Source organism: Gouania willdenowi, chromosome 14, assembly GCF_900634775.1.
Source record: "Gouania willdenowi chromosome 14, fGouWil2.1, whole genome shotgun sequence".
Taxonomy (NCBI): domain Eukaryota; kingdom Metazoa; phylum Chordata; class Actinopteri; order Blenniiformes; family Gobiesocidae; genus Gouania; species Gouania willdenowi.
The window spans coordinates 20,912,983-21,035,158 of NC_041057.1; the positions used below are offsets into that span (position 1 = coordinate 20,912,983).

The 122,176-nt window shown below is 37.9% G+C and overlaps 1 protein-coding gene across 2 annotated transcripts; it reads left to right on the forward strand.

The window, feature by feature from the left end:
- Positions 1-9,869: 9,869 nt before the first annotated feature.
- nlgn2b (neuroligin 2b) lies at positions 9,870-102,677 on the forward strand. 2 transcript variants are annotated; one of them, XM_028466017.1, is made up of 9 exons: positions 9,870-10,479; positions 49,357-50,096; positions 63,896-63,949; positions 72,440-72,589; positions 92,137-92,322; positions 95,802-96,067; positions 96,172-96,325; positions 98,228-98,594; positions 100,282-102,677. In XM_028466017.1, exons 2-9 carry the CDS (start codon positions 49,589-49,591, stop codon positions 101,219-101,221), a joined length of 2,625 nt encoding a protein of 874 aa, XP_028321818.1. In that variant the 5' UTR covers positions 9,870-10,479; positions 49,357-49,588; the 3' UTR covers positions 101,222-102,677. The 2 variants fall into 2 exon arrangements, with proteins under 2 accessions (XP_028321818.1, XP_028321817.1); XM_028466016.1 differs by lacking the exon at positions 9,870-10,479 and adding an exon at positions 23,305-23,372 and having other exon boundaries at positions 100,282-101,221.
- Positions 102,678-122,176: the final 19,499 nt, after the last annotated feature.

Below are 122,176 nucleotides of genomic sequence, written 5' to 3' on the forward strand. Positions count from 1 at the left end.
CCTCCCCCCGCTCCTTCCCTACATTCCCACCTGGAACTGTTGATGCTGAACTTTTCCACACGTCATCTGGTTGTCAGTAACGCAGCTACAGGTCTTCAAATTCAAATGCCTCGTTGGCCATCTTTCCCCACCTCCCATCCGCAGCTGCATGGAGGCGTGGTTGCAGCGCCCATTGGCAGCACGCCCATGTCCCCAAACAGCTGGAATCCTGCTGTTCTTCCCACCTGACCCCCTCCCCCAGCCAACCTCCCACCCAACCCTTCCCACATGCCTTGTCTCGAGTTGTTTGACTGTGTCATGCTTACATTTATGTTTGCAGAGGCGGTTTTTTTCCTGGTTTCACACTGTTTTCTCTGTTTAGGGAAATCAGTTTCAAACTGGCAGTTTTTTTCCCCTCACCCCTCCTCTCCTCCTGTTGTTGATCCCTTTTTCACCTAAATATGTGGGCGCCGCAAAAGGCTGCTCCGGTGTGTTGATGTGTCTTCTTTCACTGCAACTACCAAGTCAAATTCCTCGTATTGTTCTAAACTGTACCTGGTCAATAAAGCTGATTCTGATTCTGATTCTGAACATCAAAATAATGGATAAAAGTATATTTTTTAATTGTAATTGGAAAAAAATGCTGGTCACTGTTCTCGAATTGAATTGTAATTGAACATGAGTAATTGAAAACGTAATTGTAACTGGAAAAATTTAATTGACCCCAACCATGGTCATTGTTTTGTATTGTTTTAAGGCAGCGGCTGTCCGTACGGTTGCTGTATCGATATACCAAGTACGCAGCGCCCCTCATTGGTCAGTTTAGGTTATGTGATAGGTCAGTCATTGGGAAGTTTAGGTCGTGTGACTAAGACTAAACCTTACCCTAACTCTAACCCTAACCCTAACCCTAACCCTAAGACGCTACATACTTAGGGTTACAATAGCAATAGCACCGGGGGTTGTCCGTACGGCCACCGTACGAATAGACACTTTCTTGTTTCAATTGTGTGAAGATTCCAGATAACTCAGAGAAAACAGCAACATATCATAACCCTAAACTTTAAACTGGTGGTATCTACTGGTATCAAACACTGAAGATACCTATTCATAATCGTTTCAAAACCTTTTTGAATTATAAGTTTGTTGTTTTATTAATACATCCTTTCATTAGCTATGAATTCATGTAGGGCAATCAGTGACTACACAAGGGGTTCCAAGTCATCTCCATGACAACGTAGTTGCTAGCAAAGGTGAGAAAAACTGATTATTCAAAGAGATTAATGACCTACATGACCTGTTTTCTGCCTGTGATTATGTTCAAACAGTGATTTACATAAAACACATGCCTCACTCCTAGGCTTTATCTGCTGTTGCTGGTTCAGTCTTTAATCCACTCACAATGGTTCTCCAAATGATTCTGATGTTCTGTGCAAATTTGGACACAATGACAAAAGTAGGACAGCGCTGAACACACTTTTTCTCCATTTTTCACATTTCTGATTGTAGCAGCAGCCTCAAGTCGTACTACTATAAATGAAGACACGATTAACAGCCCCCCAAAGATTGGTACTGCTGCAGTTACTCTTCAATATTGAACTCTTTCTTGGGCGCAGAAAAGGATTCTTGCAGCAAAATGTACAGCTTTAATAATGGAGTGTGGAATCAATGCTATAGCACAAATGCTCAAACCTTTATCATAGCTTATCATTGATTTCTGTGCCGTCCTTTGCTGGACCTCAGCTTTCAGACTTTGGGAGTGTTTTAGGGGGAGATGGCGAATGAGGAGATGACACAGACGGAGACAGCGAGTGAGCTTGGCAAAGCTACATGTTTCAGTGCAGAGGTTTTAAATCCTTTAACGTGATTTCCCTCATCCTATTAAAGACACAGCTGTGGATAGGGAGACTGTGAAGTGTTGCATGCAAGAGGGAGGGGGACAAGTGAGGAAGAGAAAAGAGGAGCGGGAGATAGATTAAACAGTAGGAGTTAAATTTAGAGAACAAATCATCATTCCAGCCACATCTCCGTCTGCAGACACCAATTTTTTTCCATGTTCCATCAAATGACATTTAATAATTTGCCATTTCGGACCTTTTAAAATGCATGTCCTGCAGATTAAAAATGACAAGGTAAATGAATGGTTATTTGGTATTTATTTAGTTTGAAGGAAAAACAAATGTGTTAAAGTGAATGTGATGATCTGTCTCTGGAGGATAACCTAACCCTACCACTAAGATAAAGAATGCTTCTACCAGCAGCAATGTGTTAAGCAATTTGTGTAAACCATTGCTCTTAAGTAAACTGTTTTGGTAGTCTAAGATCAGAATATCAATGAAAACTCTCTCAGTCTGAAAACATGAAGGAAGGTCTTTAACTGTAATCAGACCAGTAGCGATAATCTGCACTGTTCAGTCTCCCTATTGCAAATTCTTCAGATGTTTGGCTGCATTTAAGATGAGAAGTGAACCATCCATTCCTAATGTTTGAAAGTGATCCATAAATATGTTGCTGCCATTGGGAAAGCTAAATAAAGAAACATAATAAATCATATGATAGAGCATCTCCATACATCTACTGTACATGCCCCATAATAAATCAATAACCTCTGTGTTGTCCACCAGTTAATTAGCCAAACTTTTGACTTATATATTAGCGTCAAACCATGTAGCAAACATAGATAGCATTGTGCATCTTAAAGGTAAATGTTTTTCAGTGTTAAACCCTGTTGTCATTTTTTTCCTCGCACCAATGTTCTAATACTGCAACTGCATAATGTAGCCAGGAGAGAGTGCTGTTCTCTAACAACTAAGGAAATGCAGCAATTCTATGCCATGATCAAGGGATTTATTTAATTGTTTTAATTTATTTCTTTTCTCACTAAAAAGCTATTCTACATGCAACCTCAGTATAGTTTTATCATAGTTGCATGAGAAGTGTTCTCTGTATTTGCATTGATGTTGTCTGGTGTCAGCTTAAATATTCCCCCCTGGGATAAATCAAGTATTTCTGATTCTGTTCAGGAATATAAGATAAGCAGTAATCTAAAGCGAAAACGTTTACTAGATTTCAATTTGACACATTAGAAAAATGGATTTAAAAAACATAAGTAAAGAGTACTTCAAGCAAAAGTACTAAAATGCTCACGTTAATTGAGCTTTTGGGTGTGTCAGGATGAAACATATCACTGTGAAATGAGCTCTATTTGTATCTCATTCTCTCATTCATAATACTAATAATAATAATAATACATTTTGTTTAAAAGCCTTTTTCGAGACACTCAAAGACACTTTACAGCATAAAAACAACAGCAAGTACATTGATTGAAGAAAATATGACTCAAAAAAAATAAAAAGAAATGAGTGAGTGGGTGGATAAACGTTAAAAGCTGAGTGAAACAGGTGAGTTTTGAGAAGGGCAAGGCAAGGCAAGGCAAATTTATTTATATAGCGCATTTCATACTCAAGGCAACTCAATGTGCTTTACATGATAAAACATCCAATTGTTTAAAATCAATAAGAACATTTAAATCAATAAGAAAAATTAAAATCAAAAGTAAAATCAATTAAAATCATCAGTAAAATCAATTAAAATCATCAGTAAAATCATCATTACATCAACAACATGACAAAAAATCTCTCTCTCAATCATATGCAGTAGAGAAAAAAAGTGCCTTTAACTTTGATTTAAAAATGTTCACATTGGATACTGACTTCAGCTCCGCTGGCAGTTTGTTCCACTTCTTTGCAGCATAACAACTAAAAGCAGCATCACCATGTTTACTGTGAGCTCTGGGCTCCACTATCTGATCTGTGTCCATAGATCTGAGAGACCTGCTGGGTTCATACCTGACTAACATGTCACTGATGTATTCTGGACCAAACCCATTCACAGATTTATACACCAGCAGCAGAACTTTAAAGTCTATTCTGAGGCTGACTGGGAGCCAGTGTAAAGACTTTAAAACTGGAGTAATGTGCTCTGACCTCTTTGTTCTGGTTAAGACCCGAGCTGCAGCGTTCTGAACCAGCTGTAGCTGTTTGATGCTCTTTTGGGGGATTCCTGTCAGAAGACCATTACAATAGTCCAGTCTGCTGGAGATAAAAGCATGGACCAGTTTCTCCTGATCTTTCTGAGCCATTAAACCTTTCACTCTGGAGATGTTCTTTAGGTGGTAGAAGGCTGTTTTTGTGATAGATTTGATCTGACTGCTGAATGTAAGATCTGAGTCAATCAGAACACCAAGGTTTTTGACTTGGTCTTTAGCTTTTAAAGATCGAGACTCAAGATAATTGCTGACAGCAGTCCTCTTTTCCTTGTTACCAAAGACAATCACCTCCGTCTTGTCATGGTTTAGTTGAAGGAAGTTTTCACTCATCCAGCAGTTTACTTTTTCTAAACAGTCACACTACACCTCAATGGGACCATGGTCATCTGGGTTCAGTGATAGATATAGTTGTGTGTCATCTGTGTAGCTCTGATAATCAACCTTACAGTTCTGTAAAATTTGTCCTAAAGGAAGCATGTAAAGGTTAAACAGAAGGGGTCCAAGAACATATCCCTGAGGAACCCCACAGGACATTGGTAATCTGTCAGATTCAAAGTTTCCAATGCTTACAAAATAGCTTCGCTCCTCCAAGTATGACTTAAACCATTGCATTACTTTTCCATTTAGTCCAACCCATGTTTGCAATCTGTGCAACAAAATTGTATGATCTACAGTGTCAAATGCAGCACTTAGATCCAACAGAATGAGAACAGATACTTTTCCTGAATCAGTGTTCAACCTTATGTCATTGATCACTTTGATAAGAGCTGTTTCAGTGCTGTGATGAGAACGAAAACCTGACTGAAATTTATCAAATATTTTGTTGAATGTTAAGAATTGACTCAGTTGGTTGAAGACCACCTTCTCAATGATCTTGGCCATGAATGGAAGGTTGCTGAGAAGCGATTTGAAAGATGGGAGGTTGGTGCAGTTGCGGACGTGGCTTGGGAGGGAATTCCAGAGGGTGGGGGCAGTGACAGAGAAAGCTCTGTCCCCCCAGGTTCACGATTTATATTACACTGATGACATTGCTAATCTACTCTCAATTGGATCTTACTGGGTCCCATTTTGAATTCCAGATTTTTAAAAAGGAAATTTGTTGACTGTCCACAGTACAAACATGGGCAAGTGGCTGCCCGGGGGTCACATGCAGGCCTTTGTCTACTTTTGTGTGGCCCTCAGAATAAATGCATAAAAAATGACTCCAAAAACAGACAAAATAACAGGAAAATATGTAAAATCACAACAAATACCAAACAAGAGCAATCAGAGAGCGCAAACCTCCACCAGGCCCCAAATTTCCTCTTTGGCAGATATTGGAAGTTATCTGGATCAGTAATCCTGATCATGGTACTATGGTTATTCACACTTTAAAGGCTCGGAAGAAATGAATTTCCCTATTAGAAACGATACAGTATAGGTCCAAATATGGGCAAACCTTTTTTTTTTTTTTTTTTTTTTTAAAAATTGCGATGAAATGTGCAATCCAGATTCAATCCAGATGAAACTCAGTGGAGTAATTTAGGAACCAATCTACTAGACATAAGTAAGACACATTTCATAAAGATCAATCAATTACGAACCAAGATAGGAATTCTTGAAATTTTACCAATTATAAGAATGATGGAAATTGATCCAGAATCAGTATATTGATCTTCCTTTTCTTCCAAAATTGAATGGAGTCTTCCGAAGTGTAAGGTCTATCTTTCAAATATTTTTTGTCAACATTCATTTAGTAGTTTTGACATAATCCTCCTAACAAGCAAACAAACAAACAAATAAATATACACCTGTGTTTTTGGCAGTGGTAATGACTCCAAAAACACAAAAATAAATGCCTGTACTATGAAGCTGGATTTCCTCTTATCGCTTTAATTTCCAGGATTTGTTGTGTGTTTTGAACTACAAAACTGGCTAACTTCCTACCTGCCTGAATCATGGTAACTTAGGCTGAACTACTTACCTGGTTGGTACCAGGTTATGAAGTGGATAAGAGCTGAGTGAGTGCAAAAGTCCCACCTCCTGACCGATCAATTCTCTTGAAAAATGACTTGCCCATTGTTAGATGATCCTCATTGGTGGTGCTGATCTGACGGCTGTGCTTAGGAAAGAGAAAACATTAATTGATAAATTAAATCCTTTCATTTAACGATGACATCCTTTAGGAAAGGTATAGATTTACATCTGATTAAGTCAGTCATACTTTCATTCATTCATTCATTCATTTATAAGCTATAGTGATCCTGTCAGCATCAGCAGGAGTGAAATAATGCACTCCCATCCCAGTGTGTGTGTGATAAATTGATGAGGATGACCTGACTAGAAACAAATCTGTGCCTTAAATTGAAACTGGCTGATCAGAGCGCTGTCTGTTTATTATCTGATGGATTAATTTTGTATAATCTCACGCTTTTACGCATTAACAGTGTCAGCAGCTTCCTGTCTGCATTCCTTCCTTCCTGCTTTTTCTGCAGCAACAGAATGATGAAATGACTCCAGTCGCCTAAAACAACAACAAAAATACACAAAACAACTCCAATAATGCAAAACAGTAACAACAAACAGTGCAAACAGCCCTCAGATCAGACAACCAATTTTTGTGGCCCCGCTGTGATAAAAGTTACACATCTCTTCTGTAGTCGAGTGAGTGAGTGAGTGAGTGATAACTAACAGCAACACTGTTTATTTTCAATTAAAAGAATATTAATGACACTATTCAGCTGAATGTAATGAAGCCAACCCAACCAGTCAACAATCTTTTCATACACTTCAATGTCTCATGACACCCCTGAAGTTGTGATGCAATCCAGTGAAAATAAGAAAAAGCCTGACTCCCACTCACATCTTCTCACAAAAAAAGAACTGTGGTATCAGTCTGAGGCTTTGTTGCTGTATATATTACGTTATTCAGAGAGCAACTGATACTCCTGCAGCTATTAGCATTATTGTAATCTTCTCCGTGTGATAAGTGGACAGCGCTGAGAGACCTCAGCACCTACACTATCTCTGTTCTCACTCTAACACCTGTCATCTAGCGTTTGCAGCGTACCCTGTGGGAAAAGCTCTGCTTCTACACTGACCCACTGAGGAGCCGTGATTTATATTCTATTAGTGCCGTTATCCCCTGTTACAGTCAAGCTTCCATGTGTGGGCGTTCTGAACTTTGCATTTGACACAGTTATATCTTTATTTTACAATCTTCACACCAAAATTCACAAATCCACTTCGACAGATATTTGATATGATGATATTTGTACATGAAGGATTCTTTTCTCGGTGGAATGTAAAAAAACCCTTAGTCTCAAATGCTTTTGATGTTTTTCTCTAGACTATTAAAGGGATTTTCAATATAAAAGTTCGTGTGCAATAATTCCCTCACATTGATTCAAAACACTTGTAATAGGTTTGACATAGTAAACTCAAAGTAAAAGCAGTGTGATGAAAATATTTATTTCAGTATTTTTTTTATTTCTACTTATTCTATTTATAAATATCATGTTAAATTGTACTTAATATAACTATTTTTGACCAATCAAAACTCCAAAATCGTCTCTGCTATCAGCTGTGAAATGATGACAGCCGACGACCTATGGCAGGGATGGGCAACTCTATCATAGCGGGGGCCACAAAACTGTGATTGTATCTGATCCGAGGGCCACAGCATCAACATTCATTGTTTTGTCTTTGTCTGTGGTTTTGATGTTTTTGTTATTCTTTGTGTTGTAATTTTGTGTATTTCTCTGTCATTTTCTGAATATTGTTATCGATTTGTGCATTTTGGGGGTCACTTTCTGTATTTTTGCTCTTGTTTTCTGTATATTCTTGTCATTTTGTGTAATATTGTTAATAATTTGTGTGTCTTTGGAGCAATTCTGTAATGTGTTGCTGCTGTTTTGTGTGTTTTTGTAGTCATTTTGTTTAAGTGGTTGCTGTTATTTTTGGATTTTTTTGGTGTACTTTGTGCATTTTGCTGCCGATTTGTGTTTGGGGAGGTTTTTTTTATGTATTATTGTGGGCTTCACAATTACTTCCAACTTCATGTATTACAATTTTGTAAAAAAATAAAAATAAAAAAAAGAGCTGCACATAAGAGAGAGTGGGAAACAGTTATGGGACACACTTGATCACCCTGTAGCTGGCCACCTTTGATGAGGACCTGTTGTGTTAAAAAGGCTGATTCAAAGTAAGTAAGCCTTAACACTACTGATGTTGTGTCCCAAATTTACATCCTTATCATATCTGAGACACATGTGACTACCATCGTTTGGCACAAATAAAATAAAAGGACGGTTAAACATCACGTCCCGCATTAATTGATTCTGATTCTTTTGGGAGAATTGCTTTAGGGGCTGCAAAAAATTAGACTGAGGGCCACATGTGGCCCTTGGGCCGCCAGTTGCCCATATCTGATCTATGGGTTAAGTCACTTTGAGGTTAAAAGGGTGGAGAAATCAAGCAATTCCAACATAAATGTGTCCTTGTTTGTACTTCTATCTATAAATAATATGAACAAGCAATAAGTGACAGATAAATTAGTCCCTGTAGGATCTTCACTTAATTTCCCTTGAGTTTAAGACCAATTTTTAATTTAAATTGGGGAAATGTTTTGTAATCATTTCAGTCAAATTGCAAGAAAAAAAGAAATGGGTGGAAATTAGGATAAGAAATTGTAGAGTAATAATGCCAGCAGGCAATATATGTGATTATATTTATTACTGAGCCTATAGTTGATCTTAAAAAGCACAGGAACATTAGGACCTGATAAATAAGTACATTTGAATGAAGGACCTCCTGGTTGACCCTTTTCGTCTCTATGTTTAAAGGATTATTCAGTTTATTATTTTGGGTTAGAAAGGTGAATATATGATGCAGCATTTAGAGAGAGACATAAAAAATGGAGAGAAGATGCAACTTTTTCTTTCAGCCCACTTGATTAAAAGATCAGGCGTAGAATCTGATTGTTGTTGGGGTGTTTTCCCCCCTCATGGAAATACAACTTTAAACTTGAAAAAGATGCTCCTCCAGTTTTAAATGCCTTTAAAACGAATAATCAAATTTGATGCAAATGATTTAGAAATTGACCAGTGTTGGATATAAACATGACTAATATGTCAGTGTGTTAATTAGGATATTTTATTTACATTTCATTTATGTTGCCCCCTTGTGGTCATAATTGGCTAATAATAATAATTCAAAAAAAGTAGATTAGTATTGTAGATAACTTTATTGGAAATGTACTGTCATGACAAAGAAAATTAAAAAAAAAAAAAAACAGGCAAAAGACACCCGAATATTAGTGCAAAGAAGGAGATAGAATGCGGCAATACAATAATAGAGGCTGTATATGCATATATATATATATATATATATATATATATATATATATATGTATTACAGACGGAGCAGTTAATGAACTGTTTTGCGTTGTGTGATACACATCTATAGGCTACTTAGTAATTATATATTGTATAAAAACTATTAATAGCAGTCCTTGGTCCTTGTTTGTCTAAAATGCAGATTTTTGTCTTCCGCGCCATGATTTGGGCGCCGCGGGTGTCCGATCTTTGAATCATGCGTCGCTCTCCCTCGTCATGGCAACCAGAGCTGTGATTGAAACGTAGACACCAGCTGTGAGTGAGACCCTCCCCACTGCTGCTTCTCCCCCTAAAAGACACCAGCTTCTTTTACAGAATTAGCCGCTTTAAATTCAGTGAGAGAGAGAGAGAGAGAGAGAGAGAGAGAGAGAGAGAGAGAGAGAGAGAGAGAGAGAGAGAGAGAGAGCTCCACGCAAGCGCGTAAAAAAACCGAGATTGGACACCTGATTTGGTGTGTTCGGGTTCGCTGACAGTCCATGTTTGAAAAACCTCCCACCTGGTCACACACGCGCGCGCACTGGGACGCACAGACATGGGTGAAGCGGACAGATTGCGGTGTTGACTTTTTGGAATCGGCGCAGACTTGACGCTACACAGCGGTTACGCATTTCTTTTTCTTCTTCTTCTTCTTCTTCTAACCCCCCCCCCTCTCTCTCTCTCTCTCTCCCTGCGCCTCAGCAGCCTGATAAAAAAAACTCAAATATCTGTGGATGAGGAGACGGAGCTGGGTGCTGTCGGAGAGGGATGAGAGGTGGAGGTGCAGGCGGGAGGGAGGCAGCAGTATGAGGTGTGCTGCTTTTGGAGAAGCCGGAGTAAAACGGACGCCGAGGCGGTGCACTGACGTGAGAGAGGCTGCGACGCGCTGTCTTCCCGAGGAACCCGGACCGCGATTCGGGAAGAGATGGCCTAGTTAAAACTATACTGAGAAATCTATTTCCGAGCCGTTGACAAGACGATCAAAGAGAGTCGTGCTCAGATGGACGAGCCACCCTCCTCCTCCTCCTCCTCATCCTCCTCATCATCATCATCAGCAGGAGCATCATCATCCTAAATCTGATGCATGCGGCGCGTTTTAAGGTAAGACATCTGTTTGCTCACCTTCTCCTAAACGTGACTGTGGGTTTTTTTTCCCACCCCCTCCTATCATGGGCTCCATGTGTTCGCTTTGGTGACTTAGCACATTGCGCATGTTACTCATCTTGACGCACTGTCACAATTGGGGAACGGGATGTCAGTGTGAAATCCTGCTGTCACTTGGTTGCCATAGGACGTTGTTTTGTTTCCTGTGAAGCCGAAGCGTTGGATCGGCCTTTGCCTGTTGATGAGGAATCTCATCTTTACGCGATCTGTCCAATCTGTGCGCACAACATCAGCATCCAGCGGTTTTCCTTTTCCCACCGCTTAGTGTGAACACAGCCAATGGAATCAGCTCCTTATGTATCACATTGGGTACTGCTCTCCATTCTTAAGGTGCATTTATTCTAATAACACTGATGTTTATTTTTTTTTGTTTTTTTTTTTTTAATTTCTTTTCATTATTTTTTTCTTTGCATTTAATTAATGTCAGCTTTATTAGAGCTGCTGTGCTGCAATAGAACCAAACTGAAGCAGTGTGTGTGTGTGTGTGTGTGTGTGCGTGTGTTTGTGTGTGTGTGTGTGTGTGTGACATGCCTTGGACTCAGAAGATGTCCTCCCTAATGAACACACACACACACACACACACACACACACACACATAGATGCAGATAGGATTGTGAATTAAACACACTCTGATGATCCTGGGAAGCCCTCCATTAATATTCAGAGCTGGTTGGGCAGCTCTCAGTTAATGGCAGACAACAGGACCTCTGTTCTGACAGGTCATCGATGACCAATGGTGTATTTTCATTTTAGGGAACAAATAAGTGTGTGTGTGTGTGTGTGTTTCTTCATCTACCCTCGTAGGCTTGGTGCAGACATAGGCAACTTGCGGCCCGGGGGCCACATGCGGCCCTCGCTCTAATTTTGAGCGGCCCTTGAAGTAAATGGGCAAAAAGATACAAAATTACAGAAACATACACGAGACAACGAATACACTAAATGACTCTAAAGACACACAACGGCAACCACAACAACAAGAGAAACAACACTAAATGAGAGAAAAATGGTAAAATTACAAAACAACAACAAAAACATGCTAATTGTCTCATAACACACAAAACAACAACAACAAAAAACGCTAAATGACTTCAAAAACACACATAAAACGACAGTAAAAACAGAAGAAGACAACAGAAAGCTTAAATTGGGAAAGAAAAAAGATCACAAACAAACAAAATAAAACAATAAATTACACCAAAACTGCATTAAATGACAACACAAACATATTGTTCTTCCCTGTATTATTGCTCACATTGGTCTTTATTCTAAATCCTGACATAAATGTTGATAATGTGGCCCTCGGATCAGAAAATCACTTTTTTGTGGCCCCTCTGGGATAACAGTTGCCCACCTCGGGCTCTGTGCGTGCAGTTACAATGAATTGACATTTAAAACACATTGGAAAGTTATGAACTGTTTTTGTAGAGTTTAACACAGTTTTGCATCACTCCTATGGACGGATTGGGGAAATTGATTAGCTTTTTTGGCAGGCATTATGACAGCATCAGGGTAAACAACAGAGCGTGATCCCACACTAAAGACAGTATCTAACTTATTCCAGGAGGCGCTACTGGAGGCATGAAGTTGCAGAAGTATTTCTGGTGTACAGCGTCACCAGATTTTTGTCTCCAATTTGGGTTTTTTGCCTTTCTAACTGCATAAATATGCTAGATACTCATCTGTTGCTACTATTACATGGAAACCTACCAAAGGTCTACAAAACACTTGCAACAGCATCAGCATGTTTGTGGGAGCAGAATTTAACCCAGTGGTTCCTCAATGGTTTCTGTTGCACCCCACTTTAAATAATTAAAAATGTTCAGCCCCCAGTGACCAGTCACAACAAAATGAGTAAAAAAAAAAAAAAAATGGGATTACTCTTCTTCAAAACAAGTAAAAATTTGCAATTACATATTTTTGAACAGTAATGATTAATTTCTTTGAGTTAAAAAAATGTCGTTTTTGCGCCCCCCCCCCCCAGTTTGGGAACCACTGGTTTATCCAGTGCCTGCACACCAATGCTAACATATTTTCCTTTATGTCTCACTTTACTGTCTGACATGTCAAGGTTACACAGTATATTTACCTGTTGCTTTAAAAATATATAATTAACACTCACTGTTTTGTACAGATGGGTGATATTATTGGGCCTATTTAAGCCATAAAATGCAATATTGGATAACATGAGTATTATTTTTTCCACTGATATTAAGAAAAAAAATCGATATGTGCTGTTGTTTATGACAAAACATTAAGAACGAAAACTACACTTTTTCCATTATTAAAGTTGAATAAGTATTCTTATTTTGTACAGATGATGTTTACAGATGATCTTTATGATATTTATGTTTTATTGTGTAATACATCACATTAAAAATAGTTATTGCCATGGAGACATTAAATTTGTGAGGGCGTTCAGTCCATATCATAAATCTAGTGTTGGACAATATTGGACGATCAGATATTGGGGAAAAAAGCTAATATCGGACATCCCTCGTCTTATTGGATTGTTTCATGTCTTTTGTGTGGATTTGTAGCATGTGTCATCAGCTTCACCTGATCTGGCAACAAACACTCTTACCGTTGGATGTTACCATAGTAACGTGATGCAGATGAAATGCAATGCAGTGGACTTATCAGAGCTAATAATGAGGTGGATATACATTTTGCATGTTGGAGAGATGATCCTAAAGTATAAAGTGGCTACAGAAACAATGCTGATATCACTAAATCTGGCAAGAGTCGCATATTTTTTTTGTCTCTTGTTTCCAAGGGATTGATGAATGTTTCTATCCTTTCACCGTCAATTAAAAATGTTTGGAGTTAAATGTACTGCAGTGGCATTATACAACCTTAATGAGCCAAACAGCAAGTGATACTCCAGCCTTAGTTTTATGACAGATTTTCGCCGAGCAAGGTTAGTTTTCCAAGATAAGAGAGAATTGAACTGATGATGGATTAAATAGTAAAAGAAAGGATGGCTGTGTAATGGGTTGGATGACAACAAGAGGGGGAGACTTACAGTCCGGAACCAAACGTGTTCACTCTTAATGTTTAATGATGGATTTTTGGGTGATATGTGGATGATTTTATCCTCAAGTGTTTCATAGGAAATTCTCTCCTTATGCATAAAACCATACGGTATCTAAAGACCAGGGTTGTGAAAATAATTGCCAGGGAGAATGAGCATAAACCTTATTATAAAGAAGTAATTACTCAAAGCTACTTAACTGCTGCACTTTTTTTTGGAAAACCATATTTGGAAAGAAAGTCTAACTTTAATGGAGTTTCCCCAGTTTGGCCCATAACCGGTGATAACACACATTTACTATATGGTTACCAATAAATTGCATGGAAAGGTGTTGTGTATAACATGGCAGCTGAAGAGACTGTCATGGCATTACAGGACTACAGCTCTACTATATCTAACAGTACTTAATGTCTGACGGGTCATAAAAGAGATATTTTTATCCTCACACACACAATGGCTGGCTGCACATTGGTTCTAAAACCTAACTACCATTATATTTTATTTCCATCCATTTAAGTTTGCATATTTTACTTTAGCTTTAGTGCTTTTCTTCCCATCATTTGCTTTTAACACTTCTCTCCCAAAATTCTTCTATCGTACACTTTTGTGCCAAAAAAAAAAAAAAAAAAAAAATACATCTAAATATTTGGATACAAAACACATAATTTTGTTTAGAATTTGCACGAATCATGCAGACAAATACACTGCGTCAATGTGGTTTTTCACCTAAAACCAGAACTTTGAGAAACCTGTCTAGACAAGCGTTATACATACCCACCGTTTGATTATTTCCCTCTCATATCAGAGTCCCCAATGGAGAAAGTGGTAATAAATGTTGCTGTTTGCACAGAAAAACATACGGAATCATGTACCGTGTTCTCTGATGTCCAAATTCAATTCAATGTCTACGTCTTCAACCATGTGTTTTCACTGACATTCTAAGCCTTATATTGATTATTATTGTGCCTTTAGATTTATTTTGTTGTTATGATACTTGAGTCTGTTCGGAACTTTCCAAATGGCTCAATTTAAGTGTGTACCCATTCAATGGAGCACTTACATTTTACATCATGCCATTTTCCCTGACTACATCCGGTTTTATTCTAACTGGCTGCTATTCTTACTGCTGCTTCAAGCTCCCACTTTTACCTTTATTTGACCGCACAACCATATTGAATAAAAGTTTTTAGAAACTCACGGAAAATGCGAAAATAAAAGACAAAAATGTTATTACAATATTGCCTATATTGATATATTTTTATTTTATAGCTTTGTTTATGTTAATACATATATATCATGTCATTACAAATGGAAAAATGTATGTACACATACTACTAAAGCTTTTTTCTGTTTGTATTAAATTGCTTGAAATAAATAAATAAATAAATAGCTTATTTTGAATCAAAATACTGAAATTACTAGACGCTGCTTTTGTTACTTCTCGGAGCAGCAAAAAGTTAGATGGATTTCTGAGTGCGTTCTTATCCAGACCTTCCCCTAAACAAGACACACTACAGAACTCACTCACACATGCTGTCCCTTGCAGGAGAAAAAGCCAAAATGGTGCATATTGTGCAGCTGTTTGTTGATAGACGTGTAATAAATTTAACCCAGAATTGTCTTTCTGGTAGGACTTTATTGAGTCACAAAAAATATCTAAAAATGTATATTGTATATTGGCATTTTGAGAAAAAAATATCGAGATACAAGTTTTGGTCTATTTTGCCCAGCCCTAGTACTAATTAATCAACTTAAAAATTAGTTTTTTGTGTGTGTAGCTGATTAGAATACTTTTAAAAACTTTCCTCGTAATAGGTGAATGAATGTAATAATTTTGGGTGTTTCGTGTGATGGATCGTCTAATGTGAAACGTTGGTGTAACAGAAACATTGTGTCTGACAGTGTGAAAGACGGTTTGCCTAATTACCAACCGACACTTGTTAGAGTCCCCGAATCCTCACAGAAATCCATTTTTTATCGTGTGTAAGACACATCTATCTGTACTTTCTCTTCTACTATGCAAAAGCCCCCGTCTCATTATCTTAACCCGAATCATTCTATTGTATGATTTGTTAATTGTGCAGCTGCTCCAGTGGAGTCATTTGATTTTAATGTGTATGTAAAGAGTGAAATTAGAAAGAATCTAAGGTTAAAACGACCCAGCTCTCCATCCCAATAAGAACGCGGAGGGAGAAAAGCAATGGAATAGCTTGACCTGACCCATTATCCGTGAGCAAAGTAAAGCTGGAGAAAAGCCTGTGCAAATGCCATGGTAACCATCTTGTGTAACCTCCTCTGAACAATCTCACGTAACAGTCATCCATAAGATAAGGCAGGACAAGTGTCATCCTGTCCTCTGAAGCCTGAGAAGAATATCACACCAAAGCCCATTGAAATATCCAGTCATTGAGTGTGTCACCTATTAGCAGCGGAGGCACAGGCCCATTAAACTGCTACACGTGACCTTTCCTGAACACCAAAGTTGCCTCATCCAGCTCACAACGCATTATTCATTAAGCAGCTGTTACCTTTATTTTCCTGATATTTCTTTTGGCGGATGTGGAGCTTCAAAAATGGTGTTTCAGTGTTTGTTATTGTGTGAGGCAGCTGATATACCTTTTTAGAAAGGTCTGAGCTCTGTGAACATGAATGAAATACAGTGTGTATGTCACATTAGGAGACAGGTAGGTGCAGGGTTGGGGTCAATTATAAATGTAATCGCATGATTGCAGGGTTCCTGCGGATCCTTAAAACCTGAAATTAAGGCCTTAATTGTCATTAAAATGTCTCAAATCAGTGTTAAAAATATATATAATTTACCGTAATATCGCGCAATCAAGACAGCAGAACAAACAACAATACAGTGACGTGGTTGCAGCGGGACTCTGTGCAGATGCGCGTCATACTTGTAGCAACTTTTAACGACATAAGGAAATATACATTTAAAGAAAATTGCCTGTCCAACGAAGATTTTTCTTAATGGCTTTTCTTAATGTTTTTAATTGTTTGTATTTTCTGTTGTTTCATAGTTTTCTGGCTTTTTTTTTTGTAGTCATCTTGTGCATTTTGAGTGGTTTTAATTATTTTATTCAGTTTTTTTGGTGTATTTTTGTGTGTTTACTTTGGGAGCCACCAGTAGCACGTCTGCACTAGACACTGGGGAAAAATTGACCCTAACCCGTCTTAAAACGTCTTAAAAAATCTTGAATTTAATTTGACTGAAGCTGTAGGAACCCTGAATTAATAACTAAATACAATTATGGCGTAATTATAATTGTAATTGTAATTTAAAGTTAAGTTGCAGTTTTATTCGTAATAAAATTGAAATTTAGTTTAGATAATTGACTTTGTAATTGTAATTGCCATGAAAATTCTATAAAAAATGTCAGTTATAATTTAATGCTAAACTGCGGTACCATGTTACAGTTCTATGTACCGTACAGTTCTACACATATGTAGTTAACATTATTAAAATATGTTTCTCATGAAGCTTTACCACATTTTACCATTAACAAAAATATCAATTGAGGGGTATACTGACACAAAAAAGGCTCAGGCACCAACACCATGAATATTAAAACCAATATGTTAATTGATTAGGAAGCCTAACATGGTAATCAATAGATAGGAAAGACATTAGATGATAGATGTTTTTTAGTGTATTTTACAGCTGATTTAGAACCCGTTATCATAAGAGATGCTAACAGAGAGCTAACACAAGAGGAATGTACCATGTTAGTTGTGATCGATTGTAATTGAACTTTAGTAATTGATAACGTAATTGTAGTTGACTTTCTGAGGGTAAAAAATAATCACAATTTAATTGTAATTGGAAAAAAAAAATGCAGGTAACTGTAATCATAATCAAATTGTAAATGAACATGGATAATTGAAAACATAATTTTAACTGAAAAATGTCATTGACCCCAACCCTGGGTAGGTGACAGTCAGGTTTTATTTTATTATCTCACTTTGCTGAAAATATGACATGTTCAGATGTACATATTTCAACATTAAAACCAATACCTGTTTAAAGTTGTACCTTATTACTGAGGCCGTACAATCAAAGCATTCCACCAGTAGAGGGTGAATATGACTGTACCGTGTGGTCCAGTGACACATTTTACAAGAAGGTCCCCCAAAATTGTTTGACATCGAGGTCTATCAAAGTGCAGTTCTTTACACAAAAGAGCTAAGTGAGTTTACCGGATCACAAGCGCTGGGCTAAATTGTCGACCACTGCACTGTACTCCTGCAATTCAGTCAGACGCTCACATCAAAGGATTGAGGATGATTTATTGAAAATAGATGTTCAGATGCAGTCTGGAAAAAAAATGCTCAGCGGATGAATCCATGCAGCACAGAGACGTCTGCGTCTGCTACGAGTGGATAGGTGAGGAGAATAAGAAACAAATCTCAGGGGTAAGACTTTGTCTCATTAGCAAAGCCCACTTGTCATTTATTTTTTATTTTAGCGCAGTCTCACAAATTTTGTGACAACGACGCAAAATCCTCTGATTGATTTTTTTGTGTGTGTGATGACATGATTTCTGCACATTTTACCTGCTGCAGGGCACAAAATACTTTCATGTAACGGGACATGTTTTTTCTTAGTGCACCAAATGTTGTTTCTTTAACTTCTGTCATCTTGTGCATTTTAATTGGAGTTAGTCATAACCCTAACCTTGAATGAAGTATTGTAGGATAATGAAATTGCACAAAATAACTTCCAATCGATACATATTGAGTTTAAAAGTCATTTCCGCAGCACAAAAAAAAATACAGAAGTCGTTGTGGCAAGTACGAAAAGGAAAACTATAATAATAACTATAATAATAACTAAAAAAAAAATGGAGGTGAAGAAATTCCATCATATAAGCTCATTTATCTTTAATCAAATATTTTTTATGTAATTTATGCAACATAAGTAACTACTTCCCTACCACTACTACTGTACTACATTACCCATAAGCCACCGCGCTTAAAGGTGCAGGCTCAGGCACAGCTCTTATTTTCCTATTTTTGGGTATTTTCTCATTTTTGGTAATCCAGAACATCACCAAAACTTTTTTTAGATTTCAGCAACTTTATTGCTATTTATTTATTTATTTATTTATTTATTTATACCGTTTATAGATGTTTGCCTTTTTTTATTTACCAGTGACTTTACAGCACTTTTGTTGACAGTATTACTAAAGTTCCTTATTTTAATTTAGTAGTGTTTTGCTTACTTAGTCTTAAATCATATTTTGGATATCGTACTGTAGATATCAATTTTCTTATTTCATTGATTGGCCGACATATCAGCTATCGACCAATATATATATATATATATATATATATACTGTATATATATATATATATATATCTGTAGATACATCAGATTAAAACTCACGTTACTGTAATTGAGTAGCTTTTATAGCTACTTGTACTTTTTTGAGTATGTTTCTAAATCAGTAATTTTACTTGTACTTAAGTATGTGTTAAAAGAAGTAATTTGTTACATTTCTACTCCAAATTATTATTTTTTGTGATTATTTTTTCTTTTCTTTTCATGGTCTCATTGAACACATCGAACATAATCCATATGTTCTTAGTCGTGCCATTTCTGATCAACACCTAACCACTTTCTATGGTTCAGGTTGGGGTTTTTACCTATTACGTTGTTACCCACATTGCACATTTGGCATGGCAGTGTTTTAGAGTTAAAAAAAATCTAGCTATACTTAGATTTTTTTTTATTATCTATATATATACTGTATGCATGGCAACCGTGGGAAGACTTTTTCCCAAAAATAAACTTGGGTGGTGAAAGTAACTAGTAATTTTAAGTACTATAATTACTTGAGCTACTTTGTACTTTTACTTGAGTATTTTATGTATGACTTACTTGAGAACAATTTTAATCAAGTAACAGCACTTCTACTTGAGTAGGATACATCAGTGCTCTTTACACCTCTGCACACCACACATCTATGCACTTCTGCACTGAGCCCCATGCACAGCCCTCTTCAGGAAGCAGCTGCTTCCATTGTACCAAATTGAATAGCAACCTAGCATGTATGTATCGACTCAGTCGAACGAGGATTCTCAATCACAATGTCCTTAGCTGAGGACATTGTCTTTTTTTTTTTTATGTTACTAGACAGGCAAAATGACAGGCAGCTATAGTAGATCCTGGACCTGATGCATGGCTTGTGATTATATTAGCCAATGTTATGATTGTTGCCAAACACGGCGCACCTGCTCTCCCACACATACAGCTTGGTATTTTCATTAGTCTCCATTTGTGACTGAATCTCTTTGGTAGAGCAGTGCAGGCTATATCCCATCTGTGTGTCCTCTATCATACTGCATGAGGTGAAAAAGTCCTTTATTACGACCGTGAGCAAATTGTTACGATATTAATCTGTTCTGGGAACTCGTTGGATTATGGCAGACTGTAATAATACTTGATTATCAGCACAAGTTGTATTTAAAACCTAATTCCTACAGGCTGTGGGTCTTTATGTTGTGTATTACATCAAAAGATGATGCGTCCTCGCGGCTCATGGATGGATGTTTTTTCCTTTATTTCCCTACAGCAGCTCACATTGAATTTTTTTTTCTTTTGCAAATCAGTAACAAACAGTAGATGTAGCTGCAATTAGATCTGAGACAAGTGCCACTGACGACAGGCTGCACACACTTCTAAACTCCTTGGCAACGTAACCTCCTGCTGTTGTGTGAAAACCTACTTGTTCCATGAGTGGTATGAAATCAGATTGTGACCGTGTGTGATGGTGAAAAGCCGGTTATAGTGTGGGCTGTTGATTAGGACAATGTTTGGCTGCTTTGTTCGCCATTTGTTCTCCTATTGTTTTTTCTTTTAGAAAAGAGAAGTTTTACTTTAGATGTTATTTCCTTTTATTTAACACTTCTGGTTGTTGGCATTGGTTTGATATTTCAAATAAGCCATTCATCAATACTGTAGGAGTGATTATACTCATATACCTTGGCGGAGTAATTCTCTTGAGAGACAGTCAGCGTACTGACAATAAACATTAAATGAAGTCAACTTGAATTGTTTTTTTTTTTTTGCGCAATAAAAGCACACGTTTGTTTGTTTTAATTGGTTTTGACTTGAGAATGATTTTCCGGATCTTCCCATTTATATTTTCCATTAATTTGTAGATTATTGTTTTGTTTAAGATAGCTAGTGGCTATTTGACACTTTAAAAACATATATTTTTAGTTTTTATTGGATTTATTGATGTTATTTTTTTAAGGCCCTTTTTGTTCAGCTGTAGAATATTCTTATGTTTAAGGTTAAAACTTCTGGTTAAAAATAAATGGGTCAGTTTTTCTCTTATGTACTGTTAACTATCTCTTATCTACTCTTGGTCAAGCCTTTTCTAACATTCCACACTATAAAATAAGTCATAAAAGTATGTTTGATTCGTGCTGATATCGATATTAGGGGTGTCCCGATCCGATATCGAGATCCGATATCGGTCCGATATTAGTCTGAAAACGAATATCGGATTCAAATTTGAATTCGATAATTTCAAATTTTGGATTTTTTTTATTTGTCTTATTCACTTGTATAATACTGTAGATATTATGTTGAATGTTCTACATTATGTAACCAATTGGGTAATAATAAATGGGTCAGTTTTTCTCATACCTACTGTTGCTAACTATTTTTCTCTGTTTGAGTGACATCACTTGATCAAGCCTTTTCTAACATTGCACACTACAAAATAAGAGAGAGAGAGAAAAAAACTAATTAATTAAAAAAAGTATGTATGATTCATGCTGATATTGGATCAATATTGTATTGGCCGATACGCAAGGCTGCAATATCGGTATCATATCGGAAATGAAAAAGTTGTATCGGGACATCCCTAATTGATATCGGCCAACATGCAATGCTGCATAATCGGTATCGTATCGGAAGTGAAAAAGTTGGATCGGGACCCCTTAGTGGGTGTGTTATAGACTCACCAAGAGATGGTTTATAGGACATACGGAACCTTCAATAATTCAATAGGTATATATTTCTGTGGAGCTTTTTTTTGTCAGTTTTACGGAAGCTCCAGCAACCATAAATAAATTGACAGCGGTGTGCACTAGTGGTACTATTGGTTAGCAGTCAATCATTTCTGCTGAAGCAGTCAGTTGTGGGTAGATGTGAAGCTCCGTAGAGTTCACTAAATTAGCAAGATTTCCCTTAATGGATGCATTTGAACGCAGAGACACCAGCAGCAGGAGTTTTTTTTTTTATTTTTTCCAGCCAATCTTCTGACATTGTTGCATTGCTGGCAGCTCTGAGCTTTTGTTTTTGATGATGCAAAATACGAAACAATTGCATCTCGTTCCGTCAATGCCTGCTTCACCTCTGGGTGATTGGTGTTCCTGTATACAGTGACAAATAATCCAGCTTCATCTTGCCTTTCTCACACAAAGCACAAATTTAAAAGTCTCCTAAGGGCTGGGTTCCCTAGTTTAATGTACATGAAACCTGACTTTCACCCTTTCAGCCTATCGGGCTTTGTTCAGCGTGAGTCTCTCTGAACCGTGAATGCGATTGGCAGAAATTGTTGGCTATCCCTGTCCCTATAAACGCCCAGTCAGGATGGATCACACTCACATCAGCGTATGTTAATACCTGGCAGCCAGCGTTTCTGCATCAGAATATAATATGCAGTTGTTGCTCATTCGTGAGAACAAATACAGAGAATGATGCTCCAAAGTATACTGTACGTTTTGAAGGAAAAATATGCTTCTTTTGATTACTGCGTTAAAAGAATTATTTTTGCCTCCAGAACTGGTTAATACATTTTTACATTATCACTAAGTAGAGCCTCCGATTTTCTGTTTCAGAAATACCCAAATTCCTCTTCAGGGCTTACCCATTTGATTCACGTTATACTTTTCCATTTCCTTTCCTGTTCATTGTCTATTAAACTTCCCTAAATCATAGCAAACATGCTGAACAAGGTTAATAAAGTCAACTACTGTTATTAATTTGACATTTTATGTGCTTTAGATGATTTACAAAAAACAAAATGGTCACACTCAAATCACGCAACATTAAATCGCAAGAGCGACGTTATCCGCACTGCTAGACCCGCAGCTACCCGTTTAATGGAAACCTTCCATAGTAATGCAACAAGGCATTATTTATGAAACCTTTAAATACTGTCAACCAGCAAATCACCGTCACATTTTGGACGAAACCCCACAAGCCGTGTGATTGTAGATGCTTCTGTCGTGATTTATCACCAGGTAAAATGACCACCAGTTCAACTAATACACCAATATCACAACACAATTCAGATGAAGCTCTGCATTCATTTTCAATCACAGGATAACATGATTACTATTTAATCCTTTACATAATTGAACAAAATTATGGGGTGGTATTGTGACATATTATGACACTTTCAAGACATTCAGTCACCAGTTTTTCACTGAAAAATAACATGTAAATGTGTGATATTGTCCAAAAACATGCATGTGAGGCATTTCTAAGTCATGTTGTGGCCCTGTTTTAAAATTTCTTTTTCCATGTCAGATTGATTTTTTTCTATTTCAGTACGTGAAATCTCTTTTCCTCTTCTATTTTCCACAGACATGGAAAATTGGGAACCTTAAAGCTGATATCCGGAGTTTCTGAGAAACGTCTCGATGTCCCGCCCTAAACAGCTGCACTTCCTCCTGCTGCCTCTCCCAATTTACCAGAAGCCACGCCTCTACTTTTCTGCACGCGCATCGCGGAACATAAGAAGGTTGCATCGGGTCGCATTAATATACTGTAGGTGTATGGGTCAGATAAAAACCAAAATCATATTTACCTGTTTGCTGTTGTGACGCGCTGCCTTGATTCCGTGCACAGTTCCGCGTTCACTTTGATTGACAGACTCAAAAACAGGAAGTCTGAACGTACTCGGCAATCGTGTCCATTTGTATAAGGGTCTATAGGACGAAGGCGGGACTTATACTGTATAGATTAATGTACAGTATATGAATGACCACTGGCAGTAAACCATAGTAAAAGACTAGTTAGGTTTTTTTTTTTTCATTTCAAAAGAATCATACATAAACATAGATTTCTCAGAAACTCCAGATATCAGCTTGAAGCTGATTTGTTCATTTGAGCCAGGTCTTGGGATTTTCCCCTAAAATACATAAAAAAATAGATATATATTTTTAGTTTTTAATTAAAGTCCTGTTTCTTACATGAAATTTCATTTTTTTAAGCCTGGAGGTGAGCCAGGGCACAGAAAGTCTTAAAGAACACTGCTCTAAAAAAATATCTCATCTTGGCACGAATCAAAGTGTTTATAACGTGTGTGTATAATGTTTTCAAAGACTATAAAATTGTCAGAGACTGTCGTCAGTCTAGAAGTCCAACAAGACTGAATAAACACCAGTAAATAAAGGAAAAACATCCCAAAAAGCATCATTTGTCATGCTTGGAATCTCCTGCTGATAGTGTAGGAGTTGCTGCATTTATACACATACAAAGACACTTTGGGTTCTTTTCAGAGGGAACGTAATGGTGTGTTGCCAAAGTGGGGGGTATAAGCACTATACGGGTTTTCCCAGGCTTTCAGAAAACATTTAAATTATTAATTTGTTTGGATACTCAGAAAACAGCTGGACTGCAGTGCATTACCAGAGCACAGTTAGGGAGCTGGGTTTCAGCAGCAGGGAAGGACACAAACTAAACAAACAAAAACATGCAAACCAAGTGGGTGCCATGTCTGAGTAGAAAAAGAGCCATTACATCAGTAAATGTGAGACGTTATGATGCTCTCAAGGTATAACAAAATACCTTCAAGCAAATGCCGTCTATCTTTTCAGTCTAATTTTAGGCCTGTTATGTCTCTGAATGTTTTTAGAGTTATCAGTTAAAACAGAATCATCTCAAATAGATCTGAACAGAAATGAGAAATCAGACGTTGAAATTGGCCGTCGGCGCAGCATTTGGATGCCGCTATCAGCCTCCAGCTGAACAAGGAAGGAACCTTAAAACGAGGACGTCTATACGCTACCATTGGAATGATGAAAGCATCATGAAATCAGTTGGAGCACTTCCTTGAATAATCATTATGTCACATGTTTGTCAAACATGGCAACCTCCACAAACGTGTGTTTAAAGTTGAATTATTCCGTAAACCTGACTTTTGAATTGTAAGAAGTTAAGTTCATAAAGCACATTTGCCATTTTTCTCCCATGGTAATATATATATATTTTTATATGTTATAGAACATTTAATTTATTTTTAATCAAATAATTTCATTCATTTTCCTTCGTACAAATGCTAAATTTAAAATAACACCATTATTAGTATTAGCACCGTATTAGTTCTACTGGTATTACAGCTCTTGTGTCCAGTATCTTTCAGTACACTCATTTTAACACCACCAAGCAAATAAAACATTCAAATTTGTATTTATTTACATATATTTAAGTCAATTTTGGATCAAAACGACTCACTCTGCACCTATTACATTATTGAACCTCCTCAGATGTCATCACACATTAGGTTATGGAATCCAGCTCTCCAAAACAATGTAAATAAATGACAATTCATTCAGTTTGTTTGCTTCAATATAGATCAAACATAAAACCCCAACATTCCAAGATTCCCCTGAAGCACTGATGGACATTAATTATATTGCTTTCATAATATTTAGCAAGATGACAAACAAAATGTCAGTATTGTATCACATTTAAGATATTTTTCATTGTCAGTTTTGAGTTTTTTGCCCATTTTCACACGGATAAAGTTGAAATCCTATTATATTTTTGTTTATTTAACTTCATTAATGATACACATTCACAAAATTATATAATGTGTGCGCGTAAATGGGGTAACGCGAGCACTTAAAAGCATGCAAATAAAATGATTAGATTTGCTGAAATTGATGCCGGTGCTGTTCTCATGCATTATTGCCCCCTATGGTCACAGATTTTGGTGCATAACTACTCTGTATGTATTCATGCACTTGTATAAAACTTTTAAGCATTCATTCCATAAAACTGTTTATGTGCTTACGTACAATTTTAACATGAGCACTACGTCGCTGAGAAAGTTCCTTTTCTACGTTTTCCTCGAATACATTAACATCTTAAAGCTGATATCCCGAGTTTCTGAGAAACGTCTCGATGTCCCGCCCTCAACAGCTCCACTTCCTCCCCATACCTATGCAATCTACCAGAAGCCACACCTCTAATTTTCTGCACGCACATCGCAGAACATAACAAGGTCACATCGGGTCGCATTGATATAGGTCTATGGGTCAGGTAAGAGCCAAAATCATATTTACCTGTTTGCTGTTGTGACGTGCGGCCTTGTTTCCGTGCACACTTTGATTGACAATCTCAAAAACAGGAAGTGGAAGCCTATTGGCTGGGTGATCACGTCGATCGTTTCCATTTGCATAGGGGTCTATAGGACGAAGGAGGGACTTATATACATTAATGTATATGAATGTCCACTGGCAGTAGACCATAGTAAAAGACTAGTTAGGTATTTTTTTGCATTTCAAAAGAATCATACATAAACATAGATTTCTCAGAAACTCCGGATATCAGCTTTAATATACAGTCTACTGTATTGTTGACTTTTCTGCTGTTTTTATCGTGAAATACTGTAACTCCTCCTACTCGATCTATGACATGAAGTTGCTTCTCTCTCCTCCTGGTCCCACAGCTCTCTAAGCTCAGTGAGAATTACCGAGTCGATGTGCTGTATGCGGTTATTCACGCGTGCCTTGTTTTATTTTTGCACTCACACGACGATATGTGAATGTGTGAAGCAGAAGCAGGTGTGGATGACATATGTCGCACAATGTCGGCGCAATCCTTTAAGGTGTTGCACTTTTCCACATGGGACAACCGGCAACTGAGTATCTAGAACTACGACGCTTTCAGTGGAAGTAAAAGAAAGGGAAAATACTAAAATTAAATAGTTTCAAACCTGCATTTTAGGAGTATGACACATATAATTCAGTTAGGCTTTTACACTCAGCTCAAATGATGGTGATTTTACCCATAAGGAGAGCCTTTGATTGGACTGGAGGCAGTTTGCATTGATAAGAACTGGGCATGGAAAATTACTGTGAAATGTCAGGCCATCTTTGTTGACTTATTGTTGTTTTCTTGAATTCTGCTGACAAAGCAGAGTTCAGTGTGCTGAAGCCTCATTATTCTGAATGCTGTTTAAATGATTCTGCCCTTAAAACAAGGACTTTTTCCTGGTAGAAGTCACTCTTTTGACACTGCTGCAGTTATCCAGTGTTTGACCAAATATGTCGCGATATTAATTCAGACTTAATGAAACGTAGGCCTGTCAGTGATCATTTATAATAGTACTATAAACTGACAATAGTTGAATTATTTAGTGCATCGCTGACATAAATGTGGACTATTTTTTTTTCTTCAAAGAAAACACTTTACTTGCAGTTTTATACACAAGGCTGATATTATCCTGTCATCATCTGTCATTAGCATGAATAAGATGTCATGAAAGCTGTCATTAAGTCTCATTTGCTAAATTATGACACCTTTAGAGTAGGGCTGGGCAATTTTGCTCACATCGCGCTAAGGTAACCCACAAGGACGGAACGTGAAAAAGTATGAAAAAACTGAAAAATACGAAATAAATAAAATAAAATATTATTATTATTTTTTTAACTCAAATTTGCAAAAATAAAAATATTTTTTATGTACAAATTTGATAAATTGATTAAATCGATTTTTTTTGGAGCTATGTTGGCATTTTTTGTGTTAGGTGGAGGGATCTAGTGGGGTTAGGATAATGAACAACACTTAATGACAGCCTTCATGACACCTTATTCATGCTAATGACAGGTGTCATGCCATAATGTCAGCCTTCATGTATAAAACTTCAAGTAAAGTGTTACCGAAAATTCACTAGTTTTCTAATTTGCACATTGTTTATTACAACTCCATAAACACTTAATAATATGTTTTTTCCAAAACTTTGGCAACATTTGAAATTTTCGTGATCACTTGATCAAATAGAGCAGTGGTTTTTAACCTTCTTCGATATACTGAAACCTCCAAGCTGATTTCTTCAAAATGTAATTATTTTATTTGGATACACATGTAATTTAATTTTATTTTATTTTTTGTTCAAAATGCTTTTCATTTTTAGGAAATCATATTTGATATTAAAATGTAACGTGGTTATCATAGTTTATCTTTTAACAAACTAGTTCATCATGGAATTGTATTTTTACTGTGTCCACTGAAATAGAGGGTTATTGCATTTAAAACACGCAGACCTTCACCATGCAGCAAATCTCTTCTTTGCCAGATATTAACAGTTATTGGGACCAGTGCTCCTGATCATACAACCATGATCATTCACACTTTAAAGGCTTGGAAGACGTTTATTTCCAAATTAATAACGATACCGTCAGTGCTTAATTTGTAAATCATGAGGTCCTGGAACAAATGCTGGGTGTTGTTCTGGCAGTAAGAGAAAGACAAAAATGTCACGGAATGCGTTTTTTAAAGCACTTTTTGCTAACTAAATTGGCTAATAATATCACGTGAACACAAGCAACCAATTAACCTAAATGTTTAATGAGAGAATAACGAATCAGCCTTAAAGAAGCACGGACAATCGCCGGTTACGGAGCGCATCTGTCTCCACCATGTTTCAGCACCAAGGACAGCGAAAAATCAGCGCACAAAGGTCACTCAACTTTTAAAACACAAAAAGCCACAAATACAAAATATTTACAAACATTTACACCCATAACTCCTCTTATAAATCAGCAGCACAGCAGAAAATAAAAATACAATGCGTGCTTACCTTTTATTTGTCAAAACAGCCAAAAAAACTTTGTATCATGGCAACTTTTTTACATATTTCACAGCCGAGGCCTTTCCACTCTTCACTTCCTTCCCTCCTGTTTCCCCACTTTTCATCTAAATATGGGGTGCTGCGCTTGTGGTGACCCACAGTTCTCCTTCCATTGTTCCACTGTTCCATGTTATATGCGATTGTCTTTTCAGGTTTCTTGGACGGGATGAAACTGAAACAAAATTTCTTTGCTCTGTTGCTCTGTAATGCTGCGTTCACACCGGATGCGTCACGAAATGTTCCTGCCACCAGAATACATACAAAGCCAATGGATAGAAGCGTCCCAGAGGCGAAATCTTTCCTGTGGAGCGGTGCGGTTCGATCCGCACGTCAAGAGCATTGGCCGTGCGAGCGCACTCCCGCTTTTTCGTCATATGTGTCTTTGTTGACGATGACGTCAGGCCGTTTTGCTTCAGACGCGCATGTGAAGCGAATGGGTCAGTTTTTGATCCGGCGAAAACCTGCCGTACGTTTCGTGCGGTAGATGTATCTGGTGCCGCACATGTGCAATGACAAATAAAGATTGATTGATTGATTGATTGATTGCCTTGTAGCAGCTCATCTTGGCTTTGAACTGAGCCTCAGTCTCAATGTCCATATCAGAACTTTCACCATCGACTCCTTCTCTTCTCTCTGGTCCTGAGACCTCCTCATGTCCCTTGGATAGATCTCCTCCTGTGTGCTGTCTCTTGGAGGCATGTTCTCCTGCATTAGCATCATCGCTACAGGTGCTACTCGCTACGCTAACTGCTGCTGTGCTGCTCTCCTCCGCGATTTCCACAGAAACAACCTTTACCTCATGCTTAGCTTCACTTATTGGGTTAAAAAAAAAGCTATTTACATCCAACTGCTTGCTTTCTTTTTGTTTGCCATTGTCTACTGTCTTCCAAGCTGAGAGAGAAACTGTTTTGGGCCAAAATCACACTTGAGATGTAGCGTGGGCGTGGCTTGACTTTGTTATATGGACTTTTCTCTCTCACTCGTGCTCTGTTTTTACACTTTGTGTGTGCAGTGACATTTCCAGTGATTTCAACTCAATAAAAGACACAGCTGTCCACGTATAATACTTCAAAAACTAATCAAAACACCTGAAAGCAAATGAGATGCTGGAAAATAAATACATACATAAAAAATGAGGCGCTGGATCCAATCCGGCTCAAATTAAGCTCTACATACAGTAGGTCCAAACGTATGTGCATCACCAATGCACAATCTGGGTCAGATCCAATTGAAACTTTGTGCGGTAATTGAGAAACCAACCTTACATAACAGAGTCAAATTTCATAAATATAGGTCTATTACAAACCAAGATATACATTTTTGAAATTTTGTCCATGATGAGATATTTTTTAAACTCATCCATCCGGAGCCTAAACAAAATTTAATAGAATGTTCCACAGTACAAGGTCTATCTTTGGTTAAAATTATGTCAATTATGCCTTTATGTATTTTTGACCTAATCCTGCTAAAAGACAAACAAATAAATAAATGCTGTTAAAGATATTACTTCCTGGGCAGAATTATCAAAGAAGGTCAGCAATATGTGAGGAAATATAGAAAACATGTGAAATCAGACTTTTTTTGCACCAATAAGTAAAGTTATTGCCTCCGTAAAAAAAAAAAAAATACACTTTTCCTTCCCAACGCTTTATAAAATCATCAAAACCAAACACTTTCCTTTCAATGCTCAAATTACATCGGTTTGCATTGAAATGAGAAACTTTATGTGATGATTGTGCAGTCAAAGTGTGGGTGCAAAGACATGTTTAAAATACATAGTTTAAAAGCAGCTGATCCAGTGAAATGTGAAGCGGTGGTGGGTGGGGGGGCTACCTTAGATCACTGATTCTAAGATGTGCAATAGTGTAACAACAGAGCAGATGAGACTACAAAGCCTCGGGCAGAGACAATGAGGTCAAAACAGCGAAGAGTTTGAACCCTCCAGCTCAGAACCCAAGACGGGTCATGAATTGAAACCTCCCTGAAATAAGCTGATATGACCGTGCCTATTCTATGTTCGCTTTTTCCACCATAATACTTTAAAGGATGGCTGAAGCCTATTGCTAGATTATATAAAATTGTGTAACTTCAATATGATCAGCAGAGGCCTTATAACCGTGGGCCCAAAAATGGGGAGGGACTGACCAAGGACCAATAGTAGAGCAGATACAACATTTAATAGCAGCTTCTGATGGATCATATCAGTATATAACAGAAGGAAAGAGTAAGCATTAAGTCCCTTTTTTATGAAATTATAAAAAAAAAAAACAACAGATACATGATTTTTAACATTTTTACGATTGCATATTAGGGCCACATTAAAATAAAAAAAAATAACCTGGGCACTACGAGATTGAAGTCATATTATTTAGAGGAAAAAAAGTTGTAATTTTATGAGAATAAAGTCGTATCCTAATAAAATCCTAATTTTATGAGATTATAGTCATAACATTTAATGATTAAAGTCATAATATGTTTAGAAAAAAATACTCTAATTTTATGAGAATAAAGTCGTATCCTAATAAAATCCTAATTTTATGAGATTATAGTCATAACATTTAATGATTAAAGTCATATTATTTCAAGATTAAAGTCACCCCAAATGGCCCCTCGGGGACAATAAAGATTTTCCAAAACCAAAATGTAATATTTCGAGAATAACATTCGAAAATACAAACAGTATCGTCTCTATGTTACGGAGAATGTGGAGCATTTAGTGAGATTATACTTCTCTTTAGGTTTCACACATGGGGAAATACTGAACCCGTTGGCCCATCATCACCACTATGTTTTCAGTTTAAAGTGATTTTGAATACATTTGTGTTTGCTCTGACAAAATAACCAGACTGATTTGGAGCAAATAGTTTCTTTAGTGGGGGAGGAACTGGCTGGAAGTGGTCGACTTAGGGCTAACGGTGTTAGCTGCATTCAACAAGGAATTCTGAGCGCTGTACCATTACGAATTTTTTAAGATAAATTATGACTCTATTGTGGAAATAATATGACTTCAACCTCAAAATATTTCGACTTTAATCTAATAAAATTACGACTTTATTCTTGAATGTTTCAACTTTAATCGTGTAGTGATCAGATTTCTTTTTATTTTAATGTGGCCCTAATATGTCTTTGTACATTTTATCCAATAAGAATGCATGTAGTTGTTTAAAGGTGGAGCCAGTTAGTGTGATAAAGTAGGATAAGATGTAAAATGAGTGTTTTATTTATTTGTAAAATGAAAAGAAAACACATTGTCCCACATCATGCTATTTTTCACCCATCTCCATTTGCTCTACTCTAAAAACATAGTATTTGAGGTTCATTTTCCAGTTTTTGCCTCTGAAAAATCACTTTTTGAGCAACACTACACAAACAGGCTGATTTGTGGCCTCCTTATGCATATTCATGAGTGGGCGTGTCTATTGACGGGACACTGACTTCCTCCTCCCCACACGGTGACGTAGGGCCAGAGAACGGCCCGCCCTCCTCCCACTCACTCCGTAGCTGAGCTCATACTGCTTTAAAAAGGAGAAAGGGGGCGGGGCATTTGCCGGTACATACATAGACTGTAGAAAATACATACATAGCACTGCGCGAAGGATGCTGAAATGCTCATCTTTGTGGGCGTGTCTGTTTAGATGTCAATCACTTTGGGCATGTGTATGAAGCCCTAATAGCACTTTATGATGTTTAAAGCACAGAAAAGTTGATTTAGCGTAACATGGGCCTTTTAAAGGTTAACATTTTGTTTGTGTATTTCAGTCACACAATAATAACATTCCTTAACCAATAATAAAAATAAAGGGGAATACACTTGGGTGCATATGCTTTGTACTTGCCGACTAATTTCTCCAGTCTCTGTTTACTCATGCTACAAGTCACATAGCTTTGACTGCAAAATGTAACCATTCAGTCTTGAATTTGCTGTTCTGTTTGGAATGTTTATTTCAAGACATTAGATTTTCTTTAAGTCTTTTTTTTTTTTTTTTTGGCTGTGTACATTGTGTGCTTTTTAGATAGTAAGCAGCGTAGTGTGCATCCTTTCCAGAGCTTTACTAACTGTAAGAAAAGAGACTTGCTTGTCTTTTGGATGAGGCGTCGCAGACTGTAATGAATTTGTCAGAGCTACACATTGCCAGCAGTGGCAATGTGCAGTGTCTTGAATGTTTACAACACGCCCACACAAGAAAACATGAGAGGAGCCTTCACAGCACGTTACGCGGGCGTCATCGGGGCAAACTTTGGGAAACACTAAAAATGGGCTGCCGTCAGCTGACGTGTCAGCGTCACATCCTGCAAACGGGAAGTAAGTAAGGAAACCCATGATGTAACCCATGGTCAGGTCAGGGTGAAAAGGCTCCACTTTGTTGTCGCCACTTTTTCACTGATCACATTTAAATTAGGCTAATGCAACGTCTGCCCGGTGGCTGCACTCAGAGTTTGATTATTTTTGAGCTGCACGTCAGCCTCAGGTTCTTCGGTCCTTTGACACTTCTTTCAGTCTGAAGAGAAGAATAAAGCTGATCTGATTTTCGCTGCAGGGCTCAGTGTTGCACGTGCTTGCCCAAGCAACATAAGCTTGATAATTCAATGTTATCCTGAAAATCTTTTTAACTGCATCCTTCTGGAGTTGTTTTTTTCTTATATTATTTACTTCTTCCTGTCATATTTTCCTTCGTTCTCCTGATCAGAACTTTTAAGACAATTGTTAGCATTTTGCCAGCAATATATATCAGTAACACTTCGACACCCACGTTAGCATGGCTAAGTAAGCGGACTCTGTTTAAATGAACTGTCTCTCTTGCTCTTAAATTAGCTTTAAGCTTGAGGAATAGCAGCTGTCAGACTGCTCTCTCTTGCACGCGCGCGCGCACACACACACACACAACCCTAGTTAGTGTGTCACCTGACACGACTTGGCTTCATCATTAGGGTGTGCGATCTGACGATATTAGATCATGACGACGATCTCCCTAATCACAGAGATCGTAGAACCGTCTGTAGTTCACATTTTAACCCTTGCGGTGCCGTGTCTGCGTCATATGTCTGTGGTCCTTACACAGAACATCCAATGGTTTTTTTTTTTCTCTGCCAAATCACACCATTTGCTAGTCAGCATGTCAGCATAGCAGACATTACAGATTAATTAAGCGTTTAAACGGGGCAGAAGTACGCTCCGCTCCCCCTCCCCCAGTGTACGGACACAGAGTTAGCTGTGCTGCTTCCTCCGTGTTAGCGACTGTCTGTCAGAGGCTCAGTGCAGATGTCTGTCTGTCTGTTAAACTTGATCAGTTCTGAGTGTTGAAGCACTGAGAGATGTTTGAGAAAACACTGCATGTGTTTCTCTTCTCTAACTAACGCTCTGTCGCTGCGCTGTAGCAGATAGCTGCTGCTGCTGTAGCTAACGGGGCTGTTTCCACATTCTTAAAGAGACAGTGTCCTGAATGTGATTCACTTTAAAAACTACTTTCAGCAACTCAGAGCTGCCCTGAAAAAAGCAACACTACATCATTTTATCACATTTCAGCCTTAATGAAGGAAAAAGTCCAAAGTGATACAAAATGTTGTTATTGTGCTGCTAGTGATTAATAAAAGGGTCTTTGTGGCATTTTTCTCCACTGACTTTGACCCATTATTGTAAAACTATTAAAAAAAAAAATGGAGTTTATATCACCTATTGCCGTTTTGAGGAAAAAAATAGAGATTTGAATATTGGTCCATATCACCCAGACCTAATGTAACCAAAGTAGTAACGTTTTATCTTGTATAGGAGATTATTGTCTAAACTGTGTGAAATGAGGGGTTCAAACACTGCTTAAAGTAGGATTTTATTAATATGAGTGTGTTACCTCAATAACAAATATAAATCACTAGACTAATATGCTGCCTTGTTATGTAGCAAGTGTTGCTAATGCTAATGCTACACCACTTTAGTTAAACAAAGTAAAAAGACTGTGTGTGACTAAAATAACTTGTCAGCCTTTTTGTTTGATGTTAATTGTACTAAGAACCAGTTTGATGAATTGCTTACATGCAATTAAAAAAAAAAAAAAAAAATGATAATTACTGTGTCCTAAAACATCTTTTATTCCTTTTTTCCATTTAGGGTGATGATTGAAGTATAGAATAGAATAGAATAGAATAGCCTTTTATTATCATTACATAACATGTAATGAGATAGAGCTCCCCATAAAAATACAAACATAAGAATAAACAATGTATATACAATATAAATAGATTTAAAAAAGTTCACATACACTCATATCAGTATTAACATAATACTGTGCCAGCGTATTGCATAGAAACTATTGCACATTGCCCAGTATATTGCACCAGTCAGATAATATTGCATAACAGTGTATGGTATTGTAGATTTAGTGCATATGAGAGTTCAGAGTGGTTATGCCTTTCGGAAAGAAACTTGTTTTATTTTGTTTGTTTTATTGGCAAATAACTTTAAAATAGTCTAAATGATTTGAATGAAAAAAATTGTGATCCTGATTTCACACAGAAAAAATCGCGATAAGATATTTTTCCCATATCGCCCACCCCTACTTCATCATGACACATTTTCCTATTTGTTATCGCCAACAACAAAGCAGGCAGACCTAAATGCCACGTAGGTGTTCACATATTTCCCTGGGTCAAGTGTCAGTATCAACATTAAAAAATAAGGGTTTTCATTCATTCTATAACTGTTAAAAACATTGGTCACAAACAACAATGTATTGATTTTTTGGTCCAATAGTGACGAGGCATCTCTTATCTGCTTCCAATTGATTATTTGGTTAAGATTTTTCCTTTTTTTTCCCAGGCCTAACAAGTGTTTTCTTGTTGTTAATTAGCCCGATGAGTCCATGCCGGAGTTGATTAGTGAGGAATGATGACATTTAATTTGTTCTAACTTGAGATTCAAATTGAGCTTGGTCTCTATAGTCCAGCAGGAATATGTCCAGAAAGACCCTCTTAAATTAGATGTGTGCAGTTGTTTCATGGTTCAATTGCAACTTTAATAAGCCTTAAGTAGTAGTTCCTTGTGGATATGCCCACACCTTTTTTTTTTTAGCCAACTGTAATGTGATGAGAACGATATGAACACATTGGCAGATGGAGTGGCCACAGTATCTGATTGAGCCGCCTCCTGGAGAATGGAATACTTGTGGTAAATATAATGCAATGTGGGATAAAACTCAAAGGCCTGATGAGCACGAATAACGGAGCAGTTCTTTGCAATAATGAGGTTGCCATAAAGATTAACTCTATACCAAGAAACAACTTGCAAGCTCAGATGTGTTTCAGACGCAGCACATCCATTTGGAGAAGGCACTTTTCATATAGAAACTTAGCCACACATACTGTAAGATATGAGTATATGTTCATAGAAAGGTGCAGTGGATTTTAGAAGAAAGAAATGCACATTTCATATGAGGGAGTGCTTGTGTTGCCATTACTCGCACAGAGAGAGTGACTTGAAATAGGTTTGATTGCCAACCCTTGGACTATGGCTCAAAACTGTCCCATGACCAGTTGGTATCGTAGTTTCTTCAGTTAAAGCCAAAGTGTAAAATCTGAAAGAACTGTATCCCTGGTTACAACCACCCTCCATCCCTTATCAGCCTATCATACCCAAATGTGTCATCATAGAACTCAAAAAGGCTTCTGATTTTTTGTACAGGAACTAGGGCTGGGCGATATACCTGGTTCTGGCTCTGGTGTTATTTGCGGTGTAATAATACGTGTAAATGGATAAGAAAGACACAATTGAAAGCTCTGAAGCTACTGGAGAACAACACTCATGGACACAGAGGCACGGTTAGCTTAGCATGTCGGCAGTTCGACAGGAATACACAAAAAAAGAGACCAAAGGATCGCAATTCGTATTCGTAATTCCTATAACACGGAAATATGTCCTGGTGGAGCAGCAAACAAAACGCTTCTTTATTCACCATAAGAAACCACCACACCACTGAGTATGTAGCATTTAAAGCTAGAAATCAAGCTAATGCTAAAGCTAAGCTTGCGCTGCAAAGAGCCATTGGGCTGCTATTGCAAACTTGTATTACGACTAGTGTGCAATTATTCTACAATATTCACTCATCATGACAGTAAAATAGACCATCCTAAGTCAATCTACTGCAGTAATTCCTCATTCTTATCTTTATCTTTATTTTTATTTATTTTCTATCCTTTATTTATCCATTATTCTTATATTCATCACTATTATTAATGTTGCTGCTGGCTTGTGTTTTTGTGTTTATGTTTTTTTGTTCCGCGCACCGACTACCAAGTCAAATTCCATGTGCTGTTTTTTTTAAAAAATGTACTCGGCAAAATAAACCATTCTGATTCTGATTCTGCTTCTGATTCTCAACCAGTAGAAAATGCTGTGAACACTTGATTATGCATGAAAAAAAAAAAAAAACATATACCGTGAAATTGTTAGAATTTAGAAAAATACCGTGATATACATTTTTGGTCATACCGCCCAGGAACCCCTTTGGCTTCGGGATCTGCTCTCCACATTATATACTCAATCACTGGGTTGGGAAACCAAGTTTTCGAGCTTAACATGTTTTGTTTAATGCATTATCTGAATCGATTATGCAGTAATTGTTGTTTTCACCACAATAAGATCAGAAGTTAAAACCTAGACAAGGCAAACATATTTGTAGATCGCATTTTATACACAAGGCAATTCAATTTGCTTTGCATGATTCACGGTGCAACATTTAGGGTTTAAAAGTCAACAATAACTACATTAAAGACATTAAACAGATTTCGGAATCAAAACAGTTTGTTCCACTTCTTTGCCGCATGAAAAAACAGCGTCAACATTTTTTGCTGTGAACTCTGGGCTCCACTATCTGACCTGTGTCCATAGATCTGAGAGACCTGCTGGGTTCATGCCTGACTAACATCTCGCTGAGGGATTCTGGTCCAGACCCATTTACAGATGTATACACCAAGGTGGGCCATTATGGTATAAATCATTTTTTCATTATTGTACATGTTACACACATTGTGGTTGGCGTAAATCTCGAGACCGTCTATATATTTAATTTTATTTTTTTCTTTTGCCCCCCTGGCAAGAATCTCAAACTCTGACTATGCCCTGCACGGCTGTTGTAAAGAACAAATGTTGTGTATGTAACACATGTATGACAATACACAAGTTCATTTCTATTACTATTGCACCAGCAGAACTTTAAAGTGTATTTTGAGGTTGACTGTAAATACTTTAACATTGGACTAATGTGCTCTGACCTAGTAATAAATCATAGCTTCACGTGATTTAGAGGATAAATGATGCGTTATTATCACAGGTGACAAACTCACCACAATGTGCAATGACATATTACAACTTGGCCATTGCTTGTGCATGATTATGATTTTTCCAGGGTTATTTTTACTGGTTATTTCAGTAAAAGGTGTCCTGAAGTTCCCCTTGGTGGACTGGCCTCACCTCTGTATAAACAACCTTGGTGGAGAGGACATACAATCACTAAGAGTGTCTGAATAGCATCTATGCCCAGTGTCAAAGCATGACAAGGCCTATTGGCTGAGCCTACATACAGAATAGGAGCCTGACACTTGTAATCTGCCAGCCTCTCACTTCAGCAGCTGGATGACTTGACTCATCTCTACTGGTCTGTTGAGAATTTCTGGCAAACGTCTCTTTTGATCAAAACTCCATTTGATCGCTCTTTGTGTACCTGCCAAACAAGCATCTCCCGCAACCTTTCAAAAAAAAAAAAAAAAAGAAGAAGAAGAAATCACAGGGAATGGTTCACTATCCATGATTCGCAGCTTCCTTTCCATGATGACTATATTATTGGATTTCTGTGTAAAGAATACATTTAGGTTACTGTCAAAATAAGTTTTGTCTACTAAGGGATCATTCTGAATGTTGAATTCATTACACTTTTGGACTCTTATGACACTAACATGGTGATCTTAAATATTAGCCATAAAATGTGATTCAGCTCTGGCATGTTATGCCCATACAAGGCCACGATATTATCAGCGGCACCATATAGAAGCTATTATTAAGTCAGTAATGCTCAACATGTGGCTCTTCATGTCTTAATTTTAATTATTATTCTGCCAGAAAACCTTAAAAGGGGGAAACTTTTTAACGCCTTTTTACCTTTTTCCTTTGGCCATTTTGCAACTTCCTTTGTCCAATTTTTGGACACTTTTTTCAGACTTTAGCTCCCTTTTGCAAATAAATATATTTTCCTATTTTTGTCCATTTTTGCAAGTTTCTTTTTGACACTTTTATAAAGTTTTTGTTTTTTCTTTAATTTTTTGGTCACTTTTCATCCAAATAAGCCAAATAAATACTACTTGTTTCCTTTTTCCCTACATTTTGCTTATTTTTGTTTCACATTTTTGCCTTTTTTAACTATTGTTTGTCACATTTTGCCCTCTTTCACTTTTGTTTGCCACATTTTGCACATTTAAGCTACCCTTTGCCATTACGTACCACCTGTTTCCTCTTTATTTGCCCATTTTTTGGCCACTCCTTACTGCTTTTGACCCATTCTTGCCACATTTTTGCCACTTTTGGCCTATTTTTGGCCACCTATGACCATGTTTACCTCTACTCGCTCATCAAAAAAAACAGACCGGACCAGCCCACTTTGGGTCGATGGCCCACTGGGACAATGCCCGGTATGCCAGATGGCCAGTCCACCCCGGGCCACCCCTGACTTTAAAATGACCCTTTGACCTAATAGCTTAATGTGCCCCAGTGATCCTTAGAGAAAACTAAAATGTTAAAACAATAAAACAGATTAACCAAATGAATACAGAAGTTTTAAAAGAACAAAATTATAAAAACCAATGTGTGCCTTACATGGTCAACATTTCGACTGGTACTCTCACTGCCCGTGTGGAAGGTAGAGGCCATAACCACTGAGCTAACTGTCCTGGTGTGTTTTATTGCGATATACCTGGGTGGAATTGAAAAAGAAAAAGCAATTGAAACAGTTATTCACAGGCTAAAGCAGGGAGAAGAAAGAAAACCTTGAACATTTTTCTATTGCCTTAGAAAGAGGGGAAGATATTCAGAAGGAGAGTGAAGATGACATTACGTAGGATAACAGAACGTTCAGTGCTGAGGTGATTAAAAAGCTGTCATTTCATTTGATTTTCAGATAATTGTAAAACAAAAACAAAAAAAAAAATCAGTTATTTTATTGGAAAGCTTCATATTACGTGGAGCATTAAAAAAAACAGATATTTAGTTGTGTTGCTTTTATTTATTTGACCACCTACAAAAAACGGCTCAAAACTCACCTGTTTCAGCTCGCCTAACCTACAATAGCACTCCCATTCTTTGTTTGTCTGTTTCAGTTTGTAAAGCGTCTTTGTGTTCCTTGAAAAAAAAAAAAAGCACCATATAAAACGTATGTATGTATTATTATCATTATTATTATTATTATTATTATTATTATTATTATTATTATTATTATTATTATTATTATTATTATTTTCAGTTTAAAATAAAGTAAAACGTCAGGTTATCTGAGCATCTGTTCCCTCTGTGAGGTGGTTATGAAAAATATGCAGCTGAAAAAGTGAAAGCACTGAGCAAAAAATAATAATTATCTAGATGTTTTTTGTATTTTATTTTATCCAATTGACTTTATTTTATCTGCTTTATTTGCTCAGCTTCCTGTGCAATTACAAAAAAAAAAAAAAATTGTCAACAGCAGAAGTTCTTTAGAAAATACTCAATTTTAGTGAATATATCAGTGTTCATATGATTCTATTTGAAGTGTAATGGGGATGTTTTTACATGTTTAATTAACCAACCGCTGTCATTAATAAAAGAAACTGCAACTTTCAATAAAGTATTCTTGCAAGTTCAGAATGAGGCAAAAATAATGAAATATTAAAAATAAAACCTTTTTTTATTGCTGCACATAAAAAGTTAAAGAGGATTGAATAAAGTTACTGGTGAATAGGTCGGTTGCTAAATGACGATTTTCCTAAAATGTTCTCATCCACTAGTTTTTTACACAAGGTTTTTCTAAAAATGGTTTAATTTAAGCACAGAATATTCTACAAGAGCAAAAGAAAAAAAAATGTTTTAGAAAAAGTTGTTTGGGATAATAACTAAAAAACATCATCTGCACACCACGTTATTATAATAATGAGATGCGTGCACGGACACGGATGCCCAGGTAAACACTTCTGAACATCTCCTCAGTGATGAATGAAACTGAAAAGAAACCACTGTGCAGTGGAATCAATATGTTGCTTCTCAAAGGATTTATTTCATTTAAAGCACTGGACAAAAACAACATTTTCACAATAAACAGTCCAACAAGTAAAATAGGCAGTAGTAACATAAAAGATCAGTGATCAATGTAAACAACAATTACATTAAACAATCGTAATTCACTATAGAAAAGGCAACAAAATAAACATTATTCAAGTGTTAAGTTCTCGATAACAACATTTCCAGGTCTCACATTTAGCATCAACCAGGAACAGAGAGATGATAAAGAGATATTAGCTCAGTTATCGTCTCCATAGATACAGTATATTTCATCATAACATTGTTACAAACAATGATGACGAGCTAACATTAGCTTGCTGAGCTGCTCCGCCTTTGAAATCATCAGGTGGAGCCCACAGGCTGATGTCCAACTGCTTTTCAATAAGGTTCACCTTTGACCTGTTTGAATTACGGCATGAAAGTTTGGTGTTTCATTTTGTCTGTTTTGAGCTGAAAGTCTTTTCCAGGTGATGCTAGTTTTCTCTCCAGCAGCTCCATTGTCTCACTCACTGCACAGCAGTTACATGCAGGCTATTGTGTAGTTTTGGAGAGGGCAGCAGTTTGTGCATTTCCCCAAACATTAGTCGGGTTTCCATTACAGATTTTCGCAAAATAAAAGCAATATTTCTAAATGTCGACAAAGTATAATTGCGCTTTGAATGTGTTTCCATTGAAGGTTGTTTTGGGCAAGCGCACTGCAACTCCCGTGAAATCTCATCGCGAGACATCGCCACAGGAAGACGGACGCTCCAAACCTCCTTATAACACTTTGTCTTCCTTTGTTGTTTCACGTCTAATGTGGCAGGTATCATTTTTAAGTATAATGCTAAGAAATGTCTCAGTCTGTTTACACATACAGCGTCATGTTTTTTTCTGAGAGAAGTGGTCATGTAACCAGGTACCTCACGTCATGTGACCATGTACGTCATGGAAAAAGTGTGTCCATAGCGCTTTTGCGACGCATTTCAATATCGAAGCATCTAAAATTTCTCTTCATGAAAGCGTAAAAATTTATGAGCAATATTTCAGTGTTTTTTTGAAATTCATGTGTTTCCATTACCAGTTTTTATTGTGCTATTCAAATTTTGCGCAGCTGGTGATTTTAAAAATGTAACTTTTTTTTGGACGTTCATAAATACTGTATATATATATATATATATATATATATATATATATATATATATATATATATATATACACACTTACACTTCCTCCTAACTCTGCCAAGGAGGTCATAGTTTTACCTGTTTATTTGTTTGTCACGTCAAAAGGAGAGTTAACTGATATGGAATTTTCAAAGGCCGATGCAGATACCAATTTTTAAAAAACAACGATATACTGGACTGGTGCATGTTAGTATTGATATTTAATATTTTAGGTTTATGGTGTGACAGGTTTTTGTTTCACCATCCTAAGAGACAAGTGTAGTTTTGGCTTATTGCCAACTCGAATGCCTATTAGTGACCTTTCAATCTAGAAGTATTTCAGACTTAAAGGTGCAGTCCGCGACTCTCAGATCCCTCTCTCCCCGCTGCTCTCTTGCCCTGCCTCCAAACTTTCCAAAATCCCTCCCTCAGAGGAGCTAACAAGCTGATGTTAGTCCGACAACAACATCACAGTAATATAACATGCTCTGTTAAAAGCATATTACTGCAGCGCTTCTCTCTCTCAATGTGCACACACCTCAGCAGCAGCAGCAGCAACAACACAGTGTCACTTACAGCAGCCCAAACAGAGGCTGCTGCGCAAACATGAACAACACATGCACCACAGAGTTCTAGTGTAACAATTACAAATCAAACATAATGTAAATCAAGCAGCAGTAATTACCTTTCATGCAGAAAAGTCATCAATTCCATCTTCTACTCCTCCAGACCCTACACTGTCAAAAAGATGGTGCTCCAGCCCTCTAAAGGGGTGGGGCCTGTGAGCAACAGCTGTCAGACAGTCCATCAAACACAATCCTGGCTCTGATTGGTTCTTTTTGCTCGGTCACGGTGCATACTGGTAATCTGCCAAAGGCTGCAGGCGCAGCAGTCTGTTTTTTTTCCACACAAACTACTAGTTTGATGTAAAGCTGTCCTTACATAGTGACAGCTTTAGCAAATATGACAAAAAGTCACTTTATAAGAGTTGCAGACTGCACCTTTAAGCTTTCTTTTTAATAAAACAAAGGGTTGGCCACATAGCCTACTGCTGTTGGTAAAAGATTGAAAACACAAGTTAATATTTCAGTGCAATGACAGAAACTAGCAGATGAGTAATTGTAGTCAAACACACAGCACTCTGGTTTCTGGCTTACTAAGCTGTTTGGCATCCACAGATGTTGACTAGCAGAACAGAGCAGCTTGACAGCTAAAGTATCATGTGTAGTTTTTCCAGCCAAAGTAGAAGCAGAGCAAGATGAAATCCCCAACACGAGCAATTTCATCAAAGACCACCATTCTTTTTAACTTTTTCACAAACCATTCAGACCATTTTATTTTAAGGACACCCATAAAAACACTTTGCTCACAGGGACGCGCTAGCTTCTCAAGGTGCCTCAGCTGACAGGACCGGCGCTTCTTTAAAATTGGAAAGAAAACAGCTTACATTAGCCGGCTGATTCCCGTTTCAATGTATCTTGTTTAATGTGTGGAGATTCACTTTCCGTGCCGCTTTGGCTTATGTGTGGTTGACGTGAACAGATGTTCGGGATGTAAAGGTACTACCATTTGCAAGTGAGAGGTTGTGAACAGACCAATTTGTTTTGCAGAAGCGAGTCACTACTTACACGCAACAGCTGATGTCTCATTGAATTTTCTTCATGTGTGTATAGGCAGGGAAGCGAGCTATGTGCTCTGACAGACTGCATACATACAGGGAAAATGCTAATGTAGCAACAAGAGTGACAGAGGAAATTACATTATTTGTATTATTATATACCTCGATCAAAGGCAATATTCTCACCGGCGTTTATTTGTTTGTTTGTTTGTCTGTTTGCAAGATTGCATCAGAAGTAGTGGTTCAGTGGGAGAGTGGGTCGTCCAGTAATCGAAGGGTTGGGGGTTCAAATCCCGCTCTATCTGAGTCATTGTCGTTGTGTCCTTGGGCAAGGCACTTTACCCCCATTGCCTTGTATGAATGGGTATGAATTGTGCATGAATGTTGGTGGTGGTCGTAGGTTCGAAATGGCAGCCACGCTTCTGTCAGTCTGCCCCAGTAGCTGTGGCTACATTGTAGCTGACCACCACTGGTATGACTGTGTGAGTGACTGGTGTGAATGAATAATGGTTTCTATAACGCACTTTGAGTCTCCTTGAAAAAAGCGCTATATAAATCCAAGTCATTATTATTATAGAAGTACTGAACTAATTTTGAAAGAGACCAGGATAGACAATCCACGTATCATTTGTTCATTCGTTTTTCATTATGTAACAAAAACATGAAAAACGAAAAAAACACTCATTATTTGATATTTGTTTCCAAAACCAAAATGAAAAAACGGAAAACGCCTTGTTTTTTAAATTCAAGCTCTTTTGCTTTGGTACAGAAAATGTTTTCTCCATCACCGATTTGCCAAAGTACGTTACACATTAGCTCTGCAACACTTAGGAGTCTCTAAATCCTCCGAAATGTCTGTGAGGCGGTTCTGTGCCCAACACCAGCTAAAGCGAAAAAGACACGTTTTGGATGCACAATTGGAAGCAGCGATCTTGTCATGCCGAACTGTCGTTAGCATAGCCGTTAGCGTCGGATGACAGTACACTTCCGGGTCAAGTACTTTGGCCAATCGGTAGTAGAGAAAACAAATAAAGGTGTTAGTTTTCCGTTTCTCATTTTCTGTACCCGAGCAAAAGAGCTTGAATTTGAAAAACAAGGCGTTTTCCATTTTTTCATTTTGGTTTTGGAAACAAATATCAAATAATGACTGTTTTTCATGTTTTTGTTACATAATGAAAAACGAATGAACGAATGATACACAGATTTTAGACTTTACACCATGGAATATTCTATTTAATGTTGAAGGAGATCCCAATTGATATACACATTCTGGGATCAGTTTAAAAAAATCAATAAATCCCCGTCTCTCGTCATTGTTGAAATCTCAAGAATTGGGTACCCATATAATTAAACCTACTGTATCGTTATTCATGGGGATTGACATTTCTTACAAGCGTTTAAAGTGTAATTGATCACCATGATCAGGATCAGTGATCCAGATAACTGCCAATAATTGGCAAAGAGGAGATTTGACACTTGGCAGAGGTTTACGCTCTCTGAGTTCTTCTGTTTGTTCATAAAACAACTCTTGAACCAATGTGGCCTTGAGGTAGTGTGCAATATCTGAACAAGGTTAGATGTAATGTAAGGGTGGACACTATGTTTACCAGTGTTTTAACATGTAATTATATATTAGCGACTGAATGATTTTGGAAAATAATCTAATTGCAATTTTTTTTTCCTCAATATTGCGATTGCGATTAAACATACGATTATTGTTTCAAGGGCCTTTTGTCATGTATTTTTCAATGAACAGAAGCAATAAATCAATCTATTTTATAATACATAATTTCAGATTTATTTATACTTTAAATCAATTTAAAATATAGATTTTAAAGCACAGATTACAACAATAAAGCAAACAAATATGTGGCTTTACCTCTTCAACATATCTAACTAACTTCACGTTTCATGAAACATGTAAACATGTCGACTGCACTTCTTAAACACTCTGAACTTAACAGGACAGTCTATAAATAAATAAAATAAACAATTAAGCTTAATAATATCCAGTCAGTAACATCACACACAGGAGAACTAATATCTGCTTTAACCAATTGGACATTTTTTTAGGTAAATCAAACTCCCATCGACCTTTGACAGCATGTGCAGACAAATAAAAAAGCAAAAATGAAAAAAATAAATAAAAATTGCAGCCTTTGCTATTAGGAAATCACGTTTTATGATATCGCGATAATATCCCAAATGCAATTAATAGTTCAGCCTTTATTAGCGGGTCTAAAAATTTCCAATCACAAACTCAGATAACGGTCCAATATCAGCAAAACAGTTAGTTTTAAATGTACAATAAAAAAAAAATAATAATAATAACGATAAATTACAAGTTCGCATCATGTTGTTCAAGGTGTGTTACACAATTTAACATTGCTTTGATATAGCTTCCGTATAAAGTTGTACACTTAAAGGCATCACAATGCATTCAACTGGAAAATATATAATAACTTTTAATTATTATTTAATTCTTGTCAAGAAGGCAAATCACAACTTATTCCTTCAAGTGTGCTTGTTTGGATAAATGGTGCCAAAGCGAACAGAGGCTATAAACCTAAACAAGTAAAAGTTTTTTTTTTTTTTTTGCTTGTTTTACTTCCCTGCTAAGAGAGTTTCCGACCATAGCCTGAAGAGTTTACCGTGCATGAGCCATTGATCTCTCTTTACGTTTGAGCACAATTGTTTGTGTACCTTTTTCCTTTAGATGTGGATTCAGTTTGTCCTTGCACATTTTACTGCCTCCGCAAACTGTGCAGAGCTGTCATAAGATGGAGTCACTCAAAGCGCTTTAATGAGCCGAATATTTTCCCAGGCGTTCATCACTGTTTTGTCATTACCAGGCAGAATGCAACACACATCACTGACTTGAGACTTTCTCTGATGTTGCTCGCCAGTCTTTCAACGTAACTGACTATGTCACTGTGTTTGCTGACGAGCAATGTTTGGGAGGGGAGTTGAGGTTGGAGTGAGAAGTTGCCGTTTATTAACAGTTACACTACATAAAACCAACGCCACGCCACATTCAAACGCTCCCACCATCCAAAGCATGCGTGAGATATGTTACAATGAAGCAAAAGCATAAAGCTTCTGAAGTGTAGTGAGAGGAAAAGATGGGTAAAAGTGTTGTATTCACTGTAAATGACAATTTAGGTTTATTTTACTCATGAAAACCCTGTATTTAAGAGATTACGTTCTTTCAAGTGGTAACGAGAACTCAAGTGATACCTGAAAAAACTCCGAAAGTTTATTTTTGAATATATTTGCAAACTGTATTCCACTTCATGAATTGTAAAATAACTTTACTAAATTGGAGTGATCTCTCTGCGTCTTTCTCTGGCTTTGTCTCCTGTGAGCCACTAATGCAGTGTAATAATCACCACAAGCTTTTTACCGTTAATACAACCATATGGTTTTTTTTTTTTTTTTTTCAAAAGCTCTGACACAACCTGCCCTTACAAAAGTAGTTCAGATAGTTTTTAGCATCATTTCATAAAAAGCAATTTTGCGAAAGCTGCACTTGGCACGGATAAGAACCCCACCCTTGTACATGCGGCTTAACTGGAGCCACTAGTAATGCATCCATGTGTTTTTCAAGTGCCCATGAACTTCTCCTAACCACTGCAAATATATTTTACTGTCACGCTCTCAGATCCCTGAGCTAAAAACCCTCCAATAACCCCTCAATGCTTTTTAAAATTGCTTTGCAGTGTGTCCAAAGTGAGATGTCATTAATGTGGCCTTTATTGAGAACTTCTACACTAGTTTGTATTTGGTGACGATACGTCCAGCCTTATGCCAGATTTGAGATATTTTCTGATTTCCATTTCATCTATATGTATATAAAGAAGAACATGGACCTACATTAAAAAAAAATGAAACAATATATAAACACACCTTATTGAGACTTTATGGGGAAATAAAGACTTTGGTAAGTGAGAGAAATGAGAAAAGTAAAACTGTGGAGTGGAGACAGCAAAATTAACAGTAGCTGTGTTGCCAGGTTGGGTTTAGAGCATCTGAACTTAAAACTTGACAAGTTACAAGTGGAATTACCAGCTCTACTTGGCAACGCAATGAAGATTGCTTTTTGGGTGGGATGGTTCAAACACCGAAACATAGTTGAATGGTAAAAGTAAAGAAGCAAGAGACAGACAGAGGCAGAACCTGCTTACTCATAGACTCAAAGTAGAGCTACCAACTTTGGTCGTTTAGTCGACTGATCGATGTAGTCGTGTTTGACCAAGATTTTCATTGGTCGACCAGCAATGGTATCAGTTTCAATATTGTTTAAAAAAAGAAGTGCATTGCACTTATATAGGTGATAAAGATTAAATATCAAATATAATTTATTTAATGCCTAAACATGATTCTATGTCCAGCAACAGCTGTGTGAATGACTGCAGCACTGCCAAAAAAAAAAAGTGTGCACTGTCCTCAGAGCAGATCAAGCAAAGAGCAGAGAACAAATTAAGACAGGCATGAAGCATCCACTATTAAATCAATCCTTTTTCTGCACAAGAACATGGATTATCCTTATATTTGATATGTGGATTACGTAAATAGATCCACTGCTGTCGCACTGCGCACCTGTGTTTGACGTGCGTTTGTTTCCTTGTGTGCTGATCTGATGTTGACAACATTTGTTTATTAATAAAAGCAGGCTTAGCACTAAAACAAACGTATAAATATGTTATTTGTATAAGGAAAAAATAGGTTTTAATTGTCGTTTTCAGGTCGGGCACTGACATAAATACCTAATGTCTGTCGGACCTGTAGGTTTCACTTTTGCTTTGTCGGGTTCTGGTCAAAGCTTAAATATGGCTCATATCATAAATCATATCATCGTGTTTAAAAGCAAATCGGCACCACAAAACGCCAAAACAAAATATTTGTCTCTCTTTTTCTTTCTCCTTGTCCTCCTCTTTTTTTTTGGACAACTCATTGCTACACGTGCCATAGTCTTGGTGGACCAACCATTTCCTTGGTTGACTACAGCCCTCGTTCAAAGAGATGCTCAATGAGCCTTTGTTTGGAGATGGTTCTAGGAGCCAACGCCATTGACCTCTAATAAATTGTATTGTTATTCAATGCAAAGCAGTTGTGTTAAGATGTTCACTTTTAGCATTATCTGCTTGAAAACACCTGTTGGTTAAAAAGTACATTTGCTCAGATAATAATTGTTTTACATATTGTATTTTTGTTGATCAATATTTTCTGCAAATCAAATTATATTATCTAATCTAACTAAAACATATTATATGCACTAAATCCTGCACTAAAACTATAGTTTTGAAAGACATAATTTGTTGTATTTTTATTGTATTTTTCTCAGATGTGTTATTTGTTATGGGTTACAGTTGTTGTTTTTTTTTTAGTACATATTATGTCTTTGTCAAACCCTGAAAAATGTGTTATCGAAATAGCCGCCCTATAGTCCTCATTCTACCCTGGAATGAGTATCAGTAATTTAGTTAAAATGTTGTCTAATGAGATCAAGTTAAGTTTTTAGAGGCTGGTAATGTGTTTTATTTATTGGTTAATTACTGATGGTAATGGACATGCATTTCTTTTACACTGTAACTAAATTTAAGTGTCCTGGCCAGATAGAAAAGGTTTAGCTACTTGTTTTTTAATGCTTGGATGTCTCTTCGGTTCTCACATGAACCTAAGGTGTCTGTGTTCCTTTTTTTTTTACGTTAGGAGACACTTAATCTTAGCTTAAGTCGGCTCACCCATTGGGTCCCCTTCTGTCATTTAAAGACTGTCGGAGCTTGGAACGCATTCATCCACATACACTTTCTCAAACTTGCAACCTTTTCTGTGTCTTCCAGGTCTAATTGGCGTTCCGACTGCACCTTCGGACCCGTTAGGAGTTTCAAAGAGGAAGACTGATGAGACCACAGATTCTAGCGGAGAATGCGACCAATCTCTTGGGCTCACGATGTTATCCTAGGAGCACTGTTAAGCCGTCTCCTCTCATCAATCCTCTTTTTGCCTTGTGTCATCTCCCATGACCCACTAAGTTTGTGGTCCCTCTCTGCTCCCAGCTGAAGTCCCTCTGATATGAAAGCTTGTTTTTTGGACATGTTTTTTCCTTTAAATGCTGCCAGCCACCACGGCTATAGTGGGAAGCGTCACTGTGCGTCTCAGCTAGTTGCCAAACACTGTCTGGTGTTGCTCGGGAGTATAGTGCTACACCTGACCCTCTGCTCATGTCAGCGAGTTGACCTGAAGCACCCCATCGTGTCCACTGGATATGGAAAAGTCAGAGGTATCAGGAAAGAGCTCAACAATGAGATCTTGGGGCCAGTGGAACAGTATTTAGGTGTGCCATATGCCACTGCACCCATCGGCGAGCGCCGATTCCAGCCTCCCGAAGCCCCGGGCTCCTGGCAAGAGATCCGGAACGCCACCCAGTTTCCTCCTGTGTGTCCTCAGAATGTGCACGGAGTTTTACCTGAGATCATGCTACCAGTGTGGTTTACTGACAATCTAGATGCTGCAGCGACATATGTTCAGAACCAGAGTGAGGACTGCCTTTATCTCAACATCTACGTACCCACTGAAGATGGTGAGTCAGGAAGCATGGCAGAATGAAATACTGTATGTGTGTAAGCCTGTAAAGCCGTTCTCAGAGACCGTTTTTGAAAAGATATCCAGAGGACAGCCCGTGGGATTTACGAAGGAAAGGAATTACTCAATGCAACAAGTATTTCGCTGTGTAAGAACAGATTGTGCTGTTCTAATCACTCGCCAATCAGACTGCGATTTCAGTACAGACCTGTGCATTTTGATAAGTTAGTTAGCAATACACCAAGTAAAAGAGGAGCTCCTATTGTAAGCCAAATTACACCTAAGAGATAATAATCTGACTTCCTGTCTTTTACTAATACCTGTTGATCATTGGGTCCAATAATTGTACATATTGTGCATATTGCAGCTAAGTCACATGTGCAATCTTTCTTATGGTAATACTCAGCAACGCAATTAGACACACTCTACTTTACCACTAATGTTTTAATTCATTTAAAACATATTAGGTGTTTAAAAAAAAAAAGATCCCATGTGAAATAAATGCTTTTTGCACTAACACTAATCCCCTGTTACCTTTTAGCTTGGACAGGAGTAATGCTCTTAAATCATCCAGGAACATTCTAAGTCTTACTTATTTTATCTCGCTAACATTAACCTGTAGTAGGAGCAGTGTGGAGTAAGTCTCCATGACTCATTTAATGGATTTATTTAGCCTAGTAAGATATTATGGTATTAGTGTCTAATTAAGCATAATTAATTAGACACACAGTCTCATTTTTCACCAAATTTAATATCCTTGTAAGAATACAATGGCTACGTTCAGACTGCTGGCAAATGCGACCTAAATCCGATTTTTTTTTTTTTTTTTTTGCCACCTGTGTCCTGTCTGTTAAAGAGTGAAGTGTATCACAGTATTTAACATCTTGATATTAATATCTGACCAGTGTCTTTGCACAAACATACAATGCAACATAATAATCTCACTTGTACTAATGTTAATTTCCTTATTTATTTTTTTCATTTTATTATTTTATGTTTTTGCAAATACATGATCAACATTTAATACATTGTATGATTAATATTCTGAGTAACATTTTCCATTTCCATTCCCCCTTTTAACCAAGAACCTCCAGGTTAAAATAATGTTCAGGAAATGGTGTAATCAGATATGTTGTATCATCAATATGATCAGCTAAGAATATGACCCATTTTTCTCCTAAATGTATCCTCCAATGATAAGATTCCAATCCGACCCAGGCCACTTTAACTTCTCAATGTGATACACATCAGATATTTCACAATGCAACTGCTGTCTGAACGACCAGGTCGCATTCGTCCCTTACGTCTTTGAAATGCGATAAATGTCACAATTCTGGATAACAAACAGCCATGGTGGAGGACGGAGTGGAAAGTGGACAGTGGGAGGGGAGTGAGGTCTAATTAATACATATTTTTATATTATACATATTATCAGTGCCACACACACACACACACCAAGACAAGACGTATTTACTGTACTTCTACAGTGTGTGCCTGCGTGGTCTCGTATTACCTCTTTTTTTAATACGCATACAGGTCACTTCAGGGCCGTTTCCTTCACACGCAAATGATACTCAAAACGTAAAGAAGAAGCTGAACAAGCGCAACATTTTTTTTTTTTTTTTTTTCAAAATAAATCTGAGTTGTGCATAAAGACCTGCTTTCTGAACGTAGCCATCTTTGTGTGAAATGAGTTGAAAGCCAGAAACTGCATTGAACCTCCACCTCTTCATGGGCTATCTGGGTGTAGTTTCTGCATTAATGATCCAATGGAGAGTGTTTGAGAGCAGATGGGCAAGTAAATATCAGGATCAAAGTGTAGCTTTAGCTGTGAGGCATATGCTGATGATGATAGTAAGCAAGGCTAATGATAAAATGTTAAAAAGCATATGATTAATGAGCGCACCTGAGAGTTGGCGGAGAGCACTCCAAAAGCATGTTTATGCAAACATCTCAACTCAATTAAACCCTGGATTAGTCTTTTAGGCTTTTTTTATTCTATATTAAGTCGTGGGCGACCGATATGGGATTTTCAAAGGCCGATACAAATACCGATTTTTTAAAAAAGATTTCAGTCGATGGCCGATATCTAAAGTCAATTTTGGAAGCCGATATACTTTTTTTTAAACGCACATTGATTATGAAAGACAATTGAAACACTCATATGATATAAATGTATATATTAGAAATTAAATTAACTAAATTAACTACACCAATATAACTCCTTCAACAAACAGTGACACAATTTCTATGAAGGCCTACCTGCACATTTTAGTGAAAATGCAGAAAATGTTTTGAAAATTGTTTTCGATAATCGTTTGTGCAAAATAATATCGCGATATATCACCGTATTGAGATATCGTCACACTCCAAATACAATGTGCAATGTGCAAGTAGTGGGTTTAAACTACCTGTTTTAGGTATAACCACTCAATCCTTCCCTCTGTTTACAGCCACCACTATTATACCTATGCTTCACACTTGTCACCATATGCACAACGACATCATCACATCTCTCTCTCAATTTAAAATAATCAACTCTTCCCCACCCTTTCCATTTCTTACCTTGAGTCTCTCCTCCCCGTTCCCTTCCCCCTCACTTAGGTGTAAGACTGCCCTCTCTTTTTATAGCCTCCCTATAATAAGGTGTTTCTTAGCCTTACTTAGGGAGGGCTGGTGAGGGTAAAAAAAACAAAAAACATATATATATATATATATCTTTTTTGGCCGATGGCCGATCTTGAAAACAGTCCATATATCGGTCGACCTCTAGTATTAAGCTTTGCTAGCCCTGGTCTCTGTGTGTAGTTTGCATGTTCTGTGTGTTCTATCCACTCTGTCCTCAAACATGGATGTAGCAATAAATATGTTTTATTGGCAGTCCCTGTGTGCCTGGCACGCCTCTTTAGCTGACTCGGCTAATGTAAGCCCCAGAGACCCTAGACGGTATAAACAGGTTTGATAATGAAAGAATGAAAAACTAAATTACACCATTTTTTTTATTAATTTTTTTTATTGTAAACAGAAGATTGACAGCAGTGAAGGCAAACAAATTAAAATCCAACTTCGGAGATGCTATTCATTATATTAAAAATCCACAAGGGATGTATCATCATGTGTTCTGAATTGTGTTCTTAACACATGAATAAATGAATGTACATGAGTAGAATGAGCACTTATAGATGTGTAGTGCCATATGCTACACATGTCCTTTTCTCAGTGTAGAGCATGATGTAGAGTCAGTGGTTTTTTTTCCCTCTAAGGAATAGGTGTGCAAATGAGTGAGACAGATTTTACTTGTAGCCCGTCTTCTTGACAGAATCTGTCACTTACTGTCAAGGGTCACTGCTCACACAAAGCTAACGCTGTCCCAGAGGATGTGGCTTGCCTTGTGTGTGAATAAGAAATACAGAGTGCAGACGAGTGAAATGCTCCTGATATCAAACGCATCACATGATACCGAAGTCACCCTTACATTATATAAATAGTAACCACGTGATACGGCAAATGGGAAAGCTTGATGTCATATTTGTCTCATTGTTGTTAGTTAAAACCAAACAACTTACAGTTAAAGGCTAAAGCTTCAGGTGTAATAATAGCAGGTCAAGGGTCACCTCAACTGGTTTGTGTAACAATGACTCACGCAATGTAGAAAGAACCATTACCCCTTAGGGTCCACAATTAGGTCTAATACACAAAGGCAAAGACTTGCGTTTGTTGTTTACGGTCTCACATGTTTAAAGTAATACAACACAAATTTAGAAAGGCCCTGGAGGTTTGCATGCATGTTTTTAATTGTTTATAAAATGCATATGGCACAAAGCAATTATTTTATGAACGCAATTAAATGTTTATCGGCACTGCTGCAACAACGGTAATAAGAAATTAAGTATTTGTTGTTATGCACAGAATGTAGAACTAATTCATAGGTCTGAGTAGAAGCTTGATTACTATTCACGACAATCGGGCCGGTTGCCACATCACCAAGCTTGATCATTGTCCTCACCGTACATGTTCGTTAATTGCAGGCAAACATAAAAACAAAACAAAACAAAACAAATTTGCAGCATAAAGAGAGTATGCAAAGGTTCAGCAGAAACATCCAAGTCAGTTCATACCCATGCAATGGAACCCCAATGCACAAGAAACATTTTTATTAGGAATATTTGCTTAAAGCTGCGGTATTTAAGTTTTTTGGGCATTATTTGGTCAAAAATCCATAATCATCCTTGAGCATATTGTAATGCAAAGTGTTCTGAGTGGACAGTGAATCTCTTCTCCTTCTCCTGGAAAACACATTTAGAAATCCAGGAGTGTGGCGCTGGACTTCAGCCAATCAGAGACCTTTCTACAAACACGTGTGCTTCATGAGCTGTATTGGGGGTTACTATCGGCTGCTCGTCAAAAGTCTATGCGGGTACACAATCTGAGAATAGGGATAGTGCAATAACAGCCATTGGGGATTCTGGCGATTACACGGCAAAGCAGGAGGAAAAAGGAAGACGGAGGTGGAGAAGCAACAGTTTAAAGGCGCAAACGGACTTCGCGGAGGTCTCATACTCGGTATGTGTGATGGACTGCGAATGAGTCTGTGCGCGGTCTGCCTCACATACCAAGCCGGAGAGAGTAAGACCAGCCGGGATAAATAACTCAAACTAAGAGAAACATTATCCAAGGTGGAGAGAACAAACGCAATTGCAGTGTTGATGTGGAGTGTCTATCCGCTTGGCTCTGCTCTGCAGCTGGGAACAGGAGGCGGAGTTAAGGCTGTGAGCATCGTACTGTCCTCACAGCAGCGGTTGATATGTGCTTTCATGTCTCTAAAACATCAGAAAACTCTCCAATAGGACCAGATAAAGTTGCTACATTTGTCACTAGTCTCTATGGAGGAGCTCCACAGTGTGGAGCATTCACAAGAAGACCGCTAAAGGAGTTTTAAGTTTCATTCAGGAGGGGAGGGGGAAGCGTGGAGCATCTCACGATTCTACATACTACAGCTTTAAGTTTATTGAAGTGTAGGGCCTCCGATTTTCCATTTCTGAAATTCTGTTTCAGGGTTTAACCATGTCCGTGTCATTTTACAATTTTTTGTTCCATTTCCATTTCATCATCTTTCCCTGTTTGAATGACTTTACTGGCCATTGAACTTAACAATGAAAAATGTGATGGTTACAGTGAAATCAAGCAAGATTACGTCACAAGAACAACGTTAGCCTCAGCTAGACCCTCAGCTACCCATTTAATATGAATGGGAATGTTTGATATGTTCCCAAAACACTATTTGAAATTTGGAGATGCTTCTGCCGTGATGTGTCACCAGGTAAAATGACCAACAGTTTAGCTAATACACCATCAGCTAAACCTGTCTTTGTACCGGTGCCTTTTCAGGTTTAAATGCAGTCAAAATAATCTGAGCCAGTTGTTCATCACAACGCATTAAACACACTTCAGATGAGGCTCTGCAGTGCACTGCACTCATTTTCAATCACAGCTTAACATGATTACTACTTTATTTGTTACACGTAGCGAGAGATTTTGAACGGGATTATGGGTGGAATTGAACATATTGGTCCATTTGTCACACTTACTAGACTTACAATTACCCGATTTCCGGTGAGAAATAGCGTGTAAATGTGTGATATTGTCCAAAAAAATGCGTGCGAGGCATCCGTGTTGTGTTGAGGCCTGATTTTATTTTGAAAATACATATGAATATTGAATTTAGCTTTTCCCATGTGAGATTGATTTTTCTACTTTGGAATGGGAATTTTTTTTTATTACGTCCATTTTTTGTGATCACGGAAAATCAGAGGCCCCACAAATTGTAGAATAAAATTTACATTCCTTTTTAGTGATTGAAGATGCATAAATTCTGGCTTTAGAGGATCAGGTTGATGGCCTGTGCCAAAGATAGTAAATCTGTTTATGTGTTTCAGTTGCTTAAATACCACATCGACTTAAGTCTAAATCAAAAGTGTGACCACTGTCCTCATCAATTACAACTTTGACTGTTTTATAACGCCTGTGGTCATAACAACATCAAATTAGCTTGTCCATGGTTACCTTTTGTTTATATGTTGTTGATAGTGGCCAACTTAGCAGCCTTGGACATTGGGACTGAATAATTGAAATCATCACATCATTTACAGGGTATGATTTAAATATTGAGGAAAACTGTTTTTATGGACAACCCTCAGCTTTCTCACTCATATACAGTACATTTCTTTCTTAACACGTACGTATTTTCTCTTTCATTTAAGCTGAAATATGAAACCACAAAATAAAATAGTATGTGAACTGAGTGTTGGTTCAAGTAATTGAACCCAAATGATCCCTGACTTTTCCTGAAGTGCTTTAAGCCAGTTGACATTTTTGTGTTTATGTGAACTGTCACATATTCACAATGGTCGGATTGATTGTTTTGAAATTAGGTATCGACATACATTGTTCCCACGGGATTCTTACTTGTTTTATCAATCATTTCAATGACTTCATGATGTGTCACCAGAAGGTTCACAAAGGTTTTTTTTAGAAACAACTAGGAAATGTGAAAAGCATTGTTAAGGATTTGATATACAGCCAGAAATACTTGTATTAAAATTCTAAAACTTCATTTAGCTTTTGTCCAAATCAACGTACAAACACAACCAATAATTTAGACTGGAGGAAAAAACCCTTAGTAAGTGCAACAAATGATACAAGTTTGATTGGCTGCAGTTGCCGTTATCTAGTACTAGAAGAAGTTCCTTAATTATTTTTTTTCTTTTTCTTATAACATGATGTAACCACAACTAACCATGAGTAACAATTCAACATCAACATCAATGATGTTGTTAATTATTCAACAACATTCAACAATTTCATTGCTAAATATTCACTGAGAGCTGGTCTTAGACCATCTGACTCATTCTAGCCCTAAGGACGACGAGCAGAAGGGTCAGATCAAGTGCCTAGGTGTTCCCTGAACAGTTGAGTCTTCAGACATCTCTTAAAAAAGAAACAGATCAAACAGAGTTGGATAATTCATTCCACCAGTTGAGAACAACAGAGGAGAAGAGTCTAGCTAGAGATTCAGAGCCATGCTGGGATTCTAGCACCAGGCGTCTTTCACAGGCCAGAGGTAGTGTAGATCTGAGTGTCCAGGGAGGCAGGAGCTGCTCTTGTCACTGTTTTGTAAGCCAGAAGAAGAGGTTTGAATTTGATTTGAGCTGCAACTGGAAACCAGTGAAGGAAAATTAACAGTAGGGTGACATGTGCTGTTTTGGGCCTCTGCAGAGGTTTAAACCTGCACACAGGGAGGCCTGCCAGAAAGGAGTTGCAGTAGTCAATGCGTGAAATCACAAGGGCCTGTACCAGAAACTGTGTGACCTGTTAGGTAGGGAGGTGAAAGGTTAAGTTACATAAGGCTAGATAGGGGCTATGGTGTATAGAAGCAGCAGCACGTCAGAGCAGGGTCATGTAACATTGTGAACGTGTCAAGACGGCGTGCAGCAGCATCTGACTGCCCGTAATTGGTAACATTGCAGCTAAAGAACAAGTAAACAACTAACAGCAGACATGAGAATAGAAGGGGAAAGCATCTCTATATTAGGACTTATTTATCAGTTACAAGCACACTGCTGTTTCCTGTGGAATTTACCTGCTCCCCATCCCAGTGTATGAGAACTGTGTAACTTAAAATCTCAGGGAGAACTCACCACTAGCTGTCTTTTAAGCAAGATCGAAGAGTTCTCACTGGTGCTTGTATTTCTGTGTGTTCATCAAGATGTTTATTAAAACTCTTAATCCCGGTTAGATAGAAAGCAGAGATCTAACAGAGGGCATATCGACAAGACAGAGTTTGTGGGTACAAGTAGATTGGATTCAAGCCGGGCACTGATTTGGGATTGAACTGAGGGACAAGCTGAAAAGACAATAAGCCCAGTCTTGGACATATTTATTACAAGGCGGTGTTCCTTCATCAGCCAAACACGCTGATATCCCAGCTCAGATTGTTGTGTCATCAGCATGGCAGTGGTAGGAGAAACCATGGGAGCAGATCACTGCACTGTGGGGTGGATTCATTAAGATCTGAAATAAAGGGTGGTAAACCAGGTGCGTCCCTAAATCCTTTGGTGGTGTTGTTTCTTCACCTCCTGTGGGGAATTCACTGACATTGCGGCACTAATAGCTGCCCGTATAGACGTGGTTGAGACCGCCCTATTTAAATGGACATTTTGCTCATTCAACATGGAGAGGTGAGTGCACAGAAGCACAAAATTACATTTGAAGATGTTCAATTGGAGGCAGGTGGACTTTTCTGTATGCTGCATAAACATTTGATAATGTAGAAAACAAAATAATCAAAGACAATTTTTTTGCGCCTCATGAGATCAGCCTACTTTACATATTAATCAGAGTGAAATGCTCAACTTCTGCACTTTGTGATGCGCAAAAGTCACGCAGTCCTGATTCCCTGGTGTTTGTACCTCTTATTAGCGCGTGGAGTGACGTTTGCACACATTTTAATACCCCTAAACCTTTAGTGAATCCGCCCCTGAGTGAGGTGGTGTAGAAAGTAAAAAGTAGGGGACCAAGCACTGACCCCTGAGGTACCCCTGTCCATAAGCCATTTAATTTAGAAAAGCATCCTTGTTATGACACTCTAAACTACAGGATCTACCTGTGAGGTAGGAGTTGAACCACAACAGGACAGTCAATCAGTGTTTTTTTTTTCCTGCAGATGTTCGGAAAATTGGTTAAAGACTGTGTGCTCAAGCAGTTTTGACAGGATTGGTAGAAGTAAGATTGGCCTGTAATTTTAAACCCGGGTGGTGTTTAGATTAGGCTTTTTGACCAGAGGGGTGATCTAAGCTTGCTTAAAAGCAGTGAGGAAGATGCCAGTTTCCGAGGAGGAATTGACAATGTGTTTGACTGCAGGTTTGATTATGGGCAAGATGCAAATAGTGTTCTAGAGGCAAGTAGTGTGTTTTAAAGATGGAAATAATGAGTCTACATTTAGTCTCAGAGCCAATGTCGGAAAGCCAAAATTAACTGGCACCACAGATTTATACACTGTCCATATCAGGAGCCAGATCTGCCCAGCATAACTAGATTCCAACAGTCTTTCATGCATATTACCTTCCAGTTCCTGCTGAAGCCCTGCACGCTCTATCTCTACTATTTTTCCATACTTACAAAATACTGACACTGACCGTGGCCTACTTGTTATTCTTCAAACAAAAAGAAATTCACAGCTTCCTTTTCTTTCTACATCTGTTCACCCCGCCTGTTCGCTCCTCCCTGAAACCATGCCTGCCTTCTCATCTCTCTTCTCTCTCTGCTCCTCCATCTTTATGCAGATGGCTGTAGAGGTGGGTCACCATTCTGCATGCAAATGAGTGCTGTGCCCTTCTCCATCAGGCCACTATACATCCAGCTGCTTTTTTAAGTCAAATGAAATAAAAAAAGAAACTTCCTAAAATAATGTAGATAACACAAATGTTCTCTCACTTTTTACACCCTCTCGGGGGTCTCTACATTCTTCTCTTGTCTTCCACCACTAACTCTCATTTGTGGTCGGGCTGTTAGGCAGGAGCACTGTCTCATCGCATTCCTATTTCCTCAAGACACTCCCCAGCCAAGGGCCAGAGATCTTTCATTTTTATTACTGCTAGAGCAGCCATTTACCGTGCTCTTTATTAAAAACCATATTTCAAGGCAGGACAGAGGAGGAAAAGATGGAGCTTGACGCTGGTGGGAGGGGGCACAAAACAAGTAATGGGGGAGCAAAAAAGATGGCAGTGCACATGCTGGAGGCTGCTGTATGTATACAGATGGGATGTTTAGGGGTGGGGTTATGATTAAAGCCATGTCTGACACCTTGTCAAGCAGACAGGCAACGACAAACATGACATAATGCAGCTTCATCCCGTTTGCGGCGCTGAGGGAATGGAGAGGGATGGGGGACAGCTTGAGTTTTGGCCACCAGCTCACTGAACCGAACAGGAGTGCTGTTGACTGTGTGACAGAGCCGTGTTAGGTCAAGTGCTGCTGGGACGGCCAACGCAAAAAGTCCCTGCACAGGTCATTGCATTTTATAGTCCAAGAGTCAAATACATCATGGCTTGGACAGCCTACCTTCAGGTTCCCATGGGCTAAACTGGAGTGATGCTTTTGACCCTCATACGACAGTTATTTCATTAACCCTGTTGTTTTAAATATTAAAATCCCATAAGCCCTCATATGAGTATGACTAAACACCTCAGTGTAAATCTGTAGATAAAAGACATCTATAGTAGTATGTCTATAGTTTTAGAGTGCAGCAGCACTATAACTGCTATAATGAATAATAGCTTGTATGAAAATGATTAATGGGATATTTATTAAACTCATCCATCGTCGTGAATCAGAGGCTCATACAGGAGTGCTAATGACAAGGGAACTAAGATGGTGTTGGATGGAAGTTTGATTGCAATTTATTGCAAAGTTGGACTGTATTGGTAACATGAAGTGAAATCAGGTAAAAGAAAATATCTTGGTATCTGAAAAACTGAAAAGATTAACTGAAAGTCTTAAAAAAAATGTCAATCTTAGGGCTCAAAACCATTTTTTTCAATGAAAACAAATGATTGGTTATTTTGGGTATGAAGTATTCTTCAATTTGTATTTCAGTTTGGCATCTTTTTGTTTCAGAAATTTAAGAGTGACTGCCCTCTATGGGTTGAAACCAAGCTATGACAATCAAATTTTGCTATTGGCTGAAATGGAAGTCAATGACGTTTTCGTGGCTGCTGTCGTCACGAACCAGCACTGTCGGCCTTGCCCCCTCTATAAAAACTAGCATCTGTCAACTCTAGTAGTATACAGTAGTTGGATACTGCATACTTAGTATTATAGATAGTTCTTTGGAGATTTGATTGTATAGACTGGGCGTGTCCTAAATACTCTTGCAGCCCCACTCATATTCAATATTTTTTTTTAATTTCCAACCTAGATGCACATCAGCCAAAACTTTGAGGTTTAGTTATTGTTTAAATGTAATATGTAAATCAGTTTTTAAAAGTTAATCCTGCTTCTGAATCGCGTATTACTGATTAGGGTTGTCGGGGTCTGCTGGTGCTTATCTTCAGCTCTCAACAGGTGCTAGGCGGAGACACACCCTGGACAGGGCGCCAGTCCGTCATACATTTATGATGCAATTCTATGGTGAAGTTATGATATAAAATAGAATTTTATATTAGACTATTGAATATCGAAGGGTATCATCGATAACAATTTGGGAAAGGCTGATTAAGATTTTGCTTTTGCCTACACATTTTTGAACTGTCAAGATTAGTGTGTAGTTTATTGAATTGTGTTTTAAGAATGTTTGCAAAAACAAGTGAAAAGAAACTGTAACTAGTCTAAAAAAGGATGAAAAAGAAAGAGACAAAGTAAAGGGTTAAAACACGGGTTGGAAAGAAACAATTAAAAAGTTTACAATAAAGTTGGTTCGGTGGCAGAAAAAGATGAAAAACTATCCATCTTACTAAGGTTTGTGTTGTCTGGCCCGAGAGTCTTTCTCAGCTGAGTGAAGGTCGAGTACACCCAGGACACATTGCCAGTCCATCACTGGGCCAACATAACGAGAGACAATCAATGACACGCAGACTCCTTCTCACCTAAGATAGATGTCACAGAAATCCAGAACCATGCAGTTCTAATAAGGAAGGCAGAATTCTGAATTTCAACGCTGGTCTTCTAGTTAGGATAAAGCTTTGGTAACTGGTTCTCCACTGGGTAATTTATTGAGCAAAGCATCTAATATCCACACAGACTCTCTGTTTATTTTCATGTGGCTGCTCGACTCTAGTGCCTGATAAATATGGGTTTCAGAGCTTTGCATGAGGCCACGTCTAATAGAGCAACCTTTCTAATGGAGCGGTATAAGTATATCCACACTAACTTGTAATCAGATATCACTAATCAGAGCTAGCAGTTGAGGATTGTAAATGGAGCCTCCATCAGTGGATTACAGCAGCTATCAGTAACTAATTGTGTTTGTACAGCCCATTGATTAGCATATCTAATGCATCCCCTATGGAGGTGTAGAAGTCGTGCGCGAGGACTGAACCTTTAGTAATTTGACCTTCAAACAGATTTCCTATTTCCATCTAATTTTTTCTGAAATATGATTACAGGTTATTTTAACAAAGGATACAGTTTTTGAATTAGTGGTTTGCAACCAGCCAAGAAGAATATTAAACATAGTGTCTTTATTATTTTGGCGATGGCTGAAAACATTCCAAGCGTGGTCGATGCCTTCTGAAAACACTGTGTGACATGACCACTGACGTTGTGAAACTGTCAATTTATGATAAAGTGTTTTAAAAGCTTTGAATGGATTCCCATAAAACTGATCCTTTAAGGAGAAATTGTAATTACTTTTGTCATTGGTTGACGTGTCTTCAAGCAAATTTCATTATATATCCAACACTTTTGCTTGCTATTAAACTAATGACAAACATTATAGCTGTATATGGTTGCTGTGCTACAGCACCAACATTAGCTTGCTAAATTTAGACAGCATAAACAACCTACTTAGTAAACATGCTACTGCCTCATGTGGTGGACACTGGTGAAGACTGATGGTGTCATACCACGGAAGATGTTTATCCTCTTCTGTATCCCAACTCTTTATTTGACATTAGAAACTGAACTGATATCCGAGTTGCCTCCATTAGGCGGCAAGGTGTGGTTGTTAGAGTGGTGCTAAATAGTGTGGAAGTGCTGACAAGACATAGTTCTAATGTGTCTCTTCATCCATTACCGGTTTGTCCATCTATCTCCTCTTTAGGCCAGAACCAACGACTTCACCATCTTCCTGTCATAGCAGAAAGTGCTCCGGCGCCTGGATGCTGGTACTCAGAGAATGCAGCAAATCCTTTCAGCATCGATTCTTTCCCATTTAGATGGAAGATAAACATTTTATATGAGGAAACCATATTCACACAGGCAAAATGGGTTTTATAATGGAGCAGTGTAGTTCTGCTGTGTGTCTCTGTAGTCTATGGATACAAAGCACTTTGAGTAAGGCGTATGCCATGAGTGCCTCCTATACTACGTTGCCGCTGGATGGAAACGAGGAGGACAGCAACAGATGATAAGAATATTGTTTTCATGCTTTGAGTGATGTGTGGATTCTTAATGAATGTGAAAGTCTTTAATAAATGTTTTAAAGATGAGCAGGGAGCGGCTGAGTAGGACACCAGTTGCAGTGTGAATTGTTTGCTCAGGCAGAATCTACAGGCAGAAAACCAGAAAAAAGCCTAATTGATTGGATTCCTATTAGCTAAGACTTACAGAGGTTGACACGACAGCCTGGGTGATCTCTGGTCATTGTGATAAATGCATGCACCAGTTAAAGACCCTATGGAGCCTTTAACTGGTGTGACTATTAAAACATAGCCTAATGTGCATTTCCAGACATGTGCGCACCTCATTTTTAATGCTTTTTTAAAGCACTTGAACATTTTCTTATGCTGTTACATGATCTCAGCGTTCCTAAAAGAGTGATGGCTCGGTTCCGCTCATTGATCCATCTTTAAATAGCATCAGTGAGCCAAGACTGATTGCGAGAAAGGTTGAAGGGAAGCGGTCTCTGGGGTCATTTAGGAGTGAGCCTTTGACTTGATCATAAGCAGCTATAACAGAAGAGATCTTTAAAGGAACCAATGTGCTATCTTTTTTATTCATATCCACTAAAAACTGTGATTCGACAAACTTTCCACTTTTGCTAAGATTCCATTAATTATTTTTTTTCTCTTTCAATCTCAGGCCCGCTCACAAAAAAGAACGACGAGTCTACAATGAACAGACCCAAGGATGAAGGTATTCAAATGTCTTTTTTTCCCTCTTCATGCTCCATTTTTCATAGTCCACAGGGAATGCAACGCTTGTATGTGTAATAATATTCCTCTAAGAGACTCTTTTTTACACAGTACATTGTCCAAGGGCATGTATTAAGCATAAAACGTTATGGTATCATCAGTAATGTAGCTTTTACAGGAGTTGATAGATTATAAGAAGCTAGCAAAATCTTATTGCAGATAGGAGATGGTTGACTAAAAGGAGATGATGATGCCCCGTTTGTCTTTAAATAAGCATAATTTACATTATTATTTTCTGAATTCATAAATAGTATTTTGAAGATTTTCAAGTTCATTACAAAAAGTTAATTTTTCAATACTGATGCAGCAGAAACACGTTGGTACGTTGGTTTCTCTAAAACATATATGTGTCAAACTCAAGTCCCGGAGGCCAAATCCAGTCCAAGGCAAGGCAAATTTATTTGTATATCGCATTTCATACACAAGGCCACTCAATGTGCTTTACATGATCAAAAAGTGCAACAGAAAACTTTCAACAGCTTAAAATTTATATCATCATTTAAAATCAACAGTCAAATCATTTAAAATCATCACCAGACACATTACATCAACAACATGACCAAAAATCTCCCTCTCAGTCATACGCATTAGAGAAGAAGAGTGCCTTTAACTTTGATTTAAAAATGTTCACATTGGATGCTGACTTCAGCTCTGCTGGCAGTTTGTTCCACTTCTTTGCAGCATAACAACTGAAAGCAGCATCACCATGTTTACTGTGAGCTCTGGGCTCCACTATCTGATCTGTGTCCATGGATCTGAGAGACCTGCTGGGTTCATACCTGACTACCATGTCACTCATGTATTCTGGACCAAACCCATTCACAGATTTATACACCAGCAGCAGAACTTTAAAGTCAATTCTGAGGCTGACTGGGAGCCAGTGTAAAGGCTTTAAAACTGGACTAATGTGTTCTGATCTCTTTGTTCTGGTTAAGACCCGAGCTGCAGCGTTCTGAACCAGCTGTAGCTGTTTGATGCTCTTTTGGGGGATTCCTGTCAGAAGACCATTACAATAGTCCAGTCTGCTGGAGATAAAAGCATGGACCAGTTTCTCCTGATCATTCTGAGTCATTAAACCTTTCACTCTTTGATGTTCTTTAGGTGGTAGAAGGCTGTTTTTGTGATAGATTTGATCTGACTGCTGAATGTAAGATCTGAGGCAATCAGAACACCAAGGTTTTTGACTTGGTTTTTAGCTTTTAAAGATCGAGACTCAAGATAATTGCTGACAGCAGTCCTCTTTTCCTTGTTACCAAAGACAATCACCTCCATCTTGTCATGATTTAGTTGAAGGAAGTTTTCACTCATCCAGCAATTTACTTTTTCTAAGCAGTTCCACAACACCTCTATGGTACCATGGTCATCTGGATTCAGTGATAGATATAGTTGTGTGTCATCTGTGTAGCTCTGATAATAAACCTTACAGTTCTGTAAAATTTGTCCTAAAGGAAGCATATAAAGGCTAAACAGAAGGGGTGCAAGAACAGATCCCTGAGGAACCCCACAGGACATTGGTAATCTGTCAGATTCAAAATTTCCAATGCTTACAAAATAACTTTGCTCCTCCAAGTATGACTTAAACCATTGCATTACTTTTCCATTTAGTCCAACCCATGTTTGCAATCTGTGCAACAAAATTGTATGATCTACAGTGTCAAATGCAGCACTTAGATCCAATAGAATGAGAACAGATACTTTTCCTGAATCAGTGTTCAACCTTATGTCATTGATTACTTTGATAAGAGCAGTTTCTGTGCTGTGATGAGAACAAAAGCCTGAATGAAATGTATCAAATATTTTGTTGTCCAGAGAAAACAGAAATGACAGACAAAACATGAATCATTGTTTGACACGCCAACTAATTCAGTTGCAGATAACTCAGCCAGTGAGGTGCAGTCTTTATATGTGGAAGTGCTGTCTATTGTGCATTATTTTTAAATGACTTGTTTTCCATTCTAAAATCTACGCCCACTTGAACTCAAACTGGTCCCTGTTTGACCCCTGAATGAAAGAACGTGAATACACATACTTTGATAATGTATGTGTTTCACAGGTGCAGTAGCTCTCCATTTGTACAAATATTTTTTTATTAATGCATTTTACTTACTCCTTGTTTTTGTGTCTCTTGCGATTATTTCCTTATGTTTGGGGGGTGCTCTGTGCAATCGACGCAATTGATTTTGTCTCCCTGGCATCTCTAATTACAGTGCTTTAGAAACAAACTGATTTTGCTAATCCAAATGTGCTGGGTTTTTTTCTGTGTATGTCAAAAAGAACGAGAGACTCTGGAACATAGGGAAAGAATAGGATAAAGATGGAAGAGAAGGAAAATCTGAGCACATGGAAGGGCAAAGGGGAGATGGATGGGTGGAGAAGGCAAAAAACAGTTATAATGAAGACAATTGTGTGATGACATGACATTTATAGGGCTTTGAAAGTCAGTGAGATGTGGAGAAAGAGAGAGTGAGAGGTTGTGCGATTGGAAGGCTGGTTTGGGCCTGACATTTATGCTCCCACCTGATGGGCCTTGACAGGATCAGAGGCTGAAAAGGGTACAGCTGGGTCCTGCCCTTAATTGATGAGGTGTGCATTGGACACAGGCTCCAGCCATCTGTTACAATATAGCAGTATTAGAAAGTAGTTGTTTTTTTTTTTTGTTTTTTTTTTTTCCAAATTGGATGCTTGTTTAGTTGAAACTGCTTCACTTGGGCACAAGTTCCAAAGCAGAAAAACACTCACACGCTGAGTCAGGCAAATAAAATCTTATGCTCTCGCAAAGCAATTCAGGTTTCTATACGACAGAATAAATAAAGTAAACCACAGGAATGGGGGAATTGCATTTTCTTTGGGGAGGGTACGACATTAGCTTAACATTAGCATTGAAAGAGGGAGGCGGACACAGAGAAAGATGGCTTTAGGGTAGGTGAAGGAGGTCTGAGTGAATAATGTGGCTGTGGTTAGAACAACTCCCGCACCTCTTCATCAAATCTGCTGCTGCAAAACTCATCAACCCCAAATATCATTTCTTTTATCCCTACTATTGTTTTCCGTATAGTTTTTTTTATTACTATTATAGAACTGGAATTTTGTCAGATAACTCGTCCCCCAATTTTACCGCCAGGGTTCCTTAGCTCACAGAATACTAAAGACACCACGGATATTTTCTGCCTTTTTTGTAAGTTTAACAATTATTTATTAATTGGCAGGTATCATGTGCCATTGTCCTCTTCTTAACTCTATGTGTCTCTGTGTGTGGTGTTGTGGTTTCCTGTGGATTGTTTGCATTGGGTATTTTTTATATTGTTGTAAGGTTTTAATGATGTAAAGCACTTTGAATTATATTGCATTTATTATGAAAAGCATTCTATAAAAAACAATTTGATTATTTGATTGAAAATTAGACTGAAATTTTCCTATTCAAACCTGTGGGGAGCCGTGACAACAAATAACTGTCCTATGATTGGTCGATGGCGTCATAGGTGTGCTCAGAAATAGATCATCCTTTCAGAATAAAAGCATATTCTGAGAAGTTTTCCTGTCCTATCTGTCTCACATGCATCCACACTTTCATTTTCTTCATCATCTAGTTTGACATTACAGTCGTGTTTTCTTGTCTCGATCTGCTAAATGTTGTGCACTATTATACGGGAGTCTACATCTGTTGCATGCCCTGCAAGATTAGCAGTTTCCTGAATAGTAATTCTAATAAATCTAGTCTAAAGATAGCACTCATACAATATGTCATACAATAAATGTAATTTAACAGAAATCATAATTATTCCAGTAATATAAAAAGCAGTAATGAGGTGTTTAATATTGAGATCTTGATGATACTGCGAAGAAAGCCTCTGTAACCATCAAATTCGTGGCAGAAGTGTGAAGCTAAGGGGGGGGGGGGGGGTCATTGACACCAGCTGATGCGTCACTCCTTCTCTGTACTGTCCTGGTGACACCGAAATAATTGGAAATGTTTACATATCCTCTGGGAAATTGGCTGAGGTTCAGAATATAAACCAGAGCAAAGAGGGACAGTGTTTTTCTGTTTTTGTTGTTTGTTTTTTTTTTTTAAGACAGCCTGCCTATTTCATCCCCATCTGTGAAGCCACATACACCATTTTACCCACTTTGTGTTTCGACGTGTGTGTCTGTGTGCCACTCTGAGTGACGCACCTAAGTGCATGTGTAACCTGAGATTCAGGTGGTGATGCAGGCGGGTGTGCAAATACGTGAGTAGAATATGTTACCACGGCAACAGGCATTCAGTGAGTCTGTGCAATGGAATGGCAGGCGCAGTTCTATTAACGAGAGGCAGTTTCCATAGCGACTCAACATCGCAGCTGCCTATGCAAGGGTCTGTATGTGTGTTTGTTTGCATGTGTGTGTGTGTGTGTGTGCGTGTGAGGGATAGTGTAAGTGTGTGTATCTGCATGTGTGACATGAATCCTGTGTCAGCTAGAGTGTTCATTAGCGTACCTTGTTGCGTAGAACTCACTATACGTTTCTTCTTCTTTTTTTTTGCACTATAATGTCATCTTTTTTTTCTTTCCCTTTTTGTGTGAATCTCTCATTTGTTCTTCTTTGCTCGTTAGCCCTCTCAAGCTGCCCTATTTTCATTTTCTTCCTCTCTGCATCTCATCCCCCCCTCCTTCTTTCCTCCTTTCCTCCCTGTCTTTATCTCTCTTTCCCTCCTCTTATCTCCCGGTCTCTATCATCTTTGGGTGCTGAAGCTCATCAGGGTAAACAGATGCCGTGGCTGTTATTTATGTTTCCACTTGGTCTGGCTTTAATACAAATTATCCACAGGCCATGCACTTCACTGTGCAGACTCTTGAACCTAACTGGGTTCCATTGTCAGCTCTCTAAGCCCTGTCCACACTCAGACACTACCTCAGGCACTGCAGCGGTGTCAGTGGAAGACACACGGAAATATAATCACGTAACATGGAAGCACACTGACGTCATCATATCAATAGCAAGAAAAGGGCATTGAGAACTACCCCCCATCCTTTACTCCTAGCATGAAGTTTGGGAAAGTTTCATTCTTGGACATGATAAATTAAGCAGGAATCAGAGAGAATAGAGTCATAGATTTAGTGGATTAGCCTGTTTAGGCTAAAATAAATCCTTTAAGGCCATGTTGTTATTTTGTTGATCCTGACACTTGTGTAAGTTTCTCACGTCATCACACAAAGCCTGAACTACCTAAAGCTACCAGAGACAAAAAATGTTTGTATGATAGGTCTCAGTGCTGAAAAAATGATTAAAAGCAAATCAGTCACGTGATCATCTATAGTAGTGTTGTTTTTCAATAAGAAATTGCTTCAGTTGGTTGTAAATAATGTATATATTATGTCCTTGTCCATGTGTATATGTAGTCCATGTCTCTATCTTTTATTATAATTTTCTTAAAGGTGCAGTATGTAGAATTTTTAACTTTTAAATATGTCTTAAATACCTCAAATAAAAATTTGAGTGTTAAGAAACATGTCCTTAGCTGTCATGCTATATGTGATTTTTTTTGTTAGACTACATAGTTATATATATACGTACATTAATAAATATTGCCAGCCCGGCCAACCTGTAGTACCTATTTTCCACTGGTTGGGTGAGTATAAGCTTATTTACAGCAGAGCTGTCCCTGAACTAGGCCATCTCTGGTAACAAACATCCATCAAACAGATAAACGGTGCTCTACCCGTTAGGTTTACAACTAACAAACAACTGCTTAAACATCTTCACTCATGAACGCATCACACATGTAAAGCTGACGATATACATCGGCCCGCATGGGCCCAGCGAAAACATTTGCGGAGTGTAGCAGAGAGTGGGCAGGACCGGATATGGCTGAAGTGTCGGTTTTACGCAGTAATATGCCACCTGCTGGTGGCAGAAATTGCAAATCTCACATGTTACACCTTTAAATGTATGAGGACTACGAATGGAAAGTAGCTCATGGCTAAATCTGGCACATTTACACAAAGTACTGCACTAGTGTTCAATAATTTGCAAATGTCCTCTCCAAATACACAAATGAATGAAAATTAATAAAACAAATAGATCAGTGTTTCTCAAATGGGGGTATGCAATGGCACTACATGAGATAGAGAAAATTACAAATTAAATCATTAAAAATTAGGGGTTTAAGTTAAAAATGATCATCATAATAAGGATTATGAAAATAATCTTGATTAGAGCATAAACTGAAAATACAAGGGTCAGTCTTGGTCCCACACCAGGTGGGAGACGTCCGAAATGATAAACACTATTGAAATAAGTCTATTCAGGAGGCACCAAATACCGTTTCAATTCCACTTATTTACAAAATGAAATTCCTTAAAATGTGTGTTATCACTTTTTCATTCCATCATTGTGCTCGATAGTTGTTTTATCACAATATTCTGAGCAAAGCGTTGTAGTCGACAAAGGGGCTACTTGGATTCAGAAATAAGAGAAAGGCGGTATTTGAGCCATAAAAGTTTGAGAATCACTGTCATAGATCAATAAATTGAAGATCATTTGCACGAAAAATGATACAAAAATTGCCGCTAGAAGGTTTTCACCTCCACCATAAACACTCATAGGTTTCACGCAATGCATTGTAGGATGTGGAGTTCAATACTTAATTCTTACATATAAGGAGGACAGTGATTTTCTTGATCGCATTTATTTTCCTATTCACCTCACTCCGCGAGACATTCAAACTGGCTGAATTCAGACTATTCAATGTAAACCCCAAAATAAACATCTGCTATTGTTTCCTCAATGAACTGTGAGGATTTTGTTCATTTTTGGGATTTGTTTCAACATACAGCATAACTCCAAAACACCTAAAGATTGGTCAGTATATACAACTGGGCTCTGTGAATAAAAGGTATCAAAATATTCTACAAAAGTCTAAGGGCGTCGCCCTGGAGGCGTCTTGAACTTTGATGTTTCGCCATCAAACATCATGTGCTGCTTATCAAACCTTAGCATGCTCCAATCTGCGTCAAACTTTACATGTTTAATCAGAGTCCTGCCCTCATCACATCCATATGCTAATATCCATACACAGTCATAGTGCCATCACGTGGCAACAGGAAATTACATGTTTTACACATTGATGTGCTGTTATTAGCTGGTTGATCATATTCACCTCAAATGTGGTGACATTAGCCTTAAGGCATTGATAATGATTCATGCAGAAAATTGTGGTCTATTGTGAAACACCTTGTCTGTGGCGGGGCGGCGAATTTTGATGTCTCGCCATGACTACTAAAGTATATATATATATCTCAGCTGTACATGATGCAGTCTGGCCCAAATGTCACATGCTGGCCAAGAGTCTGGGTCTGAACACATCCACATTTTAAAACATATTCATAGTCATAGCGTCACCTATTGGTGACAGGAAATATGAGCAGCATGCTCCAATCTTCACATGTTTGATCCCAGTCCTGTTCTGATCACATCCACATGTCAATATCCATTCACAGTCATGGCCCCACCTCCTGGCGATGCATTTTTGATGCAAAACAGGAAGTACTTTTTGACAGCTTAGGAAGCTCAAACAGTCACCAAAATTGGCACACACATCGCAATCGAAAAATCGAAAGAAACTGTACACGTCTCAGGAGTGCATGTGCTATAGCGCCCCCCTGCAGTATTTTTAAATATCAGCCCCCCCCACACACACACGTGGAAGTGTGTGTGTGTGTGTGTGTGTGTGTGCTACGCTTATGGAAAGTATTAAGAGTTTGTAGAGCTAAGTAGATGAAAATTATAATATAGCAGCTTTTATTTGTATGCCATGAGTTATGGTTTAACCCAACCGTCATTCATAGTCATAGGGCCACCTATCGGTAAAAAGAAATCATAAGCATTATATTTGCACAGAACACTGTAGGAAAGTTTGTAATATAATCCTTGAAAATGGTCTCAACACTTCAAAATTTCTGCCACAACCCGACATGCCACACACCTCAACATGTGCCCCGTCCCGACATGCGTGTGGTTGTGAGGGCTCGTTCAACACTGCTTGCAGCTTTAATTTTATATATTTTTCAGTTTTTTTTTTGTTTTTATTTATAGTCGTCTTGTGTGTTTACGGAGTAATTTTGGATATATTTTGTGTCGTTTAGTGTGTTTTTGTTTATTATTGTTGACCTTTTGTGTATTTTTCTGTATATTTTGTATGTTTTTTAGAGTCATTTTGGGTTTCTTTGCTCTTATTTGTGCATATTTTTCTGTAATTTTATGTGTTTTTTAACCATTTTGTATGTTTACTTTAGGAGCCGCACAAAATTAAACCGAGGGCCGCCTGTGGCCCTTGGGCTGCCAGTTGCTTATGTCTGCTCCTCTTCATTTAAACCAGAATGATTATCATGATGATCATCACCATAATGATTCCTATCACCATGTAAAAGCTATATTTGTATTTTTTATATTACAGATATGCGGGATCGCCGCAAGAAGCCAGTGATGCTGTTCATCCATGGAGGCTCGTACATGGAGGGCTCGGGGAACCTGTTCGATGGCAGTGTTCTCGCTGCATATGGAAACGTGATCGTGGTCACCATGAACTATCGCCTCGGTGTGCTGGGTAAGCAGTAGCAGTAGGCTGATGACACATGATGAAAATCGGTCAGTCTTTGTTGATCATGTGTTATTTCACCTTGACCTTGTCCACGTGGACAAAGAGCTGATGTTTTATGCCTTTGACTGGCCAGTTGCAATAGCAAATAACCAACTTTACTATTTGGGCTAAAATGAAGCTCCTCAAGCAAAAAAAAAAAAACAATATCACGTGTGTTGGCATTGGCTTTTTTTTAAAAATAAATATAAACTAGTAACGAATGAATTAGACTTTTTAAGACTAAAGGGATTTTAAATACTTCAAATCATATTATAGGTTTCGTTTATTCAGACCTTTTTTTTTTCAGGAAATTTACTTTGAAATTTACTTTTATCTCCTGACATGTTTTGACTGCCAGCTGTCAGTCTTCCTCAGAGGCATCTAATGATCACTTTGATGTCTCTAGAGAAGAGTCTCTTCTCCAGGGGACAGGGGGTCTGCCCAGCCTGAGAGAACTCTCAATCAAGTTGGCCACGCCCAGGAAAAACACATCAAAGCAATTAGTAGATGCGTCTGAGGAAGACTGACAGTCGAAACATGTCAGGAGATCAAAGTAAATTTCAAAGTAAATTTGAATAATATGAAACCATAACATATTATTTAAAAAAAGGAAGACAAAATTAATTTGCCGGAAAATGACTTAAAATCAATTAAATAATCAAACATGGTTGTGAACCAAGAACTCACAGGTGACAGCTGATTAGCTGATGTATTGATCAGTGAAGGTTATTGATTTTACTATGTTTTTTTTACTGCTGCTACAGATTACACATTCCTGTTTTAGAAACTTTATTAATGAATTTGATGCAAAGTTTTCTCCTGAGATTTTTGAGGAATCCAGGGTTTCTGATTGGTGTAGGAAATGGTAGTACTGCACTTCTACTATAACACACCCCTGAATGTGTAAAAAGGCTATACAGTATTACAGCACAACTAGGACAACACCATCTGTGCAGAGCATGAATGGGAATGTTTCTTCAGCTGTCACGGGAGCAAAGCCGGATCTGGCACACCTAAAATGAATGAAAATCAGTTTGTACTCGGCTTTGTGTTTTTTTTTTGTTTTTTTTCCAACTCTGTGTTGGACTACTGACTTGTCTGAGCTTGCATGGCTTACAGTATATGGCAACTCTGAGTGGAATAGGCTAGCAGGTGGATCGTTGGAGGACAAGCTATATGGATTTTGCTAAAGTTAATTTTATTATGACGCAATGTTTTTTCTCTCTTCTTTACTTTTTTTAAATTTGACTTTTCACTGTAGCAGATACAGTACCAGGGAACAAGGCAGGGAGATTTACTGCTCAAATTAGAGTTTAGACTCAACCTATTACTCAAAACAAACTCTAGATTTTACCTCACTGATCTCTAATCATTTAGTTGCAAGGATGTTTCAGTGCAGTTTCAGAGTGCATTTCTCTTCAAAGTGGAAAACAGTGAGCGTAGTTAGTGAAATGCATGTTTTCACAAGTTTAATTTTAAAATGAATATGAACACAAACCTCACACCAAAAACCCTCTTTCTAAGATATTGGCAGTGATCTGGATCAGTGATCCTGATCATGGTACCATGATCATTCAAACTGTTGAGCCTTGTAAATGTCTTTCCCCGTTAACTCATTGGCTGCCAGCCATTTTCAGAACAGCAACCCCCATCGCTGCCAGACATTTTAGAGCATTTTTGACATTTTTGTACTATGATTATGTAAAATATGAAAGCAGGTTGTGAAAGAATAGACCCTCTACTTTCATTAGAAAAAAAAAATTGTTGTCAGCAATTGAATATAGGTAAGTTTAACACAAAACGCCAGTTTCTGAGCAAAAAGCTGAGAAAACAGGCTTTTTCTGAAAAAACCTGTCTGTGACTTTGAGGCTAATGTTTTTTGCTCAACATTGGTTTCCTTCTATAAAACAATAAAAACAACACTGAGACTGGGCTTTTGATGGCAAAATTATGATTATTTTGTTATCTGTTTCATAGTTGTATGGTTCCCTTACCGTATTTTGGCCTTCCTTTATTTATTTTAAAAACTGATCCAGGATCAGTATATTGATCTGGATCCCCTCCAAGAATGTAATGACATTTTTCATGGTTTAAAGCCTTTTTTCTGTTGAAGTTCTTTAGACATAATCCTGCTAACAAACAAATAAACAAACAAACACTGGTGAAAATATGACCTCCTTGTCCTAAATATCAAAATAACTTCTCAGCTTTGTTTGTATCCGGGCAGGCCAAATCCAATTTAAAGGTGCAGTCCGCAACTTTCAGTTCTCACCCTCCCCCTCCCTCTCCGCACACACGGAGGCTGCAGTGAGAGCAATGCGCGCACAAACAACACATGCACCATGCACTAGAGAGTTCTTGTGTAACAATTACAAATCAAACTTAATTTAAATCAAGCAGCAGTAATTACCTTTCAAGCTGAAAACTCGCCAATTCCATCTTCTCCTCCAGACCATACACTGTAAAAAAGATGGCGCTACAGGCACTACCTTGCTATGAGCATTGTTGTGTTTTGGCCATGGCGGAAAGGGGTGGGTGCTGTGAGCAACAGCTGTCAGACAGCCCATCAAACACAATCCTGGCTCTGATTGGTTCTTTTCGCTCGTTCGCGGTGCATTCTGGCAATCTGCCAAAGGCTGCAGCAGCAGCAGGCGGGACTCAATGAGCCAGTTTTTTTTTTTTTTTTTTTTACCACAAACTACTAGTTTAATGTAAGACTGTCCTTACATAGTGACAGCTTTAGCAAAAAGTCACTTTTACAAGAGTTACGGACTGCACCTTTAAGTCTTGCATGTCTAAACAAAGTACCGGTATGTTGTTTGAGAGAACAAGTCTTAACCTTGTGTACAATCTGCTTTGCTTATATTATATTGCTGATCTGGGACTGTGTGCCCTGGAACAGTCATATAGGGAAGTCCCATTAAAGGCTTTGTATTCTTTTGTGTATTTCTGCCTCTTAAGTTTACTGGAAATTAATTCTTCTCCTGGGACTTTATATTATCGCACAAACTGGTGTATTTACTTTTTTTTTTTTTTTAAATTAATCTTGCATCACAACAATATCAGTTTATGACAAACTGGTACGTGACAGTGCACAACAGAGACACACACAATGGAGAATTAAAATGTATACATTTTGCTGTCATGAGTTTGTGCTGAGCTGTGTGTAAGCCGAGCCCCTTGTGCCGCCAGATATCAGCAGTGTCAAGTATTTACATTCACTGTCATCTTTCGAAAAGGTGTTTGCACACGAGCTCTGTGTGTCAGTCATTGCGGTTGCCAGGTTGGCAAACCGGATCTTGTTTGTTGTATTGTGCCTGTTTCAACAAATCCAAGAAAAAGATAAACAGAGAAATAGGAGTAGCTTAGGACAGTGTCCAAAAGTTGCAGTGAGTATTAGCAAAGAGGAACAACTGCCAGGCTGTTATTGACACCGCTAGCGTAGAGGGACGGAGACAAGGACAAAACCAAAGCTGATGATGATTGCATGATTTATTTATTTTTTCCTTGTTTATTAGTTTGGAATCTGGATTACTGAACATTATGCCTTAAAGCAGGGGTGTCGAACTCATTTTAGTTCAGGGGCCAAATATGGACCAGTTTGATCTTGAGTGGGCCGCAGATTTTAGGTGGGTAAAAGAACAATTTTATTGTCAATTGTGCCCTAGTTTTTAATATTAGTCCCTATTTATTTTGTAACCAATTTCTGAGGAATTTTGTGGAATCATTTGTAAGAAACTGCAAGATTTGTGGAATAATTCATATAGTTCTTTCCACAATTTGCTATTAAAAATGACTGCAATCATGTGATATAAACAAAGGAAAATGGCAAGCCCCTAAAAATTGTGCGGCCCCCAAAAGTAAACACAAAATAACAGAAAAATACCCAATATTTATGCCAAAAACTCAGAGGACGACAATAAAAATATAGAAATATAACTGAAAAAGTATAGACGTCATCAAAATACACAAAAATGTGAGAAAAGCATAAAACGTAACAACAAAAATACACAAACTGACTCCCAAAACACACAACACAACAACAAAAACATGAAGAAATACAAAACTTCAACAAAAATACACAAAATGACTCTAAAAACACATGAGATGATAACAAAAATAACAATAAAATAAGCAAAACAACCAAATAACAATAACACAAACTCTTTCTTTTTTCTTGTATTATTATTATTATTATTACTATTATTATTATTATAAATACTGACATGAATGTTTATAACTTGGCCCTTGGATCACATTTTTGCAGCCCTGCTGTAATACAACTTATAGAGTTTCAATAAATTGGTGAATCTGAGATATCTACAACTGGATTATTTGGTTACTATTGTTATTCTGTCATTTTTACTGTCTCCTGCAGGCCGGATTGAATGCTCTAAAGGGCCGGACTTGGCCCCGGGGTTTTGAGTTTGACACATGCCTTACAGCATTGTTTGTTGTTCGCTTCTTTTCCCCCCGCACCTTGACCTTGTTTCCACACCGTAATGCCGGGCCGATTTACGTCAGCCGCTCTGATATGATTCATGTTGGAAAAGGTGCAAAGGGAACTCATGCACTGTACATCATGTTTACAACCCTGGATCATAACATGTGAGCACTAAACTACATGGAAGTTGCTCTCAGATATAGCGGTGGAGACAGATTGTCCTCCTCAGTGATCAGTATTGACGCGGTGTGCCTAATTTGTTTGACGTCGCTGAAAATGTCTGTTCTGTTGGCGAATCTGTGTGATTTCTCTCTCCCTCACTCTCAGATATGTGTTAAATAGGTTATTGTACTAAGGCGATTATCCTTGTGTGTGTGTGTGTTTGTATGTTTGTGTAGCATAAGAACGCCAGTTTGCCTGCTCACGCACACATTTTTATTCGTGTATGTGTGTGTGTGTGTACGGTAACTGGTTGCGTGTGTAAAACATACACATGAATAATGCAAAATCCTTCTAAATTTTTAATAGCGCACTGTGCACACTGCATTTGAGTGGAAGTGAGAAAGAGAGCATCTTCTTTTTTTTTTAAGAGCAATACGTTCCCAATGTTTATTAATACACTGTAAACACACAGGAAGTTGACACACGCCAACCTCATTACATTCAACGCCTGCACCTTTAAGGGGTTGATAGGGAGAGGAATGAAGGGAGGAAGAGCAAAGAGAAAATAGAGACAGATGAGCGACTAAGGGATAGAGAGAGAGACAGTCAGGGGAAGGAGGAAAAATGAAACTGAATGGGGGAGATGAAAACTGCCTAAAAATAAACCCTCAGAAAATGCTTTTTAGAAATCTGTACACAGGCAAAACAAATAATCATTTGAACAAAAGTCCTTGCAAAGTGACCTATTTCACATAGTACAGTATTATTTTCCAAATGTCTGCATTGATTGATGATTCTCCCACTGCGCGTGCAATGAAATGGGTGAATAAAAGGGTTCAGTGACAGTTGTGAATGCAGATCACTGCTCAGGCTCACCTTCTACCTTCCCTCTGCTCCAGGCTCAGAGAAGCTTCTGATTAGTGTTGCACAGCCATCTGTTTGGACGAATTAACTAATTAATGAACTCCTGGGAAAGGCCCACCGTCGTCGTGGACTTTCAGGGAACATTTCTCACCTCAGGAGGAGAGATGAAACACTGCTTCTTGAAATATTTCTTTGCACCTTCTTAAATATTTCTGATTTTTCTTCTGATGGGCTACATGTAACCTAGTTAGGACTGCAGGATTTATTTATTTCATTTTTTTTACTTTATGTATGATTTGTCCACTTGTATTATCTTTTTAAATGAATCATAAATTTAATGAATTTCTGTTATTTGGTTAGATAAGAGATGGGCAACTTCCCGGGTGGCCACATGCAGCCCTCGGTCAGATTTTGTGTGGCCCTCAAAGTAAACACATGAAATTACAAAGAATAACTCCACAAATTCACAAAATAATTCCAAAAACATAATACGCAATATTACTCAAGTCACACAATATGGTCACATAATACATAAAACACAACATATTACCCATATTAACAACGAAAAACACAGACAACAAAAATACACAAAACTACACCAAAAACACACAATATGATCACCAAAACACACAAAAAGTATACGAAATGACAACAGTTTGAGGAAAAATTACATAAAGTTCACCAGTTCACCAAGTCAAATTCCTCGTGTGTATAACATACATTACTTCTGATTCTGATTCATAAAATACCACAAATTCACAAAATGAAAACATGCAAAATGGCCGAAAAATAATGATCACAAAAATATACAAATATATGAAATTACAACAATTTGAGAAATATACATAAAACAACACAAAAAATTACATCAACAAAAAACACAAACGGACTATGAAAAGGACTCCAAAAAATATACAAAATGACAGAAAAATACACAACTGCTCCAAAAACATACAAAACGATCATAAATTACCCAAAATAACAACAAAAAGGACAACAAAAATACGCAAAATTACTCCAAAAACACACAATATGATCACATATATCACACATTTTCTTCTGCTTCTCGACGAGGGCGGTCATATTTTCTCTGCTCCCTCTTCCCTAAAAACGTATCTGTCCTTGCTGCTGCTTTGTTTTTCTGGTCTTGTGAATCTAATAGGAGCCTCTCTTTGCATCTCCATTCAAATCTGGAATAATGGAATTAATCAGTTGGTCTCTCAATGCAATCGACCAATTTTTTTACACTAAACGGGCAGTGGTGAGCCCTCCTGTCCTCGCGGTGCATTTGCGGCTGGATATGCGTTCGACCCTTGGAACAAGTGGCGATTTGTGTGTCTGTCGATTCTTTCCATGGAAGACATGGAAGACATCTACATGATTGGAATTATGGTAGCAGGCATGCTGCTGATTGGAGCCGGCAGCTTTCTGACCTATCGCAAAGTCCGTATTAAGTCGGCAGCTATTTTGGGAAAGCTGCCAGTCATTTCTGAAGGACAGAGCAGGGTTCTCAACACACAGATTCATGAATGAATGAATGTTCTCAAATGCAAGCAGGAGGCTGCTTTGGAACCAAATTGATTCGATCTTGGAGAGGTTGAATGTTTGGCTCGCTAGTTAAAAGGCCACCTTATTGGATTCACTGCTAAGGGACCGGGACTCAAGGCTATCGAAATTGAGCTAGCCTGAATCGACAACAAATCGCTTATCATCTTTGGCTCCCAAAGCTAGTCGATCAAGGTTGTCTGAACTACCACCAGGATATTGTGCAGAAAGATGCCCCGTCCAAAATTATTCCAAAAACACACAATATGATCACATAAATACACGAAAAATATATGAAATGACAATAATTAGAGAAAAATTCAAGAAACACCACCACAAATTCCACAAATGACTACAAAAAACATACAAAATGACAACAATATACACAAATGGACAACAAAAATACATATACAAATATACAAAATTACACATAAAGAACTGCAAAAACACACAAAATGAGAGGAAACTCAACTAAATCACTCCAAAAACACACACGACAACAAACACACACTAAAATCCCTTTATTCTTTTCCATGTAATAAAGTTTAGTTTTATATTTATATAGATTTTTTTCACCTTTTATATATTTTTAATTAATCATAGTCTTTTTTTTTTTCAGTCTTATCATTGCCATTTACAAAAAGGTATTAGACGAAAACCATGTCGAGAAGTCTTAGTCAACGCTGCTGCACACCAACGTGATTATATTTGTAAATAATCACAGTATGTAATATTTTCACATTAAAAAAATGGTCATAAATTAGAATACTGTTATATGAACAAAAGTGGTGTAACACTGTGGTGAACCAAGTGCAACAATTAAACCGTGAAATATAAATAGAAAAATTTCTTGAAAAATAAATGATGTTGTTTATGGCCCAGTAGGTTTTTTGCATTTATTACAGGAGGACTAATTAAAAACAATGTTTCCAAATACAAAATGCCTATGTTCTAAATTAGTGCCACAGAAATAAACACAGCTTTATTGCTAAATGCATTTAAATTAACAGGTTCACTCACGTGAACTTTTTTTTTTTTTTTTTTGTTTCGCATAGCCTCAAGTCCAACATCGTCAAAGCATCCACGAGAAAAGTTAAATGTGGTGAGAGTTTGTTCACATTATATTGCCTTTTGTTCTTAAAATACTCCTTTTAAATATGGCTTAATCTGTATTTTTTTAGCTTGCTCTGTCAATTCATTATGGCTTACTGCCCTCTCACGGATCAGCTGCCTCTAAATCCAAACACAACACACCTCCTACTCTTTAGCTACAATCTCCCTCTCTGCAAGCAACGCTTTATCTCCAACAGCGCCTTCATTTCTTTATTCCTGAACAGAAAAACAAACCCTTTTGTGATTGGTGTAAATATAGCCAGGCGCAAACTGTGCTTAATTTTTTTTTTTTTTTTTTTTTTTTTTTTTTTTTAAACAAGTCGTTTAGACACAACTTTCATCACATGCAGGAATAGCTGCAGGGAATTTTAATAACCTGCAACGCGGCCTTTTTAAAGTGGGACGATTGCTGGTGATGACCTAAACACAGTTGTCAAGGGCAGCTGCTTCTGTTTCATTGGCAAAGTTTGCGCTGAACACTAATGATGTTTAAACATATTTACTAAAAGTGACGCATCCCAGGCTCACAGCCAGACACACAGCTGGGCCTGTCCAACGTAAGAAAGATACACCTTCACATGTTCAACAACCTGCTCAAGACATAATGGTAAAATCTCAATTCATCTATAGCAAAATATCACCTTTGAATCCGTGTAGCTTTTGTTCTTTGCTTATTTCGTTTCAAAACCAAATTGAATAATTTAAAAAAAAAAACGGGTTGGTTTTTTGGTTTTATTAATTTAAAACCAGAAACAAAAAAACTGAAAAAACCAAACAAGCAGCGTTTTTCTGTTTTAAAATTAAATCTGGCTCTGTTTGTGTGATATTTGGATATTTACGGGGAAACTAGGACGAGAGCTTTGTTTTCCACCTTTTACCAGTGGCAGAGGCATAATTTGTGTGTCAATGACGTTTCGTTAAAGAGGTATTGATGCTGGAATTCCGATTCTGTGAATATTTGCCAACTTTACCGAACAGTGTTACGGTCCAAATAGTATCCAGATAAACTGGTGACTGGGTGGACTTTTGCAACGCATAAGTCACATTACTGGTGAATTGAAACTTTATGAATACATAAATAAATCAAAACCAAAAACGGATGTTACGTAAAACATGCACTTGATATGTGGAACCAGAGGTGGTGTAATGAATCTACTGGTGCTCCTCGTTTCTTATGATCAACTTCCGTGTGTGTTGACGGCTGTTGTTTGCGCTGATTATAACGTGCAAAATAAAAAAATGTACTGCCCTCAAAAAAGCTGTAATTTTTTTTTTTTGCAAAAGTGTCAAATGGTAGAAGTTCTAACATCTGTTGTTCCTCACACCAGCCTTACAGTCGATAGTCAGTCACCAGTTTATTTGGATACTATTTGGTCCGTAACACCGCAAAACAGAACACAAACGTAAGCAGCTTTTTACGAGCTAAAACATCCACACACTTAATGAAAACATGAGCAGAACGAGATAACTGCTGAAATAAATCCTAAATAGTATTGTGCATGGAGACCTGGTCCAGGACCTGGGAAACGTGGTGCAGCGGACTTCTGTTCTTGCTCTAATGTCCCCGTAAATATCACACAAACAGAACAAGTAATTAAAAAGAAACTGAAAAACGCTGCTTATCTGGTTTTTGGTTTTTCTGTATTTCTGTTTTGGTTTTAAATCAGAAAAACAAAATAACCACAATGTTTATTTGTTATTTTTTGATTTGGTTTTAAAACGGAATAACCAAAGAACGAAAGGTACACGATTCCTTTGGCCAGTATAGGACAGTCATGTTTTAGCATTGTGTGTTAGACTTAAGGCAACATTAATTAATATATACTGGCTACATACTGCTTCCTGCTGTAAAACTTTTTTGATCATATTTTTAAGCTGTTCCATAATGTATTTTTTTTTTTTTTTAAATGGCAATTTAGTTGAATTCACTTTTTGAGTAAAATATAAAATTGTAATGTCCCTGGCCTTAAAGTTTAAAGTCTGATCCTGCATGTTTTTCTTTTTCTTCTGAGGGAATCCTGCTTCCCATGCAACAATCACCATATTTTGCACAAAGGTCCAGTTCCACGCCATGTTTGTAATGTGTTTAGGGCAGACGTGGGCCGGGGGCCACATCCGGCCCTCACTCTAATTTCATGCGGTCCCCAAAGTAAACACGAAAAATGACACAAAAAAACAAAAAACAAACAGAATTCCAGAAAAATTTACTAGACAGTCAAAATACACAAAATGACTCCATAAATACATGTAAAATTTATAAAATGACAGAGAAATTTACCAAACAACAACAAAAACGCACTACAATCTCCAAATTACAACCAATATACACAAAAATGCTTCCTAAAACACAAAATGACAACAAAAATACTCCAAATGACGCATAACAATGAAAAAATGACAGGAAAATTGACAAAATGACAAGAGGAATACCATACGACAACAAAAATACACAAGACAACAATGAAAAACACAAAGAAATCCACAAAATTACACCAAAACCACATGAATCAACAATACCAAACAAAACAATAACAGAAGGAAACTAAATTACCACAAAAATAAACAAAACCATCTTTCCTCCCTGTATTAACATTCATATTCATCACTATTCTAAATGCAGACATGAATGTTATTAATGTAGCCCCTCAGATCAGATAATCACATTTTTGTGGCCATCGCTGTGATAAAAGATGCCCAGGAAATGCACAATCAGGATCCGATCTGGATCAAACTTTTTGGAGTAATTGAGCAACTGCCTTAAGATATTATATTCATGTAGATTGTACAGATATATACAGTATTTACAACAGATATATATTTCATACAAATGTGCAAAAAGAGCAAAATGAAAAATGCTGTCCATGTTTAAGTCAGGTTACAGAAGGGGGGTGTCTGACTATCTTAGGGAGGCCTTATAGAGTTTAATGGCCACAGGCAGGAACTATTTCCAGTGGTGCATCTGGGTAAGAGGAGTCTTCCGCTGAAAGTGCTCCTCTGCTGGGCCAGTGTGTTGTAGAGAGGGTGTGTGACATTATCCAAGATGGACTGAAGCCTGGACAGCATCCTCGTCTCTGCCATGGTCTTCAGGGTGTCCAGCTCCTCCCCCACGACATCACCAGCCCTCCTGAGGGGTATTCCATAAAGTGGGTTATGTTCAAACTCTGAGTATGTTTGGGCTCAAATGAGGGAAACTCTGAGTATCCCATTCCTAAAGGTAAGGTATGTTCTTCTCTGAGTATGTCACCATGGTAACATTCTCCGTGAACTGAACCTGTTCGCTGGCAGGTTTTGTCTAAGAAACCCTGGGTTTCTACCTGGCTCCGCCCACCCGAACAAGCTTCTCAAGGAACACTTGACACACTTATCTGACAAAAAAAAAAAAGTAAAGCGGCACAACATTTGTAATGATGTGAGCGCTTCTGTGGTGTGTTACTAATGAGCTACTATGAGCTCGTTTGTCTTTGTCACATTGAGCAGCAGGTGATTCAGTTCACACCAAGTGACAAAGTTGCCCACCACAGTCCTATATTCATTCTCATCACCCTTTCCAATGTAGCCAACTATTGCTGAGTCATCAGGAAACTTTTGAAGATAGCAGGACTCAGCGCAATAGTTGAAGTCTGAGTTGAAGAGGGTGAAGAGGAAGGGAGAGAGGACAGTGCCCTGTGGGACCCCAGTGTTGCTGACCACCCTGTCAGGCACACAGTTCTGTAGGCGTATGTACTAGGGTCTGCCCATCAGGTCCTCAACCTGCATCGCCGCCATCTTCTCACCCAGTAGAGCTGGGCAGATGGTGTTGAAAGCACTGGAGAAGTCAAAGAACATGACTCTCAAAGTGCTCTACTGCAGAAATAGCTGGTTTGTGGATATATTCACTGTGTATGAATTTTAGATACTGTATATCAAAACCAGTGAACTCCATCAACTAAATGGGCTACATTTGTCACCTGTTTTGCCCAACGGTGGATGTATTGTCTAAAAATGTTTCCATAGCTACCACATCAACATCCAGGGAGGATCATTTAAGCCGAGAATGAAGAGCTTTAAGTTTACACGTCATGCTCAGAATAGACTCTGCCTGCTAACAAGGGTGTTTTTTTGGGGATCATAATTCACTGTGTTAACCAATCGATCTCGTCTCAAGTCAAACGGCTGTACACGATGTGCAGCGTTCTGCTGAAAGCATAACATTTGACGCATTGCCTCCCAGATTGCAATGACAGCCTTGTTTTATGTCACAGCTTGGAGGCATCTAAATGGACATTAGAGAGTAAAAATCCAATGAAAAATATAAGGTAATAAATACGATGGCATTGGAAGCTTATGGGCTGCGCTCTAAAATCACATTAGTTCAGCAGGAGGAAGCCTTAATTTCATTTCTGGTTATACTTGACAAACAGAATGATGCATAATTGAAATGAAGCTTTAGTGCCAACAAGGCGACTTAGGAGATTTGTGTTGAAGAAAAAGATAATCCAGTGACTGTGTGTAAGAGGTGAATCCGCAGATTTTTTTTGCAAAAGAATATGAAATATATGAGTCTTCCAAGTTTTCCTTCTCCCACATTCAAACATGCAGATAATCCGATACTTTGCGACACAGCGCTGAGCGATTAAATCTGCTCTTTTTCCAATCTTTAAAACAGCATTTTCAGGGAGCAGAAGTCATTTTCCATCTGCTGAGGGTTTTTTTTTTTTTTTTTTTCCCTCTGCTTTTGTGATGGAGCCTTTTCATGTACCTGATTAGTGACTCATCTACAGGTACTTTGTTTTGTCTCTTCAGCCCTTCTCTCCGTGCACATATACGTCAATATCCTCTCTCCGGATCTTAATATTTCTCCTCATCTCCTCTGTGATGACATCACCGTGGAAAATATATTTCCTTCACTATATTTCTTTTACATCTCTGTCCTTTGGGATGTGACAGGAACTCAGGGCAATATTCTGTTTAATACCTGTTCTATGTCTCTGGGTTGCTTTTTAACTCCCCCACATCTTCTCTTTTATCCTCTTTCTTTCTTCTCTGCACACAGAATTTGTGTTCAGCGATCCACTGCAGTCAATCTGCTCAGTCCTAAAACTTACTTACCTACTTACTTTGTACACGTTTTCCCACTTTTCAATTCTCATCCTCAAACTGACATAGGAGAATACAGCAACATAGAAAGTCGAGGTGGACACAGGCTTTTATTAGACACAGGGTACAGAATGATGGAAACAAACTCTAGATCTGGACCTTCAGCTTTTTGATGCACTTCCAGATCCTCCGCTACAAAAACATCTATCCAACTTAAAGCAGTAGTGTAATATGAATAGAGGCTAATGGCTTTCACCATGACTCATCTCATCAGTGGATGTCACAGAGAAAATAAGGGCTTCAACTGTTCTTTTTTTTTTTTTTTTTTTTTTTTTTTTTTTTTTTTTTTTTTGTGTATTACTTAGATATGAGATGGGCACATGCAGCCCTCTGTCTATTTTTGTGTGGCCCCCAATATAGACACACAAAATTAGAGGGGAAAAGATGAACAACACCACGAAATGACTCCGAAAAACATACAAAATGACCATGAATTACCCAAAATCACAACAAAAAAGACAAAAAGACAACCAAAATACACAAATTTACTCCAAAAACACACAATCTGATCATATAAACACAAAATATATGAAATAAAAACAATTAGATAAAAATACACAAAACGACACCACGAAAATGACTTAAAAAACATACAAAATGACTATAAATGACACAAAATGACAACAATAAAACACTAAAGGACAACAAATATACACAAAATTACTCAAAAAACACACAATATGATCAAATAAATACCCCAAAATATATATGAAATGACAAGAATTAGAGAGAAATACATAAAACGACACCACAAATTCACAAAATGACTGCAAATAACATACAAAATTACCAAAAAAAATACACAAAAAACAGTTAGACAAAACAATTAGAGAGAAATACTTAAAACAACAACAGTAACTCACAAAATTGCTCCAAAAACACAATATGATCACAAAAATATACAAAATGACAACATTCAGAGAAAAGTTGAAAAAACAACACAAATTCCACAAATGAACAACATAAATACAAAACGACAACAAGATTACCCATAAAAAACTACAAAAACACAACATAAGAGGAAAATCAACTAAATGACTCCAAAAACACACATGACAACATAAACGTAATAAAAACCCTTTGTTCTTTCCTGTATTAATGCTCAGATAATGACAAATGATGACATGAATAATGACATGTGGCCCTCGGATTAATTGAATTCAATTCATTTTTTTTTGTTTTAGATTTTGCCCATCATGCCTTCTGTTATAACCTATGGAAAACATTTCTTATGGCGTGTTCATTCCTATTTTTATGACATAGAATAATGTAAATGTACGCAAGCCACTGTTATTTATTTATTTTTAAATACACTAAATAGCTAATAATAGTTGTGATTAGGGATGTCCCGGTACAACTTTTTCACTTCCGATACGATACCGATATTGCAGCTTTGAGTATTTGGCCGACACTGACATTGAACCGATACGATATCAGCACGAATCATACATACTTATTTTTTTTTTTTGTAGTGTGGAATGTGAGAAAAGTCTTGATCAAGTGATGTTATTCAAACAGAGAACAATAGTCAGCAACAGTAGGTATGAGAAAAACTGACCCATTTATTATTAACCAATTGGTTACATACATTTTAACCTTCAACATAATATTTACAGTATTCTACAATTAAAAAAATAGAATATAATATATATATCGGAGATTTTAGATGCAGTCCGATAAAATCCGATATTAGTTTTCTGGCTGATATCGGACCGATATCTGATATCAATATTGGATCGGGACACCCCTAGTTGTGATTTCTTTTTAAATTTCCCTCCATTTCTCCTACTTCTGCTTCTATTCGTCCATTTATTGTCGTTATCTCCATTCCAGATTTGTACTTAGAGGTTGATGATTCCTCTGACAGCTACTTGATCGTTACCTGAAGCTAGAAATGAATATGCATGAGTTCAGCCGCACAAACTGCTGCTCTCAGCGCTTGTGAGAAGGAAGATCCACTCAGCAGACGGGGGTGGGAGAAGGGAAAGGGTGAAGAAGATTTGGGAAGTTTGAAGGATGTGAAAGACAACAAACTGAAGGAGGACAAAGATGGAGTGTTGGATGGCGATCATACATCCCTCCTTTAGTGTTGCTCCTACAAACAGAGCAACCAAGGCTCTCCTGCTCTCAAAGTCTCTCTGGTGTACGAGTGAGGCCGAGACTTTTTCTGATTAAGATTTCATACGCACGCACGCACGCACTTATGTAGAGGTGTTTAAGTGTTCTTCTCCTTGACTGTCTGTTCGCATCATCTTTTTGAAGCTCTGCATGGTTGCCAGGCAGCTCAGCAGTCAGACACTTTGGCAATGCGTGTGCTTTTTGATAAGCAGCACACGTCACTGCTGATACTCTATCAGGTCAAAGCCACATCGGCCGGTCAATTGTTGGTATTATCTAAGGATAACACAGTTACCCGACAAGATGCATGTTGGACAACAATATGCTCTCTGACTGTGGTTCACAAACTTTTTTGGCTCAAGAATCCATTTCTTTTACTTTTGAATCCACGTACCCCCTTTGTCCGACCAACATATTTTGCTCAGAATACTGTGGAAAAAACAAGAGTTAAATGATGGAAATAATGAGTGTTAACACACATTTTGTAAATAAGTATTTAGTATTTAGATTTATTTCTATAGTTTTTTTTTATCATTTCCAGTCATCTCCCACTTGATGTGGGACCAAGACTGACTCTTGTTCTAATCAAGATAATTTACATCAGGGATGGCCAATCCTGCTCCTCAAGAGCCACTAGATGTTTTTAGATGTTTCCCTCTTCCAACACACGTGATTAAAATGACCAGGAGTATTTTCAGGCGTCTGCAGAGCTTGATGATGAGTTAATCATTTGAATCAGGAGTGTTGGAAGAGGGAAACATCTAAAAACATCTCGTGGCTCTTGAGGACCAGGATTGGCCATCCCTGATTTACATCATCATTTTGTGTGTTTTTTGCATAATTTTGCGTGTTTTTATTTTCATTTTGTGTATTTTGTTGTTGTTTGTCTGTTTTTTTTTTTATTATTATTATTCTGTATATTTTTCTTGTATTTTTGTTGTTGTTTTTATGTGTTGTTGTTATTGGTATGGTATTACTTGACTTATTCTCTCTCAGTGTGTGTTTTTGGTTGTTTATAATGTTTTGTACATTCCTCTGTTATTTGTGTGTATTTTGTGGTGATCTTGTATATTTTTCTCTCATTTGGTGTGTCTTTGTTTTGGTTTTTTTAAGTGTTGCTGGTAAGTATTTTTCTCTCTGTGTGTGTGTTTGTGTGTGTTTGTGTGTGTGTGTGTGTGTGTGTGTGTGTGTGTGTGTGTGTGTGTGTGTGTGTGTGTGTGTGTGTGTGTGTGTGTGTGTGTGTGTGTGTGTGTGTGTGTGTGTGTGTGTGTGTTTGGTGTCATTTTGTGTATTCTGTTGTTGCCTGTCTGTTCTTCTTACTATTCATTATTATATATCATCTTATCTTGCGTGTCTTTGTTGTCAGTTTGTGAGTTGCTGGTGATATTTAGTATGATTATCATTTTTAACTAAAACATAAACATTATAAACCCATGTTTTTAATGCTTTCATTGCTATTTTTTCTCTTTGTCTCTCTCTCTCTCTCTCTCTCTCGCTCTCTCAAGTACCAACCTGTAGTGCAATTGTGTACCCCTAGGGGTACACAAACCCCCTTTTGAGAAACACTGCTCTATGTGATGCTAAAAGTCTCAATTCCAACATCCATCCATTTTCATACCCGCTTATTCCCGTTTTATCAGGGTCGCGGGGGTCTGCCGGTGCCAATCTCCGGCTCTCATAGGGCGCTGGGCGGGGGTACACCCTGGACAGGGCGCGAGTCCATCACAGGGCAACACAGACAGACAACCACTCATTCACTCCTATGGGCAATTTAGAGACTCCAATCAACCTTACAGTCATGTTTTTGGATTGTGGGAGGAAGCCGGAGTACCCGGAGGAAACCCACGCAGCACGGGGAGAACATGCAAACTCCACACAGAAAGGACCCAAGTGTCCACCCCAGGGCTTGAACCCAGGAGCTTCTTGCTGTGAGGCGGACGTGCTAACCACTAAGCCACCGTGCGCCTCAAATATTAAAAACTGTATGATCTGAGTCAGTGTTTCCTACCAAAACAGTTCAGAATAGAAATACTGTAACTGCAGAGCATGAGGTACAAACTATACCATCAACCTCACTGCTGTTATCGTCATCATCATCATCATCATCATCATCATCATCATCATTGCTTACTTTACACTCAACAGTAAAATTGTATCTGCTGTTCCACATGCTTAAAAACATGCTGACCCGTCAAGTTCCAACCATCTGCGTCTCCTCGAGTCTGACTTAATTATTTCCACCGGCATTTCTTCCAGACACCTGCAGGTATACGTCCCACCCTTTTATTTATCAAGGTTGATCAAATCTAGCACAGTTTGTGCTGGAAAAACTGGAAACACTATTGGTTTGTGTTGCATATGGAGAAAACGGACAAGGTTATGTAGACGTGGCTATGTGAATGTAAATATTTATACAAGCATCGTGTTTGCTAACAGGCAGGGAGGATGGCCACAATGTCAGAGCATGATAGTGAGGATTTTATGCATTTCAGAACTAGACTTTTGGTTGGACAGCAGCAAAAAAAAAAACAAAACAATCATTTGTATTTTATACTTTCACTTTCTCAAATTTAAATGTAATTGAAATTAAATGCAGTATAAACATATCTAAGCTGGCCCAATTTGTCACTTCATGCACTAATTCTGGCCACAATAAACATGATCAAAAGCTAATTCTAAAAAAAAAAAAAAATCTCTGGAGACACCAAAAATGTGTAAATATTAAAATGGGGTCACGACCCAAAAAAGTTGGGAACCACTGATGTAATGTCACGTACAATGTAGCCCTACAGTGAAATGTGTCTCTTGTTTCTTGTTGAGAAATAATATATAACAATAATAATCTGTAACCATGGATACTTACATTGGCTAATGTGTTATTTATGGCAATGCAGGGATGCTCCTAACTGCTGGTCAATTTATATTGTAGTTTCCAATTTTATTTTATTTTTACATGTACCCCCTTTGACAATTTGCATACCCCTGGGGGTACCCGTACCCCACTTTGGGAACCTGGGCTTTATATAAATAAATACTTTGAAAGCATTGATTTCTGTTCTGTGTCTTGCAGCAAACAGTAAAGACTAAATAAATACCAACATAGTATAATAATAATAGTGTTGTAATACAACTGTAAATTAAACAAAGATAGAAAATAAAATAAATTTAAATAAAATGTAAAACAAAAACAACAACATTAAAAAAAAAACACAACAATGTGCAAATGAGAAATGAAGGAATATGGTTGGGGGGGTGAGGGGGGTTATCAGTGTTGTTACAGTTATTGAGTTAAACAGTAAATAAGTATCTGATGATGTTGTTTAAATAAACAACAACAGAGATGCCACAAAAGCATTTTTTTTTTTTTTTTTTTTTTTGCTTCTTTCTCTCTGGGCAATGAGTTACACAACCACACAACTTTCTAAAGAACTTTTCTCCAGAGAATTAAATTGCACTCTCCATAATTAACATCATTTCCTTGTCTTTAGTCCATGCAAGTTAAAAACAAAGATACAGACAAACCTAATCTTGTTTGGGGCGAAATCGCTTTTGTTGCAACGAATAACATAAGCACATTCAACACAGAAAAATAGGACATATTTTATTCAGATTCGACGTCCTCCGGGGGGATCTTTATTTATTTAGACCATTTTGTCCAAATGAAGAATCGCTAGTTGCGGGGGGAAAATAGCTTGTTGCTTTTGAAATCATGAAGTACCTTAATCTACTCTCATAAGAACAAAGCTTCCCCCGTGCATGGCATTTTGCTCAGTTTATTATATCTTGTTGTGGGTGTGCACCTGCTGTGTAAATGGGTGTCCTGAAGTAGGTGAAACATGCCTTCTGTTGCTCTCCTCCTCATTCTGTTGACAAATCTCTTGAATGTGTTAATTTCCGCGTGGGTATTTAAAAATTAGTAATTTGGCAGGCACTCTGTGTAAAAGCTCCTTGATGGGGCCGAGAGCTTCCTGACAATGACAAGATGCCACCTTCTGTTTGGAAAGGTTTAATCGAATGTTTTCCACTGTCCTATATTTTCTTATTTTCCAAATTATTGTCCCTGCTTCTTCCATTATAAATATCATGTCTCTTACCCCCTGTTTGTACTTATCCCCCCCCACCCCCCATGCAGGCTTCCTGAGCACTGGAAACCAATCGGCTAAGGGGAACTACGGTTTGTTGGATCAGATCCAAGCCCTACGCTGGCTCAACGAAAACATCGGCCACTTTGGAGGTGACCCAGAGAGAATCACCATCTTTGGCTCGGGAGCCGGCGCTGCCTGTGTCAACCTGCTCATCCTCTCACAACACTCTGAGGGTCAGGTTCATTCCTTATCATCACCACTTATTGCAGCCGTGCACCCAAATCAAAAGAGGTGTTTCATTATTATTTCAGGGCAGCAGGTGGATTATTTCAATGACATTAGTGAACTATAGTAAAGTAGGGATGGTGAAACATGTAGAAATCAAGATTTGTCTCTTATTGTCTCAAAAACACTCTAATTCTTCTTTTATTTTTAAGAGTTGACAACCTGTTGTCATCTATTGCTAAACGATGAAAATCAAGGATTTTTGACCATTCTTTATCAGTCGCAATTTTATTAAAAGCACTTTTAATATTTCATAGACTATCCTCGGCTCATACATATGGGATTTTCAAAGGCTGACGCAGATAACGATTTTTTATTTTTTTTTTTTATTTCAGCCGATGGCCGATATCTAAAGCCATTTTGGAAGCCGATATTTGGGTATCATCGATTATTAAAGACAATTGAAACACTCATATAATATAAATGTATATATTAGAAATTAAATTAAATACAGCAATAGAACTCTTAACATTTATTGAACTTTAAATACCCGTACACAACCAAGTAAAACAAAATTCCTTATCCGATTAAAGATATAATAGGATAAGGATATTTGATCAGGCACTATTATATTATATCCTTATCCTATTATATCGGCTTTTTATTTGTAAGCCTATTGGCTCCTACCTCTCTCATGCATATGCTATTATTATTATTAGTTTTTTATTTCTTTTGTATATGTCATACATCCGAATGGAAGTTTTTTTTATGTTCTTTCTTTTTTACTTTAATGACTACTCTAAAAAATACAAATAAAAAAAATCGGCTGATAGCCAATATTGAAAAAAGTTCATTTATCTGTCGACCTCTGGATTAAAGGGATACCCAAGCCAAATAACAAAGACAACTCAACTGAAAGACTATTCTATAGTAGGAATGAAGCAGTTTAAAGCACACTTGTGCAGGCTGACGTGGTTGACTAACTGACTACTTAAGGAAGCTCTCCATTGGGTAACCCTAAACTGGTTTAATGAAGTTAAAGGAATCTGGGTTTAGGTTGTACCTCAGACTTGCCCGTTTAAAAGTTTCTTCCTTCTTTAGCGGAAGTTTTTAGAATGAACATTTTTAGGAAATCAGGTCCACAGTGCCCTGTCCTTACAAACTTCTTAAATAGGATTTTAACACAGCAGGTTAGATTTTACAACAAAACTATAAATGCTTTATTCCAGGGGTTCTCAACTGGTCTCACCCTGGGACCCACATTTTGCCACGGTCATTAAATCGCGACCCACTTTTTTTTTGGAATTCAACCAATCAAATTTCGTTTTTCAAAAATAGCTGTTGAAAACACAGATACAGTGTTTTTAAAAACATAAATCTGTATATTTTCTTGTGCAACAAGATGTATTTCACAGTCAAAAAAAAAAGTTTATTTCAAAATAAAAGACAAGTCCATCATGAGAGACATTAAGTATTTATTTATTAGTACAGGCACACTTTTGGGTCCTGACCCACCAGTTGAGAATCTGATTTTTATTCAATTATGAAATTGTATTATTCTTTGTACTATAATAATTCTTTATATGTTTAATTGAATGGTTTTGCAGTATTTGGTTTCTTAGTTTGGATAGATATATGAGCTGGAACACTTAAAGCTGCTGGAGATGATTTTTTTTTTTTTTTTTTTTTTCATTTTTATTAGATTAAGACATCGTGTACGCTTCATCAATCAATAAATCAAAGATAATTTGCAAATAATTGATATTTTCAGAAAGGTTTCACACATTGCATTGTGGGATGTGGAGTCCCATGGACGGATGCATGGAAGTGTTACTACTTCATTCTGATTTCTGCAATTGCGCTTTGAACGTGTTTCTATTGAAGGTTGTTTTGGGGGAGGAGCCTCGTAAGTCCCGTGAAATCACATCCCGTGAGACTTTGCTGCAGAAAGACAAACTCTCCAAACCTCCTTATAACACTCTCCATTCCTGTGTTGTTTCACGTCAAACGTGGAAGTATAATGCTTTACACGTACCGCGCCATGTTTACTCGGAGAGAAGTGGTCACGTGACCAGGTGCGTCCACTTTCTGTGACGTGTGTTTGCGGAAAAAAGTGTTTCCATGGCGCTTTTGCGACACATTTCAATATCGAATCGATATCGGAAATTCTTCCTCATGAAAGCGTCAACATTTTTTTGCGATATTTTAGCGCTTTTTCGAAATTCAGGTGTTTCCATTACCAGTTTTTATTGCGCTATTTAGATTTTTTTTCACGTTTCCAAGGGTCATAAAAACGCAGCTACTGTCCTCCTTGTCTGGTGAACATACACAAGAAATGACACAAGAATGAAGTAAAAACATTCTATGCGTCTGTTTACGCTACTCCATTTATTGATCTATGAGACCTACACTTTGTCTTTATAAGATTAAAAAAATAAATAAAAATATTCTAATCCAGCAGCTTTGGAATACTACATTTTGTGTTTCCCTTTATCAAATCCTAAATTTGACCTTGTGTTCTTGGTTTTTAGGATTTAAATGGTATTTCAGTATGTTTCGTAATGAGGAGCTCATATACACAGATATAGATTTCAATTCTAGTATTACGTCTTTTGGTACTGAACACTTTTATGACCCAATTTTCACACATTTGATCAAGCTTGTGGCTCTAATCCGCTTCTTTTCATATCTTATATTAAAGGTTCTATTTTACTGCTGGTTCAGTATCAAAGGGGGTTCCGTTGACTCGCTTGACTCTCTTCTGCAAGCAGACAGTGACGGATAAAGTTGGATGGAGAGTTTTTGAAGGCGCTGTGGGCTTGTGTGTGAGTGCTCGGGAAGATGAATTGAGAAGTTGAGCTGGAGCTGCAGCTGAGAGGCTTCCTAATTGATTTCACAGGGAGCGGAGCGGGGGTGGGGCACATGCAGATTATGGGGGTGGCGCTTAATTATTAATGAAAGAATCTGCAGATAAAACAGAGGGACAGCAAGCCTCTTTACATAACAGCGCAATGGTGCAATTTTCTTTCTTGTTCTTGGTGGCTTCATACAATACGCCCACTGCTGTGTGCTCAAGTGTCATCACTTCTTCTTCTTCTTCTTCTTCTTCTTCTTCTTCTTCTTCTTCTTCTTCTTCTTCTTCTTCTTCTTCTTCTTCTTCTTCTTCTTCTTCTTCTTCTTCTTCTTCTTCTTCTGCCATCTCTTGTGGCATGTAACAGAAACGCTTGATTTTCTAACACTACTGTTCAAAAAGATTGTCTTCAGCCTTGAACGCAGCAGGATATGAGCTTCATTATGTTGCACATGTAATACGTTACAATTGCTCTTCCTCCAACACATGCATTATGTATATGCCTTCTGCTATTACGGCCTTGAAGGCTCTGCTAGTGGCTGCTCTACCTCAGAAAATAAAGATGACTATGTTACAGCTGGCTAAATGAGAGTTAAATTTGACTATATGCTATTTTTTTTTACATTCAAATGTTAGGCCTGTTCCAGAGGGCCATTGCTCAGAGTGGCTCAGCCATTTCTAGCTGGTCTGTAAACTACCGCCCAATGATGTACACCAAGATCCTGGCACAGAAGGTAGGCTGCACTCTGGAAGACATGGTGGAGTTGGTTGACTGTCTGAGGAGGAAGAGTTTTCGCGAGCTGGTGGACCAAGACATCCAGCCTGCACGCTACCACATCGCGTTCGGGCCCGTAGTGGATGGAGACGTGGTGCCGGATGACCCTGAGATCCTCATGCAGCAGGTAACCAAAGACGTCACTGCACACATATTCTAATTAAGGTTTGTCAGTGACAAACTGCATGTCACTCATGTCTTCCTATTGGTGTGCCTTTCCTGTAATTCCAGGGAGAGTTCCTTAACTATGACATATTGCTGGGTGTCAACCAAGGAGAAGGTCTGAAGTTTGTGGATGACAGTGAAGGAGAGGATGGAATATCATCTGTATCTTTTGACTACACAATCTCCAACTTTGTTAACAATCTTTATGGATACCCTGATGGTGAGAAGCTTATTTTTTTTTACACTTAAATGCACTTTATTGTGTTTCAATGCTTTCAAGTGTGAACGTTTAGTTTTGTTACATGTTGTTATGATCTCAGACATATCAAACGGTAGGGCCAGAATTTATAATAGCAAGAATGTTACAAAATCTTCACGATAAAGACAATAATACTATACAGAAAATATTTTTTAATATATTTATAATACATCAAATGCACAGCTTACAAACTACTTTACATCCAGTTAGTGATACACAATATTGGATTTTTGGCCGATATTTTATAGCCGATACTGATATATTTTTTCCCTTGAATCTAATTGCAGAGATCGTTTAGTTTCTGTACTGGAATTAACGTATGGAATTATTCTCTCGTACTCTTCATCATGTTGGCCCGTGGGAAAATGCAGATATAAGATGGAGCTGAAAATGATGTAACATCAGTAATCATTCCTTTTTGCAAAATAAGAAAAAATACTTCAGCTTAGGTTTAGTAAAACGTGTCATATTCATTCATGACTATTGATTTTAAACTAAGTAATGAATATATTGCAGCCTTTGCTACTTAAATCAGTTACTACCTACTGACCTACTTAAATGTATTCAATGCATGATGATCCAAGCATCCCGTGTCACAGCGATACATGAGAAAGAAAAAAAATCAAACCATTTGGAAATCGATAACTTAACTCAATAATTATATTTTCAGATTGTTGATTGGCTCATACCTTCATTGATTTACAAGCACTCCTGCAGTCTGCTCCACACACACAAGATGGCAGTGCTTAGTCAAGCCTCTCCAAAGGCGATGAGGCGTCTACAAATATAATGTCTATAGCAGGGGTTCTCAACTGGTCTCACCCTGGGACCCACATTTTGCCACGCACTTTTTTTTTAGAATTCATCCAAATTTAGTTTTTCAAAAATAACCGATGAAAACACAGAATTGATATTTTTTTAAACATAAATCTATGTATTTTCTTGTGCAGCAATATGCATTTCATGGTCAAAAATTTTTTTATTTCAAAATAAAAGACAAGTCCATCATGAGAGACATTAAGTATTTATTTATTTTTGACCAGCTGTGTGCGCCCCACCCAGTACAAGTCCACGACCCACTTTTGGGTCCCGAGCCACCAGTTGAGAATCTCTGGTCTATGGGTTGATCAAGAAAGGAAGTCAATATATTGAACTGATATAGCAAACCACAGATTGACCAATATCCCACATTTCATATCAGCCGATATCAATAACGGGCCGATAATATCGTGCAGCACTACATCCAATATCTATTAGGATAATTGGAATAAGCTTCTATTATCTTTTAAATATATTATTATTATTATTATTATTATTATTATTATTATTATTATTATTATTATTATTATTATTATTATTATTAATAATAATAATAAGATATAACATTATAAAGCAACATAGATGAATAATAAACTGCTGATGCTACACTAATTATGAAAATAAAAAAAATAATAACATCAATTCAGAAACTTCCCAATCTTTGCCTCTTATAATGTATTAAGAAAGTCTTATTTTACCTTTAGTAATTATGATACTGTTTGAATATTTTTAAGAAAATCAGAATGTGGCTTAAATCTTATTAAATTCTTTAGTCTCTTTTTGTGGTGTGTATTTGTTTCCCGAAGTGAAAATTATCCAGTTTCTTTCTTTGATTTTTTTTTCCTTGCATCAGCATTGGCAATATATATATATGATTTGACTTGTTAAAAAGAACATCATGTGACATTATAGTCTACAAAACATTTATTGTTTTTTACTGTTTCTAAAGAATGGCTCTCGGAAGCCAAGAAAAAGAAGTTTAAGGTATTTATAGTGTCGAGATAAAAATACACGTCACTTAAAATCTTTTCCATCTTTCACAAGGTAAAGATATCCTGCGGGAAACCATCAAATTCATGTACACAGACTGGGCTGACAGGGACAACAGTGACATGCGTAGGAAGACCCTCCTGGCTCTGTTCACTGACCATCAGTGGGTGGCCCCCGCTGTCGCCACCGCCAAACTCTACACGGAGTTTCAGTCGCCTGTGTACTTCTACACCTTCCACCACCACTGTCAGACTGAGGCCAGGCCCGAGTGGGCAGATGCTGCCCATGGAGATGAGATCCCCTACGTGTTTGGGATCCCCATGGTGGGAGCCACTGACCTTTTCCCCTGCAACTTCTCCAAGAACGACGTGATGCTCAGCGCCGTGGTCATGACATACTGGACCAATTTTGCCAAGACAGGGTTAGTATGAAATTGATACATGCAATGATTTGTTGCCAAAAATGATAATAAATGTAATTTCTAGGGGTAGGATGATACATTGAGTTCACGATACAGTAGACCAGTGTTCTTAAAAAAATAAAAAATAAATCTGATTAAAATTACATTTTTGTTTAGTGTGTCACATAAAAAATGTAAAATAAATAAATTAGGAAAAAATAAGAAATAAATGATGTCATTGTTGACATCAGGAAGTCACCCGAGTCCCAAAATACACAACCACTAACAGACCACCACAGCTCCACACAGGAAGCGTACATTGAAGACAAGTATACACATGGAAAATTAAGGTTTCTCTTATTTATTTTTTATTATATAGAACCATTTTCCTTTCTATTTCTTGCCTTTTTATATCTTTTTTTTTTGAATTTGTTACCTAATTAATTTTAAATATACGTATTACAAAGCCATTCAAAATGTATTATTATTTTATTATTTATTATTTTTGTAATTTTTTAGATTATTATTCTGTTTCTAATTAAAACACCATGCGCTGTATTCTATTCTTTCACTTCCTGAAATATAAATCTAGTTAAAGAAAATACAGTGTAAAAATTAAATAGTAATTAAATGATGAAATAATAATAACAATTATATTTTCATAATTTTTAAAATTATTGTTCTTTTTCAAATTAAAACACTATCACACAATCTCAAACAACTGTTTCCTATACTTTCACTTCCTCAAATATAAATGTAGTTTAAAAAAAACAAACAGTATAAAATATATGAGCTGGCGCATCTCGTCACTACAGTCAGTGCTACTCGTAACACTATATCACAAACATCATCAAAAAGTAATTTTTAAAAAAAGTCTCGGGTGTCACCACATATCAAAATGGGGTCGTGACCCAAAAATAACCATGCTTTTATTTTTACTTAAACTCTGGACCTACTTACATATTTACTCTGGGTATGACCTTATTAACTCAATAGGAATCTAAAACAATAAAAGCAAACTACCATAATCTGGTGTGTAATAGATATCACAATATCACTTGGATATTTTAATATCACAATATCATGATATATTGATATCGTCAAACCTTGAGTTTTTTCTACCTAAATGGATAACTTGGAAATAGATAAAAATTGATGTTACTCAAAGCATTATTGTAATTAGGTATATCATGTATCAGTGAAATTAACAGAACAACTAGCTTAGATCTGGATATAAATAGTTAAATAAATCATGTTGGGTTGGGCTGCAAGAATCTATAGTCATTGTAGAATTTATTCTCAACATCATGAGATCATAAATCCTCTCTGGTTTTAACAATTCAGGCTGGCATTTTGATTTTATTAATGTTTAGGATGCCATTCTGTCATATGGTTTTTCTTTCGCAGATCAAGTGTAGCCTCTTGGGATTATGGTTTTGCCACCTACTCCTAATTTCTTTAATCATATGGCTACCTACTGACTGTAAGACACCAGGAACTGAAACACTTTGAGATTAAAGAAAGGAACAACCTACTGTAATGATTAATTTCTGTTTGTCTACAGTAAACCCTGTTTGTTTCATAACCATATCTTGAATCTAATGAAAATATCGTACACACATCGGCTCCTGTGGGCTGGATTACTGAAATTATGCTTTCACATACAGTATTTATAAAATACAGCTAAGGAGTCATGTCTGTCTTCCAGGGATCCAAACCAACCAATTCCTCAGGACACCACCTTCATTCACACTAAGCCAAACCGGTTTGAGGAGGTCTTCTGGACCAAATTCACCTCCAAAGACAAGCAGTACCTGCACATTGGCCTCAAACCTCGGGTCAGAGAAAACTACCGTGCCAACAAGGTGGCCTTTTGGCTGGAGCTGGTTCCACATCTCCATTCTCTACATGAGAAAATCATCAGCTCCACCACCACTCGACAGCCTTATCGAGGCACCATCCACTGTAAGTACCCTCAGGGTGGCACCCGCTCCACACGGCACCCTGTTATCTCCACTTACCCACCAGATCCCGAGCCAGAAAGTTCAGACAGACCCAATGTCCGGTACACGCCGCCATTTCCCAGTGACACAAGAGACTACTCCACCGAGCTAAGCGTGACAGTAGCAGTCGGTGCTTCGCTTCTGTTCCTGAACGTGCTGGCCTTCGCTGCGCTTTACTACAAACGAGATAAACGTCACGAACTAATGCAGAGACGCCACCGACGGCTCTCGCCGCAGCGTGGTACGACAATGGGAATGGGAGTTGGCATGGGAGTCGTCGGGGCGCCACCTCACAACGACTTGGCTCTGAGTCAGGAGGAAGAGCTCATGTCGTTGCAGATGAAGCAGCAGAGGGTGGAGCTGGAGCACGGGACCCCACTTCCATCCCGCGGCGTCCTTGGAGACCTTGAACCCCTTCGGCCTCCCGTGTGCCCACCTGATTACACGTTGGCCCTGCGGCGAGCACCGGAGGACGTGCCTCTGATGACGGCCAACACCATCACTATGATCCCCAGCACCATCAGCGGCATGACACCCCTCCACCCGTTCAACACCTACCCTCCTGTCCCGGCCCCTTCTTCAACACCAGTACCCAGCCACAGCAACAATGCCCTTCCACACCAACACTCCACCACCCGTGTATAGGACCAGGCACAGAGACACACCACACTAACTTCTCCATTGAAACACCACCTTCTCCACCTTTGATTACTTCTTTAATTTGTCCTTGTTTTCATTCAGAACTCAATTAAAGCTGCAGCATGTAAGATCTGAAGCAGTGAAATACCTCCAAGCCGTAATCGTTACTCTAGAGGGACTAGATGGATGGAGTTCCTTTGCTAGAAGCTTGTCTTCTTCAGTGCATACTGCTTTTCCATATTTACGCTCTTACAAGTATCTGGTGCTTTAAGCTCGTCGCTTATTTAGAGGCATCCAGCTTATCACAGTCAGACATCTAATGTGTAGCTTGGTTGTTTTTGCGCATGTGTTGCCGTGTCAGTGTAAAACTATGTTTGACATAGACTACAAATATTAATTTTTGTTCCTTTGAGAAAAAAAATATCCCAGTGACGAGCAGCTTTGTGCGTGGGGACATATGTCCCAGCAGCTGTCTGTTGTAAAGCGCTGATTTCATGAAACTTACAAATTGCAGCTTTAAAGGCCCAATCTGGAAGTGAATTTGGCACCCTCTGTTGAGCACTTTGTCCCAACAGCTGTCTCTGCATTTTGTGATTTTTGGAGATCATTGTTTAATGTGAAATGTACCAATAGAGTTTGGAGCACAAAAAGTAACACAATTTGAGTGTTTTTGTTTTTTTGTGTTTAGTTCAAAGCGTTTTACAAACGTATTTCGTGTTTCGTTTGGAACGCCACCATGTGCCATCAAACGTCAAAATGCATTTTCACCACCTTTGCAGATTGGGGCTCTAACTACAGGGAGGTGCAGGAAATCATGCAGAGTTTGTGGCACACAACCTGGAATCCAGGCTGCCCATTAGCGCTCGCTTCATCTCCGCCTCTCTGACACCAATCATGTCCATTACTTTATTTGTTTCTCACTTATTATCTCTCCATCTGGATTCCCAGCTCTGCTCATTTACCTGCTCCACTCCTCGCTCTGCATCTGCCCTTGTAGCTCTTTTCTTATTAAACCACTGACTTTATCCATTTCCACCGTCACATCTTTTCTCTCTCTCACACACAAACAGAATCATTTCTAGACTCTTTTTGTTTCCTTTTTAAGTCTTTTATACAAAAACACAAATGTAAATGATGTAATATTAATAAATTGTATGGATATGAATGGGGGAAAAAAGATATTCTGATATCTCGTTTTTACCAGCATTCTTGGTGCCAAGTACTGTGATAAAGTTCCTCTGTCAGAGGCGTCGAGCGGAATGCCCGAAGAGGTCCATCCTGACTGTATCTTTTGAAAGGAAATACCATCATACAAAGTGCCAACTCTTTCATTTTTCTTTCCGTTTGAGTTAAACTCAACGTTACACTGTGGTCGTTCTCTACACTGAAGGGAAATCCAATTCAAATTATTTTGATTTTAACCAGAATCAGTTTTTATTCAGTACTTTTCCATTTGAGGTGTTTGTTTGGGTTAATTTAAGCCTTTGTATTTTGTTTGTTTGTTTTTTTTTTTTTTCATTTTCAACATCTGTTTTAACATAAGCTGCACTTTGTGGTACTTTGGTGATTATTAAATTATTGAACGATGAATATTGTGTAAAACTATGATTATAACAATGAAAGTAAATATTCCTCTTTTTTTTTTTTCATTCTCTAACACTGAAGCTGTGCTGCAAACCTCCCAGACTGATGAAAGCCTTCTTAATTGCCCCTCTCTCGATTTTTTTGGTTTTTGTTGCTTTTGTTGTATCTCTTTTATCTCGTGCAACCATCAGAATTGCACAGCCAACGATTCTCGATCTCACCTGAAGATGACTAGGAAAAGACTACTTTACATGAAGATTTTTGTCTGTGAGTGACATTGACCACGTGCTTCAAGTGTTTTGAAGACTGCCTGACAGCTCTGTTTTGTTCATTCGTTTTCCTGTTTTCCTGATTCTTGCCTCCGCAAGGTGAGAGAGAAAAGGATGGGAAATGGCTACGGTCAGCCTTGAACACACGTCTCACGTCTTTTGCACAAGTGAACACAGTGGCGGGTCACACGTTGGGTAGTTCGGAGAAACGAAACAAAAACAAAAAAAAGAAGAAAGAAGACGGAAAAGGCAACTCCGATGACTGTAGGGAAACACTGGACAAATGCTGGCTCATCGGCGTTAGGATCAGTCGATGCACCAAGGATGCATTAAAACAAAAGACACCACTGACACAATACATACCACAAGAGGCAAGCGGATGCATTTCCCTCCTCTTTATGTCCGAGATCCTGTCCGCTTATAGGATCACGACAATCTGGAGCCAGACTGCTATTCTTCACGCTGGACTGGAGTGAGCCGTGAAGACAAAAAGATCAAATAAAAATAAAACAACAAAACAAAATGTACATTTTTTAAGTGTAAGTGACAAACTGGAATTTGTATATATTATGTTTGTTGTTTGTTTTGAGTGACTGGCCACATCGTTTTTGTTTTTCCTTTTTTATTTTGTTTGTGACAACAGGTGCAAGATGAGCTAATATAGGTTATTCTAGCACTCCTGCAAACAATGTTTGAAACTGTATTTCTCCAAAGTCAAAGGCAAATTCCAATGAGTTGGCGGCAAATGACTGTCACAATTCTGATTTAAAGTGTAACTAAACCCTGAGGTTTTGGCTGACATGCCTTGCTTATGGGCAGGGCTCCTGGAGCAGTTAAGACACGCCCATTTGATAGTATAAAATCTCCAAATAACAATCTATCCTATTCTATCTGCCTACTAAATACCCACTATATACCTCTCTATTTATAATTCTCTCCATCCAACCTGCTCGCCACACATTGCAGTCGATATGTGCTAGTTTTTATAGAAGGGGCGGGGCCAACAGTGGTGGTTTGTAGCTTATAAAGCCACCAAAATGTCATCGGCCCAATAGCAGAATTTGATTGTAATAGCAAGCAGTCACTTATTCCCTTACAACAAAAACACCAAAATGAAACACTTTGAATGCTTTAAAATGTCAAGAGTCGGACTAGGATTAATCAACAACGCAACTTCATACCAAAATAAGTTTCTGTTAAGCAGAAAAAATTGGATTTGGGGGTTTAGTTATACTTTAAAAATCATAAACCTAAATGTACATTTGAGGTGGTTAAACACGAGGCACAACCCCAATAAAACGCAAGTTCTTTTTATTGGTGGAAAAGCCAAAGAAAAAAAGCAGAGCGCTTAATAAAAAAAGGGGGGGAAAACTGTAATGCAACAATTTGGGGTTAAATATATTCTTTGAACCACAAATCAAGGAACTGTACTTTACTAGTGATGCTGTAGGATTTAACCGTTAGTGTCTCACGCTGTCTTGAGCATTGTCATACTGTGTAACTCCTAAACGGGAGGGTGTGGAGCTCTTTGTACCCGTTTGATCTTATTTGAGACTAACGGTGATGTTTGTTTTGCTACCTTTTACATATTTATCTCCTGATTATTGATGGGAGCGGTGACGCCGCTAACTAATGTTAGTTTGAGTCCCCCTCGCTCACAAAAACAGCAACACACAAATTACTGTTCCGTTATTTCACTTACTTTATAAAGTGACATTTGGAGCAGCCAACAAGTTAATGGAAGCACATGCACTGAGTTCACATGTTTACACAACAGGTTTGATGTTGTTTGTTAGCATGAGAGGCAGAAGGGAGAAAAATATATCCACTGATCCAAATCTCTTGGGCTTGATCCATTCAACGTCAGAAAGTGACAGGAAGGCTTGCACCTGTTTGTCTGTTTCTTTTAGTCTTGATTCAGTTTTCTGCTTGAGGCTCGAGATACTGTGAGAGCGCAAAATGTCCAGATGGGGTTGAAAGAAATCAAATTAAAATTTCTATTTCAAATAGAGGCTATTACACACTGTATGTTGTGTATCTGAATGGAAAACATTAAAAGATATTCTTAAACAAGTGTTTGGCCCTCACTTTTATTGTAAGTACAGAGACCAGGTGTGTTCTCCAGTGAAAGAAGAATGATTTAAAACCACAATCATGGAGCTATGAGCAGAGCCAGGCCAGCAGGCCCCTGATTTATACATTTTATTGATCATTTTTCATACTGTTGATAGAAATACAGGAATTTTGGACTCTTTATTTATCTGATGTCTTGGTCAATTTTGGAAACAACTCTGTGTGTAGAAGCCAAACTTGCATTTAGCAAGTGTTTAATATTCTGGCATGTATTCCTATAGTCATAATGTATTTTTTATAAAAGAAAATTACTGCTTGTTCAAGACATCATAAAAGTAAACAGGAGTCAAGTTATTCTTATTTTATTTTTTTAAACAAACTGTATTTTCTGAAGCTTGTGCAAGAAGTTGAAGTTGCTGTTCTGTGTGTACAGTGAAATTTAAAGCTGCTTGCAGATAACTCAATGTCATCCAAAAGTTGTTCCCATAAATAATCTGGTGAGTATTTACTCACAAACAAATGTCAACAAAGGTAGAAATTGCAGCTCGAAAGTTGGTTTTTATAATTGACGCCACCAATAAAACAATAGGTTTGTTGTTAAATGCTCATTTGACTTGAACTTTGGAAAAGTCTTCACACATTGCATTGTGGAATTTGGAGTTCCATAGAACAGTGGTTCTCAACTGTTTCCACCCGCGACCTCCAAAATAAAGGTGCCAGAGACCGGGGACCGCCACTGTACCTGAAGGTGGTTGAACACAGACATGAACATAGAAGGACAGGGCCGACTATAGGGAAAATTAAAGGAAGAGCTTTTTGGGGCCCAATCATGAAATCAGCAAAATGATATTCCATTGTTCTATAGTCTGTGATCATGTATTTATTTATCTGAATATTATCCACTGTTATCCAAGAAGTTTGTTATTATCTGTGCCATAGTATATAGTCATCTTAAAGATTGAAATATTTGTTTTGATCAGGAAAAAATGAGTTAAATGTGACAAAAAATGGTGGAAGAGCTGGTGAAATGGGGTTTTAAAAACCAAAGAAATTGGTTGAAAGGACAAACGAACAAAAAAAGTGGTAAAAAGGGTTCAAAATGTCAATATTGGCTTAAAAGTGGCAGAAATTGAGGGAGAACAGGTTGGGTTAAACTGGCAAATAATTGGCATGACGAGTGAATGTGGGAGTTAAATTGGCAAAAAAAAAGGCATGAAATATGGTGAAAAAAGGTTAAAAGGGACAATAATGAGACATATGTGATATTATGTGGGAAAAGTGGGGAAAGGGAAAAAAATAGCAAAAAAGGCATTGAAAGTTTGCTTTAGTTGAAGAAAAAGGATAGAAATAAGCAAAAATGTGCTCAAAATGTTTAGAAAATATTCCTAGTTTCTTGAAGGCTTCTGGCGACCCCCTCCCAGTGTCTCACGACCCCAAATGGGGTCCTGACCCCAAGGTTGAGAGCGACTGCCATAGTAGAATGGCAGTGAAGCAGAAAAGCATTTTTTTACTTCATTATTACCATGATTTCTTGTGTTTCTTCACCAGACAAAGAAGGCCACTTGACGTAATTTGTGTCCTGCTTTGTTTATTGTGTTCTTCGTAATATGACGTCACTCCGATTTTGGCCGTATTCCAGTGTTTCCGTAGAATCAACATCCGCCATTGTTTAGTCAACAGCTTTCAATGTGTGAAAGCAGCAGAAATGTCTCTTTGGCTGGTTTTTTTTGGGGTCACGCTGGCATCAGTAGTGGATAAAAACAACTTTTGGATGACTTATACAGGTAGTTTTGAAAAATGTGATTTTTAGGATGAAGCAGCTTAAGCCATTATTTCTTTACTTGTATAATAGTAATACTTGTTTTTGCTATATTTAAAACTTGTTTACATTTGACAAAAAATATCTTTTTTTAATTATACTAAATACTTAGGAATACAAAAAAAAAAAAACTACAACTATAAAACAACAGCTGCCTGCATAAAGTCAGCAAGTTGGCACATCCTGGGCTTTGTTCAGGGAAGTGTCTGTACAGGACATTTGTGTGGCGGCAGGTTGAATCTCACCCCTCACGTTTGTACACTTACATGCTGGACGTTTCTGTCCTGATGTGTACAGACTTCTGCACTGCGGGGTGGTATCCGCTCAATGAGCATGTCTGCAATACGGGAGCTACCATATCCCATAATGAGACATCTCACAAAATATTATGAAATAGAACTTTAGGCTATTTACATAACCCCAGTTCTATGAGTAATATGAGTGAGATGTCTCACCAGACTACCCTTCTTGCTCGAACAAGTGAGAAGAGGTGCTTATTTTGAATGGAGGGTGTCTGTTCACTGTTCACCTCTTTTTATAGAAGGTGGCACTGTCCCTGGCAGACAAACATGGTTCATTAGCCAATCGGGATTGGCAGATTGAGAAAAATGCTTCTGAGGGCTTCAGATGGAGAATGCATCCCATAGTGAGACATCTCACAGATATTACTCGTAGAACCAGGGTTATGTAAATAACTTAATCCAAGGCTGTAGCAGTATTCAAACATTATTTTTAGGAATATTAGTTGGACCTGTGCCTTAATGGCATCAATAGTAGTAAAATCTTCCAATATCAAATATAATATCTACAATATCTAATGGCAGCAGGCCTGTAACATCAAATTAAACATTTATATATATATATCCCTCTGAGTTTAAACTTGTAGCCCATATACAAGATTAAAATTTCTTCATAGTTCCTAATTTCCTGAGACGTGAGAGAAAATAATGATTCAAGGTCTAATGTTAATTGGGAGATTTTACATTACATCAGTTCTGCCACTTGAGGGCAGCAAATCACCCAAACTTCCCCTCAGTGTGTCTTAAAGGGGACATATCATGCTAAATCCACTTTTTTAGTGTTTAGAAGTACAGGAAAGTTAAAATTAGTCTCTTCAGGTGCTCCGTTGATATCTTTATATTCTGTTTTGGTCATATTTTTCAATCTGTTTTGATTTTTCGATTCTCTATTACGTTTTTTGAACAAAAACGTCACAGTATTTGCAGCGGAACTGCCAAATTAGGACTTCGACTGCAGGCCCAACGGCATTTTTATTTTGTAGTCCAAGCTCAAGGATGCCGAAGTTACGAGAGGACAAGTCAAAATGTTCGGTTGTTGGATGCAGTAACCCACACGCTTCATTACACCATCTCCCAGCATCAGAATACTTTCAAAGTGTCTGGTTGAGTTTTATTTTTCACGGAAATGTACCCACATCTGTGGGTAAGGTCATTTTTGTGTGCGCGAAGCACTTCAAGGATGACTGCTTCTGCAACCTCCGCCAGTATAAAGAAGGATTTGCCAAAAGACTTTGTCTGATTGAGGGTTCAATTCCTTCTATCTTTGGAGACGACGAACAGAGCACTTCGGTAAGCTGTAAATAACGCTAAAAAGTGTGATGATAAGACCTCCCTGTCATTGTTTTGTTAGCATTAGCAGTTGCACCGTCTTCATATGTTAGCGCTGTGTGCTCATTTTAGATCCTTGATGATATGGCCTACGTGGTTTAATTTAAGTCTAAAGTTTTCATTAGTCATTTCATTTTGCCGTTTTTGTCTCCGAAAAGACTGTGTTAAAATGCGTTTCGTGACACTAGCGTTAGCTCGGTGCTTGTGTTAGCTCACTTGTTAGGGTTCTGCAGGTTCATCATCTTCATTTTCATCTCGCTCCTCCGGGTCCGACTCTGGCTGGAACATGTAAGGCTGGATGGACAAGTCTTCTGTTGTTGACATTTTGTAAATAACGTGTGAATAAACATTTTCTGCTCCGCCAGACAATCATATCTCTTCTATCAAACTACAAAAATGGCCGAACAGGGTGGAGTTGAACCGAGTGTCACCTCTGCAACCTGGAGAGGGGGCGGGGTATGGAGTGTCTCATTTGCATTTAAAGAGACCACACCAAAACGAGTTGCTCTCAGAAGCACATCAGAAAAGGGGGAGAAAAGGGGCCTGTGGAGCTATAATAATGAGGAATTCAGACCCAAGCATTGCAGTTCCGCTTTATATAGACCACAACTGTATGATTTATATGTAAAAAGGAAGGATTTAAAGGCATGATATGTCCCCTTTAAGGGATTGATGTTGATGTACTCAGACCATTATTATTACACAGAATTTTATGAAGTTTACTTATTCTGCTTTTTTACAAGTATATCATTTCACTTAGAAAACACTAAAGTATTACAAATCAGTTTGCATAAAAAGTTTGAATATGCTATTATGTGTCTTAGGTCACATGGAAACAGTGACATTCTTTTTTTAATTCATTTTTGGGTGTTAGATCACTTTTAATCACTTTCTGTTTGATAATTTGACAATTTTCTTGCTTGTCTGCACAGTTCTCATTGATACTGGAAGGTTACGCTTCAGCTGTGGGCTGACTAGTGGTAGCAGTCGATGTGGAAGGACATTTCATCTGTGCTAACCACTTAATAATTTTCATTGGTTGGCCTCGCACGATGAATCAATGAGATTCATCGCAGTCTGTGAGAGCAGACTTACTGCTGCACTATTTATATTCAAGAATTATTAACTTTATTTGAATCTTTAGTCACTCACCAAAAACTGGATTTAGTTAAAGTCACATTTTAGGTTTTTTTAAAGTCAAAATGCAGTCGGTTGAAATCAGTTTTAGTCTTAGTCTATAATGTGACAGCTTTGTAATACATTTTCTAAACAGGCCCTGGTAGTACAGCTGATTTGGATTGTGAATGTCTAGTTAAGTCAACCCAGCTAATAAAGAGATATTATGGGGCTAAGATAGTAACCCCAGCTTTTTAGTACAGGCCTCAGGTTATGTGCAATCAGAATTTCAATGTTTGTAACAAAAACTATGTTGAAGCCGAACCCAGTCCCAGACCTGAGCACTTACTGGGACTGTGTCGCCTCCCATTTTGCACAGCTCATCTGAGCTCCTGCTGTCCCATACCCACCTCCATCACGAGCTCCTGTGAAGCATTTTGTGAGCATCTTCTCTGCATCGTTGAGTTAATGCGTTCTTCTTCAGTGCCCCTAAGAATAAATATATAGAGAGAGAAAGTTTCAACTTTCTATTTTTCCACTTGTGAAATACTCTCAGAGAAGACTGAGAATCGCTGGCAAGTTTTGTACAGCAAATACTGTATTTATCACGAAGAACTGTTTTTAGGAATTCAGGGATTCAGCTTTGTTTAGTCACCAATAACCAAACTCACAATACAGCAGGTGCTACAAGATACAGGATTAAATTGGTGAGGAGATACCATCACAAGGAGCCGTCTGCACCAGGAGCAGGCTTCAGACCGTAGCCACGGGGCACCGAGACAGAAGACAGCAGAAGCCATTCACTCAGGGGGGGCATGAGACACACCACTCCAGTCACAGCCCATCACTGCCCCCAGTGCAGAGGGCTCCATCTGAAGAAACACTGGGACAGGACAGCAATCATTAAGGTAAAAACAGATTAAAACTGAAATATAAATGGTAATCCTAAAAGATTCCTAAAAAACAATGTAAAAATAAGGTTAGATGTTACCTGCTAAAATTAATAAAAAATTAAATAAATAATTAGTTAAAAGTTAAATTGAACAGGTGGATCTTGAGCTTGTTCTTAAAAATATGAACATTCTCTGCAGTCCTGAGGTGCTCCGGCAGACTGTTCCACAGACGGGGGCCGTAAAATTGGAACAATGCATCACAGTGAGTGCGTGTCCTGACTTTAGGGGTTACTAAGACCAGCGACGGAGGACCTCAGGGCCTGGGAAGATTCATAGTGCCAGATTCCGCACACCTGCATTCTTTTGTAGAATTGTTATTGAGGAACTAGACTTGGTAAATGTGTAAACAAACACACACACACAGAGGCACAGCATCGTGAAGGGGGGTCAACAGAGAGGTGAAGATAATGATTCTTGGAACAGGAAACAGAGGAGAACAAATGCCCAGGAAATCATGCTGTTGGATATCACAAGACCAGCAAATGGTGAAGTGGGGGGGGGGGGGGGGGGGGGTCGTACCCCCACCCCTGGACTCTGAACTATGGGTTGAAAAGCATGAGATGAACAAAGGAGTCAGATTGTTGTGAGGATGCAGAGAACCTCGATCAAGCTTGTAGCTGTACATGTATCAGGGTTATTGATTACGATATGTACCGGAGTTATTGATTATGTTAATAAATCTAGTCATCTATGTGGGGTGATGAACAAAAGAAATTGACTGATGTCCAGGTCATTTGAAACACCAGCATTATAAGATCTACGCTGACAATAGTGTATTTTATTTTTTTATTTATTTTCATTTTACTTTTATTGTACCAGGTAAGGTCAGGTCAGAACCAGTTCTTATTTACAATGACGACCTGGGCCGGAGGCAGTGGGGTTACACGTGAACCATAAAAACAGTTCAAATGCACATTCAAAACGTAAAATTACATATAATGACACAAATTCATGGCTAGTAGCAAAAAGTGAGTGAATCTGCAGGTGTGAAGAGGAGGTTAGTTGACTAAAGAATACAGATTGCAGTGGTGGGTACGGATAAATGAGGAGAGATTTGGAGGCAGTTCTGTTAATGATGTCACTATATGGTAAAAGCACAAAGATTAGAAGGTCCAAGACCATTAAGACACTTAAAAACCAATTAGAGAACTTTAAAATCGATCCTGAAACACATGGGAGCTATTGCGGCGATTCTAAAATGGGTGTAATGTGTCCCCGTCTCCTGGTCTTTGTCAGGACTATTATATAATATTAACTGGTGAAGACAGCGCTGATTTCTGTGTATTAATGTGATAATAAGGAGAAGAACTTGGTCAAACAATAAATATATTCAATTCTTGCGTTAATCTGTGATGACTGCAAGCCTCATGATGTAGTGACTGAGTGACACACATTACAAGCGGGAATAAAAGGAGGGAGGAATGGCGGCAAAAGGTGGTCAACTTGAATTTTTAGCTGTTTTTGTATTTTGTTACTGAATTTGTTCAGGCTGGGCATTTGATTTTGTTTAAAGTTGAATGGCTTCTGATGAATTAATGTTGAAATTTCAATTAAAACATTTCCAATTGGCTCACTGAATCTTCTTCTTCCGTGGAACTCTTTTGGGTTGCCTTACTCAGGAATTCCTCGAAACACTTAGATATTTAAAAAATAATTATGGACTTATCAGTGGCTTTTTAATACATACTAGATACTACTACATACTAGTTTAAGTTTTTCCAAGAATTTAGTTAAACCAAATTGTTGAGAGACGAGGTGTAGACACCTTTTTTTGACTGTCAAATGTATTTAGAGAAAATGTTCCTTAACTGTTAAACCTTGTCATTGTTTTTGAAATTGATGTTTGTGGTCTTGGTCTTGTCTTGGTCTCAACTCCCAAAAGTCCTGATTTTGTCTTGAACATTCCGGTTGCAGCTATGCCTGGGCATTATATTGAGATTCAAGATATAACGAGTTTTCTATTTTGGCAATATAAAAAATTACAATATTGCAATTAAAATTGTAAAAAATTACAATATCAATTACAATTGTAAAAAATTACAATATTCAATACCATATTTATTTATATACTTTTTTTTTTGTATTAAAACACTTGTTTTAGGAGTTGCTGCTTTTGTTTTCCTTCTCAGATTCACCAGGAAAATCCATCTTGCAGGCAAGGTTAGCTACAGCCTGACTAGGAAGTCTACACACAGGGCCTGTACTACAAAGCTAGATTTCCCCATATAGCTTCAAGGATTTATTTAGCGTGTGCTGTCCTACAAAGCTGGCTAATGTCTTACGGAGCTGAATCACCATGGTAACTTAGGCTGAAAGACTAACCTGTTCTGGATCAGGTTAAGTTCTCGCTAGGATCTGAGCGAGTACTAAAGTCCCGCCTCCTGACGAATCAGTTCTCTTGGAAAATGACCTGTCCAATAAAAGGAGGATCACTGTGTGAACACGTCACTGTGGATCTGTGCTGACAGGAGAGAGAATATTTAGACATTGATGTAATCCTTACATTTACCGATGACATCTTGTAAGAAATATAGAGATTTTTATCTGATGGACTGTCACGACCGGCTCAAAGAGGTGACAGGAGACAAGGCATTTGAAGGCATAAAGGCGATCAGACGCCGTTTATTTACAAAACTGTGCAGCAATAGTGAGAGAGAGTCCAATGGGTGGTTCCTCAGGAGATGGAATGGAGCAGAGCAGGCAGCAGCACACAGGTGTCTCCGCTCTCCTTAAATGCCAGCCTGACGAGGAGCCAGTCAGAGGCGCAGCAACTGGCACCCAGTGGAGAACCTGCACAGAGGAAGAAAAGGGAGGATCAACTGTGGAGACAGAGACCGATTCTCAGTCTGTGTACTTGTGCGGACTTGTGTGTTTGTGAAACGTCATCACGCGCAGCCCAAGTCCTGTTCCAATTCAAAATCCACTCCTCAGCAAGTCCGCTGTAAATCCCCGGATGAAAACTTGCTACGCCCAATTTACTGAGCATGCATCAGGAGACTTGTGCGTACTTCATCAGCTATATTTCCCAGCATGCACTTCGAACAGCGCACGCTTTCAAAGATGACGACGGAGGAGGATAAGCCCCACATGTGTAAGTTACAAAAAATACATTGACAAGCAAATTGAACATAATAATAATAATAATAATAATAATAATAATAATAATAATAATAATAATAATAATAATAATAATAATAATAATAATAATGCATTAGATTAGGAGTTTAATTTCATACATTTGTTTTGTCCTAAATAAAATATTTTCAGGACATAATTTTGTTTTTCTTTAAAAAAATGTAATACCTAAAACATGTATTTATTGAGAATTAAATTAAACAATTATTATGAATTCAATACCTAAAAAATGTAATCATTAAGTAAGAATTCAAATACCTTATTTTGATATAAAATGTTTTATTATTGTTGTTATACATAAAATGTTCATAAAATCTGTTCAGAATTTTTTTTATCTATCACCAAATGTACTACTCAATGATACATATTATTTTCTTTGATGTTTACAGTGGAGCATACATACTCCACACTGTTGCTCACAACAATGTCAGGAAGTTTGCTTTGTCCTAAAACGACAAATATGCAAAGTCTGCACTTGCTCGATTAATTAATTCATTAATTAATTCATTCATTCATGTATTCCGGGGTGATGCAAAGAGCCTCAGTCCTGTAAAATAATATAAGATATAAATATCTTCCACAATATGATTTAGGCTGAAATCACCTCGCCTAACTTAGCGAGTTGTAATCAAGATTCGTAGGACAGCTTCCGTCTGATGGAGAATGTTTGTTTAGGTAAAACCCGCTAATGGAGATAAATCCAGGATATGAATTTCTAGCTTCATAGCATAGGCCCATTATGTTGAATGGCCACTATTTCTCCATGGCTGTTACATCTTGTTTTCCCCCCTTTTAAAACTACCTTCTGGTTGGTTATCTTTTTCTGTGTGTGAGAGCTGGAGGACATCACTTGCAGGACTGAATAATTGAAAGGAAATCCTAAAAAATGGCATGAAAGCATTTCACTGCCTCCTAATACTTCCTAATGGTATTTTTAGGTAGGGCTACCGGACTCAAAACGCCACTTACTTTGTTCTTGTCCTTGTTGTTGTTGTGTACACTAGTTAAAATCGCTACTCCTCTGTTATTTGTGAACGGATCGGGCTGAAATTTGGTAGATATAATCTATGGATGTGTATGCATCCATAGATGTGGCCCGAATTAAAAAAAAAAAAGAAAGAAAGTCAATTACTCATTTACGATTTCTCAACCACGACGGTTGGTGGTACCAAATCATTGGCACATACCAATATATAAATGTCACGGAGGCGGGGCCCATTTTTGTAATGACTACTCCTCCGTTAGTTCTCGTTAGATTGGAATGCAGTTTGGTATGAATACTCTATGAATTAATATGATGAGACGCTCAGAACCCTTTTTTGAAATGGGACTTGGGGGCCCCACTCCATCTCCAGTCATTTTCAAATTCATGGGAACATAGTCATTGGATATATCGTTTCAAAGGTAACTCAAAGTAGATTACCATTATGCCTCACATAATTTGATGATGGGCCCAGCCCCCTTGTTTCCGCAATTTCCATTAAAGTAGTTTTCTCATTTATTTGTGAGTCAAATAATGCGACAGTTGGTGGTACCGAATCATTGACACAATACACCAATATATGAATGGGGCCCATTATTCCGTATGTGCCACGGAGGCACCAGGGGGCCCCAATTCTTGGTAACGTGGTACGTGCTATTTGGCGCTGAGATGTTCTGCGTACCCAGTTTTAGTTCATCCAAACTTGTTTTTATAGCCTCCGATGTGCACAGGTCAAATATATTTTGTCATATTTTCTTCCATCACAAATGTTTTATCAAATCTAGATATATGAAATCTATGATCTATCATTGTATCAGTGGCAATTTTTTTTTAAAAGGATCAAAACTACAAAAAGCAGTGTGGCATCAAAGATGTTTTGAGATCTAGATTATTAATTCAGTACATTTATTTACAAATTAACATAAAAAAAAACAAATATACATTTTAGAAATATATATAAATATATTTTTTTCTTCCAGTAAACCAAGGGTTTAGATAGGGTTTAAGCCAGTAAGTCTGGGACCCGTAATATGTATTCTCTCTCTGTCTCTCAAAAGGTCAGCATGTACCGTGCAAATATACAAACAAAATAAATTACTCATTCACAGAGGAAGACAAGCATCCTGAAACGGTTTTTCAAAGTCGAGAGAAGAACTTCTTAACCAACACACTCACTCACTCTCTCTCTCTCTCTCTGGTTTTCTCACTTTTTCCCTCTCTCTCCTAAAAGTTTAGCACGCCGTGTCCAAAGTCGAGAGAAGAACTTCTGAACTCGTGTTAGAAACCTATCTGAGAACCTCGTGGAGGTGGAGGCGGGGAAGGAGACGTCTTCTAAGAGGGATCCAAATTCACAGGAGAAAGCGGGACGTCTTCAATCTGATCTTCTGCTACGTCTGCCTCACAATGTCCACATTTGTCGTTTGCAGGAGACAGCGGGTACTCATTATCCAAATTATCTGTTTCATGTGTTCCAATCTGTCCATATTGGCAAGATGCAGGAGAAATGTCATCCATTTCATTGGTAACCTTGGACTTATCAATGTCATCATCACCAAGGTCATCCTTCAAAGGAGAAACTGCTGTTTTCGATACCCTTGGTGAGACATCACTGGACTGCTGACCAGTGCCTCAGTTTGACTAGAGGAAAAATTAAAAAAAGATTTGTAGAAAATTCAATAAAACAGCAAATTGATCACCATGTGCGTGGTTGCCTTCACTGTTCAGTTACTCACTATTATCTGCTGTCTGGCTCCTGGCTCAGGTATGACCCTGTGATAAAGGGATGCTGAAGAGCATCATCAGGAGAGATTTTCTTATCCCCATCCATATTTAACAACTCTTTTAGGTAGTTGATGAAGACCTTCCTGTCTTCAATTTCTTCATCATCCCCTACTTTAGAGATCTGGATTTTTTTTTAAAGAGTTAGGTTAATACACAAGTTCATATTTCTCTTGCTTATAAAATACAAGTGTTAACAAAAAAGAAACTGAGTCAATTCAGCTTATAAACACATGCCTGTAGTATGCTATATCTCTAAGTATTTGAATTCCAATACTGTAGAGAACGATGAGAAATGTGGACAATGTGTGGGCCACTCCTCAGCTTTCCTTGTGTTCCTAGCTAAATATTCTTCTGGTGTCTGAGGAAACATAATGACAGTGAAAAGGGTTTAAGAGAAGTTTAGGGCGGTGCCCTGCGAGGCCAGGGTCTGGGCTCTGCTGCCTCGGGGCTGCGCGCGCCGCATGCCAGTGTGGCGGTCTGGCTGGGTCCTTGAGGGCGGGGGCCTGACTTTAGCAATAACTTAGGCTCATCGCGCAGGCGGCATTGATAAAAGGTGATCTGGGGTGCTTTGGGGGGCTCTGCCGGTGCACCTGGGGCGCCGGCTGCCCGACCGGCGCGGCTCTGGGCCTTGGCTCCTCTGCTGGGGTCTCGGATGGGGGCTCTCTGGGTCCTCACTTCGGGGCATTGGGTGCGGGGGTGTGAATGTTGGGGGTTGGGGTCGGTTGAGGGGTGCGCTGGGTCCTCGGCTCCGTGGGGCTGTCTTGGGTGTGTATTTGGGGAGCAGTGGCTGCCTCTCTGCTTGGGATCTTGGGGGTGTCTGGGGGGCTGCTCGGCTGTGGGGGGTGGCCTGGGGCTCCTTGGCCCCCACTCCTTCTGCTGGCCTGGCAGCATTTTTGGGCCCTGGGCGGCGCTTGGGTCTACAGTAGCGGTTCTTGCACATACATTGGTCTATGATGCACTGGCACACCTTGGGCTGTGGGATAAAACTTGTACTGAGCTTAGACTTAGTCACGTTGATCCCAAATACCTGTATTAGATATAACCACTCACTCCTTCCCTCTGTTCACAGCCACCACCATTATACTTAAGCTTCACACTTGTCACCACAAAAAAATCAAAGTTTAGGGCAACAATCAAGGTTCAACAACAATAAAAACTATGTTATATCAGCAGCCTCCATCCTAATATATCCTTATTACAAAAGAATTTCTTGCTGTAAATGCCAAATTGGAGCTGGTATTTTGAAGGCATGCCCAGCATCTTCATCTGCAGATAGAACACACAATTACACACATTAGGGGCAGTTCTTCAATACTTTTTATACATGTGTACATGTGGAAAAGAGCACATGCATTAATAAATGGATGGACAAATGATGTATAATAAAATTACCTACCATGAGGTATTAACAGTTGACGGGAAAGAGGTGATTTTGTGTGTTTTTGAAGTCATTTGGTCAATTTATTTCAAATTTTGTGAGTTTTTGTTGTTGCTTTTTGTATTTTCAGAGTAATTTTGTTTATATTTGTGTCTTTTTGTTGTTGTTTTTGAGTCATTTTGTGTATTTTTGTTGTCACTGTGTGTTTTTGGAGTCATTTTGTTATTTGTTTTTTAATTTTGTGAGCTGTGGTTGTTGTTTTTTGTATTTTTGTATGTCTGTCTGTGTTCACTTTGGGTACCGCATAAAGTTGGACCGAGGGCCACCAGTGGCTGAGCAAAGGGACATGAAAAATATGCAAGACTGCAAGATACCTGTTGAATTTCTTGCTAATGTGGCATGTTTTTCCCCTGGTACTGGAATGCCACATAGGGTGTAAGGGAATAAACTGGAGCGCTGAATGTCCATCTGCTTTTGTGCATCAAGTGTTTTCCATATTTGAGACCCAAACAAATGCATTTGAACACTTTTTTTTTTTTTTTTTTTTTTTGAAAAGTTGCGGGCTCCATACAAATCTACTATCTCCATATTGAAACAGATCTTAATGAAAGAAAGTGTAAAATTTGACTGTTGGTTTTGCTGATTTCTAAATACCTTCTTTTCATTGCCAAAATGATATCATATACACATGTTGTGCAAATAGGCTTTATGAGAATGAGTGGGGTTCTCTCTCGTTTTGGGTAACGTAACTTCCTTCCATGTTGGGTATGTGGCACCTACAGGGTCACACTAGATGGCGCTATTTAGCAACTTGTGCTTTTTTTAAGCCCTGTCACTTGAAGACAGCATTTAGCTGTGTATTTATTTCTATCATGTCTATGTAAATTAATCATCAGTTTAGGAAATACAAGCTTATATTGCACATTTATTGTTTAACCTTAAATAAGAAAAATAAATTGTTTTGTTGTGGTTTTTTATGTTTTGTTCTTGGGAAGCAAAACATAGAGAAATATTAATCGTAGTATTTTGTTGTTCTAATTGCATTAAAATGTAACTTTTTTTCATTGAAAAACAGCATTTTCATCCAAAGGGGTTTTAAAAAGACACAAGTTATTATGGACCCATGTGTTTGGAGGTTGTAACCTGTGGAGCACAGCAGCTGCTGCTAACCCCATTTTTAAAAATGACCTTAGTATTAAAGTCATTTTCTGCTGTTAATAACTTCAGTTTGCCAATTTTGCCTTAAAGATATGGCTTAACAATAACAGTGTCAACTTTATTATTGGTCTTGAGGCTGAGCTAAAAAGTTTGAGTGCTGCTGTTGCTATACCTGTTGCTGTTTAACTACATTTGTACCTCAGTTGTTCAAACATAATTTGTGTTCAGGACTAATCACCTCATTATAATAAGCCACAACACAAATTAGGGAAGGTTTTTCTATTTAAAAGTTGAAAGTGTTTATTTGTACGGTTGCCGTAAGGAAAACCCCCGGTGCTATTGGTACGGCTACCGAAGTACACGTACGTAGCTTCTTAGGGTTAGGGTTAGGGTTATAACCCAATATTGCAACAATTTTTAGGGTTAGGTTTAAGGTATGGTTTAGTCTTTGTCACGTTACCTAAACTGGTCAATGACTGACCTATCACATGACCAAAACTGGTCAAATAGGGGGCTGCGGATAAAATGTCGGTATATTGACACGGCCACCGTACGAATAGCCACTGCCTTAAAAGTTTACTTTGGATATGCTGCAATTTTAAATGCTGAAAAATTAAGGGTATTTTTTATAATTAAGAAACTAATTTATTGCAGTAAAAGGTGTAATTTAACAATCAAAACCGCAAGCAATGATAACGGGCATCGGTCGAATCCATCGAGGCACAAGGCGACTCATTCCTACCGGCTGCGTTCAATGTCAAACTTAATTTTTGTATGGCACAAGGTCTGATTGCGGAGTGAGGACTCTATCTCCCGTCAACGTCTGTGCGGTACCGGTGAAAATGCTTGTTTCATCAAATGTCATTATGCGAGCGATCTGCTTTCAGTCCACGGCAGTCTGCTCAACATTCCGAGTCAGAGAGAGAGTGATAACAGATGGGATAAATCACTTGTAAAACTAAGAGAAACAAATCCAAGGTGTAGAGATCTTGTGCAATGAATTTACAGTTTGAATGTGGAGTGTCTGTCTGCTCTGCAGCTGGGATCAAGAGGCAGAGGAGTGGCCAGAGCGAGTGATACATGCTTTCCTGTCTCTAAAACATCGGAAAAATCACCAATAACGCAAAATAAAGTCATTAAATTTCTCACTAGTCTCTATGGAGAAAAAAGTCACTATAAGAGCTCCGCAGTTGTGAGCGTTTACCTCACGCATTACCTCTGAAATATGTCGCATAAAAGCATAACCGCTGGAAATGTTTTGACCAAACTTTGCTCTATTAGGGTCAAGTACCTAATAACATTTTAAAACCTCATATCAATTTAACAAACCAATGAGGAGATTAAATGCTTTTTATAGCCATGCTTGATAAGACAGGAGGTGATCACAGAGGAACTTGGTTTAGTAAAATATTCATAGAAATTCAGCCGTTAGTCCGATCTGGATCATTCAAACGTTGTTGGTAAGCTACTAACAGGGCTATAAGGATGTAAAATGGTGTGATTCCTGCATAAAGCAGTGACATGAAATATTTCCTAGTGCCCAAGTACAACCAAGTGTGACATATCTGTAAAAAAAGTTGGAGCGTAGACCATGGGTTGCAGGGTATGAAATGTCGGCCATAGAAAGCTCATTACATAGAGACAGGTTTGAGCCTCCTCGGACCTTCTTAAGAGTATTTATGAAATTTTGAAATCTTGTGAAAAAAACATCTCATGCTCACAAGTAGGTGACACTGTGTCTACAGTGAGTTATTTTTATTGGTATGTGTTAGTTGTTGTAAAGTGATAATTTGTGTGAAGTTTCAGATCGATAAGAACATGTACAGCAAAGATATTCTAAATGTACTGTTTCAAGAGTTAAAATGGCAATCTCGACCAAAGTTGAAGGCTTGCCACGCCCACACTGTGTGAGATATGAAATACAGTACTTTCAAAACCCATTGACTTGTCATTCGTCCTTTAGTGATGTGCACAAGTTTCAGGCCTAAATAGGGCCTTCGCACCACTTCTGGTGCTCGGGCACTAATGAATTGTATTCAGTTGGTGAATACTGAAAAAAAATTGTCGAAAAACTAAATTGAAAATGAATGATAAAAGCAAAGACTTTATTTGATAACCTAACGTTATTACGTTAAGCTTAGAAAAGTCTTTGTTTTGAAATTCAAGTTCCTGTTTTAATCCACAGTTGCTATTTTTCTGTGGGTATTTCTTTATGTTAACTATTATATGTCGTTAGGTTGCTTGATGTCTCGAGGATACATCTACTGCCTGCAACCATTTAAAGGTAAGAAATAAGCTTTTACTCTTCTGCTAAGGTATTATGTTTGATTTAGTTTTCTTGTTCTTGTACAGGCAGTTTTACTTTGGACTTAGAACTTAATCAATCTGTGTCCCGTATGTTTATAACATTCCTTTCCCCTTCAGATGTTTGTAGCTTTAATTTATAACATTGGATAAATCTTTTGTTTATACTTCTGTTAGACTTACTAAAGTCAAAATATCACCTTATTCAAACACTATTTGTGCTCTGAAAGTAAAATAGTTCATTAGTATCAAAATGTAAGCCATAGATCTTTTATGTCCAGTAAGCCACTAAACAGACTTTTTTTTTTAATCATATTTACAAATGTGTGATCTGATTTAGATTTACAGAAGTTGGATGTAGTTTGGATGTGTTATCAAAGGAAATGTGATTATTTTTGGGGTTTTATTTTGCCCTAATATTGTTCCCCCATTCCTCCAGGCTATTATTGTCCAACTACTCGTTGGCTCTTTTGAATGTTATTTACCACCTTGTCGTAGCCATTTACCTTGCTTTTAACATATCAACCCCAGGGACAACGATTTAGCTCCTGATTCATATGCAAGCATTGCTAAAAAGACCAATTGTTATTAACTTGCTCTGACTTATTCACTAGCTAAATAAAAGTTCTGATTGACTATTTTTTTATTCAATAATAATAATAATAATAATCATCATCATCATCATCATCATCCAACTGCTCTTGCATACTTTTTTAAACTGTTTATATAGTAATTTCATAATTAGATTGTGTTTGATCATTTAGCTAGCTTTATTATTTT

What these genes read in the sequence shown, in the direction of transcription:
- nlgn2b (XM_028466017.1), top strand. Translation starts at nt 49,589, where the DNA reads ATGAAAGCTTGTTTTTTGGACATGTTTTTTCCTTTAAATGCTGCCAGC. An exon ending in CTGAGATCCTCATGCAGCAG is followed by an intron (nt 96,068 to 96,171) that starts GTAACCAAAGAC and finishes CTGTAATTCCAG; the next exon opens with GGAGAGTTCCTTAACTATGA. An exon ending in ACCAATTTTGCCAAGACAGG is followed by an intron (nt 98,595 to 100,281) that starts GTTAGTATGAAA and finishes TCTGTCTTCCAG; the next exon opens with GGATCCAAACCAACCAATTC.